Genomic DNA, 144,179 nt, shown 5'->3' on the forward strand with positions numbered 1-144,179 from the left:
TCACGAAGATCTTCGTGGTGTGTGTCTTCGTCTTCGCCTACGTTTTACCGCTGCCGTCTTCTCTTCGGCGTGTCTTCGGAACGAACACGAAAACGCACTCTTCGTGTTCGTTTTCATGTTCGCCCGAAGACGAATGCACAAGTCTAATAATTATATGTTGCAAAGTGGTGCCTTTCGGCTGTTAAATTTTCTTTCTTATAAGGGCACCGTTTCCTATAATCATTATATTTAGTGATGTAGAATATCATAGGAAGAAACAATTTTTTTTGGTTTTCTCATTACTTCTGTAAAGAAAGTGGACTTGGAACATTAACATTCCCCATGTGATGCCTGAAGACGGAATGTCAGCTGTTATGGAACCTGCACCTTTATGTCCCAGCTGTCCGTTTAAAGTGCATCTCTATTTTGCCTTTCTATTCTCTTTAAAATAGAAAAGTGACAGCAAAATATTTTTTATTATAATCCAATCTATTGTTTTTTTTATTGAAAAGGGAACCAAGAAGGAGCTCAGTTTTAAGCCCAGGGCATTTCTTGACTTCCTTGACCTTACAGCCCTTATGCAGACAGTGCATCCTCAACAAAAGAAGCCCCATCAATCACAATGTTAAGACTTTACATTGTCAAGGACCACTATTGATCAGTGTACCATAACTTTAAACACAATTTCAGCAGAAACTCATAGAGAAAATAGAAAATGCTCTGGTTCTGGCTACAAAATATTACGTTTTGTGTTATCTATTTCATTTATTTTCTTATGTTTCTGTGCCTATGGAAACCGAGTAGCACTCCTTTTGTGTAGCATAACTACAGGCTGCTATTAAGCTTCTCCTGCAAAAATATGAATGGGGAATATTTCAAATGATTAAAGATTAATTGAAACATCATCTTTGTAAGTATTTTGCACTGCATGTCTAGGAACTATGTAATTATTGAATAACTATGTGGCACAATGGATTTGTTTTGAATGAACTTGTAAGCCATTTAACAAGATTAACTAGAGGTCTATGGATCACCATGGTGCATTAACTACAATAACTACATTCACACAATGATCTTCTCTTTCTATAGTGTCAAAGCAAAACATATCATTTAATACTATTTCCTTTCTTTTAAATGGAGCAGCATTTTAATTTTAAGGCAATATAGTTCTTAGTTGTCTTTTATTTTCGTTTGTAAGCCAAGTATGAACTAATGTACTGAGTTTATTTTTAAATTTAAATGATCTAATTCCGCCTATGAAACATTTTAATATATAGTTTGTTATATATTGTATGTAATAAGAGGTATAAAATAAGTTATATTCTATATCATAACTCTAATGGTTCACACTGCTTGCTCACCAAGGTCCACATGTCAGAAGTAATGTCTGGTATTCTTCTACTTTCTTTTAGGTTTATAACTGGAAAGAAAACCTTCACATGATCACCCACAAACAGAATGTGAACAATAAAAATGGTATGACACAAATAGGAATCAAGTTCCATGATTACCCCTTCATGATCAAACCATCTGTCAAACCCAACTGTAGATCTAAGCTGGACATTATCAGCTCTGATTCCCAAATAACCACAGAAGTGCAGCACAACCATTAAATGACATCAATAGGGCAAAGGTGATCAGGAGATCATTCAGGTCTAACAGTAATCCCCACAAGTACTTGACTATATAATATAATTATAATAATACCGATTAGGAAATGCTCATGCTTTACTCAGCAGTACTACCTTTCCCAGAATGCATGGATGTATGTCATTTTTTTTATTAAGCACTTACTGATGCACTTAGCGCTTTACAGTTTATAGTATTTAAAGGGGGCACAATAATCGCAGTCATATATTAAGTACAGTAGTCTAAAGACATTTCAATCAGGTTACAATAGGTATGACTATATTAGGAAAGGTGATCCTTGTCTGTGTGTCTTACAGTCTAATTAATGGAAGATATATGATTTTATAAAATCTAACAAAATCTCAAGGCATGGTGTCACACATGTAAGAAGGCCGTTCACCAGTGATGAAATGCAGTATTATTTCATTTTAAGATTAATGTTCGCTAAAAAAAGGGCTTTAAAAGCCCACTTTAACCTCCTCACACAGAAAGCTCTCCGGGGTATTTCTATAGTTCTGAACCTATAGAATGCCTATTGCATTGCATACATTTTTTTTAATAAACGCTTCTATTGCTGCCTCAATTTTTGATCTAATTCACTCATAGCATTGTCTTATGTCGCCCCTTTGTAATTTAGACAAATAATATATATATATATATATATATTTTTTTTTTTTTGTTAATCTGTTCATTTTTATATGGGTAACCGGAAGTATCAAGTACCTGTTGATTCATGTTAAGATCATAAACTAATTTTATTAAACATACTTGGGACATTTCTGATCATTCACCCTAGTTACCAATTTTGCTAATAGTGGATGCTTCAAGGACTTTGTCAGGATTTTGATAAATGAGGCAACAATAAAACAGGCAACTAGAAACTTGCTGAATGGACAACACAGGACTGCATTCCAGGGCAGCTTTACAGCTTGCAAATGGCTAGAATTCTAATAAGGGCTAACGCTTTAATGTAACTGATCTGTGTTGGATGTTTAGAAGTATATATGTCTGGGGAGAATAAAAAGTGGGCAAAGAAAAGAAAATAATTTAAAATGCCGTTTCTTTTCAGCAAGCTTAATTTACCATGAATCTGACATGCAACGAGGAAGATTGCTACCTTCTCTAAATGTACAACTGAAAGCAAGACAGTTAAAAAGAAATTAGTCATTAGGCAATGTAAGCTATACAATATAATAACTTATGAGAAAATAAATGTAACTTTGTACAATAGTTAGTATTATTTTAGAAATGTTTGAGTGCAAAATATCCTCATTCTAAGTGTAACTGAATATTGATAGATGCAATTAAAAACTGTAATTATAAAGGAGAATGTCTATTTAAAAATGTAAATATAATATAAGAGCACACTAATTATTATTTTACACTTACACGTATTATTTTATTAAATAAAAAGCAGAGTGGATTTGATTAATTGAAGGTTGGAACAGATGTAATTACTATTTACTGTTTTTTTTGTCTCTGTATCATGTATGAATGTATTTATTTTTTGTGTCTCTTGTAATTTCTCTTGTATTTCTCTTTTTGTACCTTGACACCTTTGGGGGCATTTACTAAAGTTGAAGTCATCAGTCGAGTTAAAGGGTTAACCGACATGATGCAACTTAAGTAATTAATATATTAATATACTTATTTATACATTCTTTGCAAATTGTGCCCACCAAAAGGATCATCTCATTCCTTGCTTGGCAATACAGTCACTCTACAAACTCCACCAAAAGGTATTGGTTTATAATATATAGACACCGATAATAACACACATTCTGTGCACACCATACAATCAAGCCTAATTAGCGTACTGCAGTGTTTTGGAAGTGGCCAGTGACACTGCACATTGTATTTGCCTTACTCGTTGAATTGTACATTATACAGGGCCAGCTCAGCCCTTCTTGCTTTTAGTAACTTACCAGTCTTGATCCTTCAAGGATAGTGAAGAAAGGAAGCCGAAACCACAACTATCTTGCAAACTCTCTCTTTAGTGAAAAACACCATTGCTTCTGTCTATAAAATTTACATTTAATTGTTTAAGTACATATTTGTACATTCACTTACATTGTAGCATTTCTTGTGATTATAGTCTTATTCTATGACTTAAAAGATGTTAATTAAATATCGACATGACAATCTTTTTTTGGCTGATATAGTTTACTACAAAAGTTAAATTTTTTTCCCTCTGCTTGCAAAGCTGAGCAATCGTTACTTTTTTCTATAAATTTCTTTATTTTGAAATGAAATGTTTTATTATCTATAAAAAAATATAAAATTAATTATTTTTTTTTGGAAGGAGGCATCAAAAAGCCCTCTTGCCTGGGTTGCCATTTGGTCTAGGACCAGCACTGCATCTGATATTGTGGATATTGTATATATTTATACTGTATATGCCAGTGTTCATTTTAGCTAGTCTAGCAATTATATATGAAGCACCTTGTCTTAAAACTTTTTTTATTTGACAGGCAATATTACTGGGAAAAAAAGGAAATTGTTCTAATCTCTTTTTTTTTTCCATTAAAAAAAAATAGAGGTATAATCAATCATAACTTACCATTAATATTAAATTGGACTGATGCTTACTTCATTTCACAAAATAAAATACTGAATATGTGAACAGCAGAGATAATGATTTTGTCAGGTCTGTAGACAGATGAAAGGAGGTGGAAATCCACCCATCTATGTTATGATCTAACAAGACCCTTGAATGATCCATGAGTAAATGTTACGCATAGCGGAGCATAAAATGTAAAACATGATGCAATGCAGGAAGTGTGCTGTGGAGAGAGAGAGAGAGTAAGTAAACAAAGCATAATAAATACATCAAGCAAAAAATAGGGTGTTTACATTATGCTGCTTTTTATACTATCGCTAGCCTTCAGTGCATTTATTGTGCCACAAGAGTAAGTGTGTGCTGATGTGTGTTACTTTTTTTATTTTATTTTGCGTTGAGAGGGTTGCAGTAGGTGGGAAGTGGTAGAGCAGCAAAATCCGGTGGAAAAAGGTAACAGTCCTACCTGTATACATATACAGAGATAAATTAAGATAATATGTAAGAAAATATTTCATATAAAGGTTCTCTAGGATGTACTAAACATATTCATCCTTTGTACTATTGTGAAATCTACAAAGTATGTCTGCTTTACATATATTAAGACAAAATGGTACATAAAAAAGTTTGCACATCTGGTATCAATCAAGTGAGAGATAACAGGGCAGATATTGCTTAAAAGCACCTGACTTTTTATTTAAAGAAAACTATTTACAGAACTAAGATACTTGACAAGCGCATAGTTGAGTTTGTGCCCCAGGAAGCTCATACCCCCATACCCAAATAATGACTCTGACACTTTACTTGGGTGCAAAATATTTTGTCCACAGCTTTATTAACATATATACAATATTTAGAGGTCATTGTCAACCCAGCCACCCCGGTTAACATTATTAACAGCTCAAATCTTATTAACACTGACAATGACCTCACATAACCAATAAATTAACCATATAATGGCACCAACACATACCAGGTGCCTCCACATTAACATATTAACATATTGACCACAATAGGGATGTACCGAGACACCCCTACCAGACCGTTTAACCAAATTATAACTATGTAGGGGCATACCGAGACACCCCTACACCACCGATTTAACCAAATTACCACTGCAGGGGCATACCGAGACACCCCCACACCACCAATTTAACCACACACCAATGCAGGGGCATACCGAGACACCCCTACACCACCCCAGGTTCTGAGCCACAGACCAGCTCGAAACCTACACCAATAACTTGAACCAAGTCAAATTATTAACCAAAAACATAACAAAACACCGTATTAGGCAATAATCCCCAACTAACCCCACCGCTGTGACAAAACGGGGCAGTCACCCCCCACAACCCACCTTAAAGGGAGGGAGGGTGGGACAACCAGGATTTGGATAAGCAGTTAAGTGACAGTTTACAAAATGGTTGCCACTTATATACCTTACTAATAACCCCACCCATAACAATTCTAAACCAATTAAATTAAATCCTTCCTTTTTGCACACCACCTAGCTCTGTCAAGGCCCACTCCGCCTAAGCTGCGCTGCTCCATGGGCTTCATGACAAGCGCATAGTTGAGTTTGTGCCCCAGGAAGCTCATACCCCCATACCCAAATAATGACTCTGACACTTTACTTGGGTGCAAAATATTTTGTCCACAGCTTTATTAACATATATACAATATTTAGAGGTCATTGTCAACCCAGCCACCCCGGTTAACATTATTAACAGCTCAAATCTTATTAACACTGACAATGACCTCACATAACCAATAAATTAACCATATAATGGCACCAACACATACCAGGTGCCTCCACATTAACATATTAACATATTGACCACAATAGGGATGTACCGAGACACCCCTACCAGACCGTTTAACCAAATTATAACTATGTAGGGGCATACCGAGACACCCCTACACCACCGATTTAACCAAATTACCACTGCAGGGGCATACCGAGACACCCCCACACCACCAATTTAACCACACACCAATGCAGGGGCATACCGAGACACCCCTACACCACCCCAGGTTCTGAGCCACAGACCAGCTCGAAACCTACACCAATAACTTGAACCAAGTCAAATTATTAACCAAAAACATAACAAAACACCGTATTAGGCAATAATCCCCAACTAACCCCGCCACAGGCCAGACCTTGAACCCCTCAAGCCATCTGAGCCCCGCCACACCAAAAAAACAAAGCTTGGGTTAACGCGTCCTGAAAACCCAAATTCAAAAAATCCAGGCCCACATCAGATAAGTGGACACCGTCCTCCCTAAAATAGCCAGGCAACAGGGACTCCAACTCCCAATGCCGTATCACCAGGCCACCACAACGCCTAATAAAGCTCGCCATGAGCTTATTCACCTTACCCTTGCACCGCGCAAGGGCATCCGCATCACGTGCATGCCTCCAGTGTAACCTCGGAACAATCTCCGACCATACAACCAAAACACGAGGAACTAAAGCCCTCAACCTCTCCACATCCCGTTTCATTCGCCAAACTAATTCCTTCTGGGGAACCACACCTAAATCGTTCCCTCCCGCATGGAACAAAACAATGTCCGGAACCCCTTCATCCCTCAAGAGTCGCCAAAGCTCCGCACACACATCATTCCATCCCGCACCGCGAAGGCCGATCCATCGCAGCAACAGCCGATCCTCCTGAAAGCCCAGTTGCGCACACGTCCCACGAACTGCAGCTCTCTGACCAGCCCAATAGACGTAGGAATGGCCCATGATCCAGGCCACCAAACCTGAAAAACAAAACAACAGTAAACAAAACCCTCCAGCAGAGCAGAGCTCACAACAGACCTTCAGGCCGAACATACGACCTAAAACGAACCGACTCCCAACGCCCCAACTTCTTGACCAAATCATCACCGAACCCCATCTGGGCTGCTACCGTAGCAGCCCCAATACGAAAAGAGTGCGTACCAAATTGACGCGGATCCAAACCCACGCGCTCCAAACATACACGGAAGATCCGTAAAAATTGAAACCGCGATAAAGCCGACCCGTTCTCATGTAAGAAAAAAGGTCCCACCACAGCAGGGCGATGAGCCAAGTATTCCAAACAACCCCGAACTGGACACATCATGGACCCAGGCCATGGATACAACACGACATCACACCCCTTCCCAAGCACATCCGTCTTGGACCGCCGTAAACTAATAGACACCATGTCCTCGCTGACCAGCACGTCAGACCCCTGAAGACCCCCACCTCCAGCCCGACTCCTACTCACCAGCTCCCCGATCCGGAAAGCTCCGAAAAACGCCACAATGAATGCCAACCCAAACAGCCTGGACTCATAAACTGAAAAACACACCGATGGCAAAACATCCAACACTTTCTGTAACACCTGCACCGACACCGGGCGCCTATTGTCACCAACACCAACCCGCCTCCGAAAACCCCTCAAAGCCTGAAGAACCAAAAATTCCTTAGTATGATCTTTCCAACCCTTAAGCTTGAACAAAAACGCCAAAGCTGACATATTCCTCCCCAAGACCGCGGGGGAAGCCCCTTTTGAAACCAAATCAAACAGGAACCACAACAGCACATCCAGCTGTTCCGCTGCCGTATGCACAGATCCCACACAGGAAACCATCCTGTCCCAATCGGCCCAAACCTTACCATAAGCCGACCATGTTACCGGCGCCAACGATGCCCTCACGCCTCCAGCAAGCAACTCGTCCCTAAGTGCCACATCTCGTCCGGACAGACCAGACCTGAATCCTGAGCCCCGGGCGCCACCTCACGGAACCGATCCCACTGAAAACGAGACAGGGAATCCGCTATAACATTTAAGAAACCCGGGACATGCTCAGCCCGAAACACCACATTAAGAGACATGCAGAGCAGAACAAACCTCCGTAACAACCGAACCACCGCCATAGAAGAAGCCGACAGCCGATTTACCGCATGAACCACCGCTATATTATCCGAGAAAAACACCACCTTCTTATCACGAAACGAATCGCCCCACAAAGACAAGGCGACCACCAAAGGAAAAAACTCCAAAAACGCCAAGTTGCGCATGAGCGGACTATCCCTCCAAGAATCCGGCCAACGTTCCGCACACCAATGGCCCCGAAAATACGCCCCAAAACCAACACTCCCCGAAGCGTCAGTATAAAGCTCCAACTCTTCGGCGGACACCGACTCCCTGCGAAAAAACACCGTACCATTAAAATGTTGCAAAAACACCTCCCATACCTCCAAATCAGCTCTCATAGCTGCCGAAACCCGTACAAAATGATGCGCCAACTGGACGCCCGAAGTGGCCCGTGACAAACTTCGAATGAAAATCCTACCCATGGGAATGGCCCTACACGCAAAATTCAAACGACCAATCAAGGCTTGTAACTGCCGTAAGGTCACCTTCCGAACACCACGAAACTCGTGAACCACATCCTTAAGTGCCCGCAGCTTATCTTGCGGCAGCCTGCATTCACCCGCCACCGAGTCAATTTCCAAGCCCAAAAAACTCAAACAGGTAGTAGGACCCTCGGTTTTGTCCGCAGCCAGCGGGACGCCAAACGACCCGGCCACCCACTCCAACATCCGTAACAAGTAACCACACTCCCCAGATCCACACGGACCCACACAAAGAAAGTCATCCAGATAGTGAACCAAAAACCGACTCCCCGCCTCCATCCTGACCACCCATTCGAGGAACGAACTGAACGTCTCAAAATAAGAACAAGAGATGGAGCAACCCATAGGGAGACACAAGTCGACAAAATACTGACCCTCAAAATAACAACCCAACAGATGATGACAATCCGGGTGAATCGGTAACAAACGAAATGCCGATTCAATATCTGCCTTAGCCATAAGGGCATTAGGGCCCGCCTTCCTAACCAACTCGACAGCCTGGTCAAATGATGCATAGGAAACAGAACACAGCACCTCAGCAATGTCATCGTTCACCGACAAACCCTTCGGGTATGACAGGTGATGGATCAACCTGTACTTCCCAACTTCCTTCTTAGGTACCACCCCCAAAGGTGACAGACGTAAATTACCCAGAGGGGGAGAAGAAAAAGGACCCGCCATCCTGCCCAAAGAGACTTCCTTTGCCAACTTGTCCCTCACCACCTCTGGAAACTCCAAAACTGACTTCAAATTCCGATTACAACTTCTAAATTGCCTAACAGAAAAAGGAATGTAAAACCCATACCGAAAACCGTCGCACAACAACTGAGCCGCTTCACGATTACCGTAACGGCTTAGCCAGGGTAGCATCGCGTTTAACCTCACCGGGGTTAGCCCCAGAGGAAGCGGCCCCGGACCCGGAAGACGTAGTTCCCGGGACTCCTCCAGATTTCCCCTTCTTGAAACACTTCGTGAAACTATGGGCGCCCCCACAACCGGAACATTCATGCTTGAACTTGCAAGCAGACCCCCACTTACAATGGCTGTCGTTGAACAGCCAACAAAAACCTTTCCTATTGACGGCCGACGTGGAACCGTGCCCGCCCGCGCCGGCCCCCGACTGAAAGGGCTGCGCCTTCTGCGCCATCATAAGCTTCATCCACAATGGCAGGTCCATCTGGTCCCACCGCATACCTGGATTAGCCGACAACCGCTGCCTAAACTGCTCGTCGTATTTCCACCACGCCAGACCCCCATACGTTCTATACGCTTCCCAGATACCATCCAAGTAACAAAAAAGGGGAGAGCACAAATTAGGCGACTTCTCCCCAATAACACTAGCCAATATACAAAATGCCCTCAACCAGTTACCAAACGACTTGGGAATCTTCCTATAACGCTTTTTCTTTTCCTCCTCCTCCTTCTTAGCATCCTTCTTATCCTCCTCTTTCAAATCTATAAACTCCTCCAAAGGCAACAAAGAAAATATCTCCACAAAATCCCCTTTCCAAATCTTATCCTTAACATCCTGCTTCAGATGAACCCCCAGGGGGCCAGCAAAAGAAACATAGGCATTCTGCCTAGCCGAATCCGGAATCCCACCTGTCAATTCTGCCCTCTCGACACTAACCGAAGAAGCCCCCGAGACCAAAGCCTCACCACTATCCGCTCCCTCCACTGCTGGCACAACTACCGCACCGCCTGCTCCCACACCGGAGCCAACTGAAGACCACACCTGCCCACAACCAGAACTCACCTGAGACCCCTTCTGCAGAGACCCCAACAACCCCTTCAAACCGTCTAACAATTGTCGGGTTTCAACCATAGCTCTAGACTCACCACCGGAACCTCTGGCTGCAGCTCCAAGCCCCGAGGCTGCATCCTGGCCGCCGCCATCATGAGAATCCCTTGGCAAGGCCGCACTCCCATCACCCCCAGCCGCCGCAGAAGGACGTCGCTGAGGACCCGGGCCATGACCTCCAACCGCACCGAAAGACCTAGAAGGAGATAAAATACGAGGCACAGAAAAAGATTCCACACGAACAGACGAACCACGCCGAACAGGAATCCGAGACCGAAAACCACTAACATCCCCAACCTCCCTCCCCGGACTACCACAGGGAGACCTAGACCTATCACAAGCCCTATTAAAACCTCTACCTAAACCCCCCGACGAAGACAGCGCCTCAATACTATCCCGAAGAAAAGAAACATCCTGCGCCTGACTCTCAAACCCCAAAGTGCGGCCACCGCGACCCACCTGCCTAGAACTAGCCTCCTCAACCAACAACCCAACATCCTGCGTCACACGCTGAGCCCGGCCCAATGAAGTGGCCATAAAACCGGAGACGGCACCACGGGACCGCCCGAGGCCCGCCGCGAAACTCTCACCACCTCCAGTCAGCTGCTCAGCCGCCGAAACGGCACCTTCTCCGCACCGAAGGCCCGCAGAAAACGCTCGGGGGCTGCCACAAACCCTCAACGCTGCAGAAACCGCTCCCTCCTCCTCCGACGAGCACGACGGAGAATTCCCGCCACTGCGCACCTCAGGGGCAGACGCACCGCCAACCACGCTGCCACCTATCTCACCCCCCGCTGACCTAACAGCACCCCTCGACCTCCCGGGGCCCGCCGCACTCGTTTCCTCATACCTGCCAACGTAGCCGCGACCCACACCAGCCATGTCGACCTCCAACCTCTGCTGTTCCGCCAGGGCCCGTTGAAAACCACGGGGCGCCCGCGAAGTACCACTCCCACGAACACCAACTCCGCTCCGGCCTCCAACACTCTCGTCACGCCTGTCTCCTGAACGGCTCCGGACCCGACGTCCACCAGATGACAACTCCGGGCTCAAGCGTTCCGGAGGCCGTGTGCGCCGCACAGGCCGACCCGACGAAGGAACCGCCGCGACGTCCAACACAGGTGCCAACTGCTCCCTCAGCCAACCGGTACCACGTTCCCTCGTAGCCATCCGAAGCCCCTCCAGAATCTCCTCAATTTCCCGCTCCATCTGAAAAAGAAAGCAAAAGCCTCTCCGAACCAAATTGCTCAATACAGAACAACCAGGATTTGGATAAGCAGTTAAGTGACAGTTTACAAAATGGTTGCCACTTATATACCTTACTAATAACCCCACCCATAACAATTCTAAACCAATTAAATTAAATCCTTCCTTTTTGCACACCACCTAGCTCTGTCAAGGCCCACTCCGCCTAAGCTGCGCTGCTCCATGGGCTTCAGTAATAGAAGTCTTTTAAGATACAAATCTTTATTTGCACTGAGAAAACAAAAAAATATTACCTTACCTGTGCAGTTTGACATTGTAATTGAAATTAATAATATCAACTTATTTTTTTTTTATTAAAAAGGCAGTAATGGGCATTTTTTCAGACATCAGTTTTTGACTTATTGATGCCATGCTTTTAGTGAAATGAGCAGTGACCTCTGTGTCTACTAATGCTCCATCCCCATTCACAGACATTGAGGGCACACATTCAATGGTACAATATCTGTAAATGTATAAATTCAATAGGGATTTGCAGGAGAGTTGCAGTTTCAGTCCATGAGACATTATAAAAGACCAAATCTGGCAAGATGTTCCTACAGTGTGGGTGAGCAGGCATGCATAATGTATAGTTCAATGAATGAGGAGGCTAACTATGCATTTTAGAGGGTCAAACAAATTCTTCTTGCAAGAGAAGCTCTTTGTGGTTGGCCATAATTTACAATGCTTAGTGAGATCTGTGAATTAGTGGGAGCGCTTTCCTGTCAGTGACCAGCCAATCAAGAACAGCGTGACAACAAAGAGGAAGGCAACTGCAGCTTCTAGGTCAAGCAGGTGTTTTACTTATTTTGTTTTAAATAATGTACATTAAATTAGTCGCTAGTACTAGTAGTGACTAATAAGGGTGTCAGGGAACTTAAACTGTAATTTAAACACATCTTTAAAATAATCAAATAATGAAAAAAATTGAAAGTGATTACAGAGGATAGCTTCACGAAGAGATTCAAACTGATATCACCAAGATCAATAACAATAAATCTCTCATACTAACTATATTAATAAATACTCTAAACAAATCTCTACTGTTATATATATATGTATATCAGGCCCAGGCTGGCTATCTGACACACCAAGAAAAAGCCCAGTAGGATACTGGCGACAGCCAGAAGATTGTGCATAAGGTCCCTAAAGGTGACATTTATGACCTTTAGCTATAGGGTTTTGTCACATATATTCTTATATATAATAGTATATAAGACTTTTGCATTCGAATCCGTACAAATTGCAAATTTGTTTTGGTAAATTTGGTGATTTATATGAAGCTATGAAAACAAGGCCCCACATTTGTTTACATGTTCACTCTCTCACGCTCGCATTCTTGTTCACTCCCTCCCTACCTTCTCTGCTGACTACTTCTGTATCTTCATCTTCTATCTTTTATCTTCTCCAATCTGCTATCTTCAATCATCTATCTTCATCCGCATCTCCACGGACATAACCCATCGAGAATATCCGCTAAAATGATGGCGTGTCCGGTAACGTCTTCTCCCTGGTCCTTCAATCGGGGGAGAGGACATCACTGAAAGCGTCATCACTTGAAGTCAGGATGTTGCTGAGATGCGAATGAAGATGCAAGATAAGATTGAACAGAAGAAAGAAGAGGAGGTAGAAGATTAAAAGAGAAGATGAAGAAGAAGAAGATGTGGAAGTGGTAGGCAGAAGCTGTAAGAAATTATCACCGTCTTACAGAGTTATTCTTTTAGGGAATGCGTGACAAATAAAGCACGAATACAAATATATAGAAAAACGTATAATGAAATTGAATTAGGTCACTGTTACAGGTTAAAAAACATATAAAATACACAAAACATGCGATAATACAAAATAAAAGGGATACTTAAGCATTATGATACTCATTTTTTTTTGTTAATTTAGTGCAAATGGATAGCTTGTGTGCATTCAAAGTCTTTGGTTTCATTTACCATATTTTAACCGTTAAATATAGATAAGAATCATTTATATGCAGATAAGATGCAAATTGCTAGGAACTATAACACATTTATTGTATTTTTGTCTCTGGTTTTAGAAAAGGTGATATAAGTGTCTTGGACAATGTGAAAATCCCACAATAATCAACACATTCAGAAGGTGCTATGTAAAAAAAAGCGTCTTAATTAAAAGGTATTATGGAATGATGTACATTACACCATAAATAAACATGTATAGGAATTAAAAGGACATTCTAGTGTCAGGTGCAGCCTTACCAACCTGTTAAAACAAAAAAATAAAAACTTACCTTTAGGAGAAGTTGTGGATGAAGGGCAACCCCCCCCCCCCTTCCCAGTGGTCCCATTTTCACACCACTGTACTTTAAGAAACAAATGAGTGCCAGAGCAGAGTTCTGGTTAGATTGAACAAGCACTGGAGTTAAATGGAGGCAAATACAGCATGTAGGTGGAATCCCTCCATGCAAAGGAGGACCATACAAAAATGTAATGGGGACTCAATATGCATATGATGTCTAGGTTCCCCTTAAAAGAACAAGAACACACACAAAGTTAAGGTCTGACTGGACATCAGGGAAGAAACATTTTGCAGGCATGACATGTGAAGCCGAGATTAGATACCCTTAAGGAAGGGAGTATGTGTTTATAGGTTTGACATCAAGGTAATCATTGAAGAACACAATTTCCCTGTCAGAATTTTTCTCTTCATGTCTAATGCCCTGCATTCCACTGACTTTTCCACTTAATATCTATTTTCTTTGTTTGAACTTTGTTTGTACTAAGCTACTATCGCTTACTTCATTTACTTATATCTCCCACAGCCAATGTGTGTTTGGACCAGATGCTGAAGTTTATTAATTACACATAGATGGCCTTTAAACAAGTGCTTATCTCACAAACATTTTTGTGCGCAATACAGAAGTGTCTAAGGACCTGACTCCATGGCGAATGTATAAAGTATAGTACAGCTATTTCTAAGCCTCCTACATTATTTCCTGTATGCATCGTAAAAATCTGTCCGTTTTCTTTGATATTACGAGAATAAGAGACAACTTTTTTTCTCATATTGTAATTTTTGTCCAAACTTCTGGCAGATATTTCTTCTGGAATACCTAAAGTTTTTTAAGGTACATTTTTAAAATAATTATGCCAAAATTTCACTAGTTTTATTTTTACATTCACATTTACAGATTAGTTTAATGACAATACTAAGAAGGTACTGAAAAATACAGCCAGATACTATAAATATATATATACGCGGAATAGGCCTGACAAAGGCTAACTGCCCAACAGGGCGATCAGTGCCTAGCAAAGCTGTCAAGGGGCTGCTACCCCCTGGACTTGCCACCATAGGACAAGGCCTAATCAGCCTATGCACGTATGTATCATTATACAAACAGTATACACAAGTGAAGTAATTAAAAGCAGACTGGGCTGGCCAGCAGACACACCATCCAAATGCCTGATGGGCTGATGCCTGAAGGCACCTTCTAAATACCTTGCTGGCCCTTGGTCAATCTGTGCTTTAGTGTGTGGCCACCAGCTGGATACATATAGCTGCACAAGGAAAATGTTTACGTGTGTAGTGCCCAGCTGCCATTCGCACATATGCCTTTTATCCATCTCTGATCCCCAGTCCAGCACTGATTCTATGCATGTTTTTTTTTCTAAAATTGCAAGAATAGGGAATAAAAAGGGATGAGGAATGGAGTAGAATATGGGTCTACGATCAATTAGATAACATATACTGTTTTATGTATTGGGATTATGTATGTTAAGGCAATCACTTAACATCATTGCCATTGCAAATAAATAATTTGTGAACATTTCGCTCATATGCACAAAAGACAACAAATAATGTGTAATAATACACTACCTTTGTATTTAACTAGCCTCCTGACAGCAGGGGGCAAGAGCATACTTCTGCTTCCAATTAGTACATTCAGTTAGAGAGAGAATTTTAGTATTTTTCACACAACTGAGAGTTATTATACTATTTGAGAGGGTATCATAATAATTATTTGTGATACCGATGTTGACAAATGTTGGGAGAATGTGCCCCTAGATGGGCAATTTGCAGTACTAAACAGATTAGCTAAAATGTGTTCTTAATATACAGTCCCGAGGTCAGTATTGTGTTTGATCTATGTGAAAGTACAATATAATGTAATTAAAGGTTCAAAAGAAAGTTCATCCTTTGGTCATATCTATCTACCTATCTATGAAAGAAAAAAAATCTATTTCAAACAAAATACCATAATACCCATATGAAAATACATTCTTTCGGGAGTACAATAATATTGCCTGGTCTAGCCTTAAAGATGGATGATTCATTTCTGCATCTTGTAGTATCTTAAGCACATAAACCTTATCTGTGATTTTATTCTCTCTTGACATAAAAACAACTTGCTGTAAAGGTTTCCATGGCAACATCCTATCAGAGGCAACCTTTACATGATTGACATGATTAAAGTACGTTATATAATGGTACATGTATAATCTAAAATCTCATAGTAGTCATTCCAAGCTAATGTTCTCCAAAAAATTTGCATATTTAGTAACATGCAGGTTGCTTGCGAGTGCATGCAAGGGAGTGCTACTTTAAATTTTGCATGTTGAATCTCCTCATCTGAAACGTGAATGTTTAAATTGTGCTTCAATAATATTTTGAATATTCCTCCCCGTTAGGTTGTATGCGCCATATTGTCAAGTTGTTGATGTTATTACCTCCAAATATTGCTTGTACCCATGCTACAAGCAATGTCAGTGACATCTTTAAGGATTGTTACAGTAGTTCATATATTTTACATAGCTTGCCCTACTTAGATTTGGGGGACCAAAAGCGAGTTTTCATTGTAAATACATGTATTTGTGTTCAGATAAGTAACTATTATTCTATAACATTACAGCTGTGCTTTAATACTCATGATGGTTATGTTAGTTCAAGTCGTGGTTTCGATTCACAAATGTATCGGTTTGTCTTAGTCTGTCAATTCTTGTCTTGTCATATCCCTTGAATTTATGTATTGTATTAAGCGCTGCGTAAACTGTTGGCGCTATATAAATAAAGGATAAAAATAATAATAATAAAAGCAGACCACTTCTTTGGTTCCTATTTATTGCCAAATTCAAACAGATCTTTAGTGGTCTGTGTTATTTTTTGTCCTAGGTGCTCCTTTTGTATTGTTATGCACCACCATGCTGGGTCAGGGCACACAGCTTTACCTCAGGACCACCTACACAATTTGAGTTTTATAAGTGCATCTGTTCATAGCCTGCTGAGAAGCAACTTCAGCTTTCCTCCAAGGTATTTCTTACTGTTGTCTTTGTTCATTGTCACTTGATGACAGGCCTGATGTCAAAGGGGACCTCTCTTCTCACTGGCATGTCAAGAACCTTTTCATGTATGCGCAGATCATAGAAATACAAGGAGTGGTCAAAGGAGAATAACATCTGTTTACAACTTGAAAATATGGTTTCTACATTGAAATACTCTAAATTCCTATAATATAGAGATTTGAATTCACGCATCCTCAGTCCAAAACAAGAGGAAAAACATTAGGAAAGTAAATTGCAACCAAATCATTTGAAATCCTACACAGTTTGCGTCTGTGGCTAGTAAAATAGAATGCATGCTGATGCAGAGGAGACGCAGAACAAGTAGCTTTGGTTTGTTCGCATGACTGGTATAGATATGCCCACTTCTTTTGTGAAATTCTAACACCCTGGGCATATAGCACAGAGGTTTTAGGATGCATGAGCCTGGATCCAACTGCATTGGGGACACATAGGGCTTTATTCAATGAGCCACGCTAATCTTAACTGTGGTTGAAATCCTATGGTTTGGAATTCACCTACATGTCCATAAACAAAGGTAGCGGTCATGGAATCTGGATTGCAGCTGCTGGAAAAAAAATAACATAAAAAGCAAAAGGAAACATCTTCACCTAAGCAGCTTAAATGAGACCAGAGAGGTAGTGCATCGAAATGTATACATTTCACTCAAGCTTTCTAGATGTTAAGAAACTAAATCTAGAAATAGTTAGACCGTTCTAAACACTGTTCAAAGGTAAAATAAATGGCCAGCACATGTGGTTTGACACATAACACAGACAATTAAACCCTTTTAATGTCATATTAAATTCATTAAATATGCACCAACACTGATATGGTTGAACATTTTTTGCTGGGTTCATATGATTATTTTTTCCTGTTAATATGATTAATGGTTTTCTGCATTTCTGAGCTTTATGCCACAGAAATATTAGTACTCAATTAATATAACCATGTGAAGGTTATTTCATTCAAGTGCTTGCTGCAAATGTATACATTTTAAATATTTACATACATTTACTTTGTGAAATGGGAATTCCAATTGAGATTGATATCTAAATAACACTGATGTAAAAGGTTCATGAGTTTGACAATAAACTAATGCTTGGTTGTCTATTACCTGGCTCAGTTATATATATTATATATTGTATTTTTAGTTTTAATGTATTTATATAGTGGTAACAATTTACGCAGCAGTTGATGCAGAACATATTGCTAGAACAAACGCAGATAGACAAGGACAAACTAGTACCTAAAGTAAAGTACTAACACCTATATTTAATCACATGCAATGGTTGGTGTATTATGTTCTACAATATATCGTAGCGTTGTATATTTAATATTGATCTGTTATTATTGGCAATAATTTCAGACTTACCTTCTAGCTTCTGCTGCTGGGTCGTCAAATCATAACACAGTTTTTCAATTTTTCTCAATAATAGTCTTTGCTGCGTTTCCCTCTTAACATTTCTACTTATCTAATTCCGATAAGAACAGTAATAGAACCAAACCCGGCTCTTGTGAAAAAAAATGTACAATATCATGTTTCAGAAAATGTTTTAAACACGACATTAAGGAATGAATAATAACAAACCTGGGGTTTTAATAACAACAACTCATCAATCACATGTCACTTTATTATATTCACCGAAGCAAGCATACTGACAGGAGGTGGCAAAATAATGAATGAGAAACTCCAAAGACAGATACCAAATGTTGATATTATATTGGAGTTGTAGTAGAACTTTATTACAGATCTACGGGTGCCGTGGTTTGCATCTCAATGAGATTGCCTTGAGGGAAGACAGTCCAAATTTCACTTATTATATTTATAATATATTTATTTAAAATACTAGCAATTTTAAAGAGGCAGTCATGCATTTTAATCTGTGAAGCAGTGTTTGTTCCACTGATAACCTTTTTCGCATTCATGTCATTGCGCATGCATGGGCACAAGGGGGAAAGGGCATTTTCCTTTGAACAAGCTCAGTAGCCATATAAATTTAAATATTCTGAGTAGGGCATTAATATGAGTTTACAGCCTTAGATATCTATACCAAGAAACAGTGTTAATCTGAACAGATTTGTAACTCTAAAATTGACATACGTAGTTTGCATGTAACTTTTGTGTCTAACTTAATTTATCATTTGTTTTTTTACATTTCTAGGGCCCAATAAGAACCAAATTATTTTCCTGATAAACATTTTGTATGAATTGTAATGTGAAAAAGGCACTTAATATGACCTGTCAAATGTTTTGGTTGTCCACAAAAATCTGATGAGCGATTTGTTTGAAATTTGTATGGGCTACAGAGGTGTAGTGTGTTAGTGTAGGATATATTTAGACCGTATGCAATCATAAACAGGGCTATCATCGCCACACGGCTTTAGTTTATTACTTATTCAGTAACTGAGCATTATTGCAAGAAAGACTTAAGCATTACAAGAAAGAGACACAATATAAAATAGCTCATTTATTTTAAATTCAGCAAATTCTCTTCTATTTTCATACTTTGCTATAATGGCTAAAGTGTATCATTGCTTCTTGTCCAATTTCGGTCACTTTACCTAATCTTGCCTGTTAGTTTTTACATTAAACCTTGCTTAAGGCATTATTAATTTAAACTCTGCGGCAAAGTAGCTTACTATATAATCAAAAGCACGAGGACTCCTGACCATCACACCTATATGAGCTTCTTGGACATCCCTTTCCAAACCGATGGGCAATAATATGGAATTGCTGGCTATAACCTCCAAATTCTTGTGGAAAGCCGTCCCAGAAGAGTGGAGTGTGCCTATGGGAATATATGCCCATTTAGCCAAAAGATCATTTGTGAGATCAGGCACTGATGTTGGATGAGAAGACATGGCTGGCTATCAGCGTTCTAATTCATCCAGAGGAGGTATGGAACCTTATGGTGAGCGATGACACCGAAGACAGGATTATTTTTACTCGCTATGCGCTTCAGCACTTGGCAGTCCAGCTCTGTGAGTAAGCTTTGTCTATTTAAAGAGCTCTCTCAGCTAACACATGTATTAAAGTGCTTACTATGTTTGGGGAATCCCATTAATAAAGAGCAATTCCTGTACACAGTACTAAACACCATTAGTTTTGATTGCCAATTGCTTTTCTGTTTACTATCGGTTCTGATTACAATTAACAGCTAAAGGCTTGAAGGAATTATTGGAACTGGTTATCATCTCTGTTCACGAGTCTACCATACGCAAACTATTAAACAGACATTGGAGTCCATGGCAGGACACCACAAAGGAAGCCACTGCTCTCCAATTTTACATTGCCATCATTGAGGGGACAATAAATTGCCAATAAATTCACAGTATCACACATGATAATGTCCGCCAGCTAAAAATTAGTAGAATTTATGTAATGCAGCAGGACAATGACCTTGAGCATCAAACTAAATCTACTACAGAATAGTTTAAAAAATAAAATCCGCCTTTTGGAGAGGCCCTTTCAGAGCCCACACCTTAACCCATTTGAGACGCTGTGGAATGACCTCGAGAGCCGTTCAAACCAGACATCCTAAGAATATGGCTGAGTGTTTGCAGTTCTGTAAGGAAGATTGGGTTAACGTTCCTCCTTAATGTTTTTCTACCAGCACACTGAATGTTTAATGGGTATGTCCAAGCTAAAGCACATCGTGTTTGTCTATACTTGGGACTTAGCTGGTTTTCTGCATTCATTTTTCATAAAATGCGATCTGATCTACATCTAATTCCAAAGGGTTCTAACTTTTCCTGGCCATTGCACACTTCACTTCATAGCGCCAAGATATACAATAAGAACAAAAGAGGTCAGGAAGAATTTGTTTGCATGCATACAGGTATTTTATGTAATCAAATATACATTGTGGCACTCAAGAAACACTCAAGATGACATCTTTAGAAACAGATCAGATTCAAGGTTTTGTGAAATCATCCATAAAAAAAGTAAACAAGGTGGAACAAAAACACACCACACACCATGTAACTGATTTTTTTCGGTTTATTTTAGTGTTGTTGGGATTATGAATAAAACTTATTTTTCTTCCTGTTGGCCTTCAGTAATAATATGTGTTGAAGTGAGGCCCAGAGATGCAGAAATCTTATAAGTTATTGTGTGCTACGAAAACTAGTAGTAGATTGTACGTCACAGTCTGTTTCTAACTATAAACATATACTTATAAACATATTTTGCAAATACTAAAATGTTTTCTAAATACCCTGCCTCGTATCATGTCAAATTATAATATTTTTCAAGCATAGTTCTTTAAAAAAAAAACACAATTTAAGACTTAGTTTGTTTTACAATTCTGGGTACATTGAAAAGAACATACATAATGGCATCTAGCGCTTTTAAGACATATAACACAAAGTGTTTGCCACCTCTTCATCAAACACATTAAGCAATAATTCAGCACATCGTGTTGGTCCCAAAAAAATGCCTATGCGTATACGTAATATTTCCAACAGGCTAGGATACCAAGGATTTGGAAATGGGTAAGACTCGATTTCACATATTTGTTCTAAATACTGGCCTCTGCGAATTAACTCTCAGTTTCCCCATGCACATTCTCCATGTGCACTTTGAGGTAGTCGTTTCTTGTAAACTTCTTGTGGCAGAGCTGACACTCTGCCATCGGACGGTTTGGGTTGTGAGTCAGCTTGTGTCGGATCAACATCTTTTTAAGGCTGAATGACAGATCGCATACCTAACAAAATTGCAAAAGAAACGTGATTTTCATTTCTATAAAGTATATAAATTATAATAAAAAAGTACAATTGCGTCATTATAGACATCAGCAAAAATATACCCCCAGATATAGCTAGACTGTTTGCTACTAGATACATCGCTTTGAGCATGGTACAGGGTGGAATTGCAAAGGCCAGAGAGGTCCACATACATATAGTTGTTTTAATTTTGTTAGATCACGCAACTACATACACAAAAATATACAGTATATGCCCAATGCAACAACAAAAACACAATGCCACAAGAAAATGCTCAAATATCTAAGATACAAGGTCATCAGCAACCACATGCTGACCTTATAATTAGAATATTCAGCCTAGTCTTCTACTGAGTTTTTTAAGAGCAAAACGCACATACATGCAATTCAGGCTATTGTTGTGCTCTAGTAACACAAGAATAACTGCACAAGTATTGTGCGTTTTGTATTTAGTGTTTAGCGTTTTTTTGTTTTTGTATTTACCTTATAAAACGAGTAAATGAGAAGCCAGCAATACATAATTACAGCTGAAATTGTATGTACTCAATATTTTTTTAGAATAAAAAGTGAAACTCACATCACACTGGAATGGCTTTTCTCCCGTATGGGTCCTCATGTGCTCATCCAGTCCCCGTTTCTGGCTGAAAGCCTTGTTACACTGGGTGCACTGGTATGGCTTTTCCTGTAGTGGACGACAATAGCGAGTGAGTCGACATAACTCGGAATTGATAAATTAAATAAACCAAAGGTTTACTAAAATGATGAAATATAGTTGTATGTCTTTAAAGTTGTATTTCCACCAAGAGCATCATTTGCATTAAGAGAATTAAACGGTACCATGCAATGATATAGATAGTTTGGATAGTTAGAAAGTTTTGGCCGACTGCTTCGAGCTTTGCACTCATGGATCTGTATGTTAATCATCTAAGAAAACGGCCTAGCCATTATACAGAATTATGAGGTAACAATATGAAAACATGTTAAAAAGTGAAAGTTGAACAGCATTTTTACTTTTTGTCAATATGTTAAGGGAAAATGTAGATTTTCAGTAATATTTTTAGAAGATCGTTACAATGGCATAGCAATACTATTCTTTGTGATCATGTATTCCCAAACATGTACCATCTGTACACAGTTAACATATAAACTGTCTCAATGTGAATTTGCGTAATTTGTAGTGTCCATATAAATGTTTACGTGTCAGTGATTTTCTGATTACTAGCGTTCCCCAAACCACTCTGATCTCTCAGGTCTCACAACACATTGTGTCCAAATTCTCATGAGAACATAAGCTAGCTTTCTGGCTAAAATAATTCCCACCAGATCTTTTAAGTGGTAAGTTTGTTTTTATCCATAGTATATTTATTGTATCTAATATATATATATCTATATATATATATATATATATATATATCTATATATATATATCTATATATATATAGTCTAGAAATTGATAAAATAATTTAAAGTGGTAACAAGTAGAAAAAGGTGAAGCTAACAGAAAAATAGCCAGATGCTGATCTACAATTCTTATGGTTCTTAGGCATCTGCTGATCTAGGAAGTAGTAGTGTCACAACATCTGGACAGCTGTTAGCTACCACCTGTTAGTTGCCCCTGGTGTAAAAGATCATGTCCGCCCTGTGTAAATTACCATGGTAAACGGCAATCTTCATATTGGAATCATTGGTAAAAATGAAACAATTCTGTAACACAAACCATACAGTATCTTCAACACAATGGTAAAGCCAACGGTTTTGTTTATTTCTCAGTACCCCCTCCTGAGAAAAGTTGACAGATATGAAGAAAGGGGATTTGAACTTATATCTGGAAGAGTTTAAAGGAACAAAAACATAAGGGCATATATTGGCTTTATTTGAAGAAGAAGAAAAAAGAACAGATCTATGGGCAGAGTATTGTGCTTAATGGTGACCGATAAAATTGAGCAAAGAGAGTATTCCATTTCTAGATAACAATGCGTGTAAGCTGATTTATCGTTTCTGTATGTAATCTTGTTATGTTTTATGCTAATTGTGTCCTGTCCACCATTTGCACAGTGCTGTCAAATGTGATGGCGCTATATAAAACAATACATTATAATAATTTGGACACTGTCTGGTCTAACCCCTTTAGTGGCTGTAGTTGAGACAGCCCCCCCAAGTAATAAAATTAACAAGAATTAAAATGAACCTAATATACATTACCATTTAAAGGTTTGGGGTCACTTAGCTGTCTTCATGGAAAACAAGGACCTTTCTAGCTGTACTAACATAATTGCAAAAGGGTTTTCTAATGATCAATTAGCCTTTTTTGAACTTAAACTTGGATTAGCGAACAAGCCATTGGAACACAGGAGCGATGGTTGCTGACGAAGGGCCTCTGTACGCCTATGAAGGGATTCCATAAAAAATCAGCCGCTTCCAGCTACAATAGTCATTTACAACATTAACAGCGTCTACACTGTATTCTGATCCTTTTTATGTTATTTTAATGGCCAAAAATTTCCAAAAACAAGGACATTTCTAAGTGACCCCAAACTTTTGAACAGTAGTCTATATGCTTGTACATATATGCAGATTGTATCCAAAGCCCACTGAACTAATAATATATAATATCGGTTGTCTTTTCTGCATACAAAAAGGTTGCCTTCACACTTAAATGCAATTTGAATGCTAATGTAAAGTCAGGTTCAAAGTAAGAGAGAATTTAAATAATCATTAAAATGATGTTAATAGGACGTTAAGAGGTCTGCTTACATTGTATACACCTAAGCTGGCTTTCCCATACAGGTGTATTGCCTATTTTGACCAGCATATTGTGTTATATGGGCATTAGTGTGCTAAACTGTAAAATGAGGGATCTGGAACATGTGACAAATCCACATTATATCTATAAAAAGGCACTCTTGAAGGGCAGGAGGGCAATGCTACAAAATGAAGATCTCTGCCAAAGTACTGTGCCGTCTGATACAAGTTGTGTGGAGGAAATCATAAAGCCTGCATATACGGTATCACAAAAGTGTTCTTTAAAAGTTTCTTATGTGTATTTTTCAGTAAGTTCATGTGATTCTTTTTAAAGGGTGCACACTAGAATTCTTATTTTTTCATTTTAGCCCTAATTAACGTGTGATTTTTGTCTTTCTTGAGCACCTTAGATGTGCATTAATACAAATGTAAAAAAAAAAAATAATAACATTGTATATTAGTCGCACTTTCTCCAAAAATCTGACCGAGTATTTAAAGTTGCTCTATGTAATCATTATTTTCTACCATGTACGTTTAAGCTAATATTTTCTGTAACACCACCCTTTACAGATCGGTAAGAAAGTATCCCTAATTGGTCGTATATAGTTTTCCGACAGTTTACTTTGGTTTAAAGGTTGTGCACACACATTTAATTTCTCTTTAATAAGACGCACTTAGAGTACAATGAAAGTATGTTTCCTGTGTTTGGGGTTCAAGTGTTTCTCTCCACTGACTGTGACCTTTATGTTATATTGGAGCACCACTGTGGTACACTTCATCTGAAGGAGCCCATGCTGCTTGAAACTTAGTAAATCTATTTCCACAGCATGCCCTTGCATACCATAGACTCTTAGAAGTTAGAAGAACAGATTTATGATCATAAACAGCCATGGATCTACTAAACAGCATGCAATCACATAAGAATGTTACTTTTCCCTCTTTATTTTTTCATGAACGCATGGGTAGGAGGCTGGAAGTGAACCCCCAGTTGGGCTTAAATGCTCTTGCCGGTATTCATATAGGCTACATATAAACCACAGGGCTGATGGTAAACCGCAAAAAAATAGAATAAATAAATAAATAAATATCACATGAAATACAATATTTATCCACAAAGGCAGAGTGAAATAGCCATTAGTCACAGTTTGTTCATCCTTTATTGAAAACTCTTTTAAAAGGTAAAAACCTTACTAAGTGATCCCAAATTATTTGCCAAGTCTGTAAACTCTGTAAAATGCAATGGTGTGAATCAATGAAAAACACTAGGCTGAAAAATACAACAAACCACTAATTCCAGCTCTATGCGTTAATGATTTAAAGTGGAAAAAAAACTGAAATTGCTCCAAATTCCTGTAGCGTTCAGTTTAAAATCAGTGGTGTGGTACATAAAACACGGTTCAAATAAGATGAAAGTGAAACAAATTATGAAACATTGCTCAAAAACGACAAGGTGCAACAAGAATCAGCAGCCGAGGGCAGAGATAATGAGAGGAAGAGAGAGAGAAGACAGTAGACATTGAAGGTAGAGTAGAAGAGATTTCGGAAGGAAACTTGTGAGTGTGAGCTACTTTCATCACATATCACTTATACTACAACCAACACCCATTATTTCTACAACTTTTCATTTTTTTTCATAGCGTGAATTGCAGATTAAACGGGTTTACCTTTGGAAATGTGTAAACTACTCAGTGTGTTTGCAAAAGGGGCAGGAGAGGAGTTTGGGGTGACAGAGGTTAGAAGAAGAACAGGAGCATGTACATAAATGTTTTCCAGTGGTGTGTTCAGACCTATCTCCAAAATAGTTGATGATAGTAGCTAATGTGCAGTATAGCCTTATGAACCAGTCTGAGATTTTCTATTTTTAAAGTACAGTGGTCCAACTTTAACCCCCACTTAATGCCTTTAGACACGCTGAAGCTCACCGAATCAGGCTAAATATGTGCATGTATCAAAACGTATTAAAACTCCAAGGTCTTCATTCCTTACTGCAGAGCGCTCTGTCATTTTGGATTCAAATATCTGATATCTTCATTCTCACACATTAGAAGACCTGGCCTTAAAGAATATATGTGAAATAATTTCTACTCTGAGGGTTTAAGTGTACACAGATGGCAGGAAGCAAAATACATACACACATTATCTCCTAACACATGTGGTGCGCGTGTAGTAGCATCAGCATGATGCCATGCATTTAATACCGGGTCTCCTTTCTTCCCTGTATGGATAAAATCAAGCGACTGCAGAGACAAGCATGTTACGAATGAAAACAGAATTAAGATCCCGCAGAGTGCTATCAAAATCTTATTGCTTAGTATCTTACTGGTGATGTATTAATATTGGACAAACATAGAAACCATCGAGAAAAATGTATGTTCCGGTGTTTTGGACTACAAAACAAGAATGGGGATATGTAAAGTGTAATGTCTGTTTTATCTAAACTGGGCATTTTTGAAATACATCTGTAAGAAGGTATATGCGTCCTTTCAGTACATAATGGGTCATGTAGCCAAGCGCTGTTTTCTATTAAACATTCACAGTAGGTGTATCATCCCCTGCTGGTACCTGGCCTCCATCATAGGTATCATAGTTGCCTGAAGTCAATGGGGGTCACATTTCATAGTTATGTGTGAAAAAGGAAGAAGCACACACAATTGACCCTTTCTGCATATTACATTCTAATTTCTTAAGGAAACCAACGAGTTACTAAATTTCTTGGCATATTCGTTGTGTTTACTTTATAAGGTTAAGCAAAAATATTTCAGATTTCCGGAACATAGGATGGATTTAGAAGCTGAATCTGTCTAATAATACATATACAATTTTATGTGTGCATAAACAGAAATATTAGTAATTATATATTTTGTGTAAATGCAACACTGAGAGGGTATGACATTTTAAGATTAAAATGTTTGTTACTTTTTAATGATGGAACATACAAAAGCGTGAATGATTCATGGCATTATGGACATTTCCACCACAAGTTACATTAAAAAAAATAAATAAATCTGAAATGAGTTTTTTAGAAGCTATACTTTGTTGACACTCAGGTATAATCGCTATGAATGCATGTCCATTAGATACATACTAATGGGTTGTAATGTGTGCAATAACACAATTATAATAAAAGGATCCGTAGGTTGGCGCTGATGGGGAGCAGCTGGGGCAAATAGGGGCAGTACAGTGGCTTCTGCACAAATGTCAATTACGTTAATTATTTTTAATGTCCTGTACACAGGCAACTATGTTCACAGTAAAAATGAAAACAATATATATTTATACCAAGACATACATTACAACAGGCTCAGGCTGTACTTTGCTATGTATGATTGTTTCTGACCAATAAAAGGAAAGGCGTACCACCCAGCTTCCTATTCAAACAACATTATTACACTGTATTATTAAGGGCTTGTTGTTATCTATATACACTGCATATAACAATACACTATCCACTATATTTTTAATACAACAAACAATATGGTCATTTCTAGAATGCATCCAGCCAATTACTTGACCCGATTTATTTCATCATAAGTAGTCTGGTAGAATGTTTACAAACCGACATTTACCTAATGAATTGTTTTGGCTAAGTCTGCCAATTTAGTTTTTGTCATATCCTTTGTATGTACTGTAAAAAGCTTTGCGCTATATAAACAAAACAAAGCTAGAATTCAGCGCACACCCAACAAATGTATTTGCCTTTTAAGCTTCCTAGGTTGTGCGCTTCTCCTTCTGTATATTTATTTTTGCTATATAAGTAAAAGGTAATAATACTAATAATAATATTAATTACTTACAGGTTATAAAATCCTTTGTACAGCACTATTGAATATTATTGTGCTATGAATAAATATTATAGAACCAAAATGGATTTGCTTTAACACTGCAATACTAGAAAGCATTTTCTGTAAATATTCAAGTAGGAGGTTATGAATAATTAATGTAATAATGACAACTGACAATGAAAGCCTTGATATATATAATAATAATATTAATCTGAAGTACACATTATGTGCGGTAGACTAAATATAATATTGGCATGGTTAGAGCGGGATGCTTCCATTGTACACAAACCTTGGCTCTGTTTGCAAAGGTCAAGCAGTGAGCATTTCGTGCTGTGCAGAGACCAAATGAGGAGCTAAAAAAGGTCACGACATTGCATATCACTTTCGTGAAATCACACATGGAATATTCCAAAACCTTTGTTTTGTATGTGATTACCAGGCAGCTTTTCTATTGACTGGCAAGTGTGTAATTGTAATAGCAAACTCATTGCCAGTGATCCCCCCTGTATTGTTAGGGTGGTCTTCACTCAACACGTCTTCCATTTAGCGTGGAGCCATCAAGATCTGTACTGGGTTCCCTACTGTGCATAACCTTGGCAGCTGCTAGGCCTAAATCAAATACTGGCAGGCCTTTTCAGCAGTACTTAGCAAATGCTAATTGATTTAGAGTTTGGACTAGCATAAACACTGAGTTGACACATTTTAAAGACTACTTTATATATACGCTTTTCTTCAGACCTAGACAAGAGACGTATAAAGTCTTTGATAACAGAGAAACATTTGTAGCAAAACAGCAAACAAAGAAAGATAAAAAAAACATTGTGAATTTTATACTTATTTGTTTTAATTATTTTCACATTTGGTGCTATCCCCCAGAAAATAGTATGGCCAACAACCACGAGAGTACTGATCTATGGCACATGTAATACGTGTTACTTCTCCTTATGATTTTTTTTTTTTTAAAGTAATGGCCTGTAGAGGAACCTAACTCTACGAGTACCCACAAGCAGATAGTTGCTATACTGTATTATAACTGATACCACTAAACAAAGGCTTTCTTAATTTGTGCTCGTATTTTAGTATGTAAGGGTCCTTGCAATAACTGGGCTACCCGGAGCCCTCCTTTGCGGCATGCGGGCAGGAAGTCCTGCTGACATCAGTGGTTGTTCTCTCTGACAGCCAGGGACACACATAGTTGTTTAACTGGGAAATAAGCATGGAGTGGGATGCCACCCACAACCCAGAGTTTTCTGGTGGTGACCAGGCTAAAGGCTAAACTAAACCTAGGTATGACCATTGCTACTAAGAAATGAGGCACTGAGACAGCAGTGACAGAAGACAGGCCTCTTCAGACTAAGAGTTTCATCAACCACCCTTTTCAATGTCTAGTGTACTCACACAGATTATACTTTTTTTTCTAACATAAGTGGGGGGCCTTTTTTGAAACAATATACATTTGGGCAACATTTTCACCTTATTATTATACCCCCTTTTTATATAATTTCTTTTGTCTTTGCCTTGCTCTTAGTGCAACATGATTACATATGCACTTGTGATATCCCTATTGGACCCTAGTGAAGTCATGGTGATTTGATTTTTATACAAATTGATAATGCATTCACATGCATTCAGAGTGAGAATTAAACTCATATTCTTGTGCACCAATTAAGAAGGGTGAAAATTATACAAATGACAAACTGATTATCAGAGTGGGGTGAATAATAATGAAGAAAAAGGTGCCTGGAGTTTATAGAAGAATGACATCAGCCAACATTTAGAATTTGTGGAGATTAAATAACTTTTCTTCACATAGTCACCGATTATGACAAGGTGATCCAAAGCAATACATACCAAGAGAACGACTACAATCACTAGTCACTACTTTGTTGTACAAGCATATTATGAATACATTTTTTTTTAAAAAGCTGTTTCAGAATGTGTTTCTGATTATATAAAAAGAAAGAAAATGCAGATGCAGTAGATAATTCAATTTAATCCACTATTTCCCAGGGCAAACATGGCTCTTACAAACAAGTTAAGCCTTTGTATTTTTAGCCAACAGGAAAGGAAATTACAAATCAAAAGAGTCCATCAGAATCTCCCTTTCAATTTCAGCCGGAACTTTAGAACTCCTGAGCTGTAAACATTATTGGGGATAACTCGTCATCAAGAGCACAGGCATACGACTGGCTAGACTTCCTCAACTCCGCAGAAAATGTATTCAGCAAGAAGGTTCTAAGATCATATTCACATTTTAACTACATTGCAAGGGGGTTGAAAGAAGTTGAATTCATTTTCTTTCTCTGACATGATGGGTCAAAACAGTATGGATGTCAAAAGAATGAAATATTTCTATATTAAGTCTCAATACCTATCCACTGTTAAAATAAAAAAATAAATATACAAGAAAATAACATTAAAGCATACTGTGTTTTCCCATACAAAGTAACAAAAATAGATTGCTAATACTCATTTTATTTGTACAAAATGATGTGAAGTCTATGAGAAAAAAAATAGACCATTATGATGGCAGAGTACTGACTTCTACTTGTGAGACCCTATTAATCTCTGACAAACTGGTGATGTGGATAATCTGTTGAGAGAACAAAATTGGGGCTAACAGATCAGTTTAACATCTTCATACAAAAATGACTCGATAGAAACAGACAAGCCTGTAACACAACAATTCGTACATTGCTCTAGGGGTTAAGATATGGGAAGAAGACAACATCAACAGTCAAATTAACTTTATACATTTTACAGTATGAGAGAAATGGGAGAGATATGAAGTATGTATGTGTTGCAGTATACATAAACATTACATTAGGATGATTGCACACGGAGGCCCACAACAGAGGATAGATGGGAGAGAACTATACAACGCTGACATAAATAAATCAATATTTAATAATAAAACAGCATGAGCAAATATGATTTGTTTCTTAGTTCACATGGAGTGAAATACATTACTTGGGCCCTCTATAATCTTTTCAGCTCCCAGAAACAAAGATCCTCCTCCTCCATACACTGGTACAAAGGAATTAACATTAGTACATCTTCAAATAGTTCAAGTATAAGCCAATATGCCACAGTAGCACATTACAATAATCATATACATAGCTGTTGGTATTGTAAAGCCATCCGTTTTAAGTAATTATGTATTTATTGGGTTATTATTCTATGCGTGTCAGACTAATATTTCGGTATTGTTCTAAAAATACATGTCACAATTTGTAAGATATTTGGTTTTATACATATGACATATTTATGCCTGTTTAAAATATAATTTCATGTAAAAAGCAAAGGTGTGTTTGGAAACACTGCATGATTACCAACATTATTACAATTAGGTCTATTTACTAAGTTAAGGGTTACGCGCCCTTGCATGTTAACAATGCAATATAGTAGCCGTTTGTGAATGCATGCGTGGCTATGTAATGTTATATTTTGTGAGTTTTAGATGAGGGCATGAAACTTCAATGGCAACCTGTTCTCATCTGAGAGCCACAAAATGTAACACTTTAATACGTCCTAAATAGTTATATATATATGATATATTAAGGGGGGTGCTGAATGACATCCTGTACTGCCTAAGTCACAACTCACAAAGAAATGGTTTTATGAATCAGAGTTGCTTGCTTTTTTCATCTCAAGATGTACGCAAGATGAGAGTGATTCCATGCAATCTCAAAAGGGAGTTGGCATTAGTGAATTTACAATATGGACTTTTGTTGCTGCTGCAAACTTTTATCCAACTCTGTTTTTATTTCATATTTTTATGGGAGCATGTAAAACAGTTATGCCTGCCTGGAACACAACTGAACATATCTTTATCCCTCATATAATCAGACTAGTGGAGCATGACCTTTAGAAACTCTTTGATGATGCTATCGCTAGCTTTTGGTAGTAAGGCAGCCTCGCTGTCAGCTTGCATACCCCTTGTGTTCACAAATCACTCTGCTTCAAATATATAAGCCATACAAATAATCAGGAACAGATTTATAAAAGCATCTCATTTGGAGCAGAAAGTTATGTTATATGGTATAAATTTGTATCCAGTATGATAAAATCTCATTCAGAATCATGTAATCCTATTATGTACATAGCTGTCACGATTTCCATGAACATAGATCACTATATAAGGATTGTGTTTAACTAAAACTGTAATCACAATGTACAGCAGTTATCTGCAGAAATCAGAATGAACCTTTATACCCAATCTGCACAGACCAGGATTGACCATCACTGCACGGAAGACAAGATTCAAGACGCATATTTTCACATTTGCTATAGGTTGATCTGGGATTTTAACTTGTTAGACAAGCACAAAACAAGCGAAACAGGTTGAATGCATTCATCTAAATTTAGGGGTAACTTCTGAGTGGCAAAGGGGAAATAACAAGAGTAGTATGTAAGTAGACATGGAAATGTTTATTGCACTCTAGTGAGACTCACTTGGTTAGTGAAGAACACATAGAAAAGTGTCATCTAAGGCACTTACTCAGCCTTTAATGAATACACCCTAAAGTTTAGACCATAAGGGTAATCCACCTCTTTTTAATAAGATAAGACCTAAGGAAATATAGGTATTTAAATTGTTGTATGTGATTGGGAAAAGTGTGAATCTAAAACTAAGAATGCAATTTAAATAAAAGGCATTGGACAATGCAAGGAGCACCTGGAAAGGTCATCTTATAATGTACATTATTTCATCTATTGGAGTTTATATGTTTGTAAACAGAAATACTTTTATTAATGATTTTGGAACATAATCTATAGAGATTATCTTGTCGTCCAATACACATGGTGGGTTTAATACGAAGATTTATGTACAGGTAATGTAAGAGAAATTAATTAATTAGAAATCACAGCCATATAACTCAAATACATCATATATGTATCTGTTATTCTCCCTAGTGTGCCCTAATCTATGCATTCTACAGACCTAGCAGTGGTCATATAATCAGTTTTTGTTTTTTGTTTTTTTTTTTAAGTACAATACTTACTTACATCTGTTATGAAATTTTAAGATTCACTTTGCAAGCTGTATGCTGTTTTGTCCAAAGACATATTCTACTTACATATTGAGACCACATTAACAATCAATATGTCATGGAGGTAGGTTTATAACGTTCTAAATGATCTCTTACCCTTGTATGAGTCCGAATGTGCATCTTTAGCCCGTCATTCTTACTGAACGCTTTATCACAGTAAGGACACTGGTAGGGGCGCTCACCTGCGAATAAGATAAGCATCATGTTAACCATGTGCAGCAGAGGGACAGAAGAAGCTGTCCTAACATCAGAGATGCACAACACGACAATGTCATCTGAGGTTCATATTAATTTAAAAACAACAAAAACGGAAAAAACTTTAAAAAAAAGTTCACATAAAGAACAAAAGAACCACTGGCTGCACGCTGGGTTGGATCAAAGCACAACTTTTAGATTCCTGAGGTTTCCTAACAACGTATGAATTCACGCAGAGATATGCAAAGCAAAATTGACAGTTCTGCTAACAAGTGAATTATGACCCATTTTGTTGTGGCTGGTAGTTTTTTTTCTTTGCCAGTTTGCTGCTTTGATACACGCTATTTGTAGCGAGTGCTAACATCAGTACACATCTGTTGAGCATTTAAACCATCTGGACTGAAACCATGACATTTAATTAGTATAATCAAATTCTTCTGCACTATATTTAAACTAACAATATGCGTGTACTCAAACATGGCCCTTTGCACATCGTTAGATTAAGTAATGACAGTAGGAGCTAAATGGAAGCCAGCAACACCTAGAATCCCTTGTTATCACGTACATCTCCTTAAGAATATCATAGTTTGGAAGTCCACTACAGAGGAGATCGGTCATATAGTTCCTTATATAGTTTCTTAAAATAACCCGTAATTGCTGTAAATCTGCAGGTTATTTTGGAAGAAATGCCTTTCCTCCTGCCAGTAATAAACCAGTCTATTCAATTGTCAGCTTTTTTGAAGAATATTATCTTTACGGCTACTGTATTATTAAGTTTGCTTTGAGAAAAAAAGTCAAATCCCATACTGATAATATTATTAAAATGGCAGAAGACCTGGGACTCAAGACTGTTGATCAAATCTAGGACGTTCGTATATTGTAGCTCATATCTGGATAATCATATCAGTTTTTAGGTCACTGAATGGTGTTGCTTTCTCATGCATACAAATTGCATGTTGGAATTTGTACGGGTTTAGGAATGTTCTGTTGATGGGAGGCCTCTGGGAATCCCCAATCTGAGCCATGAAGATGATTTATAGTATTGTCATAACTGATTACTCATAAAAACTGAACACAGCCTGCCTTTTATTTTTAAAGTATAATAACAAATACCAAAAGATTCCTTTAAAAAAAAAAAAAGCCTTATACAGTACACATAGGTTTAGATAAAATTATTAAATTATTTATTGCTTTCATAGCATTATATAAAAAATCTATTTTATAAATTTAAAATTTTTAGATTATTAAGCCTTTGTTATGTATCGACTTATCAAACGCAAACGATAAAACAACAAAATCAATAGTCAGATATTGATTTTCATACGTCCTTTGCCGAGTAAATAGCACAATGTCATTGGACATTCAGTAAATCTGAATATATAAAAATCTAAACAATCAGAAACAATTGGGTAGATGGACACACATAACGTGGTTAATTCTCTAAAGGGTGAGCTGGCAGGAGAATTTGCAACAGAGTTGTGTTTTTAACTCTCTCGCGTTACTGTTGATTATGAAGTGCCAACACTAGCAGGTTTCTCAAGTTTGAATGGCTAAGATTGCCTTTTGTAATCCTTAGTTCGAAGGGCGAAGTGACTGGGGAAATCCTATTCATTTAACTATACCTTATACAGGACCAGCCGGGTTCTTCCTGCAGAAGAAGCTCTCAAGGAATGGGCCTTCATAATGTATAGTGAATTCGAGAAGCTAAAACACAACTCTCCTGTCCACTCTCCCTTTAGTGAACAGATCCCATTTCTGGTTGTTATGGTAATATGATGTTTATTTTTTTTAACTAAATGTGCATAATAAGCCCCAGATTATTTGACCGTATAGAATATTTTTGTGTATCACTGATAAATGCTAATAATAATAATATTGAGAATAATTTTATTCAGACAATTACATGATTCAGTTGCAATGCAAGATCGTCTCTGGTACACAACAACATGAACCTAGCTGGCCCGAACTGTGGCCCTACGGTTTCTAGCAACCTAGTCATATGTAATTAGAGCCCCCCTGCTCCATGAACATGTTTTCCGAATGGAGGGGACCTGACAGAGATGTCCCCAACCAACCTGGCACCCTATACTGTCACCTAGCATTGGTGGTAGAGCCCAGCAAAGTGCAAGCTTCAATTCACACAAGAGCAGAATAAATATGCTGCATATAGGAGAATAAATAAAAAATATTTTAACATGACCCAAGGTCCACATTGGTAAAGTGGAGGCGTTGTGTACTCCCCAATCCATCCCACTGATGAACTCACTATACGGCACCCGTTCTTGGTAGTCAAGGAAAATATTTTCATTATAAAAGAATGTCTTTTTCAATATGCCCTCGCCGATTTGTTTTGCAAGCCGCTGTTAAATTAGTAATAGGCCCACGATGTTGACTTTGCATCTGACTTACATTTATAGTAAATGACTTCTAACTAATGTGCGCCAAGTGTAATCAGAACTTTGCTTAGCAATTTTCATCATCTGTACAAACAGTGCTGGTTGTTTTTGGACAGGCCGAACAATCAGCAAGTCATTAACCCCTTGCTATGCTCTGCTAGGACTCTAACCCCTTCACATAAACTGTAACGCAAGAGATATAATCATATACATTAACACAATGGGCTAAACATAATATCCACAAACAAGTATCTGTACATATATACTACAATACATATACAAAGCTAAAAAAAAAGATTATTAAATAAAACTTTCAATTTTTAATATCAGCAAAAAAACAGACAGTTACAAAAGGATAAAGGTATTATTCACAAAAGGAAACGGGGCGATAACATATCTTATTATTTGTTAAAGATTTTTTTAACTAAAATGTTCTATTTTTAAACTCATGGGATGTTACTGTATCTTATTAATTAGCATGAAATTAATACCTGGCTGCATAGAATGGCTCTTCACTTTCATTTGAGATTAATAAATGAATTAAAGGTAAAACAAGTAGTTATGTATTCCTATCAATGCACATAATTATCTGAAAATCCAAGTAGAAATGTTTTTGTTTTTTTTTATCAGCAGTTACGTTGTTAAATAACTTGCCCAATTTGGTTTCATTACATATTTTACGAGGCCAATGTATGCATTAAACTAAAACACAAACTATATTCATGAAAATGTAAATGTTAGGGAATTTAAATGGAGGTTTCTGGAAATCAAAGCACTGTTAACGATGCAAGACTTCTCATGGAAAGCAGTAGGTCTGAATCATCCAATGGTGAATGTCTTAAGTATTAACATTTTAAATGAAGTGAACATCCATTACTGGATGTTTTCACAGACAACAAACAGAGTTTCACTTATTTCGCTACTGAATACAGTTCTTTCTCTCCCACGCTTCTATGTGATTGTGATCAATTCAAGACCATCTCAAAAGGGATCATGTGCCTGAAAACCTTGGAACAAAGAATTTAGTGGGATAAAAATAGATGATGGGCAGACGGGATTGTCCTTTTTAATTAGTCCAACTTAAGTATGTGAAAACGTGTTGGTGCTCTCCTTGGTTAGACAGGACAAAACATCCACACATTAGATGAACTCAAATGTTCTTATATTTTTGGTACACTCTTCTGATGTATAAATGAAAGAAAATATACAATGTAAACTGAATTATTTCCCAATATATTTCACCATAGTTATATAGGGTAACCAGACTGATCATTTAACAAAAAATACTTAAAATGCATTATGTAAAGGATAACTAGTCCTGCAAGATGCAGTTTTCATAATGATGCAAGGTCACCCTACTATAACTGGAAGGTTTAAATGTATCGAAATATTTTACCATAGAGGGAATGAAACGCTGAAATAAAGGGTATGGTTGTAAAGGAGCCCAATGAACCAAGGTTCTAAACAGTTACCAAATTCCCTTGCTAAACCCACTGTTGACATCTTGTAAAATGAATTTAAGGAATTAATGACAGATTATGAAGAATCAAGTTTTCCACTCTTCTGGGAAAGCTTTCTACAAGATTTTTAAGTGTTTCTGTAGGGATTTTAGCCCGTTCAGTCAAATGAGCATTTGTGAGGACTAGCACTGTTTTTGGAGAGAAGGCTCGTGCTCACCGTTCCAATTAATATCAAAGGTGCTTAATGGGGTTATTGTCAGTGCTCTGTCCAGGCCACTCGAGTTACTTCACACCAAACTAGCCAAACCATGTCTGTATAGACACACGGGCACAAGCATGCTGGAACAGGAAAAGCCTTTCTTCAAACTGGTGCCACAAAGTTGGAGGCATGCAATTGTGTAAATGTTTTCGCATTAACATTACCCTTCACTGGAATTAAGGGGACCAAACTTGGAAAAGCAGACCATTATCCCTCCTAAACTAAATTTTACAGTAGGTACTATGCATTCTTATAAGTATTGTTCTATGCCAAACCCAGATTCATCCATCGGACCTTCAGATAGTGAAGCATGATTCATCACTCCAGAGAACATGTTTCGGCTGCTCCAGAGTCCAGTGGTGGTGTGCTTTACATCACTCTAGCCGACGCTTGGCATTGCGCACAGTGATCGTGTGCCGCTGCTTAACCATGGAAACCCATTCCTGACACACAGTGATTGTGCTATTTTTGCTTTCAAAGGCAGTTTGGAACTTTGTAGCGAGTGGTGCTACAAAATGGACAATTTTTACGCGCTTCAGCACTCAGCAGCCCTGCTTGGTGAGTGTGCGTGGTCTACCATTTACTCCTAGAAGCTTTCACTTCACATTAATAGCACTTACAGTGGACCAGGTCAAGTCTAAAAGGGATGAAAGTTTACCAACCGACTTGTTGACGGTGCCACATTTAAAGTCACTAAGCATTTCAATGTGGCCCATTCTACCAATGTTTGTCTATGGAGACGGCTGCCTATGTGTTTGATTTGATACATCTGTTAGCAATGGGTGTGGCTGAAACACCTAAACTCAATAATTAGGAGGGGTGTCCACATGCTTTTGGTCATACAATGTATGTAGGTAAGGCTGCACCTCAGCAATCCGTCATGACCAGCCTCAAAGACAGCTATGATTTCTGCTGAATGCTGGGACATAATATCTCATAATAACAAGTGGCACCAGGGAAAGATACTATGGAAGCTATGCCAGCTAGGCACAGATATCCATAGTTAAAATGGGCTGGCTGCAAGGGAGATCAGAGAAATATCCTCAACCAGCCCAACATTAAGGACCGCGACTTTGTATAGTAGCGGGACCTGTCACAGTTTTACTCACCTCTCGCCTATGTCAGCATACTTCAGTGATTATACAGTTGTGTGACGGGAAGGACCTGTACCTCGACTGTGTACACCCGCCAGATGATCCCTCCTTCTCCCCATGGCCACCGGGAACACGAAACTTCAACCGTCAGGCAGGACTAGCAACGAAGACAGCAGGATACATAGCTCTTTGGGAACCTTGGTGGCACTGTAGTATACAGAAGCATAGCAATACAGTGCTTTACCGCCCTGACAAGGGCAGCACTGAGGCTTACCCCAATATCAAGACGGAACTCGTATTGACTTTATTGAAGAAACAATCACCACCAGCCTCCAAGAGCCTTTCAATAGGCTGGCCGTGAGTTACGCCCAGCATGCATCACGTCATATGTAAAACACAATATGCAGATCATATGCAAATTATTTATAACAGAAAACCACACCAACTTACACAATTCTGCCATCAGAGCCAATAATATTAGTCAGACAGGCAGGAGGAGGGGGGAACTGGGATCTAGAGAGCTCTGGCTCTCTCGCTGTTGCAACCCTGTACAGGTACAGGGTGACAAACATAAATCCAAGCAAAGAAACCAGATATTGCACTGCAATTAGTGTCCACTGTCGCCTGCTGGAAGTATGTAATGCAATCCAGGGGTCCATGTCTATAATGGGAAATAAAGCCTCTAGGCGCCCCCCAAGTCAGAGAGGCTCCTGTGACTAGGTGTATTACAAAAATCTCTACAAAGTACTTCCCAACTTTCTAGGGCCCTTTTTCCAAGACACACCATTGCATTTGATGTCATACATGGGTGCACACACTACTAACTTTAAAAGCTGCGGGTCACTTACCTGTTTTCCTACAAAACTATTTTTATGCAAACGGTTGTGTGCATTCCATTTTATTGGTCACCGATACTCTCACCCTTCTCTGTTCCTTATGTTTGTCCTCACCACATTCCCTCAGTATTGTAATCTTGCGAGCAGGGCTCTCTCCACCTAATGTATCAGTTTGTCTTAGTCTGTCAATTCTAGTCTTGTCATACCCCTTGAATATATATGTATCATAAGAAGCGCTTTGTAAATTGTTGCCGCTATAGAAATAAATAATAATAATTTTTAGGTCTTTTCAGAACCCAGTTTCATTGTTCAGGAGATCCAGCTATAACTTCAGCATGCTCTTTGTGCTTTGTATTTTTAAATAATTACATAAACGTTTTCAGTAAATTAATGACCGTTTCAGCCATTTGACTAAAAGTTAAACATTTTGACTTCTGCATTGGATCAGCAGATAAGCAAATGAAAGGATCCATGCTGGGAGCAATGGGGTGATACAAGGAGGCAGAGGAATGGCAAAATAATAGATATTATATCTCACCACAACTGACCTCAAAAGCCTTTGAAGGCTAATAAGCCTGAAAACACACTGCTCTTCTCAAACACAAGAAGTCTTTACCTGTTCAAAGGTTCATTAATCACAATGATAAAAGTTATGTTAAATATTTCACATGAGGGGTTGTAACATGATTATGTGTTCCAAATCCAGACACTTTACAGCTCGCTAACAAGGACATTCTCTACCATGGCATTCCAGGGATATATGACATATTCTTAAGCATTTAATATAAAAAAATATATTTCATTATAGCACTATACATTAAAAAGCTCTGTTAGCTGAAAAACATTTCCTGTTAGTGGGGCTTTAAGAAAAAGGTAAGGGTATCTGTTGCATTGGTCTGAAAACTATTATAAATGTCTTTCTGATATGGATCACCATCTTAATGGATCATAATGGCCACAGCTTTAACATCTGTCATCAGATGCCAGTGAAGGAAGATATCGTAACTTAATAACCATGTGCTCCGTATGATAAGATAGGGCTTTGATCAACACACGTCCATCTGTGGTTATGTCTTCTTGATTATCATTGAAACATTTTCATTGAAATTAATGGTTTAGAAACTGTTACAATGGATAAATAATGACCGATTCAAAATAAATAGTTTGCAGGGTATTTGTAAAGTCTCAAAATGTATTGGTATGCTGGAGAGTTTCAAGACAAAGAAAACAGAAACTAGAAAAGGTTACACGTTTACTGAGAGAGCTACAATGTTTATGATTAGTTTAGTAAGAATTACAAAATATTATCTCCAACATGGTAACTCAAGATTAGGTAACGCAAAAACTAAGCATTGTAATGTGTTCTACCTTGTAGCAGTTTTTGTATGTTAATTTGTCACATGGCATGCATTATGTAAAGTGATGATTAAGTTATAGTGCTATATAAAACAACTGCAAAAAAGGGAGGGTGCACAATAAAATACGAATACTTATCTCCTTTGTTGAAGAGAGATGTACTCACATTTTAAGCAAAGGTCAATATATATATATATATATATATATATATATATATATATATATATATATATATATATATATATATATATATATATAAAAAATATTTTATATAATAAAATAGCATGCTATAATAATAGCATGTTTTGACAGTAGGATAATGGATCCACCAAAAATAGGGTATCATTGTATCATCTCTATGTTCCATTTTTTTCTCCAGTACAAAACAGAGGGATTCCATAAAATGCTGCAAAGGGAAAAATTACATTTTTTGCACAAAAATAACTTGTCCTGGCTATTTAAATGAAAAATTACCTATTTTTGTGCATGACAGCAGATATCTCGTCATAACTTTGCATCATGTTCAACAAAAGTAACAGGAAAAATAGTCTGTTAAAAGAATAGGGCTATAACTCTCCATGATCAACTATTTGGGGGAAATAATATTATTTTACAGAACATATATTAAAGATATATGAGAAAACTAGAAGAGAAAAATTAAGACAAGCTGATACATTAAATAAAAGAGGCCCTGCTCGCAAACATACACTCTATTGTAGATACTTAAAAGTCCAAATTACTATAGCTTCTCTGATGGTGGTCTATGCTGACCTGACAAACCGATCATGCCATTGCTAATGGTAGTCCATATGATCTAAGGCATATGGATGTCTAACATTATTTCGACTAAATTATGGATAAAGATGTGTAAATCCATAACTGCCTTAAAATTTTAATTTCTTCCATAGGTAACATTTTGTCCTAAGCTCTAAGGGTAAAACAGTGTTTAAAGATACGCCAAATGGCATTAAAAAAATAATGTCATGATCAGTTACGGAGAATTTAAGGTAAGATTTAATCCAATTACCCCCCTTTTCCAGAGCATAACATTTAATTCCATAATTTAAGTTGAGGAATGAATTACAGATACAAGCCCATACACCTTTCATCATTGACTGTCTAAACGAACAGGGACAAAAGTGGCTTCATAATAAATTCTGATTACACAGGATGCCATAGAATAAATACAAAACTCCTTCAAAATCTCCTTAAATACACAATCAATTAAACACACATATGCTTATGTTTTATTTTTTTGTAGCAACCCTCTAAAAACCATCAGGAAACAATCATTCTAGTCCTCACCTCCATGGTGAACCACATCTGTGTCTATTAAATCCTACCAAACACTGATTGAGCCTAGAAGATACTCATGAGACACTTGCTCGCTGGTGACACTTTGCTTTGAAAAGTTAGTGACTAATGAGAACATACAAGCTCGTCCTAACTTATTCCAGTATAAACTGTGAAATTACAATGTAAACTATGGCAATAATGTGTAGGAATCTCCTTTCCTTAGGAAACAAAAAGAAGAAGAATCCAATTCTCATAAATCTCTTGCCATGTTGTAAATTCATATCTAATGATCCTACGAATCCCATGCCTTAGGGAACAAACTTGCTTAAGGGTCACGTCACAAAAAAGCGATCATACGATGATTAATCTACACATGCCACATAGCAATGACAGAGTATTCAGCTAATGATCCAATTTACTACTCAATATGAAAGAAGCTTTACTAAGGGTCGAACACAAAGCATAATTTGGGAAGCCATTCTATGTTAGTTTCTAACATTTAGCGTAGTGATTCTGACAAAAAGCCAAAACATTAGCATAAGTAAGCAATTTACCTGCATTTAAGTTCCCAACTACAATCACATGCTATGTCTGTAGCACATACAGTCATGGAAGACCTGTAAAATCAGGCGATTTACTGTAAATGCTACTAGTCAGCTCCTGTCACAATCAGTATAACACACCATTTACCCAATCCTGGGTAAAAATCTTACGAAGAACCTAAATCCTTTGTCACAGTCAATGCACATGCCTACCTCACACAGTAAAACAGCAATCATTTACAACCAATATCTAATATCCAACATTTCAATCTTCTATGGAGAAGCCTCTTCCTATTAACAGCTGGTGTGAAGTCATAATTCTCTAGCTATGGAAAGTATCCTATAAAAAAACTTCTTTAACTCAAAAATTAAAAACAAAAAGAAGATGCATGTACTATGGGACAGGCCTTACCAAACCAAATAAACCTGGCATAAAAAAATTTTGTGTTCAGACAAGATGGGCATTAGGTACCGTAAGAAATATTGCAAAGGAAAAGGTCCACAGTAAAAGTACATAGTGGGCCTAATTCTGTAATTATCTCATAATCAGTGAAATAAAGCGGCATGGAATAAAATGTTGGTGGAAAATCTGGGCAGAGGGGTCAGTGAAATTGAACATATTCAAAACAAATCCACATAATAGTCAAGAAGCTGTAACATAAAAAGGCTAAAGATAATGCTTTAAACGTACTACCAACAAACAAAAACATACATTTACATTAAAATGACAGATGACGACCTCTATTTACATTTAAAAGCAAATACATGTAACAGTTGAAATGCTTTTATATGCAATACATTGATCACCATGTTATCTCTTACTAAAAACCTGAAGGGATTGATTTAAAAAGCTGCAAGAGCTTTTTTGTTTGCTCAGAATCGCCCAATATACCTTTGCTATCAATAAATAGCCTGCTTTCTACCTTGCATGAGGAGTTTGTCATACATTGTACAGTTAGTACTTAACAGTAATATCTATAGCTATATCTATCTATATAGTCATTTATAACATTAACTACAACATTAACTACAGTCTACACTGTATTTCTGATCCATTTCATGTTATTTTAACAAACAAATTTTGATTTTCTTTCAAAAAGAAGAACATTTCTAAGTGACCCCAAACATTTGAACGGGTGTGTGTATTACACGACTTGTAATACACACCTGTAGCCCTACTCAAATCCATGCATAAACCCGAAAGATGTATCCTCGCCAAACACAGAAAAAATGAGGTAAGGTCAGTGGTGTATTTACTAGACTTGGGCGCCGTAGACATGTTTGGGGAAAAATCTCTACATATTCGACAAAATTTGTCGAAAATGGAGACAGAAAAAGAAGAGCCAAGAGGAAGAAAGAAGAGGAGGAGGAAAAGGAGCTGTAGAGAGTTACAGAGGAAAGGTAGGAAAACTTTCAGTGAGAGTGGATTAGTAAGTGTGTGAGAGTGATGGGTGTTATGCTGTAGTTTATGCTGAATGTTTGTGAATGAGTTTGTGTGTGATAGCATGGAAGTGTAAGTGTGGGGGTAGAATGGCATAGGGAGGCTGTAATCACATTCCTATCATGCCCAGGTTCCAGCATGTACTGGCTGCCTGGACATGATAGGAGTGTTATGGCTGTCAGAAATATAATTAGTTATATAATATTGTTTATTTTTTTGTCCAATAATGGTGTGTTAACCAAACGTTTAATAAAAGTGTGGTTAACACAACAAAAGTGGACAAAAAAATTTGATAACAATATTAATATATATATATATATATATATATATATATATATATATATATATATATATGATTGTCAACAGCAATCACACTCCTATCATGCCCAGGCAACCAGTACATATATATATATAATACAATATATATATATATTTGTTATTTAATTTTTTTGTCTAATTTTGGTGTGTTACTTACTTTTAATAAAAGTGTGTTTTTTTGTTTTTTTCGGTTTCGGCCAAGTGAATGCAGAATTTTTGGTTTTGGTGCAGAAGTTTCATTTTGGTGCATCCCTACTATATACTAAGCCAGGCACTGAAGTGGTAGGCCTACACCACATCAATGTCTGGCTTAGTATATAGTGATAGGAGTTATGCTGCATTATTGTCAATGTCTGGCTCAATGTATAATGATAGGTGTTATGCTGTATCACCGTCAATGTTTGTCTCAGTATATAGTGATAGGTGTTATGCTGTACGACCGTCAGTGCGTGCCTTAGTATATAATGATAACAGTTATGTTGTACCACTGTCAATGTTTGCCTCAGTATATAACAGTTATGCTGTACCACTGTCAATGTTTGCCTCAGTATATAAGTTATGTTGTACCCCCATCAATGTCTACCTCAGTATATAATGATAACAGTTATATTTTTAAAGATACCCTTACTTCCAAAATGTGAATACAATTTAAATAAGAGCTTTGATGTCATATGATACATGGGATATGGCTGAAGAACGCCGAGATAAACCTAAGGTTTTCTTCAGAATTGTGTATGAGCTTTATAACATTGTCCGCCTGTTATTTACGCATCCTCTGATGAAGGCTTTTAATTTAAGGATATGCAGGAACAGCCGTAGTCTTGTCTTTATGGTGCCTTGTAAGTTAATTTGGCTCCTACATCAGTCTATTCACTCACAACACAGATAGTTAATCATTCATAAGAAAAATATGGTGGGCTCTTGCAAATCATTCGAGTTTCTATTGAAATAGGAAGGTGAAATAACCTAAAATATTTACACTGTCTCGATTAATTATTCCTCTAATGCATGTTATTTGTTGACTTTATCCAAGCCAAACAGCAAACACCAACCATGTTTTTTGTGCCATTACCATCTGTTAACATTTTTTTGTACGATGTGAAAAAGGGTATAATAATGTTAATGTATAACCTGTGTCCTGGCATATCCCTAAGAATGATTTTATTTAAAACACTTTCTAGATCTTGCTAAAGGTAAATGCTATCTGCCATACAGTTACATTTGTAAATAAGAATCAGATAGCTAGAATCCGATCTGCTGTCAGAGCAGTATTAAAAACTGGTTCTCAAGTTAGAATGGATTTATCAAGCTAATATAAAAAAATAAACGGTCCCAGAAGGATTTTATCTGTAACATGCACAGATAATTGAAACAGTGACTGGTCTGGTAGGAATCAGAAACAATCGTTACAGGAGGCAGTGTAGTTTCTCACCAGTGCTGATAGCACATGTTGAAGAGGAAGAGATGAAAGTGTAGTTAGAGAGACGTGGTTCTGATCATGAGCAGACATGATCTGCCAAGCCACAAATGGACAAAATGCAAAAAATGTAAAGTTATATTGTAGCCTGCTTTAGATGAACCAGATTAAAACATACAGCGCCGAAGGGCTTCCAATGCTTCAGTCATCTCGTACTATACTATATATACTTTCATACTATATTAGATTATTTTAATAAGCCAAAATATAACAATTGTATCATTAAGATAGGATTGTACAGGACTCCACCCTGCCAGCCAGGACGATGTAATATTTATACATTGCCATGCCTACCTGCAGCCACTAGTGGCCACCCTTCCCTCTCAGGAGCACCCGTTTAATTATTTGGGACAGCTAAGCCACGTTATCCGGATATTAGGCCTGCCCTTATATACCTGCTCTGCCCTTCAGTCTGGGCCTTTGCATTGTGGTGTATTCAGATTTGTTTCTCTGCTTCCTGGCCCTATGCTGTTCCTAGCTATTGGATTCTACCAGTTTGGTCCCGGCTTGTCTTGACCATGATCTTGGCTTCTGATTTGGCTCTTGTTCCTGTTATCTCCTGGTATTGACCTGGCTTGCCCGACTACATGTGCCCTGCCAGAGGGCTCCCTGCCGTGTGTCCATTGCCCTGCCTGTCCGCTACTAGGCATGTTCCAGCTTTGTCCCCTATCCAAAGTCCGCTCCGTGGTCCCCTATCAGAAGTCTGTACCTGCTGTGGTGCATCTGCCTTTATCACACTTATTGACCAGTCATGTTTCTCCGGTTCTGCCAGCACACTCCAACATAGACTGTTATCTGTGTATATATATATCCAGCATCTTGTGTCTTTATTTGCCTGTCCGTACCTACCTATACACACACACATATTATATACTGCATTTCAACAGTATTATTTAATTTAGGAAATGTGATGAAAGAGTTTACAGACCCACTGTAGAATGAGGCATAGCATTTTCATTTTAAATATTAATTGCTACATCATCAGGTACGTGACCTGACCAGTTAATCATAAAAGGATTAACCACTTTTTGCAGCCTATGTGTATTTAATAGAAGCACAGAGGTTTTGCTTGGAAACTACCAAACACCCAATGGAATCCTAATCTGGCTACACAGCCAAAGATACCATAGATGATTTAATGCAAGCAACAGCAGTTGTCATTGGTTACACAGAATCCCACTGAAAACATAATCTGAAAACCAAATGCATATCTGCATAAAAACTCATTTAACGCACTTTCCTAAATTATTTATATCTAAACAATCACCACCTAGAGTGTTGCATATCTTTGGCACTTTAGGTTATTAGGTCTTTAGACACAACCGCAGAAAATTTTGATTATTATGTAACTAATTTATTAAAGAAACATATGCCCCTGTGTGAAATAGTAATTACCATCTTAATTACCACCTTAAACACAATCTGGCAATTTTAGCAGCAATAACAGCTATCAAACACTTCTTGTAGCTATCAGTGTCTTTCAACAACATGAGGTCATTTCTGGCCCACTCTACCATGTTGGTTTTTCATGGTTCTTCATTAAGTGGTTGGTTCAGGTCCTACTACATCTCTAGGTTTGGGTTTACACTTTAATTAGGCAATTCCAAAACATCAACCACCCTAGCATGTATTTAGTCTTGCTGCACGACCTAGAAGCACTTCAGCATCAGCTCATGTATGCCCTGACATTCTGCTGCAGAATTCATGGTCTCTTCAATGGTGGAAAGTTATCCAAGTCCAGATGCAGCAAAGCATCCACAAACCATGATAGTGTCAGCCACTGTCTGATTAACCACTGTCCTATACCCTCTATATTTAGCCAGAATGGATCTGACAGTGATGTGGTGGAGCCTCAGAGCCTTATATACAGTATATGGCTGTGTATATTGATGGCAAGAACCAAGGTTAGCTAGATTTATATTTGTTGGCCCGAATCAGGTCTGATTAGTTACGAAGATCTTCAAACACCCTATTCTAGCAATTCATTTCATTGGGCTGAGTTTACTGACTGGGAGCCAATTACTTTTTCACACTTAATGATTGTGTGTTTAACTGCCTACATGAACAAATGAAACAAGCACCAGACTCTAGAGTTATTCGTTCTACCTTTAAGTATAACTACAACACACAAAGCCAATGTAAATAATACGCAACAGAGAAAATCAGACACACAGCAAAAACCTTTTCTACGCAATTCTACATGTTAACAAAATAAAGGCAAATTGTTTTATCAAAATGTCAGTAATTTATTTAAATGATAAAAAAAGTAATTTTACATACCAGTGTGACTCCGTATATGAACACGAAGGGTCCCATTACTAGCAAACTTCTGGCCACAATATGGACAAATTTTTTCTTTTTCCCCTGTGTGAGTCTGCAAAAGCATAACGCAAAGTTGTTAGGGCCACCATAGAAGGGAACGGTTTACTGTTTATTGCATTATGCGGTAATTAATGGATTATTGTATAACGTTTGCAGGTAAGCCTTCTCTTGCAACCATCCCCTTCTCATGCTTTGTGTCCCTGATAATGGAAAGCAGGACATATGACATCATATCCCAATACCCTGCAGCATCCAGACCACAGAAAAAGGGTTACTGGATGGAGCTCTGTGGGTAGCCACACAGGCCTCCACTCAGATACAAGTGGTCTGGGGGGGGGTGTCAAAGGGGGAGCTTGTCCCTAGTTCCTTTATGTTCAAACATACCCCTAGAAGGCAGCATTAAAAAAATCCAGCATTGAATATCTTTCAACATAGCTCATCCCAGTCACCTTTCTTAAGACACTGGTGCTTATGGTCTGCTCTTCAGTGTAAAGGATAAGTAAGCAATTCTTAGAATTCTTCTGTCAAGTGTTAAAGAGACACTTATGTTAATAAGTATTGGAACATCTGTAGTACAGTGAAAAGAATGTCTGCTGGGGCTGTGTTTCGCCCAAATCCACACTCCGTTTCATTGACATGTAAATCAGTTACTGAAATGATCCCCTTCAAAACAACACGATGTTTGCTGTATAGTATTTTCTGGCCATCCCGGTGAGGGAGCGGGAGGCTGTTGTAAGCTGTTATTAGGCATGCCTCTCACTCGTCCGCTTTGCACAAGGCAGCCCCAATTTTGCCACTCTACCCTGTTGTACAACCAAGCTCTTCTGGGACAGCGGGATTCAGGACCGCAGTCGTTTAATTTTCAGATTCTTGGGACACCAGCGCATGCATGCTACACATAAGCAGTGTAGCTGACTAGGTCGGTGTTTTTAAGAAAAAATGAATGTGAATTTGGGGATAAATAGGGAGCAGTTACATACACCCACAAAGTGATATGGAGTGATTTCTGGAACATTCATTTCTCTTTCATGAGAGGGTATCAAATATTTGAAAAGGAGGGGATAATTTCAGAAGAGATCTTTTGTATACATCACAGGTGTTGTCATATGGTAATTACGTGCTTATCCGCAGTCACAGTGAATACAACAAAGATGCCATATTCCTTTTGTGTTCTTTAGTGCCGCTAATAGTGAACAAATGCACACCATTTAGAACACATTCCCACTCGTACTGTGTGTAAGGACAGGAAGTCTGATGCATTTGTTGAGTAGGACATATTGTTTGGGCACCTGTCTATAAACACGACCTGCCAATAATCTGAACTGTCCATTTTCAGCTAGGTTTATTAATTAAATTGTCTAACAATACAATATTTTTTAAATGTATTACTCCACCTACTACTAATAAGGTCTCTGTTTTAATACCATTTTGTATGCATTAAATATGATTAACATGTTTAAAAACAGAGAAGAAAGCTTAAAGACACACACACACATTTATGCAATTTTACTTAGTATTCCATCAACAAGTTAGGTGCCACTTTTTTCCCCTTTCTTTTAAAATTACTTTTTACTGGAGATCCCTTTGGCATTTCTCTTATTAGAAGACGGTATCCCTTATGATGTCATGTGACATTATTGGGGTGGGTTTGATTCTTCCATTTTTTACTTTGATCACTACTGCATGTGAGCAGCGATAATCAGCGAGCAGGACTCTATTGCCCTGTATTGCAGTCCTGGTGATCAGGGGGTCATCAGAGGTCCCAGGAGGTTCTGGATAGACCCTCTGGGAACTATTTTACTTTAATCATTGTTTCTGGTAGCATTCTCAGTTAGCTAAGTGTAACTGGCAATTGCACTGAGTGGCTTTACACTTAATATGTCAGCCCATATGACATAGAAGACCTCAGGCTACTGACAGTCTCATCTCCTGCTTACCAGTGGGGAAAAGTCCCTGCCGACGCAAAACACATTGGACTTATTATTAAGTCATCTATCACATATGTATCATGTTGTCTTATTTTTTTAGTCAATGCGTGTTGTCTCAGAAAAGCAGGCATTGATTGAGCAGGGACTGAGGTTGTTATAGAAGCTGGAAGATCTTTATGTTTTTATAATCTTCAGAGGAAACTAATAAGGTTGCTTTGCTTAACTTAAAAGATGGTTCAATTATTATTGTCTATATGGAACAACAACAACTTTAAAACTGCCCTCTGGTAAGTGATAAACTCATTATGTTATATATGACACTTTTAAGTTTAAAACCTGTACTTGCTTTTCCCTCAAAAGAGATATAAACAATAACACAGATCAAGGATGTCAATATTGCAATGTTTGTTTTTGCAAGTGGTCTTGCTGCCAATTGCTGATGAGAGGTTCTTGATATGTACACATCAGCGAGCTTTACATGCAGTGCCGACACTTGTTGGAATATTCTTGATTTCATTATCGCGTTGTTTTTTCCTATTCGCCTTAGTTCCTACCTCACAATGGAGTTTTAGTGGCTATTACAGTACTTACTTTTTTATGGCTTTTGAGCACTGACGGGGTCACAAAGGCTTTGTCACAAAGATCACATTTGTACTTCTTGTGACCATCATGTACCACTTGAATATGAACATTTAGCGTGTCCTTCCTTTTGAATGTGGCATCACAATGGTCACATTTAAATGTGCGTTCACCTTAGAAAGAAGACACAAAATAGAATGTATAAACTAACACACTTAAAATACACCACACTATTATATGCTGTAGTATGTTATTGCTTGCCTACGCAACCCATGGCCCGGTATGCCCACACATGCCTAAGAGGTCAAAAAGCCATCTCAAAAATAATAACACCTACTATATCTCCAATATATGTTCATAATTGTTTGCCTGCCTGCCAAAAATGTGTAAAGAACAATTATTTTTGGCCACACTTTGTCATTACACAATCTCCTATGCTGATTTCCAATACCCATCCTTTACAGCCTTCACTACATCCCAGTTCTTTTCTCTTGCATTAGCAGTTGGATTGTTGGCACCACTACTCACTTACTCAACTACCTTGGGAGAATCTTTACAACCAGGTATGATATTTTCTGACAACAGTAGACTATAAGAAAGCTCATTATATATTATAATTTTATAGTACAGCTTTTAATTTAATAAAAAAAAAATGTGCAGAACAATAGCCATGGATGCACGCTTCTGGTCCAGTTTCTCAGCAAAACCCATTTCATTGAAAAAGACATGATGCCCTTTTTGAAAAACATCTACTTTTGTGCATCACTCTAGTGTGCCATTAACAAGCATCCCCCACAACACCCTCCTAATTCACTGAATAGTCACACTTTTTTATGAGGCTGTTTGTGTTCAAGGAGACAAAAGCCAGTACCCGTGTTGTGGAGGAACAGCGGAAGTGTTTTCGCTTTTATTCTATGTCTGATAAAAGTACCTATTTATGCTGTATTGTTATGTTTTATTCTTCCCTGTCATCAATCTATTTGCTGCTCCCGGTAAGCCTACTCAAATATTGTGCAATTGAGGGAAGCAGTATTTACCAGGTAAAAGGAACAGGAGACATACACATGTAAATTAAAGGAGGTCTTTTGCCCTCCAATTAGCACTTACTGTTGTGTATTAGCAGGTGCCTCTGCAATGAGAACGGAGTGCGGAACAAAGCCTTGCATTCCTCGCACTGGAATGGTCTCTCTTCAGAATGGGTCTGTAAGAGGGGGAAAAAATTGGGATGAAAGATTGTGGCAATCAATTAGGACTAATTACAATAATTAAAGTTAATCCTACTAAAATGGGTTTAAAAGGACCCGAGGAAACAAAATAAACTAAAACAAGGACCATGAACAAGCATTCAGTTGTGTGATATCTCAAGATATGCAGTGTGGATTAAAGTATCTCACAACCTGATAATACAATATTGATAAAATAATCAATTATACTTTAAAAACACAACTATTTAATTTTATTAGCCTTGCTGATCTTAATACCATTTAATAATTCTATGATGTAATATTATAATTTTTATTATATTTCATTAATACTGTCAATAAAAAAAAAAAATGCCAAATGACAATTGGGTTACACACTTGTGATAAAAATATCCAGCATTAACTTTTAAGAGAATAGTAGACCGTGGTTGTTATTTAATACATTTTGAGTGCAAAACTACTTGGAGATCTTATTAGGAATGAAGCAATCCTGGCTTAGACATGATCGGCTGTGAAGCATAAAAGATGCATAAAAGAAGCCAGGCCAGCATTCAGCAAGACAGCTGCTGTGATTTTAAGAATTTTAATTCTGGAAACCAATGGAATGTTCTTGTTGCTCTACCTTTAGCACTTGGCCTCAGAAATGTGCTTCACAAAATGGCCTTATCAACAAACTGCTCTACTGCAACACTATAAGCCTACTGCGAAATGTAACTAGGAACAATTTGGCTTTGCGCTGGAGGCCCAGGTAGAACAGCTCATTGCTGGGCCTTCAGAGGACTATTTTCCACTTTAGAAGGAGGGAACGTTTTCATGCCCTTCCAACTTCATGCCCTATCACACTTAATCTCTACCCACTTTTTCCACACTCCCAACCCAGTGCCGCACTACTTCAGGCACGACTGCCTTCTGTACCATAAAATGGGCCCACAGAGGGACATCTTCCTAGATACAGTGTAGCGGAACACATCAATGATCAACCCGTTACTTTAAAACTCCGTAGGTTTTAAAATAATTGCAACAGTGTTCTAATATTCAGAAACGTTAATAATTTAATTGATTGTATTATTGTTTTATACACAATATTTGTCTCTATGAGATTCTCACTGAGGGAATATATATCAAATTAAAAAAACAGGAGATTAGTTAGCCATTTAATCTATTCACTTATATTGGTATGATGATTTTTAGCACCCTATTTTCAATTTAAACTCAGCACTAAAGCACTCAGCAGGAAAACATTTTTGATCTCTTACAAATCAGGAAAAAAGGCCATAAAAACCCTTTCCTATGAATTACCATTGACCAATCAGCAGTAAAACCATATGCCAACAATGTCCACATATTGATGGTTTGCATGGGGATGCGTATGTAAAATGCATATTGCAAGGCTGAGTCACAGTCATAAAAAAAAAATCAAATAGTTATGTGGTTTATGTGCTCATAATATTTAAGGAGAGCCCTCTTGCACTACTCTTAAACTAATATCTACTAATATGGAAGAAATGTGTGCTTTGGCCATAATTCAAGCATTTCCATGTAAATGTCTCCAGATTATAGGTGTGGGGGAAAAATGCTAGAAATTTGTCCACAGCACACACACAAATGAGCAGGTTTCCTTTTTTATGAACGATAGATGCACATGATTTATGGCTATTCCTATGAAAGATGAAGCAAAAAATCTCATATTTAGTTCCCATATGGCATACAGCACACATAAACTTGAAGGAGCTCCCTATCACAGACAGAAGCAAAGCTTCACATACCAAGAAGTAAACTACCCACATCATTCTGCATCTCTAGACAGCTGTTGGATTAGCTAAGAGCAGCCACTACACAAAGCAGTAGACAGATACAGACCGAAAGGCTACACAAGCAAACAATTATCATCAGCTATAAGTATTTCAGGGAACTGACCCTATGCAACGGTCCACTTAGTATCCAGCATGGGAAGTTATACATTAGAACAAGGGCAATTAAAGGGGCATCGTAGGTATGTTGGGTGTGGGAACGAGGAACACAAGAATTGTTAATGTGGTTCAAAGAAGGAAGGGTAGAATTACAAAGCAGTGGACCTGTTTCATTAAGATACACTAATCACTTAACTGCTGATTTGAAAGCTAAAGTCTTTTAGTAAAACTACATATAGATTGTGCTTTTTATTTTTCAGTGAAACTGGGAAAACAATTGGCTTTCTCTTCTGAGATCCTCTTCTTAATCCTCATCCCAACGTTTCAAAGGCTGTCAGAGCCAATCACCTTCTATGAAAACGAATTAGAGAGGAGAGGAGGAATAACTTAATGGGTGTGAATAATCATGCAAATCACGGAAAAAAAGAAAGTTAACATGGCTGCACTGATACGACACCCATAAGGTGTCCTTCAAACTGTAAACATCATTATGTATGTATTTATTTAGCGTACAGGACTGCAAAATCTAGGATTTGGGATAAAGGTGTGGACATAGTATGCACAGTGCATATTATGGAACAAACTAGGGCTGTGTTGAACCCAGGCCACAAATGTATTTACACATTTTCAAACCTGAGCTGAATCTGATTGATCAAAAAGTTTAACAATTAAATACGTACGTTCTTAGTGACGCAATTTAATTTTTTTACTAAGAATTTTTGATGTGTATGAGTACCTGAATATGAGCTGAATGTCTCACTCATAAATATTAACATATTTACAGATAATAAAGTCACATTAAAAGCCTTCTGACTGCTCCCAGGCCCTCATCGCAAACCCACATCCCCTAAAACAAAAGCGTCCCTCTTTGGCTGTTGGGAGGTATGCACTGTGTTAATATTTAATGAACGGGACAGATTGTGAAACTGTACATACAACTGGGATTTCCTATACCATATAAACAGACAATACAATTACTATTTCCAAACACAGAGTTAGTTATGCTAGTAACTCTTTTAGAGAAGTTAAACTTAAAGTGTCACCTAAAACATTTGACCTTAAATCAACAGAACATAGGAAATGTGAAACAAGTCTTTAGATTTTATTTAAGGATGAACAAACTACTACTACTGTAAATCAGGCAGGCAAGGTCTCCTTAAACATTACCCACCTCCTCTGTACCCCAATAGTAAGAACCCAAGTGAGAATTATCTAAAAACAGACAGTAAAGAAGATGAGGCCAAGGGCACAATGGGGAATACCATATGTTGGGGAATGTTGTGAACATGTAAAGATGCTATGGCATGAATTCAAGAGAGCTTCTCACACCAGACATCCCAAGAACACAACTGAACTGAAACACAGTTGCACACAGGAATTGTCCAGAATTCCAGGCCATTGTGCAGGTGTGATCCACAACTACAGGTAACGTTTGGCTGAAGTTATTGCTGCCAAAGGAGGGTCAACCAGTTATTAAATCCAAGGGCTCACATACTTCTTTCTATCCTACCCTGTGAATGTTTACACTGTGTGTCCAATAAAGACATGTATAGTTGTTTGTGTGTTATTAGTTGAGCCAGACTATGTATGTCTATAGGTGTGACTTTGTTAAAGATTAGATCTTAGATTTAATGGCCAATATATGCAGAAATCCAGGTAATTCCAAAAAGTCCACATTAACAATTGTGCTTAAAACAAACAGAACTTTGCGATTTTCATCTGGACGTGCCAGTCATGGTGCTTTACCTTCTTGTGATTCTTGTAAACATTTCTGTGGGCAAATCCCTTTCCACAGAGCTTGCATTGGTAAGGTTTGTCTTCGCTGTGTATTATTTTGTGTGCTGTGACTTGATCAAGTCGTTTGAAGGATTTACAGCAAACCTCACAGGTGTAAGGGCGCTTTTCTGTGGAAAATGATTGGGGACATTTAAGTTTCTGCGCATTGGAGTGGAGGTAGAAGATGAAAGGCAAATAAAGTCATCTCCACAGAGACTGATGCATTTATGTCAGTCCAATTAGACTTTAACCAAATAGAAAACAAGAGACTAATGCCCTTTATTTATTCTGTAATGCTTAGCGTTTCTACGTACTGCCATATTCTTCACAATAATCTTTTCAAAAATTAATTGGCTTATACTGAAAGAAAACGAATGACTTCAAAGAAAGTTAGCTTCAAGATTATGAATATGAAAAATGTTTAAGGCATTTGACGGTAAATAAAGCTAATCAGAAGTCTATAGCGTTTCACAAGAAAAAGATGTATAAAAAAATTGTCTGGTGAGAAAAAGTGTACGATTGTTAAAAGGGATTATAAATGTATGTAGAGTAAAACTAATGTTTACATATATATATACAGTATCTCACAAAAGTGAGTACACCCCTCACATTTTTGTGAATATTTTATATCTTTTCATGTGACAACACTGAAGAAATGGCACTTCTACAATGTAAAGTAGTGAGTGTACAGCCTGTATAACAGTGTAAATTTGCTGTCCCCTCAAAATAAATCAACACACTGCCATTAATGTCTAAACCTTGGAAACAAAAGTGAGTACACCCCTAAGTGGAAATGTCCAAATTGGGCCCAAAGTGTTTATATTTTGTGTGACCACCATTATTTTCCAGCACTGCCTTAACACTCTTGGGCATGGAGTTCACAGGTTGCCACTGGAGTCCTCTTCCACTCCTCCGTGACGACATCACTGAGCTGGTGGGTGTTAGAGACCCTGCACTCCCCCACCTTCCGTTTGAGGATGCCCCACAGATGCTCAATAGGGTTCAGGCCTGGAGACATGCTTGGCCAGTCCACCAGCCTTATCCTCAGCTTCTTTAGCAAGGCGGTGTTCATCTTGGAGGTGTGTTTGGGGTCATTGCCATGTTGGAATACTGCCCTGTGGCCCAGTCTCCGAAGGGAGGGATCATGCTCTGCTTCAGTATGTCACATTACATGTTGGCATTCATGGTTCCCTCAATGAACTGTAGCTCCCCAGTGCCGGCAGCACTCATGCAGGCCCAGACCATGACACTCTCACCACCATGCTTGACCGTAGGCAAGACACACTTGTCTTTGTACTCCTCACCTGAATGCCACCACACACGCTTGACACCATCTGAACCAAATAAGTTTATCTTGGTCTCATCGGACCACAAGGCATGGTTCCAGTAATCCACGTCCTAAGTCTGCTTGTCTTCAGCATACTGTTTGCAGGCTTTCTTGTGCATCATTTTTAGAAGAGGCTTACTTCTGGGACGACATCCATGCAGACCAATTTGATGCAGTGTGCGGCGTATGGTCTGAGCACTGACAGGGAAAATGGCCAATTAGGCTCAATTTGGACATTTCCACTTAGGGTTGTACTCACTTTTGGTGCCAAGGTTTAGACATTAATGGCTGTGTGTTGAGTTATGTTGAGGGGACAGTAAATTTACACTGTTATACAGGCTGTACACTCACTACTTTACATTTTAGCAGAATGTCATTTCCTTAGTGTTGTCACATGACAAGATTTAATAAAATATTTACAAAAATGTGAGGGGTGTACTCACTTTTGTGAGATACTGTCCATACACATTCAGAGTCTACAAACTGTTAAAAAAACAAAAACAAAAAAAAACACTGTGCCAGCAGACCCCTGACACTATAAGACTTGTCCTGGTGTTAATGTTAGCAGTCACACGCGCATGCAGATGTAGCAGTTTTACCTGAGTGGGTTATCATATGCCGTCTAAGTTGGTTTGCTGAAATAAATTTCTTGTCACAATCCTGACACTCATAAATTTCATGAACCTGCAAAATGAGTGTTTAGTGATAATTAAATATGTGGCTTCTCACACCGCATGTATTTAATGCTAAATTAAATGTATTCACAGATTGATTTTCTCAGTTGTTTTTTTTTTGTTTTTTTTTTTTACAGCAAATCTATTTCTAGGGCACATTCACACGAGTATTATCACTGAATAAATGTTTAACAGCAAAACACTCATAACTAGATAATTTGTTTTAGAAAATGTGTTATTTTGTTTCCGCTATCAACCTATTTGCTATTGTAAAATGAAGATAATAAGAAACCAATCGGTAGAATGTGTTGCAGGTAGCAGTCACCTTTTTTTATTTTACAAACCTAACGGAAATGTGCGGGCTGTTAAGAGATTAGAAATAAACTGTTATTTCTAACATTTGTTTTATGATATTTTTCAAAATGTCCAGGTCTTGGATAAACGGGGTTCTATCAGTCAAAAAAGATGAAAACTATAATATCTGTATCTAAAGTGACTTACTAAAAATACTCACGAGTTGTCCCTTCAGCCTCATTTAGGGAAATTAGCTAATGGTTACAAGTAAATATACCACCTTGAACAGAGTTGTGCCTCTGCGGAAGGTTGTTTAGGGGTTTATTCACTAAAGTGGGAGTTGACAGGAGAGTTTGAAGATACTATATTACGCAATATGAAGAGCCAAAGCCAGTGAACTTCTTCTACAAGAAGTGCTTGCCTGGCCCTGTTTACCTGTAGTTTTGTAGCATATATATGACAGGTCCCTATCAAGCTGAACTAAGACATGATTGCGATGGTTATAATGCATTATGAATTCTGTGAATTGAAACCACAAAATGTATCTGCCAGACGCCAGAGACCTGTTTCCAAGCAGGGGAAATCCTTGTGATGTCATGATGACACAGTGCACTTCTCCTTCTTCTCATACTCCTGCTGGGTGCTGTGACAACCTGTCATAGTGCCTGCAGTGAGCTCCCCATTTACCATCACACAATGACTAACCATACACTCTACAGACCCCTTCGGGTCTCCAAGGGAAATGCCCGAATAGAAGCTCGGCCATTTAACTCTCCATAACGTGAAAGAGCTTACTTTGAGCACTCTCATAATAACTTGCTGAGCTTCAGCCATTTTGGATTCAGCCCTGCTGATGGTTGAAGCCTCAGGATGTACTAGTTTCTCCTCTGTTAAGTGTACCGAACGATAATGTTAAATTTGGGAATGGGACAGATATACTTTAAATGAAAACGTATCGAAATTTGATTTCTACTGAATGTTCTCCATCTATCACTTTACGATTATGGCAGAGAAGTCTTTACATAACACAGTATTGTCTCTCATACATGTCCTCAAGCAACATTAACACTATACTATTTGAATCTAAGAAAACACCGGGATGGACTATGTAAGGAGATGCAACTTATTGGGATAAAATGAATTGTTTTACACATCGAGTGCAGCAAAATGATTTACACTTTTACGAGTCACTGCAATGCAATTTTATATACGGTACAAATAAGATGTTTGCTTTCTTAAGAGATTCAATACGTGCCTATAACATGCCATTGGCTGGTCAGAAATTGCTTTCATACATCTACGCTCATGATGAATCAACCCTTACCTTTTATTAAATAATTCAGTTCCAAGATCTTCCAAACATTATATAAAGTAATCACAGTGAAAGTCAAATCAAGTCGTCAAAGACGACACGGTTTGTGATTAATCCGACCCATTATTTTGCTTTAAATGCAACTTTATGTGATGCCTGAATAATCTTATAGGACAACTCTACATTTGGATGCGTTGAATGGTTTTTTTTTTTACTAGAGGATAAAAGCTTTAAAAATATTTCAAGCAAGAAGCCAGCTAGAAGTTGTCAGAGGCCCACAGGTTAATGTTATCTAAGAACCACAAGAGGAAGTTAATGTGATTAAAACTATTACATAAATCACTATTTTCAGAACTGTTTAAGTATGTTAATTCCCCAAATATCAAAATATTTGTTATGCTCTACTGATTAATGAAAATTAAGACAAATAAGCCGAAAGTTTGCGAATTACATGGCAAATCATGAAACCGTCCACTCTCACATTTATTTACATGTAACCAATAATTGTGTTTCCTAAAAGGAGTTTTAAAGTTTACGAGTTCAAAAGTACCCAATGGCTAAATCTTTTACGTATGATCATGTTGGCCAATTCAGTCACAAGGTCTGTACAACAATTGTATGTATGATCTTACATTTCTATACTAGCTGTGTGTTCACCTTCAATTAACTGACCTTTCTATGCTCTTGGAGGTTGACCGATGAAGAACACTTCTTGTTACAGACAGTACACATCAGCCTTTTTCTAGAGTTCCCTAAAAAAAGAAAAACATATATCCTTACTAAAACAGAGAAGTGGGATGAAAACAGTTCTCATGGTACAATCAAACACCATAGTTGGGGCTTTGCTTAAGGGAAATTGGACAGTAATATAAATTAGTCCCAATGCAGCAGTTCTCAATAGGTGTTCCAATTGTTTAGTATATTTCAAAGCAGTTTTCATTAACAAAACAATGCAGAGCTAACAACACTCATGTAATTCACGTCACATGACTCGGAAAGTAGGGACACAGAGCCAACTAATTTCACGCTAACATTTGTTGACAATTTATGGTTTAATTGTTTGTTTGGGAAAATACAGCTCTCTGAAAATTGAACATCGAGTAGCCAGATCTTGAGGCGTCTTAAAGACTCCTTAAAAAGAATATTGATATCATATGGTTTTCACCTACTTTAAAATGTAACTACGAAGTTCACATGGTGAGTCGTGTGTACTACTCATCATTTTAAATATGGGATGCATATAGTTCTGGAAACAGAATTTAAAATGGAGAGAATAAATTGTACCATAACTGAATAACATGGCAAGCCTGTGGTGGGAAACACATGCTCACATATGGGAAGACCTTCTCCCCTCTGGGCTCCTTTGTTAGAAACATTTTATGCAAATGGCCATATGGTAGTAAGCGAGGATGCAAAATGCATCATCCTTGACTGCAGCTATTAAAGTTATTGGAAACAGCAATTTATTGCGTGTTTCTCCTATAGATTGTTAGTATTGGTTTTATTCCTGAACAGTTTGTAGAAATACCACAATATAAAAGTGAAAAAATACACAACATATAAAACCATGGTTCCTCTATATTATACTAAACTAACGTTTTTAACAACAAAAAGGCATTCTTACATATCTGGTTCATTTAAGAGTGTTGTGGGTTAAACTGTACACTTTGTCTGCTGTCACGGCAACTACATATACCAGCCTAACAGAGTCATATACTTATGTCACGTGACTAAAGACGGAGATAAGCATTCCCCAAGAAAATAAAACTATGGGGGAAAAACTTGATTACATGATATATGAGTTATTTCTGGATTTCAGCATTTAGGCATTCAGTAGCATTCCATGTGAACGTTCTAAAAGGCTATATTTAGTCTTTTTTTTTTTTTTTTTTTTTTAAGTGTTTTATAAAGCAATGTGGACGGAGAAAAACTTATGTCGAGCTGACCATCCAGGCAGATGTGACTTTACAGAAAAGAACAGTTCTGCTTCAAGAGTTGCGATATTATTATTCTTCAATTAACTTTTCTGTACCAGTAATACATAATGCGTTTCATATTCAACAATATGAATGGAAGAAAAAAAATTTACATTGGAAACCCAAAACATGTAGGTGTGAAACCAAAACGTAGCAAACTGAAATGTAGGACTAAGGTACTGGATTAGCAAAAGAAAGATTTAGAGAGAATGGCATCTTAAAAGGAAACTTTGGGAATTCACATGAGACATCTATACTTTGTTTGAATGGTATACTATATACCGTATTTCCCCATGTATAAGACGCACCTTTTTTCGAAAAAGATTTGGGGTCTAAAAACTGGGTGCGTTCTATACAGTGGTTGTAGATTGTAGATTGCAGTTACTACTTCCCAGTACCTCCCTGCAGTCACACTGCCGATTGGCTCCGCCCCTTCTTGACTCACTGACAATTGGCCCCACCCCTTCCCGTATAGCGTCCACACTGCTCAGACAGCAGCTCATCTAACAGTAAGTATAAAATTAATATTTGAGCTGCTGAGAGTTAGGGGAAGTGGGGGTTAATTTAGGAGCAGTTATGGTTGATGGGTTCTTTAGGGTTCATTTAGGGGCCGTTATGGTTGATGGGGTCTTTAGGTTTAATTTAGGGGCAGTTAATGGATAGAAGTGATGAGGACGATGAGTATGAATTTTATGATAATACAGGCTTGCCATGTTATGAGAAATTAAAGTGCGTCTTATACATGGTCTGGTAACGGTGAAAGTATTTCGATACTTACGTTTATTTAAATGGAAGAGAAAGCAAATGGAATGACGTGGTAACATCTGAGAACTAAAACTTAATATAACTTAATACATAAACATATTGGGAAAAAAACACTTGAATAGCATATCCAGTTCCTCCAGCATTGAATAAATTCTGCCATGGTTTTAAACAGAATGTTGGGTGTGAAACTGGAGAACATGCACATGTTTGTCGAGATTATCCAAAATTACAGTGTACTCCAAAAGGAACTTGGTGGGGCTGTCTGGCCATTAAACTATCTAACATGGTCCACTGATCAAGTTAAGGAACCAAATAGAATTAGAATTTATGTCACAATGGACAGTCCAGGATTCCTCACCCGAATGAACATTTTCTTTGTGCTTCTTCAGTGTATCTTTGCTTCGGAACCTCTTTCCACAGCTGTCAGCCTTACAGATAAACCTGGTTTCTCCTTTGCATGCTTCCTTATGCTGTTCAAAACTATATTAAACACAACAAGGAATATCAGTGAGGAACATAAAATGACACATTCTTTGATCATGCTCTACAGTTAAGGATAATGTGTACACGTGCATTACCTATATAGAAAGTAAGGAGGTACTTCTTTTTCTTGGTTAAAAAAGGCTAGGAAGTTCAAAAGCAGACATGCAAGAAGGAAGCCAGAAATATAGACAGCAGTTCAGTAATTCAATCACAAAACCTCAACGCTGAGCCGAAGGAAATACTGCAGATTGAACAGTGATAACTCCCAGAAGAGTCTCCAGAGATGATATTATCTGCACATTGAAGCACACTAAGAAAAAACAGAGGACAACGCATTACTTTAAGAAACATATTAAACATGTAGGCTATATAACTAAATTTTTTAAATATCATCAACTATTAAATCACTTTCAGTTACATCTTCTGAACCAATACGGAAGTTCCAAAAGGAATAGCACTAAATAACAAACACTCTAATGTGGAATGAAATTAAAGAGCTGTTATATGAAAAGGTCTATAGGTGACTTGAAGATCTACTTACAACCTTTATAAATATTCATAGTTGAAAAAAGTCCATAGTCTAAAATTTACTTTTTTTTTTCCTTTGTGTAGTGTTTATAAACTTGTTAGGATTAACTTGTTTTCCATATATATTTATAACGCATGTGTGTGTTTTTCTTATTTAAGATTTTAATACATTTAAATAAAATGGAATAACTTGAACAATACCAATTTAACAAAAATAGCACACATACTGTCGTTGAAGAGCCTGTTTCACTGGGAATTTTTTGCCGCAATTCCTGCATTTAAACTCCTTTTCTTCACTTGGCTTCTGGTGAAGAGCTTGAAGGTGTTCTGCTAGAATCTCCTGACTGGGGAAACTAGACTCACAAAGAGGGCAGCCATGGTCTTCTTTACATTTAAAGTACTCTATTAAAAATAAAATTATATCACCTATGAATGAGCTGTGATCCTAATTAATTGATCCAAATGTCCCTGCTAAATATGAAAAAAACATATCTTGGGACTGTCTAAATTGTCCAACACTTTTACCACTGATTGTAAATAGTGTCAAATACGTGGATGCCTTTGGTCTGGTATGAAAAGCCACAAAATTACTGTAAGGCAAAATTCAGGGTTCTAAATAGTCCTCAATTCACCTTTTTCTCCAGACTGCTGTGTATCTTTGTGATTTTCATCATCTTCTTTGATGCAAACATTGCTGATTTCTTCATTCTCTTCTTCAGCTTCCTCCATGTCACTATCCAAGTAGCCAATTAGTAACTCAGTGTCAGTTTCTATGTCATCAATAGCCAAATAGAATATATTCTCCCCTTCCTGAAGTTCACACAAAGAAACATAAATAAAAAATAGTTCATAACAATATGTATGTAGTTAAAATGATATTAGAATCTATGAAGTTTTCAAACACATGAGACCATTTATTTCCCAGGTCTAAAATAAGGTCAGAATTTGCCACAGAAGGGGTCACATCCATCAAAGTGGACTTAATTAAGCATGGTTAATTGAATGTCTTAGATTTAAAAGAGTATTCATACTAAACTTCATCTATACACACATAGTTCTCACTACCTGTGTATTATGGATGTAGATCAGTCTACTACTGCTATATACGCACACTACCACACTCTAACGCCATACACATATACTATATGACTAGTATGTGGACACTTGCCTATCACACCTATATGAGCTTCCTATCCTATTCCAAAACAATGGTTATTAATGTGGAGTGGTCCCCTCTTTGGGGCTATAACATCTCTTTTGTGCCTTCTACAAGATTTTTGAGTGTATCTGTTGGAATTTGCGCCCATTTAGCGAAAACAGCATTTGTGAGGTCAGGCAAGGATGTTGAACAAGAAGGCCATGCTAGTAATTGGCATTCTAATTCATCCCAAAGTTGTTCAACTCGCCAAACCATGTCTTTATAGACTATACGTTGTGCATGGTCATGCTGGAACAGGAAAGGGCCTTCTCCAAACCGATGCCACAAAGTTGGAAGCATACAATGGTGTAAAATTGATCTGTATGCTGTAGCATCAACAATACCCATTACTGGAACTAAGGGCCCCATTCTTTTGATTCAGAGAGCACATGTCCACCGCTCCAGAGTCCAGTGACAATATGCTTTACACCACTCCAGCCAACAATTGGCACTGCACATAGCGATCTTCGGTTTCTGTGCAGCTGCATGGCCTTGGAAACCCATTTCACGAAGCTCCTGGCTCATAGTGCTCATGCTGATGTTGCTTCCAGAGGGAGTTTGGAACTGCCTAGTGAGGGATGCTACAAAAGGCAGGTGATTTTTATGTACTATGTTCGGCCCTGCTTTTGGTTATTTAGTGTACATACACACTTCTCCCCCCCTTACTCTTACCTCAAGCAAGGCTGCGGCTCTACTACTGCGTGGACGTGGAAAACACGTAGCATGATAATGCTTGGCGTTTCTTTTATCAGATGGCATGCATCTGTCTTAGCACACCCCTGACATTATATAGGGCCAGCAAGCAAAGCTTATTCACGATGGGCCTTCATAATAAATAGTGAAGCCAGGGAGTTGCAACAACAACAACTCTTCCTTTAGTGAATAAACCCCAAAAGTATTACATAAAACACCTATTTTTAACTGAACCGTTTTAGAACCTTTTACGTTACTGCATATAGTGCGGTTGAAAGAGCAAATTAAGACTTCGACCACTTTCATTTTCAAATAATTGTATGATGAGAGGCATATTTTCAAAGGTAACTTCAGCAACATTTCAACACGCAACATTATTTCATCTAACCCAAGTCTCTGGGAAATTTAACGCTGGTTACTTCTATCATAAAAGAGTGCACTGAAAAGAAATGTTTACTGGATACGTTTGATAACCTTGAAAGAATTTAGAATCCTTCAAAATAAAGAAATCAAGCAGACAGTCTAATTCTGTCCTCGGAGTATCCTTGACACAAATTCTAACCGGGCTTTACAACATGTATTGCATTACAAGTTAATCTTCCCTTTGTAGTTGTAAAGACTGCAGTAGAATTGCTGTGTTCACTAAATGTTTCAGCAATATGTAAATTCAAATAAGTAGCTTAGCATAGCGCCCTTCACCAAGTTTCTGCCTGGCATACAGCGATAGTCTAGTTAGACAGAGTGTGGGATATCTGTAATATAGCCTTATAAAATGAATCATAATCCAGAATTTTTATTGTTATTGATAAAGACAAGCATTTAAGTAAATTAATTGTGCTACTTTGCACTCACTGCACCAACACTATTATCATCATCATTGTATTTATTGATTTAGCACCTTATTCCGTTGTCACTACAGATACATATACGTGCTGGACATAGCCCTGGGACTGACATTTAAGCAAATGCTTCATAGACTCCACTTATGTCTCTGTATGGACACTGTAAATGGGGCTTATTTACTAATGAGAGAATTGACAGGAGCATTTCCGTTACATCTCATTGGTCTTCTATCTTATTCTCCCTCTATCTGGTTTCCACCCCTTCACTCTGGCAGATGCTCTTTCACAGGCAAAGTCTCTACCTGGGCAGAGACAGTTTGCATGCTGCAGACGCAAGGTAGTTTATTTAAAAAAATGTATTGCAACGAGGGTTAGTTAACACTCTAGATTGTTGAGACTACATTTCCCATGACTCTCAGCCAGTCTGGTATGTATCAAGGGAAAGTGAGTACTAAACTTCGGTGGAATGCACATACATTTGGTTGGCTGATCATGAGAAATGTAATAACAGCACTTTAAATGCCAGATGAACTACCAAGTGACCTATCTTGGTTCCAAGCCTATGTCCCTTATTTACTACCGTCTTTTTTTGTAATACTTCAGAATGTTTGCTCTGCATGACAGACCTGCACTACACAACATTAACTTCTCATGACTGCAACTCCCATGCTAGTTGATTATTATTGGGGTAGTAGCTAGTAACTGTAGATTGGTCTTAGGGGGCTACAGTAACTTTTGTTTGTTGACTGCATCTACACTATTATTCAGCCAGCCATATTGCTAGCTAAACATAATGGGAATTGTGGATGAAGACTGGAGCTGTGGTGTCCTACACTACATGCTAACTTGTTTGTTCTTGACTGCAGCTCCCATGATATACAGTCAGCCTTTACTGTCTGAACACCATAGGAATTGTAAACTGTGGTAGCTGTGGATAAACTTTATCAGCCCAACTAAAGTTCTCATGCTGCGCAGAGACATGCTTGTCTGTTAGCTACTACTACCGTGTCATTGTTTTTCCTATTTATGGGTAATTAACATCTGCCTCAAGCGAAAAGCGAGGAGTATATTTTTTGCCCCCCAACCCCGGAAAACGAATGTATTTGCTTAATGATAAGACAAGGTTTGCTCTGAAAAAATACCCCTAGTCTTATATTCGATGCTGTCTTACAATCAGACCTCAAATAGACGCAGACGTCCAACAGCTGCCCCCACTTGACACCAGGGAGTCTGGAGCACGGGTTACAAGTCTAGGGAAGCATCGGTAAGTTGGGGGGTGCATATAGGGGGGTATAAGACACATCTGGCAGGCAGAGTGGCATATAGGGGGTATAAGGCATATCTGGGGACATAATAGCAAGCTGTGGGGCAGGTTGGCAAATTGACATGACAGACAAGTTGTTTCCTTCATGTAGTCTACATACACTAAATAAGAAGTGGCTGAGTTGGAATGAAACCAGCTAGTTCCAATTAGCATTTCAGATTACACTATTATCAACCATAATAAGAAAAACATATCTGTTACTAGGATTACTGAGCCCAGACATCATAGAAAATATACTTCCGGCTGTTTCAGAGAATGACATGAGATATTCAAGTTATGTTACCTGAATAGCTGCCAGGTTCTTCTGCTCTTGGGATGGTGCCTCATGGACAAAGCGCAACCAATTGGAATGGCGTGGGTTTGTTGCATCTAAAATATACAGTACCTCTCCTTTACTTCCACGGACCTGGAAATAGAGTGAAGCAGCTTACAAAAATGTAACCAACCTTTACTCTTCATGGAAAATAAAAACAGGGTTAGCAATACGCTAAGCTACACATACATATTCTTATTTTTACATATAGTGCAACAATTCTGCAGCCCTTGATAGCAGGGAGCATGGGCGTACTAATTCGAGTGCACAGCACCCAGAGGCTCGTTTACAGTGAAGGAAAAAAATATTTGATCCCCTGCTGATTTTGTACTGACAAAGACACGATCAGTCTATAATCTGAACGGTGAGAGACAGAACACAACAACAAAAAATCCAAAATAACGCATTTCAAATAAGTAATACATTGATTTGCATTTTACTCAGTGAAATAATTATTTGCAAAACATGACTTAGTGGCAAAACCCTTGTTGGCAATCACAGAGGTCAGACGTTTCTTGTAGTTGGCCACCAGGTTTGCACACATCTCATCTTCAGATACCTCCTCAGATTTTGTGGGATTATGGTCTGGAGACTGGCTAGGCCACTCCACGACCTTAATGTGCTTCTTCTTCAGCCACTCCTTTGTTGTCTTGGCAGTGTGCTCTGGGTCATTGTCATGCTGGAATACCCAACCACGACCTATTGTAGACCTACCCAAGGCTGGAATGGGGTACAAGACCATCGCCAAGCAGCTTGGTGAGAAGGCGACAACAGTTGGTGCAATTATTCGCTAATTAAAGAAACTCAAAATAATTGTCAGTCTCTCTCGGTCAGGTGCTTCATGCAAGATCCCACTATGTGGAGTTTCAATAATCATGAGAATGGTGAGGAATCAGCCCAGAACTACAGAATCTTGTCAACGATCTCAAGGCAGCTGGGACAATAGTCACCAGCAAAACAAATTTATAGGGGAGGAAGAAATTGCAATGTGAATGTACTGAGGAGTAACAGGGGGTACTGGAGATTTGAAGAGAAGTTATATTAGAGTCAGAGATGTGATGGGCATTAAGTCTGTAAGTCATTGGAATGTATAAACTGATAGAAAGGAGTCAGTAGAGGTAGACATTGTGACATTTCAGTAAATGTTGTCCTTGTGCAGGCACTTTGCCTACCCTTGGGAGTCAGTTGGGAGTTTATTATTGTATATTATATACAGTTTATATGTGTTGTTTATCAACAAGTGAAATAAATGTGTGCACTGAAACTAAATATCAAGCATGATTTTTATCATCCTCTTGGGTGCAAGCCAAACCATATACAAGCTCTAAAACATATTTCAAGTGTATGTTGGAGGAATTATGTATATACAAACCCCTCTTGTTTGGTGTACAGTTCTGGAGACACTATCTCAAGAAGGATATTGGCATAATGGAGAGCAATCAGGGAAGGGCTACCAAAACAGTGAATGGTTAGCAGGATAAAAATTATAAGGAAAGACTAAAGAATCTCAATATTTATAGCTCGGAGGAAAGAAGAGAGATGAGAAACATTTAAAAAGCGAAAGTACAGGATGGAAGGGCATAAAGCTATCCTGAATCTAGGGTAAGACCAAGGACCGATTAAGGTCTGAGTCTTTACATCAGGAAAATGGGCAGACAAGATGAACAGAATTGTTCTTGTGGGGCAACTGCTCCAGGCGACACTTTTGAAGGGACGGCACTTTGCTGCCCCAAGCCCTTTTATTTTTATTTTTTTTTAAAAGGAAGAGAGAGAGAGGGGCGCCGAGTGGTTTTCGCTTACCAAGTTGTCAGTACACGCTCGGCGCCCCTCTCTCCCCTCATCGAGCCCTCTAGCTCGGTCTCGGTGTCGGCTTGTAATGCTGAGCGCCAGAAGATGACGTCATTTCCGGAGCTCATCATTACAAGCCGGCACCGAGACCGAGCAGGGAGACTTGCCGCAGGACTGCTGCAAGGTAAGTACAAAGTGGGGGGGGGGGACAGGGTAGATAATAGGGAGTGAGGGAGAGTAAGGGTAGATAATAGGGAGGGAGAGTAAGGGTAGATAATGGGGGGGCGGCAGAGGAAGGGTAGATAATTAGGGGGGGCGGCCATTTTAAACTTCGCCCCAGGCGGCATTATGCTTGGGGTGGTTATCCTGCATGTTATGTTTAATAACCAACATAGTTTTTATTATTGATGCTGTCGTGTTCTGGCAGACAAGCTTTGATGTCTTGCCCAAAATATTGCATTAAAGTCTTTTTTGGTTTGTTTTCTTTAATTCCTAAATTTGGCTAAATATTTGCCCTTGCAATTAACCATTTAACATGGGTCTGAGTGGGGCATATTGTATCTAAATAGATAAGATACACACACAGAGAGCATATCCTTATATTATTTAGGAAATGCATGGCCTCTTGATTCTATTCTAAGCAGTTCAGAAAACCGATGGGAAATTTCATTTCAATGAGAGAGAAAAAAATCTTATTACCTTTGATACAATTTAAAAAAAAAACAATAATTCTAGAGAGCGAGTGAATATTGGCCATATTTTATTTAATAATATAAATTGCCCAAATTATCTTAGCTTCAGAATAAATATCTCACACAAAGAAATATAAAATAATATTTTTTTCAGACTTAATAAAAACAATACGGTTTTTTCCTAAGTTATGCGCATAAAAGAAAACAAAAACAAGAAAAAAATTATAAAAAGCAAAGCTTCCTGATTGATAGCATTTTATATCATTAAAACAAATATATGGCTGTCAGCTGATGTGGACTTTGCAATTGATTTTCTAGTAAGTATCAAGTTATGTCTAAGATGTATTTTTAAAAACATGGAAATTATTTATCAGAGTGAGAAGAAAATATAGAAATATTATAATATCAGTCCTATTCTGCTCACCTCTGAAACACGTTGAGTGGGCTAAAGTAATATTTTCAAACTAAATAAAGGCTGCTAGAAACCGCAAAAGATGTCCACCCCAAAAAATACCCCATAATCATATAGCAAGCAAAAAAAAAGATAAGCGCTAAAAAAAAAAAAAGTCTCAACCCAATGTGTGGTGAAAGTAAATATAACAATGATAATGAACATAAAAATGTAATAATTACTTATAGAATAATGTTAACGAATAAATAAAAATATACACAAAATATAAGAAATCCGCAAAATCAATGGAATCCAAAAACAGGACTTTCTCAAGATTTCTTTGTATATTTTGTGTATATTTTTATTTATTCATTACCATTATACGTAATGATCAAATTTTTATGTTTATTATCAGTGTTATATTTACTATCACCAGACACTGGGTTGAAACTGTTTTTTTTTTGTTTGTTTTTTAGCGCTGGCCTCTTTTTTGTGTTTCTTTGCTATTTCAATGCAGTTTTGGGGTCAACATTAAAAAGACGGAAGAAATGTCAGTCTAGAATACCAGCAGGAATCTAAAACTATGGACTGGCACTTAAAATCCATGACTAGTAGATGGTTTATATATAGAAATAACTAAGCTTCTTACCTCCCACATTAGTCTGTTATCCATGTTTTCATCCACTTCATTAGGTATCCGCTTTTCACCAGCAAAAGGACCAAACTTTTCCCCCTAATAAATGAAATATATATCTTTTGAATGTCACTCACACTTTATAAAGTCACCTTAAAGGGTGGTTTCATTATTAGTATATTAAAAGTTTTTTGGGTTTAACACTTCTAATTTTTACATAATATATCTTCAGATGGCTATATTAACTATTTGTACGCGCTATCATAGTCCAATCTAATAGACAAACACTGTGACCTTCATTAAAGTCTACGAAAGAACAGACTTCATTAGCATTGCCATAAAGAATCAGCACAGTGTGGTGATTGAGCAGGAAAAGTCACCAAATAAGTCACATGACCAACGACAATGGCAGCCTCCGGGTCTGAGGATAAAGGAAGTTTATTGGAACAGAATGTGATAAAACCATGTTTTAACCAATTCTAACCTACATTACTGCATATAGCACTGGGTTTTGTGGTCAGAGAGAATAATATTTGCCCATGGGGGAAAAGGCTGTGTACTTACTGACTGCATCTCTTATGCAGTAAAGAGTAATGAGATATTTTACAAAAGGGAACTTGTACGGTAGTCAAAAATGGTTCAATTACATGACTTATTTAAATGTGCTGTATCAACCTCATTTAATGTTCTTATCATTGTACGCAGGAACGCGGCAATGGCACACATAATAAAGGCAGATGCCGCGTTACAACCTGCGCACCCATTATTTTGGGCTATGGATCCGTACTGAAGCATCTTTGCATCTTGATAAATAACCTCATTGCTACACCGGTACATCACACTCTAGTTAGGCCTGCGGCTCTATGAACAGTTGTCTTGGGTCAGGTAACAAGATGTCCCATTGCAAGATCCCTAATCTGTAAAAATAATGGCTATGTGCTTATTGTTGACCATATGCCATTTTTTACTGGCCTTTATATAATATTAGCGAAGGGTAAACCCTAATAGAGCTACTAAGATGTTTATCCTTAAAACACCTCCAAGTGCTGCTTGTGAAGAATTTTCTGATCCAAACTACCACTGCGGACATAACTATGAATCAATCACACCAGGGATACCTCTGACACTAATACAATGAGAGGGGATGGATATATATATATATATATATATATATATATATATATATATATATATATATATATATATATATATATATATAGGTCAGCGAGTTAAAAGACAGAAGAGCAATTATTTTAAGACTAGTTGTAGAAATAATTATTGTGATAGGGTCATATCCCACAGCACAGGTTCAAATAAGTGGGTCAACCACATAGAAAAAAAAAAACAGTACCAGAAATAGAGCATCGAAGTCTCATATGATGTGACGGCAGATATGAACCATTCGGCCCATCTAGGTCAGGGGCGGGCTGGGCCGTTGGGTGCTGATGCCGCCGGCCGGCGCTACTTTAATACTTTTTTTTTAAAATTTAATACGGCAAGCCGGATCGGCTATTAAATGAAAAAAAAAAATAGTATTAAAGCAGCGCCGGCCAGCGGCATCAGCACCCAGCGGCCGTACGCGATGGCCCGCCAAGTGATGGGAGCAGCGTGAGGGGTGAAAGCTCCGCCCCCTCGCACTCACCTTTCACGGAGCCAGCCACTTCACTTGACTTGCCCCCCAGGCCTTAGGCTGCCAGCCCTCCCCTGATCTAGGTTGTTTCTTCCTGCCTTAAAGACTCAGACCTTAATCTTGTCTTAGACTCGGGGTAAGCTTTATGCCTGCCCCATGTATGTTTAAATTCCTTCACTGTAATAGCCACTACCACTTCTGCATGGGTACCATTCCACTTATCTACCACCCTCTCAGTAAAGCATACGTACATGACATCTAATGCCCTTTGGCTTTTTGGTTTATAAGCAAGGAGAGAGAGACATATTTAAACAGTAACAGAGGAAGGAGGAATACTCTATTTTCTTTTATTATAACTTAAGCTCCATTAACCCACTAAGTGCCAGAGTGACTGCAGAACACATAGACCGTGTGAGACCTCTTAAAAGGGACTCCTGTGGTGCAAATATGAACGTACAGCAGCCCCAGGTCCCCTCCACATTCCAGCCCCGAGTGCTCCTCGTGTTAAGCCTGTGGAGAGTGTGTAGACGTGGCATCTCCCCACCCGGCTGCAGCTGCACAGCTCTCCCATCCAAGGGCACAGCTCTCCCGTACACGGGCACACCGACACTGAGTGCTGGGAGTGGGAGCGCGCAAACAGCCCTCCGATCCCATCGTAACACCCGCTTCCGCTGCTATTTAATCGGACAAACCTTTTTCACTCGCCTGCTGGTGTACAGCCCCATCCCGTCTTGGACTTGGGAAGACTTCAGGGAAAATCTGTCTGGCACGTACATGCCCAGCATGTTTATGGCTTTGCTTTTAATGCCTTAACACGGGCTGCATGGAGACGGATTGGGGCGGGTGTTTATGTCATGTTGGGGTAACGCGGACTGCATAGGGGTACAGCAGGCTCCATGTCAGCCCGGGCTCCCGTACGGGCAGCGGCAACCAAACAAGGAGGGGTTAAAGCTGACTTCCTATTGGCTAGAAGTCTGGCTCGTCCCAAATCTATGCAGCATTCCGAGAAGAACGTTCGCTTTCCGTGCCCGGAGAGCAGTGATTTCATCGCGTCTGCTGTGTGCGCTTAATCATTTCCCTCCATGAGACTGGGCGACATATATCGCCTTTCACAAGCAATAAAAACTAATGCCACTCACTTCGGTGTCGATAGGGTGTGGACGCTACTTGGCGAGAGGTGAACGACGCCTCTGGTTAACAGCAACGGCCAACTGACATGTTTACAGTAAGAAATAGTTCTTACTGTAAACCCCTATCCAATAGCCAAAATACTTAAGCAGATCCAGTAACCATAGGCCGATCCAATAACTACAAGCAGATCCAAGACCAATAGGCAGATCCAGTAATCATAGGCAGATCCAATAACTACATGCAGATCCAAGAACCATAGGTAGATCTTATAACCATAGGCAGATCCAAGAGCCATAGGCAGATCCAGTAACCATAGGCAGATCCAATAACTACATGCAGATCCAAGAACCATAGGCAGATTTAATAACCATAGGTAGATCCAAGAAGCATAGGTAGATCTAAGAACTATATGCAGATCCAAGAAGCATAGGCAGATCCAGTAACCATAGGCAGATACAAAAACTATATGTAGACCCAAGAACCATATACAGATCCAATAAACCATAGGCAGATCCACTAAACATGGGCAGATCCAGGAGCCATCTTGGCGAGAGGTGAGCAACGCCTCTGGTTAACAGCAAGGGCCAACTGACATGTTTTGACTAGGGGAGAAATAGATCTTGCAGATCCAAGAACCTACATATGGAGCATTCACGCCTCCTTTGGCTATGGGACCTGTGGAAAACGTACTAGATCATGAACAAAACTGTTAATTGAAGGCGACTTGTGAAATTATAGCATCATATAGTTGACACAAGAATAAGGTGGTGTAATATAATAATTATTATTATTATTATCCTTTATTTATATAGCGCCAACAGTTTACGCATTTCCTGAGGCAGCAGGGTTTCGGATTGAGGGTCTGCAGCCCTTTAGATAAAAGTAACAAACATGTCAGAAATAAAAAGTTAAAATAGAAAAAGGCTCCAGGCACTCATGGGTTCCATCAGGCAGATTTATTGGAAGAGACGACCAACAACGTTTCGACCTCACGATGAGGTCTTTATCAAGTTGGTGACTTGAGAAATAAAAAGTTGACATGCCAACAGCTTAATTCGGGTATATATATGCTATATGACCAAAACTATGTAGACACCCCTCCTCAGGTGCATAAAATCAAGCCCATGGACATGCACTCTCCATAGTCAAACACTGGCAGTACAATGAATCCTACTGAAGAGCTCAGTAACGTTAAATGTGACATTGACAGAGGATGCCACCTTTGCCACAAGTCAATTTGTGAAACGTCTGCCCTGCTAGATCTGCCCCTGTACACTGTCAGTGCTATTAAAACAGCTCAGCTACAATCAGGGGAGGGCTGGCAGCCTAAGGCCTGGGGGGCAAGTCAAGTCAAGTGGCCCATTGCACCACCGAATCAGCCCACCATACATGTCCGTCTTTTCCTGATTTTCTAACGCATATTGATGTAATAAAGCAAGACAAATGTGATTCAAATGTGGTTTAACATATTTAAATTTAATAGCAACAAAGGGTGATAAAAAAGCAAAACCTATGGCTTTAACAAATGAAAGCAATGTACTTAAAGGAAATGTGCCAATAGAGGCCAAAAATAATGTTCTGTATACAACTCTTAAAATATGTGATCAAACAGTCAACAAAGACCTCATCAAGGGAGAACTTTCACGTATAATCTCCAGTACATATCTAGTGAGCCAGACAAATGCAATAGAGTTGTGCAGTGTAACTTCTGTAACATACTGCTGCAATGGACTGCACTCTCTATAATGCTCAGCCAGACTGGAGTCAAGCTATCAGACACTTTCAAATCAGTGGTCATGCCATCAGACGCTTTTTCTTTAGATTAGCAAAAGGTGCATTAGACCTGGAAATGTGATAATAATCATATAATGTTACAATTTTTAGTGGATTTTGCAGAGTTCTCACACAAATATATCTCCCTGCAAAATTAGATATGTTTATTAAATTAAAGGTAAATATCCGCTCATATCATAACATTTCTGCATATATTACAAAATTCCACCGTTGGACCAACACATTTACACTGCACATATCTCACATACACACCCCTATATAATATCTTACAATATGGTGCATTTTTACTGTGGAAATTTAAAGCTATAGCCCCCCAAATATCAGCGCAGTACTTGATAAATGTCATATTTCAACATTCTACATGGGGTTAAAAAAAATTCCCCCATTGGACCAATACAGTTCCACTGCACATATCTCAAACACATGCCCCTCTATTATTTCTGAGAATATGGTGCATTTTTACTGTGGAAATTTAAAGCTATAGCGCCCCAAATATCAGCCCAGTAGACAGCAACTGCCATTTTTCAACATTCTACAGGGGGTTAAAAAAAAATTCCCCATTGGACCAATACAGTTACACTGCAGATATCTCAACCAAGTGCCCCTCTATTATTTCTGAGAATGTTGGTCCAATGGGGGAATTTTTTTTTTTATTTTTTTTTCAAGTCTCCGTTTAATAAAAGATCAGGTATACAACAGTGTGTTACATCCGAAAACATACCAAAAGGCACAGGTATAGTACAGAAGCACAATGCACTGCAAAATAAATCACGATGAATCAATGGTCATAGGCAAACGACATATCGGTTCACAGGGCGATAATCATGCATGACAGAGAGCATCGTGACACGGAACGAAAGGGAGAAGTATGCAAAAGTACATAGTGTGGAGCAGAGGTGCTCAATAGACAGGTTAGATAAGTGGAGATCAGTGTCCAACAAAGACCCCCTCAACACAATGCGTATGGTAAAAAGGCACATAAGTAAGCACACGGAAATGTCCGTACGGAGAGAGCAAACAAAAACAAACAAAACAAAATCATGAACACAACATAAAAATCAGAGTCAGATGGCGCGTGTCGCTACAACCACATAACACCTAAGTGCTAGCGAAGCAGCCGAGGGACACAAAGAGAGGGGAACACCCAGAGCAGGGAAGGGTGAGCCGCGCAAACGGACCCAGGGGTGGCAAACCCACACGATCGAAGGGGCCCCTCAGGCGGACTGTAAAAGAGCAGGAAAGCGCGGGGAAGAGGTGAGCTCCTTCCACCAGAACCAGCGCCTGATGAACAAATATTCCTTGCCCCTGGAGGCCCACACCAACTCCTCCATGTGGGCAATAAAGTTCATCCTGCTGACCCAAGCCTGGATCGGCGGAGTGTCACGGCTTCTCCAAAAACGGGGGATAACAGCTTTGGCCGCACTTAATATATGGTACGTCACTGAGTGTCTATAAACAGCGACCGGGAGCGATGTATGGTGCAAGAGAGCCGCCTCGGGGGTCAGCACATAATGAGGGTCATTTACTTCCCGAATCACCCCTTCCACTAGCCTCCAAAAGGGGGTAACCAAGGGGCAAGACCACCAAATATGTAAAATAGTGCCAGGGCCCGTCTCACACCTCCAACAACAGTCCGGGACATCCGGGAGGAATTAATGTAAAGCGTGTGGGGTGCGATACCACCGAATCAATAACTTGTAGGAGGTTTCCTGGATTCTACTTGAGATAGCGCCCTTATGAACCAACTGAATAATCTTATCCCATACCTCATCCCCGGAGAGAGCCGGGAGATCCCGTTCCCAAAGGGCCAGGAAATACGGCTTAGAGGAGCACTCAAGAGTAAGGAGGATGGAGTACAGTGTGGAAACCAGGTGGGGCGGCTCAGACTTAGAGGTGCACAGGCGTTCAAATTCCGTCAGAGGTCTGCGGTAACTCATCAAGCACGGTAAGGAAGCAATAAAGTGGCGCATTTGGGCATAAAAAAAGGTGTCTTGCGGGCGCGGCCGAGACGCCCCTAACAGAGTCTGCAACGGTTTGACTGAGTCCGAGTCAGAAATATGATAGAAACGCAAAATACCGGAAACTAAAGGAGAAAACGGTCTAGTCCTGCCTGTTCTGTAGCCAGGGGCAAAGGCAGGATTGTCAGAGATGGGGAAGAGAGGGCTAGTGGAGGACGTCAAAGAACCCTTGGACATGTATTTCCGGAGGATCCGCATAGTCGGGGAAATGGTGCAATGTTTAAGGCGAGCGGTGGGCCGGGAGGGGGTGGACAGCCACGGATAAGAGTGTATGGGGTGCGGGAGAGCGTCCTCCTCCAGTGCCACCCACTGCTTAGGAGCCCTAATAGTCCACTCAACCACACGACGCAGATGAGCCGCATGGTAATACAACTCCAAGTGTGGGACACCCAGGCCTCCCAGGAGCTTAGGACGAACCAGATGGGAAAAAGCGAGGCGATGGTGTCCAGACGACCAAATGTACTTCAAAAAGACTCGGTGGCATTGCTTAAAATAATCCCTGGGAATAAAAATCGGTAGGGCATGAAAGAGGTACAGGAACCGTGGCAAGATGTTCATCTTAACGACGGCAACCCTCCCGAACCACGAAACATGCGGGAAGGCCCACTTACACAGGTCCTGAGAGACCCGCTGCAGGATGGGGACAAAATTCAATGAGAATAGCAGGGAGAGATCCGCAGGGAGTTGGAGGCCCAGGAATCGAAGGGACGAGCCGCACCATTTAATGGGAAACCGAGATCTTAACTCCCGTTTAGTAGAGTCCGCCAGGTGGACCCCCAATATCTCCGACTTACCCAAGTTTATCTTATAATTAGAAAATGCTTGGTACGTCTCCAGTTCCTGGAGGAAAAAGGGCAGGGATGTAAGGGGAGCAGACAGGATCCCCAACATATCATCCGCGAATAAGGCCAATTTATGCTCCACCCCCGAAACTAACATTCCAGAGATACCAGGATTGGCTCTAATAGCATTGGCCAAAGGTTCCATGCTTAGCGCGAACAGGAGGGGGGACAGTGGACAACCCTGACGAGTACCATTGGCCAAGAAAAACGGGTCCGAAAGAAAGCCATTAATCTTGACCCTGGCAGAGGGGTTAAAATAGAGTACTGAGACCCAGTTACAAAAAGTCGCACCCAGGCCCAAGCTGCGCAGCACTTGGAAGAGATAGGGCCACGAGACCCTATCGAACGCCTTCTCAGCGTCCGTAGAGACCAGAGCCAGCGGGGTATGAAGGCGCCCAGCCCGGTCAAGAACGTCAAGGACTCTGGTGGTGTTATCCCTCGCCTCCCGCCCCGGAACAAAACCAACCTGGTCCAGATGGATGAGCGACGGTACAAGGGGCCCCAAACGAGTAGCAAGAATCTTGGCCAATAATTTAATGTCAGTGTTGAGCAATGAGATGGGACGATAGCTTTCGCAAAGGTCAGCCGCCTTACCCGGCTTCAGTATAACAGTAACATGGGCCGTGTTGGTATGCGGGTCAAAGTGATCCCCATCAGCCATGCCATTAAACAAGGTAACCAAATGGGGGGCTAAAGTGGCAACAAACTGTTTATAGTATGCTTTCGTAAGTCCATCAGGACCAGGACTCTTGCCATTAGGGAGAGATTTAATGGCCGCCACCACCTCAGCAAGGTCAATCGGGGTATCCAAAAGCGCAGCATCCGACGGGGAAACATGTTTCGTTAAATATTTAGCCAAATACTGCCGCAGGGAATCCCGAAAGGACGGCGCCAAGCCCGGAGCTGGAGGCAGGTTGTACAGGGATGCATAAAAATCGCGGAAGCAAGCTGCTATGTCAGGGGTGGAGTGGCGGGCGGCACCGGAACGATCCCGGACCTTCGGTATAAAGGACTGAGCCCGCTTGGCACGAAGGGCCCTAGCAAGCAACTTACCCGCCTTGTCCCCAGATTCATAGAAGTGACTACGGGTTAGGAGATAAAGTCGCCTGGACTGACTATCCACCAGGGACGCCAACCTCTCTCGCAAAGCAACCAACTGAACCAGGAGTGCAGGGTTTAAGGTGAGTTTATGCCCAGAGTCCAAACGAGCTATCTCATTAGTAAGACGCATGATTTCACCCAAACGGATGCGCTTAACAGTAGCCCCCATTTGAATTAGCCGCCCCCGTATCACCGACTTATGGGCCTCCCAAACAGTGGAAAAGGGCAGATGGGCAGAAACATTCTCCGAGAAATATTGCTTGAGGTCCTTATCAAGAATTTGAACATGGGCAGGCGTGGAAAGCAAGGACTCATTAAGTCTCCAACACCAGGAGCGGGGGGGGAGACACTTAAAGGAGAGAGTAACATGGACCGGGGCATGGTCACTTATAGTGATGGGACCCACACTGGAGGAGGACAACATAGGTAAATGATGGTGAGACACGAAAATAGTATCAATCCTCGTATAACGAGAATGTAAAGGGGAAAAATACGTGTAATCCCTAGTAGAGGGATTTTGGACACGCCACGCGTCCACTAACTGTATAGCGTGAAGGGCCCGTTTAACCCGGGCGATGCGCGAATAGGAGATGCACGACCGTCCCGAGGAGCTGTCCAGTCGCGGGTCCAACGTCATATTAAAGTCACCACCCAACAAGGAGATCCCCTCCTGAAAATCAGCTAATTTGTGGAGGGCAGAAACCAGAAACCGCGTTTGATCACGATTGGGGGCATAAACACAGGCCAGGGTAACCATTTGGGTGGCAACAAAACCTTTAATGAAGAGGCATCTACCCTCCTGATCCCTCCAGGTGTCAACATGCTGAAACGGCAGGGATTTATGGAGTAATATAGCGACCCCCTTAGTTTTGGAATCCGGGGAGCTAGACGTGTAGAGGAGAGGAAAGTGTTGAGAATATAATTTGGGTTCCCTCCCGGCCCTGAAGTGGGTCTCCTGAATAAAGGCGACCTTAGATTTATCAGACCGCAAGAAGCGAATCAGTTGAGAGCGACGCTCCGGCTTATTAAGGCCCCGAACATTAAGGGTAGTAAACCTCACTTTATTCGATTGCATGAGTGTGACACCTAGAGAGACAGCAGAAGAGTGAGCAGAGGACACGCGCCATCAAGACAACAAAATCCATACAAATATAAACACAAGAACCATAAAACATAACAAAGCGTGGACAAGCCACGAGGCAGGCACCAACACGAAGAGTGCCTAGCAACAGGAGAGCCATAACGTCCAAACAATGGACAAAACCAAAGGCCTGGTACACAAGGAACCAGGATGGTCAGCTCAGGGAGCAGAGACAGCAGAAACAACACAGAAAGAAAAATAAACAATTACAAACCAATAAAAAAAAGGGGAAAATTATAGCAGGCACCATGGCCCACCGCATACCAGAAATATGACAAGGGAGGAAAGAAACCAAAACGGCGTAAGAATAGGCAAAAATAGGCAAATATAGGCAAATAAATGGGGATAAAACAAGTAAATGTGTAGAGGCATGTGTGGCCACCAAGGACCGTGGAATGCGCAACCGTGTGCTACAGACACCCAACCCGCCACTGGCAGGTGAGCGCTACGCTAGCAAAAGAGAAACCATGACAGGAGCCGGGAGCAAAAAGAAAGGAGAAGGGAAAGGCTTCCCGACCGCCATGGCTAGAAAGAAAAACGACTCCCGGAGGAGGAGAAGGGAGCAACAGAAAAGACCGACAGACACGGAGGGCTAACGAACAGAAGCGCAAAAGCGGATAAGTGTGTGCGAGGCAAACAGTCAAATAGCCCAGGGCCACAAAGTAGCTACCTAGCATGGTACACAGCCTATTGCCCTGGCAAAGGTTGTGGAGGAAAAAGAAAGCCACTACAGGAGTCGGTAGCAGAAAGAAAAAAGGAAAAGGCTTCCCGACCGTAGTGGCTAGGCAGGAAAAAGACTCCCGAAGGAGGAGAAAGGACGCAACAAAGACTGACAACTCAAACACAAAAAGGGGCTAACAGGGATGCGGAAGAGTGTATTCGAGCACGGGCTAACCCGGAAACCGGAGACCAAGGGAAGCGCTGCGGGGAAAACTCACAACCCGCCATCCAGGAAGGCCCTCAAAGGAAAGAGGGAGCCATGACAGAGATCGGTTGAGAAAAGAAAGGAAAAGAAAAAGGCGTCCCGATCGTCATGACTAGGAAAGAAAAAAACCCCAAAGGAGGAGAAAGAGCGCGGCAGGGACAAAAAGCAAAATAAAAGCTACCAAAGCGGAAAACAATAGGGGAGCCGTAAAGGCGAGGGACCCCCAATACTACACATCGAGTCCCGGTAAGCAAGAGCCCTGCGAGGCAAGACCAGGTACACGGCAAATAAAAGCACAAAACAATAAGAATAATAAAATAACAAAAAAGAGAGAAGCCAAAGCAAAGATAAACACAAGGAAGGGTCGACCCTCGCATGAACCCGACAAACAGTGCAAGTACCGGACAAGCCAGTACCAACAACGTCCGCAAGGAGAGAGAGGGAACACACGGGTAGTCCATGAGCGGTAGCCAACCGCAGAAGAGCCTAAAGTCATCCAGGACGATAGGGAGCGGCGATGTGCAGCCAGAGGTCAACCCTCGAAGCGGAGCCGGGCGATGAGAAGACGTGAAGGAGTCCAGGGAAGCGCCAGCAAAAAGTCCCGTGAAGAACAGCAAGGTAAGCTTACAGCGTAATCATGGAGAGCATCATTCCGGTCTGGATTTACGGCGCCTCTGGGGTCTGGCTGACCAGTCACGCGAGGAGACGCTCAATTTGGGCGGGAGAGGGAAGGAAAATTCCCAATCAGGAATAGCGACAGCAGGTAGGCCCAGCTTCTCAAGGAGGTCCGGTACATCCTCAGCCCGACGGACGATAAAGCGGTCCGGTCCCTTGCGAACCATCAGGGAGAACGGGAAGCCCCACTGGTAGGGGATGGCGGCATCCCGGAGGGCAGATGTAAGAGGCCTGAGCATCCGACGATACTGAAGGGTGATGGGAGACAGGTCGGGAAAGATTTGTATAGCGTTACCATCCCAATCCAAAGAGCCGGCCTTGCGACACGCAGCAAGTATAGCGTCCTTCACAGCGTATTCCGTGAGACAGCACACTATATCCCTCGGCGGGCGACCATCAGGCTGTCTAGGGCGAAGTGCCCGGTGAATCCGGTCAAATTTAATTACCGTGTCATCCGGTTGTTGGAGCAGGCGGTTAAAAAGAGCACAGGTCACCGTAGTGATATCGGGCTGGGGGAATTTTTTTTAACCCCATGTAGAATGTTGAAAAATCCCATTAGCTGTCCACTGGGCTGATATTTGGGGAGCTATAGCTTTAAATTTTCACAGTAAAAATGCACCATATTCTCATAAATAATAGAAGGGGGTGTGCTTGAGATATGTGCAGTGTAAATATATTGGTCCAATGGGGGAATTTTTTTTAACCCTCTTTAGAATGTTGAAAAATGCCAGTTTCTGTATATTGGGCTGATATTTGGGGTGCTATAGCTTTAAATTTCCACAGTAAAAATGCACCATATTCTCAGAAATAATAGAGGGTTATGTGTTTGAGATATATACCATGTAACTGTATTGGTCCAATGGGGGAATTTTTTTTAACCCCATGTAGAATGTTGAAAAATGATGGTTGCTGTCTACTGGGCTGATATTTGGGGCACTGTATCTTTAAATTTCCACAGTAAAAATGCACTATATTCTCAGAAACAATAGAGGGGCATGTGTTTGAGATATCTGCAGTGTAACTGTATTGGTCCAATGGGGGAATTTTTTTTAACCCCATGTAGGATGTTGAAATATGCAGGTTGCTGTCTACTGGGCTGATATTTGGGGCGCTATAGCTTTAAATTTCCACAGTAAAAATGCACCATATTCTCAGAAATAATAGAGGGGTGTATGTTTGAGATATGTGCAGTGTAACTGTATTGGTCCAATGGGGGAATTTTTTTTAACCCTCAGTAGAATGTTGAAAAATGCCAGTTGCTGTCTACTGGGCTGATATTTGGGGTGCTATATCTTTAAATTTCCACAGTAAAAATGCACCATATTGTAAGATATTATATAGGGGTGTGTATGTGAGATATGTGCAGCGTAAATATATTGGTCCAATGGTGGAATTTTGTAATATATGCAGAAATGCTAGAAAATGTAATTTGCTGGATATGAGCGGATATTTAGCTTTAATTTGTTTAATAAACGTATGTAATTTTGCAGGGAGATATATTTGTGTGAGAACTCTGCATAATCCACTCAGAATTGTAACATTATATGATTATTATCACATTTCCAGGTCTAATGCACCTTTTGCTAATCTAAAGAAAAAGCGTCTGATGGCATGACCACTGATTTGAAAGTGTCTGATAGCTTGACTCCAGTCTCAGCCAGCATCATGAAAGACTATGCTGGCTGGGCATAATGAAGTCTGCAGTCAATACCAGATGATCATGGTGACTTCAAGTCCCATTATGCTCAGGCAGGAGAGTCTCCCATTATGCCAGATGAGCATCATGGGAAGTGTGGTCAAATAGCTGTAGGAAGGTATTACCGTATTGGCTGGGATATAGGCCGCCCCCGTATATAGGCCGCACCCTAAAAGTTTGAGATATGCTGCCACTGTCCTCCTCCCCCCTCGAGATATGCTGCCACTGTCCTCCTCCCCCTTCGAGATATGCTGCCACTGTCCGTCCCCCCCGAGATATGCTGCCACTCTGCCCCCCCCGACTTACCAGAGGAGACTCCCGGGTGTCTTGCGGGGCTGGCGGGGGACATCTACGCAATACGCGGAAGTTGTGTACGCGTATTGCGTAGATGTCCCCCGCCGGCCCCGCAAGACACCCGGGAGTCTCCTCTGGTAAGTCTTGGGGGCAGAGGTAAAGCTTAGACAACCTCCCGTGCCGGTACCCCCCCCCCCCGTGGAAAGTGCTGGCGGGGGAGGCTGTCTGAGCGTATCGGGGAGTAGGATGCAGGTCCCCTGCACCGCTGGGGGGGATCCGTATTCTAACCCTGCCCGGCGCCCGGGACTGCATGTCCTGGGCGTCGGGGGGAAAAGTGCGGCCTATATTCGAGCCAATTCGGTACTTTTTTAAAAAAAATCAGCCATAAGTAATAACATAGCAAAGCTGCCATCACTATACAGAGTATAGGCCTCCCCATCACTGGGAGGGACTGATTGGGGACAGAGGTGGCACTGGGGAGCTGAATGTGGACAGTAATGACATGGGGGGCTGAATGGGGACAGAGGTGACACTGGGGAGCTGAATGGGGACAGCAATGACATGGGGGCCAATGAAGAGAATGGCACAGTGAAGCAGCAGATGAGGAATGGTAACAGAGAAACATTAGTCTAGCTGGAGTGTTAAGGACAGATTGGAGAGGTGAAAGGCAGGAGAGAGGAGACCAGTTAGCAGGGAGTGGCAGTAATCCAGACAGGATATCATAAATTAATTCATATTTTGGTTGTTTCCTCTGTGAGGTATGGCCTAAGATGTTTTTTCAGGTGAAGGCAGCAAGATTTGCTGAGTGACTTGATGTGGGGATGAAGCAGACAGCAGGGTCAAGTTTGACAGGCAGTGAACTTGGTAAGCTGGTTGGATGGTGGACTTGTCAACAATAATAAGAGATATCTGGAATTGTGGACAGAGCAGATGGCAGGATAAGCATAAGCTCAGTCTTTGAGATGGTAGACTTCAGGTTATGCCACACCATCCATGATGCAATACCAGAAAGTTAGAGAGGAGAGTCAGAAGGGAGGATGATAGGTCAAGAGAAGAAATGTAGATTAAGGTGTTGTCAGCAGTAATGGAAGACAAAAGGAAGATATCAGTTTTTTAAGAGAAGTAGAGTAGAGGCCAAAGAACTGAGCCCTGGGGAACACCAAAAGGTAGCGGTAGGGGAGAGGAACAAGTTCCAGCAAGGGAGACACTAATGGTACAGTCAGATAGGTTGGATTTGAGCCAGGAAAGAGCTGTGTCACAGATGCCATCAGTGTGAAGGGTTTTTAGAAGGGGGAAGTCAATTGTGTTGAAGGCCACATTGGTCTTCTTTTTTGGCCAGTGGGAATCATGGGCCAGTTGGGGAGAGCCTCTGGTGTCCCCTTAACAGGTTGCTGTTTGGATAAAGTGGCCATGGGTGGCCATGCCTCATGCCACACTACCTTCCACGTACAATGCTGCCCCTCCCTACTTCTGGCCATACACCCCAACACATGTGTCCTGATTTGGACACCTGAAATGCTTCACGGTATATATTAGACCATCAATCAGTCTGAAATGTAAAAAACAGGCAAACTTCATGCATGCATCAGAAGTCCTATACTGTTTTTGAGGCTCATTTTGTAGAGTTCCTCTTTGCATCCTCAGAAGAAATTAATTTATCAATAAAAATATACTTAAGCTAGCTGAAATAATGATTTCATATAATAAGCAGTCATATCATATTATATTAAGTATAAATTCAATTAGAACATCAAGGGAGCATGGTAAATTGAACACATAGCAGAATAAGCATTCAAGGCACCAAATGATTGCATGGAAAAATTGTGGTTTATAGATTCAGATCAAATGTCACAAAATTTTGGATGGCATGAGGAACACAATCGTTTGGGCAATATTTACAGGTAGATTTGCCAACTGTTTTCGTAGAGGGGAAAAATTAACTCACACTATGCTTCTCTACTCCAAGTTCTCAATTAATATTAGCTTGGGCAGAGAAACTGGAGATCATGTTCATTTTTCATGCTTCAGCTTATGTCTGCTGTATTATATATTATGAAAAACATAATAAAACCATTAAATTTAATTTTCAAAAATCCATGGTTGCCCACTATGAAGCAATAAAACAGCACAATAAGGAATCATGGCTTATCTGATTAAACACATGGTAAGACATATGGTTCCTGAATAGGGATGTTACAAAAATCAATAGCGAGACTGTTGGGAATGTATCAAAGGGGAACTGTTCATTAATTAAGCCTGCAAATAACTTATTTTGAAGGCATCCATTGTATTTGATAGAACCACTTATTTTGGCAGTAAATTCCATACATTTATTCTTCTTACTGTAAAGAATCCAATTGTCTTTTTGTACTGTTAATGAACAGGTCACTGGAGAGGTCTTTATGTTGCCCCTGCACATATTTATGCAATGTTATAATAGCCCCGCTAACACGCCGTTGAACATATCCTGGGCATTGGAAAGCATGCATGAAAAGCAATTTTTGGGGATCAAATTGATTGTGAATAGGATGCATGAAATATGTCCATGAAATAAGTCACTGTAATGTGGGTTGTCTACTTTTTCAGAAACATATGGTTTTATAAGGGCCATCATTAATATTGATTGGACCCTGGGCAAGCATTTGCTGGGAGGGGTATTTAGTGCAGGGGGCATATGTATTTGCCGCACTGCCTCTGCAGAGACTATGAGAGTCAGTGTCATCTTCACTACTGTCGTCTTCACTACTGACCCTAAAGTGACTTTACATGAGATCCTTCACGCCACACACGCAAGGCAGGGGAGGAACATAATACTACGCTGATTGCATAGTAAATGAATGGTGGGGGTCTAGCAAGGGAGGCAAATAGAGGCACAAGTCACAATCCTCTCAGGTGTTGCGGGCTCAAGGGACAGCTGCTTCGGGCCCAGGGCTAGCCCAAGACATTGTGCTGCCTAGGTCCAATGCTGAAATGTGCCCCCCTACATACATTTTTCTCTCCTATCTTTTTATCTTTCTTTCTCTTTATCACTCTCTTTTCTCCCTACCTTTCCAATTTCTCATTTTCTCTCCCACTTTTCATTATCTCTCCCCTACTCATTATCTTTCAATCTCCTTTCTACTCATCTCTAATTGTTTATCTCCTTTCTCTGTATCACTCTATTTTATCTTCTACACTTCTGTATCTCATCCTTCTTGTTATCTCTCCCCTTTTCTTGGTATCTCTTCTCATTTTCCCCATTTCTCATCTTTTTCATTAGCCCCCCTTTTCATTATCTCCCCCCTTTCTCCCCATCTCTTATCTTTCTCATTATATTTCACTTCTTTATCTCTCCCCTTTCTCTCTCTCCTCATTATCTCTTCCCTATATCTTTGTCTTATCTTTCAAGTTTTTTACTGTCATCCCATCTCCTACCTTCCTTAAGTTCTGTGGTGGAAGCGTGAGGACCGTTCCTACAGATTTCTGTTTAAGTACTCTCATCGTGTAATGCCTTTTGTTGCCAAGGAGGTAAAGAGACAAACACATGTTTGTGTCCATTATCCTCTGGTCCTGCAGTTGACTTAAGCTGGGACCAAGCCACTAATGTCCAGTCTCTGCCATTCTAAAATAGGTTAATGTCTATGAGGCTAGTAAGCCAAGAACTTGCCTGGTTCCTGTTTCAACAGTACAAAAAATACAACAAAATAACAAAGTGTCACATCGATCAGATAATATCCCTCATTCACAGCAATGGTTGCATGAAATGTAATAACAGATGCTTTTAGCGATGTACCTAACCAAGGTGGTCCGTGTCTTTGCATAATATTGTGTGTAGAGGCATATTCTTGCAGAAGGTCAAAAATGAGATTCCTGGAATGGTATGACAAAACGTTACCATAACAATAATTTTTTAATTATCCATACTGCTCTCAAACACATTTGCCACACGGAAACCCCCTATAAATGTAATCAACACTGTCCAGTCTTAACCAAAACAAAGTCCTACTCACCAAAAGAGGATTTAATTAAATCTCCCTACGGAGATTGGAAGCACTTATAAAAGAGCTAAATTCGAGCTCACATTATTTAAATCACAGCAGCCCATGGGGCAATTAGTCACCGGCCCCAGTTGCTAATCATCTTGAGCACAAAAACAAAACCAGTTTTGCATTTACAACAATAAACAGGAAAAAGCATCATAGATAAACAAGCAGACATCACAGTAACAGGAAATATGCCACTTCAGAAAAGGTCAACACAACATTGAAAACATAAGAAACAGATGTGTCATAAATAAAGTTAATACATGTGATTGATGGGTCTAAAGTTTACTCGTGTCTTCACAGTTTAAAATTTGAAAGGGGATATGATTACTTAGCAGTAATAAAGATTGACAGCCTTTTTGTCCTGCTAATTGTTAATGATGCGGGCGACTATTTAAATAAATAAAAAGCTTGGGTAACTTAAGGGCAGAGCAAATCAACATTAAAATGTATAAGGTACATATAAAGTTAATGAGCAAGTGCATTGCTTTTGCGTCTTCAGATAACTTGTTTGGTCATTACATACTGTACCATTTTCCTGAATTATTTATTTTTAAAATACATTACTTTCCTGGACAACACAGCGCACATATATTATTTAACTGCATATCCATCTCATTCATGTGTACAAAAAGACAAACACTTTTAAAATAAGGATATATGTTTACCTAGATACTTTTGTAACTAGAGCTTGTGTATTCTCCATGGTTTTTTTTGCCGTTAAACCATTTTTGTGTTGACAAAGCCATGTATAGGTCGAAATGAAACATAACATTTTATTTTGTTGATAATAAACTTCTTTATTTATAAGGCAGTGTGGTCTGTAATTTTCAATTTTGGATATGTTCTGGGAAACATGTAGGTCTTCCTCGATCAGTTGCCAGGAAGTGCTTCTCCATAATGACTTTTTGAACGTACAGTATGTATGTATACAGTAGAAATACAAAAAGAAAAGAAAACACACAAACTTTGTATTTGGTTGGTGCCATCATTTGATATTAAATGTAGTTATATAGATACTATTGTGAATTTGCCTTGTGAAACTAGTAATACCGAAGCGACTCTTAACAACAACTTTAAACCTCCAAGAAGGCAGAAACTGATCCGGGATCCTCTAAGCACGTCTATTCAACTTTTGCCCTACTATGTAGCTGATGCACAAATTACAACGAGGGCTTTAAAACCCAGAACAAACCATACTGACATGACCTCAACACAAACCACATGGCAAGCCTCTGATGCTCAACCTGCCTGTCTCAAGTTAAAATCAAAGAAATAGATGATTTTCTTAAATCATTGTCATTTGTCACTAATAAAGAAAATTCTTTGATTAGATTAGGTAGACTGTGAACTTTTTCTTTCTTTATTAGGTAAATGCTTGATAACTGTCACTGCAATTACCTTTTTTTTGTTAGAAAAAATGTGCTGATGACTGCAGAATGTGGTGACAGTATAGTCTGTAACTTAGTTAATATCATGTTTTTTCTTCTTTGTGATAATATCCAGTGCATATTAATCATGTTTTATAGAGTAAAAAAGGAGAATAGCAATGAATTGCACCAGAACATTAATAGTTCTGCATTCTATGGAACTCTTTTCATGCATGTGAGATGGCAATCCCTTCTGCTTTCATATTCTTCTTTTAATTATTTTAATTCTGAGATCAAACAATGTATTCTGAGGTATTTGACCAGGGCAAGTCCTATGATGGGAATTGGATATTGGAAATTCTTAGTCCTGTTCTATGTCTATGTGACATACAGCATCCTGGATATTGGGGTTGATTCAACAAATTGACTAAATCAAGGATGAAATGTTTCAACATGAACATGCACACACCATGACACTCACAATAACACACACACTTCCAGACAATAGCACAACCAGAAACACTAACAAATGTACACAGACACTGAAATGAACACACCCAGAAACGCCTGGAAACTAACACAGACACTCAAGCTAACCCACTTGCAAACAGACACTCACACTAACACAACTGGACTAACATACCCAGACAGACACACTCTAATACCCCCAGATACACACACTAATATACCCACGCACACTAACAGACACACACGTACACTAACATATCCTGACACACACCCACTAACATACCATTGCACACACACTATCATACCCAGACACACACACTAACATACTCAGACACATTAACAAATACACATACACTGACATCCCCAGACAGACACTAACATACTCTCTGGGATTTCAGCTGTCTCAATAATTGTTCTCTCTGAGATCAGAGTTATTCTGGACCCCAGCCAACTAAAATCAGAAACATGAGTCTCTTCTGATGAATGTTGATAGGTGGTTTTACCATTCTCACAGTGCATATTTAGCTATAGATTGTTAGCCAGTGAGAGTAAAGAAGAAAATTTCCCCATTTTTTGAGGCACACTTAGAAATCGTGTTTTTTTCCCTCCTGGATCAACAGCAAGATTGATCTTGGTAGTTTTGTATCTTTTTCAAAATAAATTACTATGTTACTATGTAATGTTTTACACATTTGAAAGATAAAGGAAAACCTATAATAAGGTAAAACTGTTCTTTTAGCCTATAGCTATATTTTTTTAAATCATGTTAAAGTTTTTGCATGCCTTTATCCTAATGCAAATCAATAAAGGCAAGAGCTAACTTCACTTGACTTTGCAGAAAATTGTACAATATTAACAGCATTTTAAATACAAACAAGCTACATTTCATGCATTTATTATTAATTGTTATTAAGTTAGAATCTCATGTGTGTGGAGGGGAGAGAGGGTGAGGCTCACCTATGCAGGAACAGGCTCTCCTTGCAAACACCATTACCCTGAAAAGTCTCAACAGTAGCAAGACCACCCAAGCAGAAGCACATAGGCCAGAACACCAGGACTAAGTACTAGGGACAAGGCATACAAATGGTAAGATGGTCCAATGGTCAAGGACAGGTGGCAACAGTATCAGAACCGTTTAAACAGCTACTGATTGGGGCAGGCAGCAAATTGTGAGGTCAGGAGACAATCGAAAGGTCAAAAACCAGAGCCAGGAAAATATAAAGTGTACAAGGATCAAGATATAGGCAAATGGAAGCAGTGGGTAAGAACACACTACTACAGGGGTTGGCTATAGCTCTATAGCGGCAACAAATGATGTTTTGTGTGACCTTGCGCTCCTCCTCCTATTCTCCTATTCCCTATGCTGGCCATACATTATGCGTGCTGGATTGCAGAGACCAGCAAGGCGGCCTAGCGGAAAGAGGAGCTGCTGCATAGTCTGTTTCCGCTCCTCTCTTTCTCCATAAATCTATCTGCATTATTCTGGCCTTTCCGTGCAATTCCCACTTGTGGGAGAGGATATGCCCGGAGTCTCTGGCCCTTTTGTGGAAAATGATGTTTTGAACTGGGAGGTCTGGTGCACTGTGAAGTGGATGACGAAGAACAAGAAGAGGCAAGAGAAGAATCAGAGCTGAGAGAAAGGAGACACAGGGACACAGAAGCGATTGACAGAGAAGACATTGGGAGACATTGAAGGAGAGTGTGAATGAGAGTGTTTTAGGGAATGTGATTGAGAGTGAGTGAGTGAGAATATGGGAAAGTGTAAGAGAGCATGAGAGAATGAATGAGGGTGAGTTACAATGAATTTCATTTTTGAATGGAAAAAGCCCTCTGAATTTCATCTGAACTGAAATGGCAGGAAACAAAATTCATAGTCCGAAAACAAATGGACCAAAAAACGACGGAATCAGCATTGGAATACATCTTAACAGTGTCCAAAGTTCGTAAGAGTGGCGCCACAATCAATTTGGAAAAAACTGCTTAAAGGAGCACTCCAGCCCTAATTTCATGTTAATTCCCTGTTGCAGGCACTCTTTAGTTATCAGAGTTAGAAAATTAGTCTGATCTCCCCTCCAAAAGGTTGGAAAAAAAAAAAGTAAAATTAAAGTAAAATATAAAAAGAAAAGTAAATTGATAATTAGAACCCCAGTGATGTCATTCTTAGCGGTAACTGCAATATAAAAGGTGATCCCTTGGGTCTACATAGAAAAAACACTTTATAGCCCATAACTCCCCCCCCCCAAAAAAATAGTGCCTGCTCCTCCAAAACATTAAAAAAACCTAAGCATGATATATAGTGCTATACAGAGCTGGCCTTAGGCATTGTGGCGCCCTGTGCGGACTACTCCTCTGGCGCCCCCCCTAACTACTCCCCTCAAACTACCCCTCCCCTCTGCCCCTTCAAACTACCCCCCCTGCCCCTTCAAACTACCCCCCCCCTGCCCCTTCAAATACACCCCCCCCACACTTACCTTGTTGCCGGAGTCCTGCGGTTAGAGTAGGAGGCATCCGTCTTCTCGCTCTGCCGCGGTGCCGGCATCAACATGAAGTGACGGAGTCACGGAGAGTAAGGGGCGCCGAGCGAGAACCGAGCTGAGAACTTCACGAGCAACCGCTCGGCGCCCCTGCCCGGGACTTAGATTAAAGCATCGGGTTTTTTGTTTTTTTTTTTAAACTTTATTTAACATGAATGATGTTAAATAAAGTTTTTTTAAAAAAACAAAACAAAAAAAACCGATGTTTTAACCCATTAACGACAATTGCCGGTCCTGGCACGACACGGAAAAGCATGTGCTTTACGACAATTGACGTGCCAGGACCGGCACGTCTTTAAACGGGTGCAGAAAGCGATCTGTTTTCGCTTTCTGCACCCAAAAAACATTGCTGAATGCCTCGACCTCGAGGCATTCAGCAACGCCGCTATCGGAACGAAGGGGCCATCTCTGGCCCCTCCACGGGGCGTCAACATCCGCCATACTTTGTATGGCGGCGGACGCCCGTATTAAAAGCGTTTAGGAGGCGATCGACGATCGCCTCCTAAACTTAAATGGTGTCGCTGGAATGCCTCGATCAGGAGGCATCCAGCGACACCAAACACTTACCTTTCGATGGGCTGTGACCGCTCCGGAAAGCCAGCTTTCTAATCACAGTGTGATTAGTAAAAATAAATTAAAAAATAAAATAAAATTTATAATAATTAGAAAAAATATAGTAAAAAACTAGTAAAATGTAAAAATCATTTCCCACTGATGTCACTATCAGGGGAACCTCCAAGTTGAAAAAAAATGTTAAAATTTTTTTTTTAAAAAGACAAAAAAAAATAATATATATATAAAAAATATATTTTTGTGAGCAAGTCCTAAAATTAGCATATTAGCTTAAAACAATTCTCGCATGGAAAGAGTTAAAATACTGGCATATTAAATGCCCGTGGGGTGTCTACTTTTAAAAAAGGTATGATTTGATGGGGTAAATTGAATTGGCCAGGTTCAACAACGTCCCAATTAACACCGGGGGAAGGATGGCCACACACCTAATTTCCAATTAGAAAAATGCACACGTACCAAATGTGGCCTTTTAGTTCCCACAAAAATGACACACCCATGCATGTGGGATATCACTGCACTCAGGAGATGTTGCTGAACACATTATGGGGTGTCGTGTGACAGCGGCATATACCAGGAGCTGTAAATTCATACATAAAGTAGGTGTGTGTGGGAAAAATACACACACAAAAATACTACTGCAAACTTTGAAAACATGCTGGTGGTAAAATGTGTGCATGCAAAGAGTTAAAATACCAGCATTTAAAATACCCTGTGGTGTCTAGTTTTGAAAAATATATGGTTTTGTTGGGCACACTGAAATGGCCCGGCTCAAAGATGTACCAAATAGGGCATGGGCAGTGGATCCCCAAATGCCAAAGTTCAACATTGAAAAATGCGCATGCCCCAAATGTGGCCCTTTTGCCCCCAAACGGCCAGGCAAAATCCTTCATGTGAGGTATCGCTGTACTCAGGAGATGTTGCTGAACACATATTGGGGTGTTTTGTGATAGTGACATATACGAGAACTTTTTAATTCATACCTGAAGTAAAATGTGTGTGGAAAACCAAATGCAAAAAAATGACTACCACAAAGTTTGACAAAGACTTGTGGTAGATATGGTGCATGGAAAGAGTTAAAATACTAGCATTTGAAATACCCTGGGGTGTCTAGTTTTCAAAAATATATGGGTTTATTGGGCACACTGAAATGGCCCGGCTCAAAGATGTACCAAATGGGGCATGGCAGTGGATCCCCAAATGCCAAAGTTCAACATTGAAAAATGCGCATGCCCCAAATGTGGCCCTTTTGCCCCCAAACAGCCAGGCAAAATCATTCATGTGAGGTATCGCTGTACTCAGGAGATGTTGCTGAACACATATTGGGGTGTTTTGTGATAGTGACATAAACGAGAACCTTTTAATTCATACCTGAAGTAAAATGTGTGTGACAAAACAAATGCAAAAAAATGACTACCGCAAAGTTTGACAAAAACTGGTGGTAGATATGGTGCATGGAAAGAGTTAAAATACTAGCATTTGGAATACCCTGGGCTGTTTAGTTTTCAAAAATATATGATTTGATGGGGTAAATTGCATTGGCCGGCTTCAAAGATACCCGAAATGGCACATGAGGGGAAGAATTACCAGATTTGGAAAAAATGGCTTTGAAATAGCAAAACGCTACCTGTACTTATTGCCCCATAATGGGTAGAAAAAAGCAAAAAAACATAAAAACATTGGGTATTTCTAAACTCAGGACAAATAGTAGAATCCATTTAGCAGGTTTTTTCATTACCTTTTATAGATGAGTAAAAGATTTTTCAACTAAAAGTTAGAAACAGTCATTTTTTTCTAAATTTTTCACCATATTTTATACTTTTTTTAGTAGTAAATAATATGATACAATCAAAACAATGTCATCTAAAGAAAGCCCTTCTTGTCCTGAAAAAAACAATATCTAATGTGTGTGGGTTCAGTAAACGGGAAAGAAGAAAATTACAACTAAACACGAGCAGCGCAGAAATGTTAAAACGGCCATTGTCACGAAGGGTACAAAAAGTAAAATCAGCCTTTGTCACGAAGGGGTTAAGTTAAGTCCCGGGCAGGCGCCCCCTGCTACCATAGCGCCCTGTGCGGTCGCACAGGTCGCACACCCCTAAGGCCGGCCCTGGTGCTATACTTGGAGTATGTTGCTGAACATAAACTAGATATTTTCTTCAGTGAGGTTAAATAATTTTGCAAGAAAGAGTTTTGCTCAAATCTAGAAATGTTTAGTAATACCTGACAAGACACCCTACCTACCCTTGTTAAATGTACGAATAGATTTTCCAAAAGCCACGCTTGCTACTTGCCTAGGGAACTACAACCTTCCCGTGACTTTGTCTAAGCTGAGCTTTTCCTTGACTTCTCCTTATCACTGACCCCTGCATGAGATCTTGTTTTTGATTGAACTTGAATCAAAACATTCCTTCAGGATCCCTTGGTTGCAGGCATCTTCTAAGCCACTGCCACAGTCTGTGTCTGTTCCCTGTGGGCATAATATGCAGTACAGGATACATGGATAGAAGATCCTGCTGTTATTCATTATGGGATATTTCCTACATAAATTCCACAAGAAACATTTTCCTGATGTCCATTGTTATGGCATTCAGCGAGTCTGCCCTCACTTTGCATATAAATAATTTATTGCATCCGCAGTTTGCAGCTCTCTAATCTTACCATTCAGAAGAATCCTTGGAAGGTTAACGTCTAGATATACTAGTGTAAAGCAATGTCTAAAGGGGGTTAAATCGTAATTATGTACATTTTAACATGATAACAAAGTAAATTCTGACATACAGTTTGCAATTTTGAAATGATTTACACAACAATAATAATTATTATTTATGCTATGCAACACATGCATCCTTTTTTCAAGTACTTTGGTATTCCAGGAAGGCTATATAGCAAACCTTTTTCTTTAAAATGCACACTAGATGTACTTATTTTTATCAATTGATTTTTTTCTGGCAAATACATATTGTTTATTAATGTTAACCACTTTTTGGGCATTTATAAAGCATCGGCAGATATCCTTGCTTGCCAAAGCTTACACAGTCATGAAAGGCATCTTAGAGACATAGAATTGGATGGTAGATAACGATTCGGCTCATCTAGTATGCCCAACATAATAACCAGGCTTTCTATATACAAGTTTACCCACAAGTGCCTTTCTGTTATTCTTGTAAATGTATTATTGTTCCTTTTCTTATGCATTTTCAATGATGACAAAATGAGTTGCTGAATATTTTTATGTTTAAAATATAATTGTATGTTTTAGTACATTCTTCCAATGGTGGAACAAGGCTTTGCCTTGAGGATACCGCCTTTGAAGGATGTCTAAACCTCCAGATATATTATTACCTCTTTTAAAGTCATGCCGTGGTTAGGCAGACACCCTCCTGGGTGCATGCACTGCATAAATATTTTACTTGCCCAGTGGAGCTTTCATTCTCAGTATTTAACACTTAATTTTATCGGTGTAAACTATCTTCTTGTGTTAGTTAGTGTTAATCACACCACCAGATGCCTGCTGTCCAGCATATTAAATATCCTGCTCAAAAGAAAACACTAAGGTCATATTAAAGCAATAATGTCCCTTAGTAACCAGTAAAAAATGTTACCGCATAGAGAAAAAAAAATCTAATAACTGCATTATGTGAAAACCAATCCTCATATAATCATATCATTTAATTGCAAGAGAATCATAATCTGCTTTGGTGGCTAAAGAGATATTAAAATCTGCAAGAGACAGATTAAAAACCAAAATCTTAGGTAAAACATGATTAAAATTATAAACTATAGGGAGACATTTGAATATGTAATAGCAAAACAATAAAAAAGAGTTATTATTATTATTTGACCTATTTTGTAGTACAGTTAAAATATGATATTCTTTGATACATGCTTTCCATTTAAATGGAAAAAAATAATTTGGCTTTTGAAATTAATATACCGTATTTGCTGATTATAAGACGACCCCCCAAAATCTTAATATTAATTAATGAAAAAAAGAAAAAGCCTGAATATAAGACGACCCTATAGGAAAAAAGTTTTACCAGTAAATGTTAATTCATGTAAACTATGTGAACAATTGTTTGTTAATAAAAGCTATGATTGAGAACATTTTGTTGTTTTTTTATTTCCTTTTTTTTCAACCTGCCCCCCCAGTTATGCACATCTGCCCCCAGGCTTGCCACTCTGCCCCAGAAATGCCTTATACCCTCTAAATGCCACTGTGCCCCATGATATGTCTTTTAACCCTCTATATGCCACTGTGCCCCATGATATGCCTTTTAACCCTCTATATGCCACTGTGCCCCATGATACGCCTTTTAACCCTCTATATGCCACTGTGCCCCATGATATGCCTTTTTGACCCCATATGTGCCACTCTGCCTCCAAAATTGCCTTATACCCCTATATGCCACTCTGGCATTTAGGGGGTTAAAAGGCATATTATGGGGCAGAGTGGCATATAGGGAGGTATAAGGCATTTCAGGAGGCAGAGTGTCGCATAGAGGGTTAAAAGGCATTTCTGGAGGCAGAGTGGCATTAAGGAGGTTAAAAGGCATTTCACAGAGGACTCTGCCTCCAGAAATGCCTTATGCCCCCATTTAACACTCCCCCCCCCCAAACTTACCGGTGCTTCTGAGTCCCCGGTGCTTAGTCCGGGCAGCATGTAGAGCTCTACGCGCTTGAGCGGAAGTTGTCTACGTGAATCGCGTAGAGCTCTACGCGCTGCCTGGACTAAGCACCGGGGACTCAGAAGCACCAGTGAGTTGGCGGGGGGCATAACACAGGAGGATCCAGGTCCCCTGCATCTGAGTCCCCGGTGCTTAGTCCGGGCAGCGTGTAGAGCTCTACGCGAATCGCGTAGAGCTCTACACGCTGCCCGGACTAAGCACCGGAGACTCAGAAGCACCGGTAAATTGGGGGGAGGGGGGGCATAACACAGGAGGAAGATCCAGGTCCCCTGCATCTCTGCGGGGGATCTGGATCTTAGTCTCATAGTCAGACCTATTTGGGGTCTGATTATAAGACGACCCCGATTATAAAACGAGGGATATTTTTCAGAGCATTTGCTCGGGCAAATACGGTACTTTATGGAAACGTAAACTATTTCTATTTTGACACCATGTGCATCATTTGATCTATCTTAATGTCTTTTTGAATCATATGTGCAATTTACTCTGTGTGCTCCGCTGCTAATCAAGCATACACGAGTTTAATTTGTAGATGCAAAAAACATTAATCCCAGGGTTACTTTTTTCTAAAATGTTCCAATACTTTAAATGCAAAAGTGAAGTTAATTCAGGTTATTAATGGAAACATACTCCACATTTGCTTGAATTCCATCGTAGCCCCACCTGGTAGGCATAATCCATAATCTAACACTGCATGCGGCAAACTGCCTTATATCACAAATATATCCATAAAGATATGACAAATCATGACCATCCGCGGTGCATTCAACAATCAGTTCAATAATAAGTTATAGGTTTTACGGCGATGGAATTACAAGAAGAGATTACGCTAAATGAAAACCTGGCAACCAAACTACAACAATCACAGAAAAATGTGTTTTATTTAAATAGTAATCAGGCAGTGAAAAAAGCTGTATGTTCAAAATCAGTATCAGAATTCAAAGGAAACTGGATAGTACACAACAGAAGAATGGCATTTTTTTATTTTTTTTTGGATGAAGAGCATATTCCTGCCTTGGAAATGCGAATGACTGCATTCTTATGGTTAAAGTGATGATATAATGTTTAATTTAATAGTAATAAACAATAAAACATAAATTTGTGCTAGTGATGAGTGAAACCCAATCAATAAACCAGTTCAGAGAAAATAGTTATATTAGTGGGATTTTCTGTTCCTTTGATAATTGTTTTTCTTTAATTCATTCCATTTCTAAAAGACTCTATTGGGATGTTTATCAATGATTTTTCTATGCTGATACACTTTCTGGTTCCTAACATTTACAAATGCTACTGTGGTTCTTTCATGCAAACAAAAAGTGACAGTCACCTAGGGATGGTTGTCCTTAGAAATAGGAACCTGATGAAGTCAACTGAGAGCTGAAACATGTTCGAAGCTTTAAAGAATATCCAACATAACCCTTGACCTCTTAAATGTGTGTCAAAATACCCCTGTTATCAATTATTGAGCATGCTAATGTTTTTATTTTCAATCAGGAGCTGGGGTGAGGGTCAGCATTCATTGCTTCTGGCTAATTTAAGTCTTGAGCTCGGTTCTGGTTTATATTTCAGTGATGTAGTTTAATGGATACCATTTTCTTAGGACAACATAAGGCTGATGATCACCCAGAAATGCTTCTAGATTGTACATGTGCGAGTAGGACCCTTGGTAAATTTGTGATGATGCTATATAAATAAATCGTAAGCACACTGATTCTGTGGCTTATGTCCATTTCTAGAATTTATGTGAATTGATCAGAGATGTTCTTATCCTGCACTGGTGAGATCTAACAAGAATGAAAGAGCTATTTGAAGGCTTGGACTGATCAATTGGCAATCATCAGGCAGGCTCTGACCTTAAAGTGCCAGGGACACCTCATCATCGCCAGTCCAGCCCTGGCTGTATGCAGGAGGAACACTCTGGCCCATGCAATTCCTACACTGTGCTATAAGTCAAGCTATGTACAGTATAGAGGAACAAAAGCTGACATAACATAACATGGTCCTTGAGTCTCTTTCTATAGCATGATACCAAACTTAGGGTCTGCTTTGTGTAGAGTAAAAAATACTAGGAAATATTTAGATTAAATGATATTCAGATGCAGGGAATGCATTAGCAAGGGGTCAGGGACATTTTTCTGATTTATAATGGTTGGTTTCACTCCAACCAACATATGCATTTTAATAAGTTTTTCCCCCTAGTGCAAATGCATGGACACATTCATCAGAACGCATTTGCACTGTATTGTCACCTTTTATGCTCCTTGGCTTGCAGGAGATAAGTTCAGCTGAAAACATGTCTCCGGCATATTAGATCACATGCATTGTATCATCACCATGAGAAAGCTCCAGCTTGCATCGGGTTTCCCGAGGGTCTAATGCTGCCCCCTGCACTGTTGTGCAGAGAGTGCTCCCACTGACTTCAATAGAAATGCTTTCTTGCCAGTGTCTGGCCATTTCTTTTGCATTCGTGCCAAAGATTTGTTTTTCTCTTTAATTTGTTTGCAATTATAGTGTCTGGAGTTAAAGGAATTTTAAGCACCATTTACACCTTGACCGTTTCTATTGCCTGCTCCTCTAATTGTTTTCCTCTGCAGTGTTTTTGTTGACTGTGTGTTGGGCAAGATTAGTTGACACAAAAAATTTGGTTGCATTTGATTTTGTTCCAGTATTTGAGCTGATTGCTTATAGTAATGCTAATGAAGTTCTTTGCTCCATAGACTTTCATTAGTCACAGGGTCTAGTCAGGTTATTAAGGCTGAGCCAGTCTATGGTTTATCACATGAGAATATGATGCTGATATCAAAGCTCTAGATAAATTAATACGTAACTGTACACAGAAACAAAGATTGGAATACAGCACTCAGTAATGAGATGGTGCACGAGTCAGGGTACCACCAAGTTTTTCAATAAATCCAAAATAAAGAAGCAGAGGCTCAGCACTCAAATGGTAAGGTGAGTTTATTTCACACAGGCAACATTTCGACACACAGGTCTTTCTCAAGCCTAACTAGATCTGTCTAAAAAATTTAAATACCACAATATTTTTTAAAACTATTTTTAAGAAACTTCAGTAATCGGCAATGAAAATTCTTGGTGAGAGCTCCCATTTAAAGTGTGTGAGTGTATTGACTCTTTTAGGGCTGCTGTATTACTGGACCATTTGGCTTTGCTTGCATCCTAGGCTGAAGGTTGCCAGTCCTTCCTATATCCACTCAGAAACTAGGATACTATGAAAACCATGCAATAAAGTTCTAGATATATTAGGCAATCAGTACTTGTGGACAGTAAGAAGCAGGCACTGGTGAATCGAAATGGTTTCCCCATGCTTCACAGCTTAGCACCCTGTATTACATGGTGTCAATTCCAACCCTGTCTAGGTGGAGAGCCTACTCACCAGGGGATAACTGGGCTTTTATGGTAACCATTATAAATTGTATGATGCTGAAGCTGACTGTGATAGTCCATAAGACATATTAGTAATTGTATAACTTAGCATTAGCAAGTTTTGAAAACACAAAGTACGTGCAATTAAGTTATTTTTTTTCCCTCTTTTTCCAACAAAAAGGACGTCATGTAACCATGTGCAAAGTCTTATAGACCTATGCAGTATGTTTTTTCAAGAACATGATCATAAAGATTTACATGACCCCTATGCATGACCTTATCTCTAAAGAGACCATCTGGGATCTTTTCAGTTTAAATCTCCCATTGTAGTCAAGGATAGTTTTGTGGCTCATAACAACAAGATCGTCCGCGTTGGTGTTCATGGAATACATCAATAATTGAATAGCAGCATATAACCTTTCACTTAAAGGTTTTTAAGCAGCCAAAAAACACATCTTACCAGGTGTACTGCCCCACACCCACCGGTCTTTAATCCATTATAATAACAGGAGGGTCATGTGCAATATTTGAGATTAGAGGGTATTAGAATTTATGTTATGGGTCAGCAGCTATAATTACTGGCAGAATGATATATATGCATCCACATGTGAGAGAGGAAAAAGAGAAAAAGTTTGTCCTATTTTCATGCGAGTTAATTTACGACGAGGCAAAGCACAAAACATAAATAACTCTGCTAGGTTTTCTGAAATAGAAGTACTGATGTAGCACTAAGAAGCCTCCACAGGGAAAAACACTGACATCAGATATCCATTTCCTCTATTAATGCTAAGTAAGCAATTCTTAATACAAAAGATGAGCATCTTCAAAGGAAATGTTAAGGTATGCTTCTTTAAGCTACAATTAAGAATCCTATAGAAACTGCATTCTGTAGGGGTCGTGTTTCTCATTAAAGGAACAAACACTTGCTCACAATGGTTAGAACATAATCTGAAAAGAGATCTGTTTACACAGACCAAAATACCTGGATCTAGCTTCACATCCTATGGATGTTAATTAGGCTGACTATGCAACATTCAGGTTAGATAATGTACAGTACCTTACGCGGATAATACATGAAATAAACATGAAATATTTAAGAAAGAATGCATGCATTTTTATATTAAGCATCCTGGAATTTATATTGATAAATAATATTATAGGCTAAAAAAATGTGAATTTGTATTTATACTCATCACTCATTTGAGAAGTGTATGCATAGCTATTTAAACCCTTCTTCTAGGAGAAACAAGCCTATAGATATACTATTCTGGATCCATTAACCATTTAAAAGTTGGGCCATTCAAGTGTTCCTAGAAGGATTTATCGAGTATAATACTTGAAGATTGTTGAGCAATTGTTTGATTAACTTGGAAAATATATTGAGTGAAATCCATTTGGTGAAAGCACAGGTTTTATGGTACATTTATCCAGAACATTCTAAAATCATGTCAACTCTCCTAGTTCCAGGGGCATAAAAACTTGCTAAAATATTAAATTTCTCCAACACTCCTTTGCATCAACCAAGGTAACTTTAAGGGGGTGGTTACCTAAATCTTGAGTTGTCCCAGTAAATTGTGCAGATCAGAGCTATCAGTGCTACTTGGCACTCACTTTAATTGGGCAAGGGGGGGGGTCAATCTATGTGAAGTGCAGTGAGGGTAATTGAGTTAAAGCAACCATGCTCTTACAGTATACCCTAGACTGTAGACTAGATGGTTAAACTCCTTACCCAATTCAAATACTCTCATCATGAACAGCAAGGGAAAACTGTTTATTTCCTAACTGCAGTCTCAAATACCTTGCAGTAATTAAGTGCTGGGTAGAGACCCATAGGCCATTAAAACAAAGGTAAACACAAACAGATGTTCTTAATCCCACAATCCGCTCCATACCCCTCTGTAATAAGTAGAATAACACGAGTAAGGTGAGAAGGGCTGGGTTTTGACTGTTCATCTGAACATCTGTACACATAGTTCCACCCCACAAAAGATGAGCACTTGACATGCCACCAGTCTTTAATTGTAATACCCCATCCCTCATTATATTGGATCTGGATAATACAAAGGAGTGAGAATGTGCCTGCAAAACACCACAGTTAATAAATAAAACGTCATGTTAGTTTAAATAATTCCTAGTGTGTTTCAGTCTATCTTTGAAGAGAGTTATAATTATGAGTGCAGAAAATAAGAGAATGCAACAAATTGCTATTTTATAGTATCTTGTAATGATGAGGATGAGCATCATTGGGAGGCTTTATTTGATATCAAGACAGGCTAGCAATGCCAATTAACTACAAGTAACCATCACTGAGGTTTGCCAGTTGTCAAAGATTAAGTTACAGGAGTAACCTGGGGTCTCCATTGATTGCATCAAAGTTCTTTCTCTACAGTTTGCAGATGAACCAGACTATAGAAGAAAAAATGGAGAAAAAAAAATCAATACAAAAGCAGATGAAAACCTTTATGCAAAGACAGATAAATAATGTGGGGTAACTGCAGCAGAGTTTTGAGCTGCTCAGCATTCTACAGAAATCCAGGAACCAGAGGCTACAAGTCCCAATGAAAGATCAAGGTGGCAAGTTCTAAACATGCATATAAAAAGATGGAGCAAGCACTAGCTACAAATCAGACCATCTTGTAGCTCAAAGTACAGTAGAACGCACATTCTCACAGCTAGGGATTTGTAGTGTAACCTTTTAATCCAACATGGAGCTGACATGATCCTCAGTCTCTGTCCTTTAGTGATGATGAGGTACATGATCCTGACATCTCAGTGATTGAATTGTTCCCAGTCAAGATCTTTCTTCTACAATTGACTGTAATATTTTATTAAAGTATAAAGTAATTCAGTTCAAAGAGGCTGCAATGGTAAAAGTTAATAAAAGACCTACTGACCTCCAAGTGTTTATTTGGAATCTTAATTCTAGTCTAAAGATCTAATTTATATATATTTATATATATTTTAATATATATGTAAATATATGAGAGTGATGAAAAATGTGTAATATTTTAAGTATGGCATGTACACAAATAAAAACATTAATTTGTTATTAAATAAAGAATGTCAAAAATGTGAAGACAGCGCAGTTTCTAAGCAAAGAATTAACTTGATGGTATAGCGTTCAATTTTTTTTCTTAACAAATGACAAAGCCATAGTATTGGTATCATTCTATATTTTTGTAAGCTATTTAGCTTCCTGGTCTGATTTTTCTTTCTTTCATTCAAAACTTTTTTTTTATCTAGCACTGTAGATACTGTTTGTTTATCAACATTTTTCAACAAAATTCCTGACATTAGAAAAATGATGTCCTCTCCTCAATCCCCTGTTATTTCTAATAACAGAGATAAAACGTCATCACACTAACACCCTATTACACAATTCTGTGGATTAAAGTGGCTATTTAAATGCATTATTATAGCTAATAAGCAGAAAAGCAATGATGACTGCAATCAGCAGCTTGTTCTTGGGAATTCCAAAATTAAGAAAATAAAAAGTTGGCGCTTCATTGAAGTAACATCCTTTTAACACTCCGTTGTTTTATCATCGTTTGATTAGTGGGTGTAATGATAATGTTTGACCTCCTTTACCCTTTGTACTTATGATGTTGGTTTCTTTTTCTTCCCACCCACACAACGTTCAAAGCAGACGTATGTTCTAAAATGTTCAACAAAGCATAAAAAGAGATTAAACAAAATAAGGATATTGTTACAAAGGGCTTTGATACTAGTAAAATACACGCATGCTTCTAAACACTTTGATGACCTAATATATAGTAATAAAACACTATAATCCAGTTTAATATCCAGTTTAGAAAAATATTACAGGAGATAGTTTTATTTCACAACCATTAATGATTGTCCTAGCAACTTTAAAATTGGTCAAGCAGTAGACATCTAGATTAGAGTAATATAAGCTGTTGTCAAACATCTCAGAATGTCCTCACCTTGAACAACCTTGCTTTGGAAGCAAATGTGCGCAAGGAAACCTTTAACTGAAAAATTGTGCAATTAAGTGGCTTTTAGATACTCTCCTATGTGAAAACGTAATCTCCTTCCTGCTGGCAGGTATGAAACTAGGAAAGAGACATCTAGAAGGGATATCTGATGATGTTAGGCACTTGCATAAAGACCCAAAAGAGACAAGATGTGTATTCGCTAGAGAAGGTGAGTTTCTAGGAACTTGCTGGATACATTATGAATGAAGGGCCAACCTCATTGAGCTTCTCTGGTGAGAAAGACTTGGTTGACACTATGTAATGGACAGGTGAAGGCCACCTCAATCATGCATTATAACAGGTCTGCTCAGCTTGGCATGTAGGGCAGATATGTACGATTGGATCTTTATAGTGAATTGAGTATGTTGAAAACTCTCTCTAGCAAACTCTGGTAACAACTCACAATTTAATGATTAAACCTCAAGAGAACTTTTATTCCATCACCCATATTTTAATGTTATTTCCACAAATACTTTATTATGTCCTTTTATTGTATTAAACGTATGAGCTTGCGTGCTTTTACTTTAAAACCATGTATTTTTTATGGGCAAATTTTGTAATAAATCCTATAAATTAAATACAAAACACTCTACAGAGATGGGGGGAATTGTATTGTGCAGAGAAATTTACTGGAAAATTGCTCTGAATATATAAAGACAGAATTCTTGAAGTCATTATTCAGTATATCCATCAGGTGGCGTTTGGAGAACAAATTGTGATTAAACAAAAACATGGTTTTAGAATCTACACTCGTTATTTTCCTCTATGGTTGCTTATATACATAACATATCTATACCATGGTGTTAGTTACTTAAGATGTTATGAATATTGTTTAGTAGTGAATTATGGCAATATGTTAAGTCCTCAAGATTGTAAGCTTGGGAGCAGGGCTCTCTACCTGAATGTATCGGTTTGTCTTAGTCTGTCAATTCTTGTCTTTTCATATCCCTTGAATTTATGTATTTTATTAAGCGCTGCTTAAATTGTTGGCGCTATATCAATAAAAGATAATAATAATAATAATAATAATAATACCCAAATATAACTGATAATACAAGTTAAAAGTTCTGTACTGTTATGAGTTGTTCGCGTTTTTAAGTTAAAGGGGGCTCTCAGCTATTATGTGCATTAAAGCGGCCAAGTGGACACCCGACCATCACACCTATATAAGCTTTTTGGACATCCTGTTCCAAAACCACGGGAATTTATATTGTGTAGCCCCTTGTATAACACATTATATATGACCTTTTGGTCATATAGAGTAGCTAGAGTGCCACTTTAATAAGAGAATGTAGAAGAATATGTTGCCAATGTATAAATAAGAGTAACAGTACAATAACAGTACTGGATTCACATATATTTCTGCTGCCTAATTATAAAAATGAATCCACACAGCTAATATAAGGAATACAAAAAAAACAACAAATTACTTATTAGATACAAAAGTCACAGTTCTTCATTTATTTATTTAAACACTGAGTAAACAGAAGAAATATATAATCTCATATTTTTAATTTTATATGTACAGGAATATAGGTGTGACGACTTTATACATACAATACATATTTAAAAAATAATCCAACCTAGTAAGAATGTACAATAGTCAAGGAATGAACAAGGGTTAAGTCGTGTTAACCTTTTTTAATGCTATGAGGTATGACCTTGCATCCCTGTGACACTAAAAAGGTTATTTTTTTTAAAATTCAATCTGTATGGAATACGAAATGATTTGATACTTTACAGTGATAAAACATAAACATTTCAGACATTATAGGACTTTATAAAATAATTTACAGATAGTCTATCATCTCTAGTATTTTTTTATAATTAGGAAGACAGTTATATGACTGCCACAGTTGTTTGAATATCGTAAAATAATTTAAAAACAGTTCATGCAGAACAGGAAGCAATTGAAGTTGTTTCTATTAAGTTTTCCAAATCCTGCCATTTAATCATTTCATCTGGTTTGCATCGGGTCTGGTGCACTGAGTACATAACAATGACAACCATCTGACACTTTTTTTTTTGCAGTTTTAGCTTGTACGTGTATTACACAAGGTGATACCTCTCTACACCGTTCTACTGTACATGTCAAGCCACCACTGCCAAGCTCCACAAGACGTTATTTTTAACTGTAGGAATGTGCTTCATGTGAACGTTCATAAGGATTCTAACAAAACTTTCTTGTTTTTACGACTTTACTTTGATATTTGACTGAGTGGCCTCCGTGACCCATGACATAAACATCCAACATGTAAGTCTTGCCGGGCAGCAGTCCTTTAATTGTCTCTGTGGTGACTGCCTTTTGGAGATTTTGGCTGTGGAAGTATTTACAGAGAACTTTATCTGACTTCTTTCTCGTGTCTGGACCCAAGCACTGATTTTGTTCTCTCTTCTTATGCTCTTCATTGTAGTCGTCATCCACTTCTTTTTTATACACACAAAATTTGTTTCTTTCTTGTGTGCCCAACCATGCTATGGTCACGGAAGAGCATGTGCGTAGTTTGTCAAAGGCTTTGATTCTTGTATCTTCGGGGAGAGAAGGGAATGGCTGTTTATTAAATTTTGATGTTGCTAGAATCTTTAACATTGATGCTCCTTTTTTACTTCCTTTGAGTCTAATTAGATATTTTGCTTTTGGTTTTCCTCTTAACTGGAACTGACGTACACCCTCCACACTTTGTGACAAAAGTAGTTTTCCATCTCTTCTGACTTGAATTTGGATGGCATCCAAGCAAGAATGAACAGAAAATGTTACCTTTTGGTGAGATGAAACTGGGGCAAACCTTAAAAACTTGGCACCCTTTCTTTTAATGAACACATCAGTAACTTTACCATCCTTAAGCTCTAGTGTTTTTTGTTTTGCTTCTTCTTTGGTTCGAGCAAATGTTCCAACGTAAGCAGTGCTCATATTTGTGCCAGTATTAACCGCAAAAACATCAAAGTAGTATTGAGTATCAGGCTTCAGGTCAGAGATTGTGAAGATGTTTTTGTTTCCAATGCAAACCTTCTGAATATCCACGTTGGGCTTTGCAGTTATTTGCCTTAACGACTTTGCATTAGGATTTTTTGGCATAAAACTTCTATCTTTTCCAGCGTTGTTTGAAGAAAAACCAAAGTGGGCAAAGTCAAAAGGGCTGAAATCTAGACCAGGCTTTGGGGCCATCATGAATGCATCATCTGCATTAAGTTTAGCTTCAACAGCACAAATGCTTTTAAAATTGTGTTCCTTGTTGATGACAACACAATATTGGATTGGTTGTTTCAGAACAGATGATGTTGGTGTAGGCTTCCATGCTAATGTTACCATTGTACGCCCAAGTGAAGTCACATCAACTCTAGGATCATAAGGTAGTTCAGGGTAAGGCTGATCCGATTCTGGTGTTGTTGTAGCATAAACTTTGAAATGAGTGTCTTTTTCTGTTGAAATCAACTCCAGTTGATACAAGCCAGCTGGTGAACTTGACGACACAAAATATTCCACATCATTGCCTTTATACGAGAATAATTCCGTGCCTTCTTCATTCATTAACTGTTGTTTTTGCTGCTCAAGTGATTCAGGTTCACCTACAAAATCAGACATTTGAAAAATATGTTAATGCTCGTGTTATTACTGCAGAAATGCAAGTCTGCAACTTGAAAGCCAAGGTTTCATTATCATAACTTGAGCTCAACATCTGCTCATTCCCCTGAATCAGCAAAGCCATAAAGACATACCTTGCAAATCAACATGAACACAGAAAGGTATATGTATAAATATCTATTTGTGTGTACTGGTGTTCTTAACATATTTGTACCATGTACATGTTTTAGTTTTTTAAGTGGTTTTGACAGTAAGTGTTAAAACCTTAAATAAAAAGTTGGAACACGTGCATTCAGGGTTATATCAATTTAACTATGGCTTAGGTCATGTTGATCTAGAAGAAAAACTGGTTGCCTTTGGATCCAAGAAGGCTTTTCTTTACCTCTTTGAACCCCTTTATTTGATAAATGTGTCACTGCGGTTTTTTTTTACTTTTTTTATATCCATATCAACAGATATGGGTTCTTGGAAAAGCTTAATGGACTTTTCCACTCTGAGTAACGATGTAACTATATAGCTTTAATAACTTGTCTTCCCCGTCACAAATCAACTTCTCTTTCGAAGTCTTCTAGAATCGGGCTTCTCTACTTCCACCAAAGTGGAGGGAATAATAAACATGACTGCCCTCAATGGTATTCATAAAGGTTGGGTTTCTAAGAAAAATACTTGGCGTGTTAATTGCAAACACAATCACATTTAAGAAATATGTTGAATAAACTGATTACAAACTCTCAACATCAAATGCTCTAGGTATATTTTCTTTGGTTTTATGACTGTAGAAATCCAGGAGAAAAATATATAAATTTGCTGCATTTATGTAGCAGAACTAAATAATTTTACCAACTATGCTAGACAATCATTAAGCTGTGTTATCCTAGCACTGTTGATGTAAGGGATCATAAACTAGTCTCTGAGCCCCAGGGGCAAATTATTGACATGCCAAGTATAATTTCTGATCCAGGTAGACTCAGTTACTGAGCTTATTAATTGTGAAGCTGCATCAAACCAGAAATAGGCATTTCAATAAAGTATTATTATGAAAGCAGTACGTGGTACCAAAGTACTTTACATTTGCTGTGTGTGTATGTAGAGGTTTATAGATACAGTCATGTGATATATTCGGGGGTCATAGAGGAGCAAACAGCTGAAATCTTGTGAGAGTTGCCACAGAAACCTAAATTTCTTTGCTACTTACTCCAAATACAGCTGAAATTTCTTCATGCAACCGTAAAAATACATGCATTACAGCATTTGCAGCAATAATTACTGCTTTACAGAGCTAACACCATGACAGACATAAAGAGCTGCATTATCAATAAGTGTCTTCGAAAGCCTCTTCTCCTTTTGTAAGCTAACAGACAGAATAAGCTCATCTTGATCCCTGGTGTAAGCTCAACTTTATCCTTGGTGTTTCAAATGGATTTGTAGGTGTATAGGTAATCGATGAGTTCTATTGTTCGATCTACAGTTCATTACCTGATCCGTCTCCACTAGCTTCTTCAGGAAGTTCCTGTAGAGTCAATTTCCACTCCAGTGGTGCATCACATGGTGTGATAATAACCGATAGGGGTGTATTATCTTCCTCCACTACAAAGAAGTATCTATGGGCAAAGGCAGAAGGTGTGAAACGTCTAGCCGTTATACAGTTTGTCAACAAATAGGTTTGAGCATTGCTGGTTGGACTTTAATAAGTTAACAAAAAAAAAATACCAATACCTTATATACATTTAGTAAAATCATTATATTAACTTTTACGTTAATAAAGCAACCACAATCCATACAGTATATGTAAGTGTTCTGTAAAACTCCAACAACGGCTTAACCTGCATCCTTAGTATATACTGGTAATTGGAGGCAACCAAGAACAACTGTTTATGTATGGTTCCCTCCTATGGAAAAGGGATAGTCATATCTCTCTTAGGGGTTAATTTGATAAAGTGAGTCGTGAGTGGTTTCACAATAAGCATTTTATCTTGACAACTTTACAATACATTAAGAAGTTCTTAGCCCAGAAAGCTTCCCATGCAAGATTTAACAGCTGGGCCTACATAATGCATAGTTAATTTAAAGATTTATTTGTGTTTTACTCAGAGCCCACTCAACCCTTCTTGTAGGAAAAACTGCCGTGGCTGGCTCTTTCCTATGCCTGGTGAAGCTGGTGAGATGACCTGTTTTAACTCAACACACCAATAATAAAAGCCGTTGTCTATTGCATCCAGACTCTTATATATCAGGAGTGGCAGCATTTTATACTCCATGTATTGCTGGCTCTGCATAAATGATTTTGTGCAATGTGTATCCATGCATTTGTATATTTTACCTTTTAGGATTGTCTCTGAAAAGATAGCCGCTGATTTCAGCTCCGTCAGGAACGACCGACGAATCATGGAAAAGGGCTTTGTCTCGTATCTGCATTTGAAATAATTCTTCATCCCTAGTTGGTAATTTCTGGGACCTCAAGCAGACTGGCATGAGAAGTAAAGAGATGTACCAATAAGACAGCGACATCCTGTAAAAAAACAACAAGTTAGGAGGTTAAAATCACTGATCCAATTAAAATTACACTCACATGCTATTATTACATATAGAAACAGCAGCAAACAGCTTAACATTCTCAAATTCATTGTAACTTGGTGGACAGGTATGTTGTCCATAGCGGTCTCAGGGCTAGATTCCAGGGGCACCTTATACCCACACGTGGGAACTTTCCAAATGAGCTGACCCTGTCACTCTGTAAATATTAAATGACCCCGATTCTATGTAGCGATTCATTAACTGCGTTAACCAAATAGCATGGAAACCTTGACTTGTCATTATTTAAAGAGATACTTAATTGAGTAACATGTATTCAAACAGGTATTTCCACTATAACGTACTCATAGTGAACGCACCAATTAGGAGTCTTAGATGTCATCAGATCAATGTAGAGAATGAATGAGTCATCTCCAGACTGTGTGACCCTCAGATTTTGGCCCTTCACCCTGAGATTGGAGCAACAACCCTGAGACTTCCAGGCTTATGTCATTAAATAAAATATACATTGGAAGGCAAGGGAGGATAAGCGAGTTTGGGTATTCTTAAAATGGGTAGGGTGTGGATGGGGGGGGGTATTTCTACTGCTCCCGTAACCACACGGTACTCACATGGTAAAGATATGTGGTCCCTTTAGCTAAAATCAAGGCTGGTATTGGTTTGGCAAAAAATAGTTATGATTACTTTAAGTTGTATAAAGCTCATGATTCCTTTAAAAAACAATAATAATTATTATTATTTTTTTAAAAAGCACAATTTGTAGGTATAGAATGTAGTACATTATACTGGGAGACCTTGTCACTTTTATAATGACATGAACACCTTTTCAATGGCCTAATTTTTCAGTAGCATGCTGTTATGCACGTGACAAAATAATTAAAAAACTTTGATTTGAAGGTGTGTAAGGGGTAATCACCTCCAATAAGCCAAAACCCAGTCACCAGGAAAGCATGTATAACAGCATTTATCTTCCCCCAGCATGAGGAATACAGTGGTGTAATTTTAGCTCTATTGAACTTTGAAATCTAAAATACTTTAATATTTCCTTCAGTTTCTTTTTAAACTGCAAAGTATCATAACGTCACAAAACAGAGTGTACATTCAGGGAGTCCAGAAGATAATATAGTAATAAATCAATATACTAAGACGATTTCAAAGGAGAGCCTGTTTTATATCAGAGATATCTGCTCATAGTCATCTCATCAAAAAAACATAATGAAATAAGTATTTAATATTGATGAAGTTGGCCCTTGTCTGGGCAAGAACTAGAAGCAAAGTGAGTGAGTAGAACTGTAGTATTGCAATTCAGGATGTTTGTAGCACAAAGCTATTTGGTCCTTGCTATAACTTTTAAAAAAATAATATCTGACGGCAATGCTTTACACAATGACGACGGGATAGTATAGTCACAAAGTCATTCAATACCACCAACAATGCTAATTTCACATAAACAAAACATGAGTTTTTGTTCTTAATTATAATGGCATTGGACAAATTGTTGTGGACAGGAGTCAGTGTTGAGCCCAATGCTTCAGCTCGGTTATCGTACAACCTTTAGTCTTCGAGTTCCTATGCATGCACATAGGGTGACGCAATCACCTGTATCTGGCTCCTCTGCTGTAATACATGATAACGATCAAATCTGCTAAATATGACACCTTTATTGGCTAATTGGATAGTCCCCAATTTTAATAGTGCTACTGAGTCTGCCGGCGCTATTGAATTAATGTAATGTATTATAAACTTAATAATTTATTTTAAAATTTCAGCATACTTTAATCTATTTCTGCTCTACCTTATATGTAAGTTTTGTAAATGGCTAATGGTGAGTGCTTTCATTCTGAACAAACACGCTTTAGGTATATCTTATATATATATATTAAAAAAAGTGGCTGTTTGTGATGTCTACTCAAATGCTATTAGAAAAGTTAAAACTGAAATATCATGATTATAGGATTATGCAGACCAAAGCCGTACTCCTTAAATTCTTTGGATGAATAATCCACTTAAAAGACTCAAGCTCACATTAAAAACGCAATATGGTAAAGATCCAGTTTATCCACCCTTTTCATCCTTTTTTACAGCTATTTTAAGAGTTTTGTAATGTAGCTCTCTCCAAGAATTTATTGCATGACAGTTATCAGAAATGATTTTGGCTCCATTATGGTATTAACATCACTTTTCACTTGAGAGATTTCTAAGAAGCATCAGGACTTCATCGTGCAAAGAAGTCTTTTATATATTCAAGCTATAAAAATGAAATATTTGGAAGCAGAATCATAGACGTGTATAACAACGCACAAAGTAATGTAAAACTGTGATAGTCCTGTTGTTTCGAGAACCCTGTCTAAATCATATAATTATATGTTTGCAATATTGTATCATTCATTGCACAAGATGTGTGCATTGTAGATTGCTCCTGGCTTACACAGCATCATGGGAGTCATACCCATACACAATGTCCCATAAATGCCAGATTATTGTATTTACGAAACAGCTCTGGATTCACTATTTCTGATATTTAGAATATTTACATGTATGATGTATGAGTGCCAGATCAACATACCATGGCAGTTTACACATTAGGACAGCCTAAGGTCAATGGTTGCAGGTGGTCCTACAACGGTGGTCTGCTTTGCTGTCATGGTCTAGCCATGGGCTGCTTGATGAGATCAGAAAATGTAGCTGACATCTGTTTGTTTGCCACTGACCAAAAGAACAGTAGAGGATTGTGCTTAAAGGAAAACTCTCATTGTAGTTTTTTTTTTTACTACTATAACTTAAAGGTAGAATTCATGTTCCATTTTAATGTATATTAGGCCTTTTATATTGAATACAATGCATTTTACTGTATGCTAATATGAGGGAAAGTCACCAAATAAATCACATGACTACCTACAATGGCAGCCTCCAGGTCTGCAGACATAATATTTTAGTCAATGGAAACTAGCCTAGTGATTTCCAACCTGTAGTTGGCTGGCCCTACTCCCACTAAGATAGAACAATAAGGTACGTATGCCAAAATGGTTATTACAGACAAAGTGTGTAAATATAAAGCACGATCCTCCCTTAAATAGCATATATGACCCAAAATGTCCCCCAAAAGAAAGATGTCAGCTGTACAAAAATACAGAAGTAACGGGAGGGGAAAACAACGACTGGCACTCTATGCCAATGACTGCATTTAGCCTCATTATATTGTATAATAAATAAGGCATGAAACGCACTGCACTCACTGTTAATATAAGATAGAGGACTTTAGAGGATTCATTATGAACTTAAGCTGGAAAGATTTAGAATCAGGTCATTTCAACTGTGGGAATATTTTAACGGAGAAAAGAGATGAACCACAACGCTGTTAATCCAGTCACTCATACTGTTCCTTTTAAATAATCAAAGCGTTATCTCGTGTCCTGAATCAGAGCTGCGTGACCATATTAAAGTCTGTCTCTCCTGTCATCTTTAAACGCCACATGGTTTGTCCTATTGCATCTTATTACATTGTATACATTCCATAGTCTCCGGGAACCTCAACAATCATTCTGTCCTATTTTCTTTATGGAAGCACTTTTTTTTATGAAATCCTCTTTTGTACGGGAGGTCTAATTAACAGAATGATGAAAAAAATACTCAGCGCCTGTCTGGTCGTTATGCATTAGGATTCTAATCTCAATTTTGTGATCCGGATTAAGGGATAGTAGAAAAAAAAAGGGAGAACAAAACAGAGATTATAAATGGACTTTATCTGCAATACACAACATGAATACTGATAGGTTTAACATCTATTTATTTACAGCAGTTAAATTATTAAAAATATACAGTGATCTACGTATAAAAGGCAGGTACATGTTGATATAGACGACAACAACATACAGTTAAGATAACGGCACACATATACTCCACTATCACTGATTTATTGTATAAAAATGAATGGAATCATCTAGTTAATGGGACCATTCTATTTATTTCTATAATGCTAAGACCACTTTTTAGAGGCGATCACACTGAGGGTTTAACATACAACATAGAAAATGTAATGCAACTCATCAGTCTGATAATAAGACTGGTAATGAGAGTAATGGCAGCTCCAACCTTAGGCCATCAGGTGCCTACACAAGAGTCTGGAAAAAAATGCAGCCTCCCTCCCTCAAGTGATCTCAGATATCACAAGTCCAGCAGTCCGCTCCTAGAAGACTCCTAGTCTAGGCCTACGGCAGAGCCGACGTTAAATTAATTCCTTGATCTCTCACTTCTCCTCATCAAACCTTACAAGGGCTGCCGGAACCAACAAACAACAATCAGCAACTTAACAAAATAGGCAGAAATAACAATACAGGAGAAGCAATCACAAGAACACGAAACGTATCTCTAAACCACAAAGCCTCACATCCAGCCTTTATTATTTACTATCTTCTATACGGCATTTACTACCTCTCACACCTAATATGCAAGAATAATCTTTGACATGAGTATGTAAGTTATATCGGCTATTAAAGATATGTATGTTTAGATAAAACTAGATAAAACTGCATTTATATACATACTGTATCACATACTGTATGTGCCTATCTATATGTGTATGTATGTGTGTGTGTGTGGCCACAATCAACCACTGGAAATGAGGTCTACACCACACCGCGGCATTCCATTCACTTGTTTGACATGCCTGTTTTCTATGATTAATAGAGCACTGCTTACACACCAATAAATGAATGTAGCTCGCTAAAGCGATACAGCACCACAAATCAAACCGTCAAAATTAACAGGCTGAGTACCTACAAAGTGTTTTATTTAAATACTTCACAAGAATTGTAAAGGGAATTCATGTTTTTATAAGCTTTTATTACTCCGAGCCAGAAATAACAAATCCCAAATTAGCAAATGACAGATTCTCCTAATAGAGGGTGGATTGACAACATATGGTGTTATACTTCGATCTAGCAATACTCAACTTGGGTGATGTACAGTAAGACTGGGAAAACTATGGTGCAAAGTCCTAAAAAGCTGCAATCAACAGATATTCATTTCATATAAACATAAAACCATCTAGTCTGCACATTTTCCCAGCTTTCTCGTTTTAGATTCAGGATATATGCCCATCCCATGCAGGTTGAAATTCCCTCACTATATTTGCCCCTACCACTTGTGCTTGGGGACTGTTCCTCTTACCTACCACACTATGATTAATCGTCTACGGACGTGAAACATGCATTTTCTGTTTTTCCCCCTCTTTGGTGGTGTCTTTAAATTAAACATTGCAAATTATGTACAGCTGCGGCATCCATATAATGCTATTGCCAGTGGGCTTTCTGGCTAGGGTGAGGAGGCTCATGTTTGTGCTCCGAATTTCTTTACATATACATGTGCTGGCAAGCCTTGTTGGAGTGCTGCCATCTACTCCAGTGCCATAGTGACTTTTATTGTTGTTACATTACATCTCAACATCTGACCTTTAGATTTACATTATGGCCTCTTGCTCTTTCATTTTTCCTCCTTTGGAATAAGTTTATTTTTTCTTTGACAAACATGAAATAATAACATTTTCCCTGTTTTGTGATAAAAATTAGAGACGTCTAAGTAATTTTGTTTTACTTATCATTTGGTCAAAAATGAACAAAATACAGGGTACCTCGATGGCATAGTCAGGAATACATACACACACACAAGGTGGGCCAAGTGGTACAAATTGAGCAACAGGATAACAGTGTTGAATTTGCTGGGGCAGTCCTGGTAATCAGGCTTATGACGTGGCTGTCAACTGTTTAGGTAACTGTCCCATTTTGGCGACCAGTGTTGAGTGGTTGTTCTGTGGGAGTTATGCCCCATTACATCATGCTAACACCCATATAACATGACCTGGCTGTGCCATTGTCCTTGTACTGAGAATGGAGCCACATTACATTTGCTCCAATTGAGTTAAGTTGCTAGGTAAGGCAACTGCACCTTTGGCTGGCCGTGAAGTATTTTGGCTAGTAGTTTTCTTGTTGTTTTTTTGCACACAGATCTGTAAGCACTATTTATTCTTTGATCATTATTTTTGTGTTTGTATGCTACAGAGCTCTTTGCAAGACTTACAATAATAACTTGTCTTTAAGGAAACAGTGACGTATATATAGGTCATATAAAGGATCCCACTTCCATAATGCCTATAATTCAATGTGTGAGGAGCCTTTGAAGAAATCTCACTGATTGAACTTTACATTATAGAGAACCACCCAAGCTCTTCCTGTACCAGGACCTTCATATTCAACAGTAACGGCAAGGAGTTGGAACCACAACTCTCCTGCATGCTCTCCTTGTACTGAAAAAACCCACATGGCCTGACTTTGGTTCACTTTTTTATTTGCATCTGTGGCTTTTCTGGTGAGTGCCAATGTTTTAAATTCAAAAACATAAAAAAACTAAATAAAATCATATTTGATTTCAGACTTATTTTTTCTTAGTTTGCCTCTTATTCATTCTTCCAAATGCAGTTTCCTACAGCAATCAAATGTAAAAGAGACAAGTTTCAGACGCATTTGATTTTATATAAAATGTTTTATATAAAATTCAATAATATTATGGCATTAGTAATTTTTAAATAATATGAAAGCTTTATTATTAGGAAGCACTATAATTATTTTTATAGGTTTTTTTTTCCCCCAGTAGTGCCAGTACTATATACACGACAGCAGAATCCTAACTTCCACATTCACACGTGTGCTAAGAAAAACTGGCAAATATCAGGATGCCAAATTGAGTGTTCCGAAAATAAATTACAATGAAAGTAAACTTAACAAAATTACCCTTTTCTGCCTTGATCTGGATAAAACGTTTTCCGCAAAGCTGAACTGTCATCAAGTTAAAGAGACGTGAATATAATTTACAACCCCAAATTGATCTGGTATTCTTGAAACAATACATCTGGAACAAATAAAACATGATGCTTAATTATAGGGAGCAGAATTTCATGATTGCAATTTACTGAGGATAATTTAAAGAATGCCACATTTGTTTAATAATGGCACAAGCGTGTGTGGGTGGTGCTTGACAAAGTAGTTTCCAAGAAGCGTTATGCTAATCCTCAAGCTTTAATTAAAACTTTTTTTTTCCTGGCAGTCAAAAGGTTAAACTTCCGGTTAAACTTACATTTTTCATTGCAAGTAATGGAAACACCCTTTTCACATGTAAGCTTCCACAAACTTAATTAATCAACAGATTTGTAGGACAGCTATAGTGTTTCGTCAGTTTAGGTTAATCCCCGAGGAATCACAAATAATTATTTTCATATATTTTCCCAAAATACGGCAATAAATAAAAAAAACAAAACAGATGTATGTGTATTTCCTAAGCTACTTTTCAGTTTTGTGGCTGCCATTAACCAAGCTGTTGTTAGACACTGACGGCGCTAGGTATAAAAAGTGTTTCTGGTGCAAAGTCTGACATTTGTGCGAAATTTAAGGGATACCCCAGTGTCCTGTACAGCCCCACCAATGAAGAATGCATGATAAAGTACTTTGTAAATACTTTAATATACACTCTACAAGTGTAGGTTAAAACTATTAAAAAAAACAATAAAGTACTTACCTATCTTTAGGAGAAGCTGCAGTACACTGTACTCTCCATGGTCCTGTTTTCGCACCAATTTTGGGGGCTTGAACAGAGCTGAGGCAGGAAAGCACTTCCTTTGAAATCAATCAAAGCGCTTTGTGTGCATGCATCCGGGCTGGGGGGGTCTAGTTGACCCTGCGGAACTAGCAATGGGGCTGGATGCAGTCAGTATGCTGCAGGTGGGCTTTGGCTCGCAGGAGATGTGTTCAGCCAAACACTTCTCCTACAAGCCTAGGAGCTGGAAGGTGGGTCATAGAGGCAAATGCATAAGGGAGATTCGACTCTTTATGTATACATTGTGATAGACAAATCGCCAATGTGTACATAAAAAGTTGTAATTACTTTACACTCTCATTATATATTACCGTCTATTCTATCCCAGAATGCTGTATACATGCAAAGCATTCTGTGATGTGGTGGAGAGGACTGCAGATGCACATAGGTGCAGGGCCCATCCAGCAGCCTCGTTTATAGTGTTTCCCTCTATTCTGGCTCCTATGGTGGATGAGGTTTAATGTAAATAACATTTTATTTATACATTTCCAAGCCAACTGGCTTAGTGTAAATTTACCCCCTACGAAGTAAGACCTTGTTAATGCTTTTAGCATCATTAAATTCATTTTCTACTTTACTAAGTTCATTAAGTGTACAGAACTGTAAAAAGCTATTGGGAAAGCAATGGATGCTCATCAACAACAGAATTGTACGATTTATCAAGATGATCTTTCAGTGAATGTGGAGACATCCTACTGGTAGTCATTCAAAATAACCAAAACATATCGCCTTGCGTCTAATTTAATCAGTATAACCACACATGCACACGATTTGCACCTTTAAGGTACCTTCTACATTAAGAATGGTAATAATTAGCCCCCAGCTGGAAATTCACAACAACATATGGATATTTGCATTTTAGATTGTAAGCTCATTTGTGCAGGGCCCTCCTTACCTTTTGTTCTTGTAAGTCAAAATTGTTATGTGATGCACTACTTTTTATTTCCTGTTTATCCATTGTACAGCGCCGTGGAATACGATGGTGCTATATTAATATGTTTGGGATGTTCTTACTTGACCCTGGACCTGCTGTGAATAAATGATAATGTTGCCCAATAAGAGCCAGTGATTGCCTTGTGGGTTTTTATTTTTTTGTGTGTTTTTTATGTATTTCCTTTCTGTAACTGTGTTACGGAAATGATGCATAACACACAACAAACATATTGCATGCTAACTGTATGCGTTGACCCCCAGCTCAATGTTTCCAGCCCCCTATGTCCTGCTTGCAGAGACCATGTGGCATGCAATGCGCATTCTTGAGTAGACACAGCAGTTGAGGGGGCCATGTTTCTTTTTTTTTGAAGGGGCTGATCTTATTCTATTTAAACAACTGACACCTCTTTCTCAAGACACACAATTCTCTTCATGGGTGGGCTGTAGTCTTTTAAGTTTCATATGCAGGTGGGCTGAATTCTATTGCAAACAAAGTTTGTATGTAATATATTAAAGACTGTGGAGTCTATAGAGAACCCCCTTGCGGGCTACAGTTAGCAGAAAGTCAGGAGAGAAGATAACAGTGGGGAATACATTGCAATCTACACAGCAAAGAGCATTTCCAGATTTACCGAGAACACACTGTGTGTATCCTAACCCAGAAAACGTGTCTGTTTTCCATTTTGCAAAGTGGTTTAGTTAATATATAAAAGTTACAAACTGAATAAAAAATATGCCTAGTTAGTAAAATATGTAACTAGGGAGAAAAAAAAGCATGTTCAGTAAGTGTGCAATATTGGTACGTAATGTCTGAAAGTCACTACCACTAAAATCAAGAAATTGAAATTATAGAGTTTTTTGGCCACAATCCCAGCCACGTACAAATCCCTCAAGTTAAATCAGTGCCTAAAGTCTTAAAGCAGTTTCCACGTGGATATTTTTTGCAGGTTGTAATTCTCAGATATATGAGTTCTTTATAGTTATTGTTCGTGCTTCTTTTGGAGTACAATTCTTTTCTCTTTTTTTGAAGGGTTAGTGGTTTAAGAGGTTTTGTTCATGACCTCTTTTTTTTTGCTGATAGTATTCACTTTCATCTAAAATCAAAGATGCCAAATCAAGTGAGAAAATCTTCAATGCAATGCCTTAAAAGATAAGAACCAGGCCATTGACATGATTCACGCAGATTTTCTTAAAAGTCACCCTGCAACTCAATGGAGCCTTCAAAATATACTGCCTTTTTTAGGCTACAGTCAGAAGGACATTTCACATTTACTATATCTAACTGATCAGGTTATAGATACCAAATTAAGGATTATGACTACTACTATAACCATACCTGGAAACTTTTTTAATGAACTGACCCTGAGATTCTTTCAATATTAAACCTTTAGTGGCCCATCATCAAGATTCTATGTAGTGATTTGTTAACCAAATTGCTTGTATGCCGGTTTTCATGGTAACCTTGACGTATGCTTAAATATGCTTAATTGAGTGACCTGCATTTAAGCAGGAATATCAAATGAGGCAAACTGGAAGCAAAAACACTAATTAGGAGTCCTAGGAGTCATCTCCAGACTGTGTGGCTCTGAGATTTTGGCCCTTCACCCTGAGATTGCAGCAAAACCCCTGAGTTTCCAGGTATGACTTTAACCATTGCTGCAGAAGTTGGGAAAAGGAACAGATATTGGGAATTAGTTTTTTTTTTTTTTTGCGCTAGCAAATAATGTACAGATTTGGATTGAGACCAGTCCCCTTTTATGTAATATGTAGTCTATAAAACAGTATTGTCATCTTCCCAGATTGCTAATACAGTACTGATAAGTAGGCCTGGACCGGTACACCGGCAAATGCCCGGTGGGCCGGTGGCCTCTACAGCTAAATACTTACGGATACTTCCACTCCAGCTGCAGACCGGGTCCTACAGTGCACAGCTAGCAAGATCATAAAACCATAATGTTCAACCGCGCATATCCAGGCAGCTGCTAGCCTTAAATTGCCAGGGCAGCTTAGTCCCCAGTCTGTGGTATCTCAAATAGGCGTATAGATATATACAGTATATATAATAAACCTTATTCACATTTGACAATATAGCTACATAGTAAAAAAAAAAGATGGTTGTTTGCCTTTCTTAACCTTTTTGTACCTGATCAAGGTTTTAATAATGGGAGTTAAAGCCGTTATGAGGCTTCCTGGAAACAAGAAACGCCATATTCCCGTCTGCGTGTGCAGATGATAACGACGAGAAAAGTAAAATATGCCCCGTCTAACAAATCAGGGCATGTTAACCACTTGTAATAATACATTGCTCTGTGAGAGTGCTAATGTTTACAGCACCCCCTCGCATTTAATTAATGCCCACATGTGCAAACCAAAGGAGTGTCAGAACTTCAATGTGTCCTTTTGCCGTCGACGTGTTATGCAGCTGTTTCTCTCTAATATGTTTCTTGCTGAGCTAACAGGATGTGCATATGTGCAGTTCAATTCCTGTTGGCTGTATAAACATTATGAACTGTATAGTGTTTATCACTGAGATACCAATTTATCTATGGAAATTAACAATGAGAAACACTTTATATCTCATGCCTATGTCATTAGTTCTGGCCTTGTTACAAAAGGGGGACCAGATGTCTCATTTTCCAAGGATAGTCCCCTAGTTGGATAACACTCTCTCCTAACTATATTACTTTATTTATAAAACTGTTATTATCAGATTAATGAGATAAACACAAAGAAATCTTCACATTTTTATTTCTGTAAAGATTATAAAATGTGAAAAACCACATACTGTAACATCTTAAAAGTATTTTTTCCTTCCATAGGGCTCAGGCAAGCATGGAGACCTGGTTACCCATTTGCCCCTGCATTGGACCTTACTTCCCGCTATGTCGGCGCACTAGCTGGATTTGAGGCTCAGATGGCCCCTTTCTGGACTTTGAGGTCTAATGGCCTGCTTTCAATGATTGCAACATGGTGGCCCCATTGTGAGCATGGGCAGGGCATTGGGAGGAGAATGAGGTGGGTTGTGGTTGGTTTTTGAAAGAGCCCTGTCTAGGTTTATACGGGGCCTCAAATTTTCTGATGGCTGCACTCCCTGTAACATATTCCCCATAACATACTCACTAACCAGCACCCCAACTTCATTTATTGCTTCACAATATAGAAAATGTAAAACAACTACATGCCAGGACAGCCTTCTGTTCCAACAGCTGACATTTTGTTAGAACTTCTCAACATCACCACAGCAGGATTGATATCCCCCTGCTTGAGAGTGTGTGATATTTACAAGATAACCTACTTTTACACTTATATGAGCCAGACAATGTGTTTCTTAATCCAAACCAAGTATGTTGCTCCTGTATTCAAGCACTTGGTACTTAAAAAGCTTTTTATCAGTTAGCTTTGTGTTGGCTTTTTAGAGTCCACGTTCTGAAACTCAAAACCTCACCCTCATCTAACACTCTGCAAGTCAAACCAGACCTTTGATATATGTCCATTTAAGCTCCAGTCTGGAGCTGAGCTGCGCTCCATTAAAGGCATAATGGCACAGTATTGAAGTTACAATAATGCAGAAGCACCCAACCATGAAGCTGTTTACTTTTCAGTACTGCTTTTATAACTAAACATGCAGAGAATAGATGTAAAACGTTCATTCGGGAGAAAAAGTAACTTCAGAATAGAACAATGTCATACAGTTCTACTGGACACATTTTTCAGAACTGTCACAATGTGTAGGCATTTCAAAGCTGTTCTGATCACTCTTTATAGTGTACATCAAAGTACTGAATTTGAATACATTCCCTCTGCAGTAAATTTACCATTACTAATATCATCAGGATATATTATATTACTGCTACAAATATCTTTTAAAATGGCATATTTTAATTATGATTTATTAATCATAACTCTCAAGCTGGCAAAGGGTACCAGGAGGCCCTGGTTATGTATAACTGTGTCAACTTGAGTAAGACACATGTTGATGTTATGAGCAAAAGTTGTTGGAGAAAGCATATTTATCACATAAGTTATATCTATTTCAATGTATCTGTATTTATAATCAGCATCTCTAGTATGGCAGAAGTATAATAATATTCTCAGTTTTCCAGGCCTTTGCTAAGAAGATATAGACAATCTTCCTTACAGAGGAGAAAATGAAGACAAAATTCTGTGCTAGTAGATAGTAATCTAACATAAGTAAGGCTTTCCTATCCATTGTGTGAAAACATTTAATGCTGCTTTCATAAGCAGCCTGTTTTCAAGTGACCTGAACCAACATAAGCCTGAATTCTAATTTTCCTTTTTGTCGACTAATCCTCTTACATAGTCCATTTTTGTAACCAACGCCTATATATCCCTGCCCAGAATGATGTTCTAAACTGCGCATGACAATGTAGGTAATGTTGGCATTCCTCGCATGCATTAAGCACAAGAAGACAAGGCTTGCATGCAAGAACTCCTGAATCAAGTATGTGATCCGTAACCAGAAGCTACCATACTGGTTGCTTCACGTGAGCGCTGGCTGTGAGTTAGAAGACAAAAAAAAAAATCAAGAGTAAGGAAAATATGTGCAAAGAAAACTAGAATATTCTTTTAGCAACAACTCACACACCCAGGGCCGGCCCTACAATGGAGCCGACTGGGGCAATTGCCCCAGGCGGCACTTCAGAAGGGGCGGCACTTTGCCGCCCCAAGCGTTTTTTTTTTTGTTTTTTTTGAAGCGGAGGGGAGAGGGGCACCGAGTGGTTTTCGCTTACCCGCTCGGCGCCCCTCTCTCTCTCTCTCTCCTCTGCGGCGAGTTTCCCTGTTCGGTCTCTGTGCCGGCTTGTAATGCAGAGCGCCGGAAGTGACGTGAATTTCCGACGCTCAGCATTACAAGCCGGCACCGTGGCAGCACAGGGAGACTCGCCGCAGGACTGTTTAAGGGTAAGTACCGGTGGGGGGCGGGTAGATAATGCCGCCCCCCCCCCGGCGTCGGCGGGGGGCGGCATTTTAAACTTCGCCCCAGGCGGCGTTAAGTCTTCGGCCGGCCCTGCACACACCTGCTGTTCTTTTGCTTTCAAAATGTTTTATTTTTCCACCGTGCAATTCCCAAGAATGTGAGCTAACTATTTAGAGTAAAGGTATTTCTTTGCTGCTGATCTGAGCATTATCCTCTAATAACAACAAGGCGTCTTGCGTCAAAGCTTTCTCCATAGTATGCATCTGTGTGTATGTATATATATATATATATATATATATATATATATAGTATAAATACAGCAAAGGATCTGATTTCCCATCTTTAAAGTTCAATTTGCGACTGTACGTTTCCTGCATGTTACAATTTTATGGTTATCTTGTTTTGGGTGTTCCCATCACGATTAATTGCTCCATCCAGATGTACAACACAATACTTACATCTCCTAATCCGTATAATTATAGATGCTTATCTAGAACTTAAAGGGTGCTGCTACATAAAGAGGCTTTCAACTTTAAAGCTGTTATTGAACAAGGACATTGTTCACGCTGCATGAAACGCACATGTGTGCCTAGAAAAAAAATATTCCTTGTAGACATTCGCCGATTCTCACTCACGGCTCAGAAAATTAAGTCATATTTTGAAATCTCCAAAAACAACATGCCAGCGCTTGAATCGTCGTAGAATTGTTTGCAAAATAAATTCCCAGAATTGCTCGTTGCCTTTGGCAGGATGGGTTTATATTGTATTAAGATCAATAGACATTTTGTTAATAGTTATGAAATTGTTGAAATTATATATACTATAATCTATAGGGATAATATCTGAAAGAAGTGTCGTGGTTATTCGGAAAGTAATATTATCTATATTAGACAAATGTACGGTTGGCTGACATGGCATATGACTGGGCATTTAGTAAACATCACTTACTATATGTACAAGATATGTACAAGTATATTATTCTAAACCATATCTGAATGAATACTCACAATGTAAAACTACGATGGCCAAGAAAAATATACAAGGTCTGATGCCTTATTATATATTTGATAAACTTGCCTTGCTAAATAACATGCAAATATTATTTATTTTATTATTTATTATAAATTGATATTATGTTTTGGAAATTCTATGCAGTTCTCCACAGGCATGAGTATATAAATAACATAACATAAATAACTATGCAAGTGTATTTTATATGTACACTTATAAGACAATATATAGGCCAGACTGTGGGCTGTGATTGGACTACCTGCATACATACGTTCTCATTTTGGTATTTCACGTTCATAAAAATCACTTTAATTCATACTATTACTCCGGCACGGAGATTTTTTTTTGGGCCTAATCATTGTTTTCTGATTGTACTTGTCATATTAGAATGTATAATCACCGGTGGAAACAATATTTCCATTTCATAATAACTATAATGATTTTACACTCGATTAAAGCCTTGAAAGTTCCTGAACAAGAATCGCTTATAATTACACAATTATTCAGGCCAGTTTTGGATGGCAAGCAAAGACAGGCAACTCATTTAATCTTGTGGAAACTACAGCTTCCATAATAATCAGACCCCCAAAGGAGGTAGAAAACAATCCCTTTTTTTCCAGATATTTTAAGGATGTTGTCTATAGCGGCTGAATAACCCTCTCACTGCCTGAGCATGATAGGAATTATTACACACAGCAAAGTTTTATATTATAGTTTCTTAATGAGGAGCAGAGAAAATTACTAGTTTTATTCTTATCAAAGTGAAAATTAACTTCTTAACTGCCACAGTCAATATCATTAATCAAACAATATTTCCTACCCAGCCGTTACTACTTCTGAATTTTGGTAGATGTCACTTTACCGCAAGGAATGTTCTTCAAGCATAATCTGATACTAATATTACCACTAATAACATTGTCAACTGTAACTGATTGCTAACAACAACAGATATAATTAAACGCTACTGTCCATATCTACTTTAAAGGGCACGTCATCATTATTCATTCTTCAAGTGTTCGTAGGACGAACATGCCTTCGGGGAAGCTTAAAGGAAGCACTTTTGCATGCCTTTAATTTTGAAAATGTTTCTGAATGTTTTGAAAAGGAACTTATCTGAGACGGTTAAAGCAGCCACTGCCAACTATTTTGAGCTTTGTGTGACATCATAAAGTACGTCTGTCTAATGGACACTATTTCAAAAATGCAGTGATCAAACAATGAAACTACAATAAGTAACCTTTTAATACTCACATGTTTTTGTTTTTTTTCTTGGAAAAGCATGACTCTGATTTAATGTACAGTGTCAAAAGGTGTCTGTTCCATGATTAATAGAAACTTTCACCCCAGAAGGTTCCAATAAAGAAGAATATTGGTGAAGCTTATAATATACTGCTGCATATGTTCCTCTCATATTTAGGATATTGAACATTGACAAAAACAGTTAATATTTTATGAAAATATACATATTTCAGACATCACGAGTATACAACTCTACTAGAATTGCCATTAGTTTCTTGTGTGTGAGTGGACTGGTAAAATATAGTTAAGTCTGCAGGTCCAGCCAATGGACCCAATTCTGTAAACACAAGAAGGCCTCTCATGAATTCACGCTCTTCAACCCTGTCCAACGTTGGACAATCCTGGCCGCTCCTGTCCAACTTAATTAGCATTTCATAAATGGAGCACAGAAATGATCCAGGTTAATGTTAGGTTGGATACTGCCAGTAAATGCACCCACATGATGTTCTAGATGTACCTTGACTTGTCAAGATGGTGGCCAAATGTAACTTGAGTCAAACACAATGGTTTATCATTTGTAGTCGGACATATGTGAATGGAAGTAAGATACGTAATACAATGCTCTCATACATAGACCACTATAACTAACATAAAGAAGTATGTTATTCAATAACATTCAATATAATTGAATAATACATACAGCTCTCATATATAGGATAATATAACTCATATACATACAAATCTTATGTACAGAGCAATATCTCCAAAAGACAAGACACATGGCTCTGTTATAGAGGATATCACTCATCACAGTTTTAAGAAGAGCTCTCATATTAAAGCCAATATCATAGTTCTTAATACAGCCTTCATATACAGGGTAAGATAAATTGAATACAGCAATGCTTACAGCCCTCATATACAGGACAATATTGCATATATATATATATATATATATATATATATATATATATATACAGAAATATATACAGTTCTCATATAAAGAACAAAGAGAGAAACTCCTGCTGGTGCTAAGTGTGCAGTACACCAGGGTCAGGATAAAGAAACACCTGCATGGAAAGGTGAGATCAGAGAATAGCTCAGCTCCCTGAGGGTAATAACATGCAGAACAGCAGATATCCATGCCTCTGATGCCCCGAATCCATGATGTCATACCTCTGATCCCTAGATCTTTGCAGCTGAAGACAAGAAAATGCCAGAAAAAAGACCTGTTCTGGAAAGTCTGTATCATTAAAAATATGCCTGGGACCTATGGAGAAGACAATCTAAAGGCAGAATGGCATGGCATTGGCATGGCACTACTTGCAATATTCCTTTTACACCACATTTAGTACGGATCTGAATGCAGATCAATCAAACTCAGACAGAACAATATGTGCAACTTATTAAGAGCATGTATTGTAAAATCTCACTGATATTACATGACCTCTATATAAAGTATTGCTGTAAATATTGTTCTCAGTTAAGCACATGTAATATATGTGTGCATGTTATCAATAAAATCATCCAATTTACTGCTTTTCACGTTATGCATATTTAGCTAAGGAGAGAAAGTAATTAACAAATATGCATTTCTAGATATCAAAAACACAGATCTGTTTATCTGAAGTATATTCTTGAAATAGTTATCAGAAAACTTAATTTTTAACCTCTCCGTTGTGGTGTCTAGCTCTGCTTTTTTCTCTAATATAAACGGTAAGCCCCTTTTGAGGCAAAGGGGTTAAAGGGTAATTAGACTATTTTTTTTTAGGCAAGCAATTCTAGAACAGCAAAAACCGCATTGTTTTGGCTAGCCTTCTGGACTACTTATAAAGAGTATAATCTACATGCTGTGGTTTCTTCAAAATGCTATGCTCCTTTATTTACTCTTCCTGTTTGGGCTAAGATTCTTTTTAACTATTACATTTGCACTTGACCTTTAATTGTGTTAACCTATTCACGTCTCTTTTGATACATTCCTTACCCTATGGTTTCCTCCACTGAACTTAGAGGTTATGGGCACCTATTAAGATACAGGACTTCCAAATGCGTCCCTAGGGTGACCCACTGTGGTGGAGGTAAAATAAAGCACTCATAGTATGGTACTGAGAAGGGGTTAACATCTGTGTACTTAGCTGCAAGTTATCTCTATCTTTATTATTATTAATAATAACAATGCTTATTTTGAGAGAGTGGGAAATGAGAAAAGAGTAGCTGGTAAGGCTTTTCGATCTAGAATTTGGCTCTTACATAGCTTACATAAACAAGCGGGTAGGGAAAAAGTCATCTTTGCCATGGAAAACTCATAAACTAATAGTATTTTAAGCTTAGATAATGTCTCTCATCCAAAAGTTTTATAATTATTTCCTAATAGTGATGTAAACATTTTGCATGTTTTACACATTTTTTATTAGGTTATTTTAGCAAGTGGGGAGTTACACAAACCAAAAAAGCCAACAGTTTGTTATTGAACTACTGCATCCCATGCATTAGTCTGTACCTAACACATTGTATACATTTGTTTGCTTCATTATTAACTTATGATTAATATTTTTTTGCATGACATCAAGTGGTAATAATTAATATGGTTAATGAAGTCAGCTTACAATTCACTACAATATTTTGCATTACCATGGATATTAAAATATATGTTGCAATCACTTAGGGTTTAGCTAAACAACATTATATATATATATATATATTTTTTTTTTATTAATTATTTTTTTTTTTACTGAAAGTAAACAATGAACTGTGGAATAGTCAGTTATTACTAAAAGCGTCTCTACTCTGAAATGTTTGTAAATCACCAAAGCCCCATCAAGCAAAGCCAAATGAAATCTGAGAATATTTTGGGGCTTATTAAAGAGCTTATTTCAGATCTAATGAATCTCCTTAATTTACTGAATCAACTGAGGTTTCAAATATCAAATTGCAGATTATGTAGTAAGGTGAATACAAATGTGCTAACTCAAAACATTATGAAAATTAACTCTTAGGGTACCAAAAAAAAGATACATTTTGGCAACCTCATTGAAAGAGTTAAATATTTAAATATGTGTCCCAACCTTATACCAACCTTTTTTTCCAATATCCTTTTAGAAACACTCAAACTGGTATGAGACACTGGATGGCCAGAACAATCAAACTTTTGTAATTTGGGGTTAAATCCTAATTACTAGCAGATGTTAAATATGAGCAAAATCTAAATGAAAACAAAACAAAACAAAAAAAAACACTGAAAAATGTAAAGTGCAGAAGAAAATAAATATTTTTTGTAGTGCTGTGGCTAGCATATTTCAAAAAATATATGGCAAATTAAGAAAATTTTTAAATAAATTCCACACATTACAGAGAACAGCATAGTTACCAATCCCTGGGACTGAACATGCCAAAGTTTATGAAGACTGCAACACATTCCAAGCGCAATCAGATAAAGAGTGACTTCCCAAAATATCATTAAACAAAACAATTATTTATTGCTTTATACGGCGCCATCATATTCCGCATCGCTGTACAATGGGAAATATGTATAAAGTTATTACACGGGAGCACTATTTTCTCAGCTGGATAAAAGCTGCACTTTAATAGGGTATATATATGTAAACTGAATTCTGATTCAAACCTATATATTTTGTCAAACGTCCAGTATTGTGTGACTCTATGATGTGATGTAACGGCAAAAGTAATAACATCATCCCATATATATGTATATATATATATACTAATCAGTGTGCGAAAGACAGGGTCACCAGGCCTGAATAAAATAATAAAAGTTCTAAAAAGTGCAGTTGATCAATATTGTATATATATGTGATAATTTGACAATAGTGACATTTCATACCACAGTATCCGCAATAAAATTTCTACTATCCTCATAAATAAAGGATAAATAAATAAAATTTAATAATTTCCACAATTTCAGAGTTGCAAGTAAAGAGGGGAAAAGGACAATTATGAATATTCTCCCAAGTCACACGTCTGCTGTACAGAGATGGGCAAGTTTTGTGCACTGAAACTCAAACTATTTTAAAGCAACAAGCTTAATTCAAAGCAATAAATATGTGTGTGTTTTAATTAATAGTATTGCCAAGTGCATGTGATTCCCTGTTTACATTGAAAAGTACATTTAAGGTGATCATGTTAGCCTTAAGGCACACAAAAGACCTGTAAATCCTAACAGCCGGTATCCCAAAGTGCAGGGCATGTTAGCATCCCATTTAACAATCAAATATATATATATATATATAGGGCACATGACCTTTTCCCTCTTTTGCCTAAAAAAAGTCATTTCTGCATTCATTTAGCCTGAGGTTTACAACCTGTCAATTCATCAGGTCATAAGTTATATGTAAGGGATACACTATAAAAACAAAATATCCATATGTTCCAAAGTTAGTGACATGTGTGTGCTTGGAGATTATTTGTCTAGTAATCCATCCCTTTTGATCAAGCCCAACCTTTTGCATCCTGCTGATTCATCCCCAACAAACAAATCTACTTAGCAAAGACAGGCTTAGGATCAGTGTATAAGCTGAATAAAACAAACAAGACACATAATGCCTTTAACTGTATCCCTGCTGCAAAGCCCACACAAAGTTGGGTAGGGGGGCTCCTCTTTCAATGATACCAGGCAAGAGAGCAGATTCCCCAAACTGTGCCAGTGATCATGCCCCGGCAGGGGTAACAAGGCTGGATCCCCTCTGCTAGGCACCTTAGGAACTCTGATGCAAATTAACTATCTGAATACCAGCGCAAAATTAAGTCAATCTCATCAACATTCTAAATTATAATTGTGCTATACGCATTCTTCCCCAGGTGTTTTTGAGCATCTAAAGTTGTGCGATGTTTGTGCAAAAATACTATTGTGCAACTGAATCCACAGTGCTTATTTCACAACATAGTATACAATGCCAGGTGTTACATTATGGATAATAATAATAATAATCATCATCGTAATAATAAAATATAACGGTGGACTATATATGTATATTTATATGATGCTTACCTTACTTCTGCACTTTGATCGATGTCTGTGGGTAGGACCCTGAGTATTTCTCCAGGTTACTGCGAGAAAATGTAGATGATGGGGAAAACTCACAGTTTGTGTTACTTTACTGAGTCCTTTAGAACTTTGCGTTAAATGGCAAAAGTTGTTGAGCTGCAGAGATGAGAATTATGGAAGTGTTGGGGGCTTTGTGTTGTCCAGTATCCGCATATGATCTACTGTAGAGCGGTGACTGATGCTGTGCTCAACACTCTTCCAGGGTCTCTATATACTGCGATTAGGTATCTCTGCCTCCCTCACTCTGATACTATTCTGCATTGGTGCTGAATGTCAATAGCAGAGCACTGAGCCTCCCCTCCCCTGTGCATAAAGCCAAGGGACCGAACCCACCAACCAAGAGGCAGTGGCACTGATGCCTCAGCCAATCGCCGCCCTGCTCTCCCTTCTCACTTTCTGAATGGTAAGAGGCCCCGCCCGGCTTCACTATAAAAACAAAGGCAGGGGCACAGGCAGGCACCAGATCCTGGGAATGACAAAGGGATGCAGGCAATGAGCTACTGACAGGAGGGGGCAAATGAGCTTTAGGGGGCTGAAGGGCTTGTAAATAGGGGCTACAGCAACATACAGCATGCATGAAGGATGTATGTTACATCAATAACAATCTTAACCATTTCAGTGCTGGAGCCATCAATAACACACTGTATAGCTGGTGTTCTAAGAGTTTAATGTTTGAGAAGATAAATAATATATATATATATATATATATATATATATATATATATATATACACACATAATTTAGTGGTTCGTGTTTGAAACTTTTTATTTTCTCCAGCACAACCATAGCGTAGTTTTAAGCCCCCAAATGTTACTTTTATTGAAGAAGAAAAAAAAAGAAGCAACTGCGAGCAGGCAGAGGAAAAGAAAACACTCTTGTTTTTTTAATAAATATTCCTAGGCATGGAGTTTCCAACCGCCATACCAAATGCAAACCGTTTCACAGATAGAGCGAGAAAGCCAACTCTGTGGTCTCCCAACATTTATTAAAATATGCAGGCATGAATAAAATGCACAGTGAACAAAATTCCAGCAGAATATAGAGGATTTATCCAGGATTTAATCTAGGGATCATTTTGGAATTACAAGGATGTCTCCAATGCGTATATTCAGGGCCCAAACGTTTGTTTTTTTGGTACAATTGGGGTGTAGAATTCCATCTTTTTTAATAAAACACAAATTACCATGCTTGTTTTAACAGTGTAATTTATTGACTCGAACTTGAGAGCATTAAAAATACAGCCATCTTTTTGTTTCGAATCATAAATTTTAAGCCACCCATAATAGATTGTTTAAATTTGCCGGATCCGATTGTATTATGATAAAAGGAGATCAAAGGTATCTTGCTATACAGTGAAGTCCTCAACCTCTGGGTTGTATGTGCTGGGTAATGAGAAACAGCTTCACTAACATTGCAACCTTGGAGCTCTGTTCTATCACATGTAAAAGAGGTAGCACAGTTTAAAGCATTTAATGGATATGGCTACTTACCTCTCTCCCAGGCAAGAAGAGCCCAAACACTCACATATTAGTCTTATTATAGGTACAAATCACATAAAGAACAGAAAGAAAAACGATATAGAAAATATTATAAATTAGCTCAAAAATCTTGAATAATTTAGCACAAATCCCCCAACCTAACAAATATCAAAAGAAATTCTGCTATAATAGTTGGCCACAATTATAAAACCCACACTTCAAATCCCACACGGTGCTCCTGTTCCTAATATCCCAATATTATAATTAATCACATGGGATGAAAACGACTCAATATATAATGTTTGCCTATCTCTATACCGGACATGAGCCAGCACATCCGTGCCTGGTTGTAAACGGCCTTACAGACTAGTTTACAGGGGCAAAGCTTGGAGACCTCTTTGGGCTCACCCGTGCGCTAGAGGACTGCATTGGGACTGCAAAAAACTTGCGGGCGCGGGCGGTCTTTCTGGGGCTGCGGGCGGGAGTGGGCGGTCAGGCACTGTACCTGCCGGTCCCGGTAATCCCGCGCAGTCCCGCAAGGATGCCTTCTCACTGCTCCATTACAGTGTCTCCTATCTTGCTCCGCCCATGAACAAGGCGGAGTCACGTGATGTGACGTCACTTCCTGTGACTGCCTTGTTCCTGGGCGGAGTCACGTGATGTGACGTCACTTCCTGTGACTCTGCCTTGTTCCTGGGCGGAGCAAGAGAAGAGACGCTGTGAGGGAACAACTCGAGGGCAGCCTTGCGGGACTGTGCGGGAAATCAGGTAAGGAGGCGGGCATGATTGGCCACAAATGTGGCGGGAGCAGGCGGGATTGGCCACAAATGTGGCGGGAGTGGAACACCCACATTGCGGGAGCGGGATTCAAAACAGCGGGAGCGGGCGGGATTCAAAAAGCAGTCCTGCGCAGGGCTCTACCGTGCACGTTTCACCAAAATGGTTCCGTCAGGGTCTTTTTCTTTATACGACACAGTCTTTCATATTATTTGTAATTATAGGTAGTTTGCATTTAAAATCCATACGCCGTATTCGTTAAAAAAGTAATTTTCCGGCAGTTCTAAATTATTCTAAAATTGTCTATTCTTTAAGATGGTATATCGGGATAATTTTTTTTAACTACATTTTTTAAAAATAATAATAGTATTCTATTCAATAACCTAATCAAATATTTCAAGTAATAAAATTAAATCATATTTAGTTATTGGAAAAAAATAGATTTGTCTGTTCTAAATTAGATGTTCTCTATAGTGTAAGAATAATCCATATAATCCAGAGAATTAATATAATTTTATACAGGTTATAATTCTTTTTTTTTAAAATGTTAAATAAGGTATAGGCAAAAGACACAGTAGATTGGAGTTTTGAGGTGTAAACTACATTTAACACATTATGTACCTTTAGTGGGTGCTGGAAATGAAAGCTCTATAGTATGTTATTTCTATTCATGTTCAAGGAACATGTCAAAAAAGTTATTATTTTTTTATTGTTTATTTTTTTTAGTGCCAACAATTTACACAGCTCTTCTCACAATACAAATATTCAAAGGGTATGAAAACTAGAATTGACAGACTAAGACAAACCGATAGATTAGGTAAAGAGGGCCATGCTTGCAAGTTTACAATCTAGATGCAAATGAAGTATATATTACAAATCTAGAATATCGTCTGTTTTGTGTAAGCTATGTTGTCGCTTGTTCAGACGTGTCCTATTAGCATAAAGGGGCTATGAATAGAGGTCAGTTGAAGATAATGCTCAGTGTGACCTTAGGAAACATGTATAATGGCATCTCAGGCAGTAAACAGACATCAACAATCCAGCTTCATTTTATGGCAGCGACAGTCTCACAAACTACATACACAATACTGATGACAGATCCCACCCAGACCACTAAACAGGAGAATTTTCCAAACTATCTGTTGAAACAAACGCAGAAGCAGCAATTTACTCGTTGCCCTGCACTTGCATGCATTGTGTTATATATGCTTGTTCTAAGTATAGAGGAATTCAGGCTTTTTTGTCGTGTCTGCTACCCTGTTTGCTGAATGCTGTTTTCTCAGGTTAAATAAAATATATAGAAATGTTGTATTTTCCTTAGCTTGTTAAAAAAAATCATGAAATTATAAAAAATACATATTTTCAAATGTCATAAACACAAGTATTTCCTAGTAAACCCTGTATATTACTCTTAACTATCTGGATTATAGAAAAATGAATCTTCAGTCTGAAAATGAAAAGTTTTAAAAACAGAGTATATAAATATATTTCTATATATTATGATTTATACTGTTATAAAATGCTATGCACTCATATCAAATATTGTGCATGTATTTGCTAAGTCTACTCAGTACCCTCCATATTAGACAACTTCTGTTGTTCAGGGTACGAAACGATCCAAATAGTAAATCAATTTTTAAAAAATACTTAAATAGAAAAAAACATGGCCTGGTGTATTATTATATTTCTGCAAAATAATAGGAAAAATATCATCAATAGCTATTAAAAACATCATTGAATTTTTAATGTATTTTCATGTTTTTATATTTATACACTTGAATTTTCACTTACATTTTGTAGATCCCTGCACAGGAGGCTCAAGTGCGACAGAATTGCATATATTTATATAGCGTAATATTATTTCAAAGACAATTTGAAATTGATAATAACACTAACATACTTTAAGAATACTGATACCGAAGGAGAAGAGGGTCCTGCTAATCTATTACACAGAGAATCACACACACTGGAAGTTGCCACCCATGTAGAAGGCAGATTAGAGCTTGTCTTGTGTGGTTTATAACCCCCCCCCCTTACAATTTAGGTGTATATAAACTTCATATCTGTTTGATGTCTGTGATTAGAGTTGTGCCTTCTCCATCCCCCAGCAGTGAATACAAATAGCTCCCAAATGAACTGCTTGTACAGGACTTGCAAACGAAATGTGAGCAAGATCCTTCAAAGAGCTTGACAGACCCTGCACAGCAGACACTAGCACCTAATCTCTGTTTTCTTTGCCACACGTGATGATTTTATTAGCCCCTCTTTAGGACACAGAAGGTTTAGTTTGTCACTATCAGATCTCCTTCTCCAAAGCATTAAGCTATTCCCCAGACACCCTTTTTTTTACCCAAAACAGTTGCAACATTTGCTTATTTTGTAACTAAAGAGATGACAACTTGCAAACATGATCAAGAACCATAAATGTTAAGGAGGCCGAAACAAGTCTGTTATAACCTCATTTTCACTACATAAAAATAGCACGATAAATGTCATAAACTCTTCTTTCTAAGTGATTCTTAAAACCCAAAGACGTTTCCATCGACCTGAATGTGTAGCTGCTAACTATTCTTTAGCCTGCGTCTACTTTCAGTCGCGAAGCTGCAGCGACACCTACAGAAAAACTGGTGAAACTACTGGCCAATACTGACTTCCTTCAACAAGAAGTGTAGGTTGTATAATTAACTATATACGGTACATAGGCACAATTAAGGCTAACAATGGTACTCTTAAAAAAAGGCACTTTTTCTTTTGCCTGTTTGATCTGTAATCAGTGGTATGATATGGAGTGCAAATTATTGCTCTGTAATCATAAATTGTAAATACGCAAGATTCCAGCAGAACATATTTTTTATATATATATATATATATATATATATATATATATATATATATATATATGTACAAAATTATATCCATTATACCAGGCTTGGACTGGCTAATGAGCACATAGGGCTAATGCAGAGGGTCATTGTGAAGATCATGTGATGGTTTAGTTGATATGCGGCTGTGCCTTCGGTGCTAAGGCCTATTTTTGGTCAAAGTCTGGTCCTTCGATACACCAACATATTTGGAGTCCTGACATACCTAGTATACATCATTCATGTTAACACAAGTCTAATACTTTTATTTACAAATGAACACGCGCTCTGTAAGCTGCCAGTAACCATTCGACTGATTTACTATATTTACTTCGGACTTTTTGATATAAATGTGTTGAAAGTAAATTTCAACCATTTTGATTTTCTTTCACTCGCGACATAGTTGTCCAACTGCAGGCTTCATTTATCCTTTAAGGGTTTTTGTACTTCATCTGACTTGCCTTAAAAGGTTCAGTTGTATTATATCATTAGTTTAATAGCATCGACCACCCCTCATCTTAAGCTTCTGATTGTTATACAGCCCAGGTCTTTACAAGTTGTCCAACTCTCACTTATCTCATTATGCATGCCAGTACTTGTATTCATGGCTCACCTCATTTATTACATACACAAATCAGTGACAAAAATACCACACATATTTTTACTTCTAATCATCTAGATGGTTTCCTTGCTACTTTTTAGTGTGACGTTCTGTAAAAGAAAAAAAAATCTAACCAAATTAACCTTTGAATGGCATATTTGAAATAATCAAGTTCCAAAAAATGTATACAATGTATTTTATCCGATGAACCGACCTGTGTTATCGCATTGAGCATGTGCGGCAATTATGAAATCCACACCATAATATAATTTGAAAGTATCAAGAACACCCCCAGTCATTGTAAACAGCTAAATCATTCAATGATTTGTGGTATATCCTAATTTAGACCCTAAAACTTTAAAAAAGCTCTAAAAAGGCTAATTGTTACTTAACATTTCTAAAACTACAGGTAATTCATGAAAGTAGATGATGAATGAAATCATTAAATGTTAACAGTCTTTTTTTTACTCTTTAACTCAAGTTAGATGATTTCTTTTTGACCCACAAATTAAAAATGATCAGAGTAGATTGCTGACAGTCGCAAACCAAATAGGTTCTCATGTGACTATTTCTTGTATCAGACTGACATCATATTATGCATTTGCTTTGTTGTACACAAGTTGTCTAGACCACACAGGTCCTAACTTTAGATCTTTACATGAGTTTCAACCCTCCCACTTTGGTTTACAAAAAGCAGAGGAAGCTCATAAATCTGCCATTTAGATGACAATGTTGTCAAGCATCGGTAAATCTTAGTCTTTGAAAAGAAGCCCTATAAACAATTCAGCCTTCTATTTCATTCTACTTGTCATGTAAGCTGAGAAGGTTTGTGACTTTTACTCATTATTCTGTAATTAGAAGAGTCATAAAAATGACACACAATATTAATTTGAATGTCCACACTTGTGCTCCAACAGTCATGACAGTCTTTTCATGGCCATCTTTTCTAAAGGGAGGGACACAGTAAAAAAAATGAAAAAAGTATGGTTAACCTTGTGATTTGTGTGTGTTCCTTTGGTTTCAAAGCAAATGTAAATCCGTATTTATATAGTGCCAGCAATTTAGGGTATTTGTCTCTTCTTGGGTGAGAAAAGGGTGAATGTGAGAAATCTGTTTAGGTGCAAGCGGCAGGATCTGAGGAGGAATGAAGGAGAGGGCTGAGTCACAGATGGCCCCAAGGCACCAGTCCTAGTTAATAGGGGATATAGATGTGTTTTTAATAGAGATTGAGAATATTATTCTCACTATTGGGGAATTGTACCATGTTAGTCGTGGAAAGAAAAAGAGCAGATTTGGTAAAGACGATACTTTCATCTGTTATTAAATGCTAGAAGAAAAGTGTAGATCTACACTCTAAAGCTTGCACATTTATTCCAAATACATAGAATGGGAATATTCACTAAGACAACGTTTAATATTTAAGGAGAATAAGTCATAGAAAGTATTCAAAGTTTGAAATTTGCTTGCAGGGGCCAGAGGTTAAATATCTTTTCTCAGTGCCAAATTAAGATCCATTGGCACTCCTACACACACATACAGGCACACATATACACATACAAAAACAAATACAACATATACCTTGTGGCTCCTCTCTTGATTCAATCCAGTGGGAGCTACTGCAAAATGTGGGGTTACTTAACGAAACCAGTAATGTTTGCGTTTTTGCAAATACTCCTGCTGCAGGCAGGGATGTAATTTCTATGGGGCAAGAGGGGCAAGTGATGGGCACACTTGAGCCACCAAGCACTAATGCACCTGCGCCCACTTTCCCATCCAAAAGCAGATGACCCAGATACCAAGAATCGAAGTTACAAGTCCGACTGCAGGAGATAAGTAAGCAGCCACTAAGGGTCTTTTTCCACCAGAAGCCTAACTGTTTGGGCCTTCAGATTTATAATTTTAAATAACATTTTAATTATAATGTTAATTCTAATAGGTAAAAAGGCATCATTTTTTTGTTGATCATCTGGTTCTCTCTTACATAAACCCATGCGGGTTGGTACTGGTACTGAGAGTGTCATTTCGTATAACAAATGTAATTGATACCCCCTATTAAATCTATCTTAAAATAATATTCTAAAACTTTACATAATCTGTATGTAGCCATAAAAAGTCAAAGAATTTGTTCTTAGTCTGCTGTTACCCTCCACCATACAGAATGAAAGGTTCATTGAGGCTTAATGCATTAGTACATCATGAAGGGCATTTACATCCACTTAACATTCATAAAAAACAAATGAAGGAATAAATGTATTTCAAGTATGTAAATTTGTAGGATTCTTTAACATTAGCAGTCGTGTAGTCATGCTCACCACACAAGTTTCATACAATAAATGCACCCAAAAACGCAGCTGTTACACATTATAAACATTTTTTAATATTTGGTGACTTATCAATTTGTTGGCCAGCCATCCCTCTGGACATCAGTGATAGCATTGCCCCCAACATTTCAGTTGACCAAATTGAGGTGGGGTGGGACAGTCCTGGAAGTAAGCAGGATGGAAGGTGAGGTCACCTTACCCGATTAGCCACCTCATGACACTAGCTTTGCAAGGGAGGCATGTGGCATCTGCAATACCACAGATCTCCATTTTCTATTACCTCCCTCGCCTAGTCAGAGATGCCTAAAGCAGGGAAATAGGGCAACTTCCCATGACAATGGCCAAAAATCTGGACTGTTGGGAATATGATTTTTATTTCCCTGACTTCAGTTCTTATTGCCTGTACTTTCTGGACATATAGCCAAAATATTTTAAGCATATGACAACATAAATAAGACATAATTAGTTATATTGTGTAACCCAAATCCCAACTGTACCTCATAGAAGGATATGTAGCCGCCCTTACTATAAAGGCAAATTGTATTAATGTTATTAATTTATGTCATTAATGTGAATTATGTCTGTGGGTGAATTGTTCACCCTCCGAACTGTGGTGCACCTTTGCAGATTATCTGTATCAAAGTTTCCAAACTGAATCCCTAGAGGGTTTAACAGTCTGTAATGTGAGATTAATTCAATACTAATCATTACTTGTCTGGTAATCTTGTTGATTCATGTCCTCCTATGTGTGTTTTGCTGTGTGATGTAAGGTTGCCATAGCAAACAGAAGATACCATGACTTGAGATCTTACTATAACTTCAGAAGGTTTTCCCAGGCTATTGTACCGTGAGCTGATATTTTCTCTCACAATCATATTTTTAACATTGTATAACATGTGTAAATGTTACAGCTTACATATCTACAGCAATGGAGAGGAAAAACATATTTTCATATTTTCTTGGTTTCATATGCCTAATTTAATTGAACAATATATTGAATTGAACTTTATATGCAAATGAGTAGTACAGATGAAGGCTTGTGGCAAAGATAAAGCATACAATGTCTAGCCCATGCTCTTCAACCTTGCAAAGAACACCATATAGTGTATCATCTATGATGAAATTGTGATAACAGAAACGTATTGATTGGCATATGAATAGTAACACCTTATGGACAGAAAACAGGTTGGATTCATTGGCTGATGCAAGAAGGGCATAAGGTGAGCCAGACACACCTGCAGTAGGGAAGTCACCATGAATGACTGTACCAGATTCCTAAGAGCAGAAGACAGTTTCGGCTTTTCACAAGCCAGGACTGAATTCACTACAATGACTCTCCAAGTTCTAATAAAAACTGTATCCACAAATAAATGTTATTCATTATATAATGGTAACTGCTTTTATATGTTAAGCAGTTTTAAATATATATTTAACAATTGATGGGCACACAAAATGCACTGGTGGGTATTATGTAAAGGCAAAAAATGTCATGAGATATGTAGCATCAGAACAAGTGTTTTAATAAGTAATTATGGAAATTGTGATTGTCAACCATATTTATCCTCTATTGGTTGATGTTAAAGTATCTTGTATTAACATACAAAAAAATCACTAGGTAGGTACAAGGCAAGGCAAGACAAGATAAACAAAATAAAACAGTAGTCATTATTACACAGTACATGCATACATTTTAAAAACTAGATGGATATAAAAACCGGATGTAATTTGCCTTGCTATTTACAACAAAAAGAATGGAACGTATACAGCATTTATAAATTTATATGGAGGAAGGCTAATAATTTTGAACACTAACACTAAAACTATGTATGCCTTATAATTTCAATTTGTGTGGTTATCATGGAAGCACTTCCTGTTCTTAGGATCAGCATGATTAGAACTTAAAGAAGGGATAGAACTTAAGGACAGGAATTTAATTTGATACGTCTAGAATTTTAGGCATATATAATAATTTAATTATGATAGAATCCGTGAAAGTAACAGATACCCTTTATCTCGCTAAGGAAGCTGCACTTAGGAGCCATGGAACATTTTATCTTGATCTCTCTTGAAATATGTCTTGATATATTCCCAGTATCACATTAATGTGGCCATTAATGTTGATCATTACCATCAGTGGATCAAGATTTGTATTGGTTAAAATGCATATAATTCTGCTTACTTAGACCTGTACATGATTCTTTAGCCATAATTCTAATATCTGAGTTTATTTTCTGCATTAAATGAAAGCTTGTATCCACAGAATTGTCTGTTAAAGGAGGTCCTTTAAGGCCAGCTGTAGCATTTCAGCAATAATGACATTTCCCGCTGTACCTAAGACCGCATTACATGATTTACTTAAATGTCATAGCAGTAAACTACATTGTATACAAGACATCATCGAAGTATATTTTTGAAACATATCATTATGTGTGCAATTGTGTGGTCTCCCCTTACCACACATAACTGGTGTTCCACTCCCAGTGATGTATCGTTTTACTCCACGTCTCTTTTTTCATGTTTGCTTCAGTTCAGAGGACAAAATGCAACTGTGTTCCTAGACTGCTTTTGACTTGGCTTGATAGTTTCTATAACAGCCCAGTGTTAATAATTTAATGTTAAATGAAGAGGAGTATTCAGCTTTAAGAAGGCACTCGAAAATAGAAAGATGTAAGCCAAACATTTATTTGTTTTTTACATGTTTTAGAACTCTATCTAAAGAGTGGATCTATGTTGTAAGTAGACTTGGGCACCAGGGGGCTCTTCGTGTTCGTCTTCGTGCTCGTCGTCGGGGGGGAAAAATCTTCATATTCCGCGAATATTCGCCTGTTCCTGTCTTCTCTTCGGGTGAATATTCGTGGACATTCATTAAGGGGTTAATACGGGGTTAACACAGCTCTGGCGCAAGGAGTTTAAATGTACGTATGAGCAACTCTATTGGTCGTCAGCAGGGGGCTCGTCTGCCATTGGTTGATGGCAGACGAGCCCCCTGCTGGCGACCAATAGGGTCGGTCGTACAGACTGTTAAACTCCTGGTGCCGTAACTTACCCGGCACATCCCACTGGTCTCCCTCCCTGTTCAATTAGGTAAATGTCCGTACGAGCGACCAATAAAGTCGCTCGTACGGACATTTAACTAATTGAACAGGGAGGGAGACCAGTGGCATCTGCAGGGTAAGTTGCAGCATTGGGGTTTTAAAAGTCTGTACGAGCGACCAACAGAGTTGGTGCAGACTTTTAAAACCCCAATGCTGCAACTTACCCGGCACATCCCACTGGTCTCCCTCCCTGTTCAATTAGTTAAATGTCCGTACGAGCGACCAATAAAGTCTGCTCGTACGGACATTTAACTAATTGAACAGGGAGGGAGACCAGTGGGATGTGCCGGGTAAGTTGCAGCATTGGGGTTGTAAAACCCCAATGCTGCAACTTACCCTGCAGATGCCACTGGTCTTTAACTAATTTAACAGGGAGGGAGACCAGTGGTATCTGCAGGGTAATTTGCAGCATTGAGGTTTTAAAACCCCAATGCTGCAACTTACCCTGCAGATGCCACTGGAAATCCATAGGTTCGCTGTCAGGGGTTAACTTACAAAGACCGTGCTAGTGAGCCTATTGGTCTGCAGGGTTGATGCCAGAGGAGGTCCCTGTAGGCGACCAATAGGCTCATTCACACTGCGCTGTAACCCGTGATGGCGAACCTGCGGATTTCCACTTCCGGGAACTGCCGCGATGCCGCGAAGACAAGGTAAGTTAGAAGGGGGGGGGGGAATGGTAGACGAAGACGATCACGAAGATCTTCGTGGTGTGTGTCTTCGTCTTCGCCTACATTTTACCGCCGCCGTCTTCTCTTCGGCGTGTCTTCGGAACGAACACGAAAACGCACTCTTCGTGTTCGTTTTCATGTTCGCCCGAAGACGAATGCACAAGTCTAGTTGTAAGACCTTATACAGATAAAGGACAGATGTAGATATTAACCTGTAGCAGCTTATTGCTTCATCCTCTGAATAGAGTAAAATTTGTCCAATACATGCCTGGGTTTTGCCCTTTACCTTTGGCATGCACATCACAGGCCTAGCTGGCATCTGTAGTTGCTGGACAG

The 144,179-nt window shown here is 38.6% G+C and overlaps 2 protein-coding genes across 4 annotated transcripts; both read right to left on the reverse strand.

The window, feature by feature from the left end:
- Window positions 1-21,445: 21,445 nt before the first annotated feature.
- Window positions 21,446-73,242, reverse strand: LOC149289369 (PR domain zinc finger protein 5-like). 3 transcript variants are annotated; one of them, XM_089490758.1, is made up of 16 exons: window positions 73,150-73,242; window positions 70,843-70,926; window positions 67,293-67,415; window positions 63,585-63,762; window positions 63,180-63,354; window positions 62,642-62,734; window positions 62,300-62,421; window positions 59,873-59,952; window positions 57,520-57,604; window positions 55,564-55,721; window positions 51,813-51,906; window positions 50,718-50,878; window positions 48,157-48,250; window positions 33,303-33,388; window positions 22,206-22,310; window positions 21,446-21,610 (listed from the first exon to the last, which is right to left on the reverse strand). In XM_089490758.1, the coding sequence occupies exons 1-16, from the start codon at window positions 73,240-73,242 to the stop codon at window positions 21,446-21,448; spliced, it is 1,896 nt and encodes a 631-aa protein (XP_089346884.1). The 3 variants fall into 3 exon arrangements, with proteins under 3 accessions (XP_089346884.1, XP_089346885.1, XP_089346887.1); XM_089490759.1 differs by lacking the exon at window positions 62,642-62,734; XM_089490761.1 differs by lacking the exons at window positions 22,206-22,310; window positions 62,642-62,734.
- A 34,033-nt stretch (window positions 73,243-107,275) lies between these two features.
- LOC149289370 (protein NDNF) lies at window positions 107,276-111,196 on the reverse strand. The gene is made up of 3 exons (XM_089490798.1): window positions 111,009-111,196; window positions 110,165-110,289; window positions 107,276-108,672 (listed from the first exon to the last, which is right to left on the reverse strand). The coding sequence occupies exons 1-3, from the start codon at window positions 111,194-111,196 to the stop codon at window positions 107,276-107,278; spliced, it is 1,710 nt and encodes a 569-aa protein (XP_089346924.1).
- Window positions 111,197-144,179: the final 32,983 nt, after the last annotated feature.

The sequence above is a fragment of the Sceloporus occidentalis genome, unplaced genomic scaffold, assembly GCF_023333645.1.
Source record: "Sceloporus occidentalis isolate IW3139 unplaced genomic scaffold, rSceOcc1.0.p SCAF_46, whole genome shotgun sequence".
NCBI lineage: Eukaryota > Metazoa > Chordata > Lepidosauria > Squamata > Phrynosomatidae > Sceloporus > Sceloporus occidentalis.

Coding starts and splice junctions, on each gene's coding strand:
- LOC149289369 (XM_089490758.1), bottom strand. CDS start 73,242: ATGCTGGGCATGTACGTGCCAGACAGATTTTCCCTGAAGTCTTCCCAA. Junction 50,879..51,812: donor GCACCTGCTAATACACAACA/GTAAGTGCTAAT, acceptor CTTCTTTCTAAG/GTGAACGCACATTTAAATGT. Junction 33,389..48,156: donor TCATATACGGAGTCACACTG/GTATGTAAAATT, acceptor TCTTATTCGCAG/GTGAGCGCCCCTACCAGTGT.
- LOC149289370 (XM_089490798.1), bottom strand. CDS start 111,196: ATGTCGCTGTCTTATTGGTACATCTCTTTACTTCTCATGCCAGTCTGC. Junction 110,290..111,008: donor TTCAGAGACAATCCTAAAAG/GTAAAATATACA, acceptor CTTTGCCCATAG/ATACTTCTTTGTAGTGGAGG. Junction 108,673..110,164: donor AGCTAGTGGAGACGGATCAG/GTAATGAACTGT, acceptor CTGATTTTGTAG/GTGAACCTGAATCACTTGAG.